This window comes from Melospiza georgiana, chromosome 1 (assembly GCF_028018845.1).
Source record: "Melospiza georgiana isolate bMelGeo1 chromosome 1, bMelGeo1.pri, whole genome shotgun sequence".
NCBI lineage: Eukaryota > Metazoa > Chordata > Aves > Passeriformes > Passerellidae > Melospiza > Melospiza georgiana.
In genome coordinates this window covers 30,521,865-30,666,043 of record NC_080430.1, presented here as the reverse complement: position 1 = coordinate 30,666,043, position 144,179 = coordinate 30,521,865, and the positions used below count along the sequence as shown (strand labels likewise).

Sequence of the window (144,179 nt, the reverse complement as noted above, 5' to 3'; positions counted from 1 at the left end):
TTCAACTTTTCTTGAATTGTACTTGCTTCACATAAAACTAACTACCTCTTTTGATTAAATATGACTTATTTCCTTCATGTTGAAATGTCTTTTTTTCCAAGAATGTTTCTGCACTCTTCTTTGAAGACTGGGATTACATAAAGTCACTGCCATTTTGATTTTTAAATTTAAAAAGTGAAATTATGATCCTGGCCCCTCATGCCTAATAAGCCTTCATTCATTCAGAGTCAATAATAACTGCTGAAGTTGAGATTTTTTTCAAAGGAATTTAATATACAAATTTGTCCCAATGTGACCTCTGAGGAGAGAAATTACATTACTCACATATTCAACAGGATGTTCCTGCGAACATAGCAAGTATAAGAGGGGCTGAATGAAGGAAAATAAAAGGCTGCAGATTTTGCAGTTCAAAGTATACTTTCTTGGAAGTGACAGACTCCCCTTGGAAGTATCACAGTCATACACGGTCTCACATACAACACAGAGCTCAACAGGCTTCGACTTATTTATATGAACAAAAACATTTTAAAAGCTGTAAACAAGTAACCTGATACAGTAATTAGTCATGCAATATAACATTGCTCTTCCACAGTTTATTTTCATCAGTCATATCAATCACTGCAGAGTAGATGCATTAAGGGTGTTCCAAGGTTAAAGCAGATGCAAAATTATAAATTGGAGCCATAACTTATAACCTGAAAAACTTTTTGATTTATATTTCTGAGACAGCCTGTTGTAGGTTTCAGCATCAGCTTAATGTGAATCTATTTCCTTTTTAATCAGTCCGTCTTTGATCATGGTGATGTTTATTTTGCATTAATTTTATGTGCCTTTGGAGGTAATGTAACTGTGATAAAAGCCAATTAGTTTTGCACCATCAAGAAGGACAATGAATTGTGACTTGGCAAAACAAAGATAAAATTAACCATTTGCCTAAATGGTACCATTCATTGTTGTTTTCTCAGAAGGCTTCTGCTGTAATGTTCAGCTCCATGAACAAAAGAACTCGGGATAGGCGAGTTTACCTAAAGTAAAACACATTCTGAAATGAACACTACAGGAATGTAGCAACACTGCAGTAATCCAATGTGCATTTTCCACAAGACATTAGATCTGTCTGAAGATTGTGTTTCACACACATGAATAAGTGATGCAGTGAGGAATAAGCAAGCAGTTCGGTTCTTGTGGCTACAGCTTTTCAAATAAGTAAATTGAATTGGGTGGGGAATGCTTCACACCAATCATACGAGGTTAAACAGGGGCAAGATCCAGATTCTGCAGCTGGGACAGGGCAGGATGTACAGACAGACTGGGGAATGAGAACCTGGAGGGGAGGGCCAAAGAAAGGGACCTGGGGGTTGAGGTTGATGTCAGGTTGAACACGAGCCAGCAGTGCCCTGGCAGCCAGGAGGGCCAACCCTGTCCTGAGGGGCATCAGGCACAGCATGGCCAGCTGGGCAAGGGAGGGGATTGTCCTGCTCTGTTCTGAGCTGGGACAGCCTCACCTCGAGTGCTGGGGGCAGTTTTGGGTGCCACAGTATAAAAAAGACATTGAACTGCTGGAGAGTGCCCAAAGGAGGTGAAGGGCCTTGAGGGGAAGCCGTACAAGGAGCAACTGAGAGCACTTGGTCTGTTCAGCCTGGAGTGAAGGAGACTGAGAGACCTCACTGCAGTTACAACTTCCTCGCTGAGGAGGGGCAGGCACTGCTCTCTTTTCTGTGGGGACCAGTGGAAGGACCTGAGGGAATGGAGTTATTATATCTGAGGAAAAAACAGACCTAAAAGGAACCATAGGTATGCTGAAACAGAAGATCAGAACTCAAATTCCTATTGAGAGATTAGCAGAGAAACATGAAAAGAAAAAAAATGATTAAATACAATTACAAAAGTAAAAGTACTATGTTTGGGCAAGAAGAGTACAAAAAACCAGTATTTCAGTTAAGGTAATTTGAAACAAGAGCTAAGAGTTATATCCTATTAGAAAGTGAACATGAGTTAGCAGATTTCATGCTGCTATGAAAAAGCCAAACATCACACTAGAATCAATTAACAACAATAGAGACTGCAGGAGACCTGGCACAATATTCCTGTCCTGTTCACATGGATTGATTAGATCACCTCCCAAGGTTGCATCCATTCCTCTTTATAAGCTGCCAGAAGCACTGTTACAATACTTGCTTTATTTCAGAAAAATCACTTTCCTTTAAACCATTGAGATGCTGATTTAAGGTTGAAATTTTCAGAAGACCTAAGTACCCAACTGCTACAGAACTCAGAAAGGTTTGGATGCTGATGGTAACTGAGCAGACTCTATAAAGTGAGTTAAAATGTTCTCATAACTAATACTTGAATTAGCTCAGAGATTATTTTTTTGTTAATTACCTCTATTTGTGATTGATTGCTGCAGCCCTGTTTACCACACAGATTCTTCTCTTTTGGGAATCCACATTTGCTTTTCTGTAAAGGTAATAACAACTGCATTTTGATTGGAATTGTATTTCTCTGATAACTCCCGCTGCTTCAGAGAGACATTTCCACCTCTCTTTATATTCTGTATCTAAAACAAGGAATACTTAGGGCCATCTTTATTGAAACAGCTGAATTCTCTCATGTTTCAAATATTTTTTATTGTTCTAAAGGAATACTTTGGAATCAAATCTGTTTTTCAAGCAATCTTTTAATTTTCATGTATAAGAAACTTCCATATCTTTAAAATAGCCCTTAGACATGTTATGAGCCTAAATTTTTAAGGAAAAAGAGTCACATTTCATAGCAATTATAAATACAAATCATCAATCAATCATAGAAACAAAAAAAATAATGGAGAATCAATCTACAAAACTATTCTGTCTAAATAAAATTGTCATAATTTCAACTAATGGGCAGGTAAGGTCTCAATTTCTTATTTTCATGGCAGAGAACACAGGATTACATGCAATGGATAGCCTAATGCTAAGAGCAGTGATCTGTACAGAAGATAACACAGCATAGGGTTTCTATACTGATGTTTAAAGTAGAGCAGAGAAAGCTGTTTCAGGTTATAAAACTCATTTATTCTTTCAGAATACAGGCTAATTTTTTTCTAAATTTCATTCAGAGACATGGAAAATGAGTCTTCTCAAAGCATGAGGCTTCCTATTAACACATTTGGAAATCTACTTGAAGATGTGCACCTCTGGAGGAATTCTGCAACATTGGAAAAGGTACAGAGTACATAAAATTTTAACAAATGCTTTGAGCAAGGGGAGAATGAGAGAAAGATGGATACTTGTTCTATTGACTTGAGCTTAGTTTACCTTTCTGACTGCTTATTTCTGGTTACTGATGACAAGTTTCCAACATGCCTCTGTAGTAGTATGAATTCATGGAGTTAACAGAATATGAGAGGTAGGGAAGAAAGTTTAAACTGCAGAAGAGCATAAAATTAAGTACTGAGTTATTTTAAAGCAATTTGTTTTTCCATGGAAATTTGTACCTTTCCTAGCTGGCTTCTTTAAAAGATAATTTCATTCTGTTTTTCATGTAGTTATAGAAATATTGCAATTTCAGCAGTTAAATCAAGAGAATTTGACACTCTTTTGATGAGTCATAGTAATGATAAATCAAGATAATTTTAATTAATATTAACACTTAGAGTAATGTAGTTTTGACCTACAACTGAATGCTTTAAAATGAGTGCCTTAAGCAAAACCAGCTCGGGATGCCTTAATTTCTCCATAAATATAATTTCAGGAAAATCCAATCCATGGTAAATCATGTTTTACCATCATTCTTTCCACCATGGGGGTGGTGACATTTCTAACACATTCCCATAGACACAAAACAGAAAGACAGTTTTGTGTAGACACAAAACTTCCAAAACTGAAAAAGTACCACCTAGAGCTTGTACTTGACAATCTAAACTGGCCCATCTTTTTTTTTTTTTTTTTTTTTTTTGTACTATGTATTTTTGAGGAAAAAACTAAGTGACAAGTATGTCTACCCATGCAAGAAGATATTGAATGGACTTAGTTTCTGAATCTGGAAACAGAGATGGAAGAAATCCTGGTAATGAAGTCCTGAAGCCAAAAGGCTGAGAGATCAGGATTTTTATATTTTCACAATTAAAATAAAACCAAAAAGCTGAACCTCGAGAGACACCTATACCATATGGAAAAGTTTAACAGAATTAAAACAAAACTGCCAAACTTTTTTAATGGCAGCACTTCAAGAACCAATGGTGCTGTCAGGGCCCAGTAGGCAAGAGAGCAGAAAGAGAATGGGGATTCTGAAGAGAGATGATTGAAGTAGATTAGGGATCTTGCCTTGACTTAAATTGTCATTAGTGAAAAAAAAAATCTATGAAAGCTTGTTTTAGGCTTGTCAGAACTTGTTTTAGGCATCTTACTAAGAGTTACTTAAACACTGGAAATTAGGTTAGATTTTAGGCTGCCCACATGCCAGTTTGATGCCCCCAGATATATTGTGTACAGTCTAACATGGCTTCAAATAGATTAATGCTTAAAATGAAAACTTTTATTACTGTGAAAAGTTAAAATTCCCTTACTTCATTTAAAGAACTTAGACTGTCTGCAAGGATTGCAGTGGTCATCCACAGAGAGTTTCTGACCCTTAAAATGAAGTAAATTGTTGGCATGGCTTCCCATAATCACTTGCAGCAACCTATTATATTCATTAGTAATCACACTCTTCTCAATTAGAGATGATCTTGGGATTGGATATGTATGAATATGCAACACTGCATTTTGAAATAGGTATAGCTACCCAAAAACTCAAATTACCATTATAAATCTATTTAAAATAAAGCTTAGAAACACTCAGTCTTATCAGCAAGACCCATATTATATAACAGGCTTGGATCAGCTGCAATGCAGTGACATAGTTCCTTAGACTCTCCCCTAACCCCAAAATCTTTAGTCACTTTTGAAAGCAATATTTAGCTTTGGAATATGTAGCTAATTTTAGAAATCCTGAACATCACCCAAAGTATATTAAGTCTGAATTACTTTCCCACAGGGATTTTAAGACAAAAAGAAATATATAATTTCAGGCTGAGCCAGGGACTTTTCCCAGTTAAAACCAAGCAGCTGACCTATGGTAAACCCTTCATGTTGGCTGGGTGGAATATACTGTTCCCGCCTCAGTAAATGGTGCTGAACTTAGTGAGTCTGATGTGGCCACAGCTGAAGTCAGAGAATATTTTGTCACTGGCAGTGGTTACAGCAGGAGGGGATTGTTTGCTATTGAATCAATTCAAAGGAAAAAAAAAGGCAAAAAAAAAGAAAAAAAAGCTTATACATCAGTTTTCAGTTTCTTTCTTGATAATTCTACTTTCTTCTCTGGCTTCTACTTTCAAAATATACCAAATTAATACTCTTCTACCTAACTTTGAACATTTTCTTTTAATTGTACTTCTTGCCATCCTATTACTAAACCAGAGTTTAGTCCATCAGCAATAACTACCGGAGTTTTAAATTTTAGACTTTCCAACAGAAAATCACAGCTCTTGATCATTGCTGCATTTCAAATATATGCCTGAAATGTCATGGTATGTCATTTGAGACCACTATTAAAATTCTTCATCTAGCTCAGGTCTATGTGGGATGAAAAGGAAATCTGTTCAGTTTTCCTGCACTCAGTAGTATCCACTGAGTCTCTCAGTCATGAGTTACACTGTCAGTCCCAGTAATTACTTCCTATTAAAATGAAGGATGGACATTCCTTTCCCTTGGCTTTCTTTGCATGTGTAACTGAACACTGAAGTCATCAGTGTGCAAAATTAACTTCTCTGCAGAGAGACTCCCAGCTGACCATGCCTTGAGCAGAAGGTGGGACTGGAACCCTCCAGGGCTCTTCCTTTCCAGCCTTAATTATTTTATGGTACTTCATATCCTGAACATCAGAACCTTTAACAATTATTAATGGAGCCAGGGGCTGAAAAAAGGGTGCAGACTGCTCAGGAGCAGCAACTAATATCAAATACCAGAAGCAGTAGAAGCAAGACTACTAGAGACTATTTATTTAGTAGTTACTGACTGGTTTGGCCAAAAATATGGTAAAGGAAGAATTGCAGAGGGGTTTTAAAATCAGTATCAGGCTCTTCCTGGCCATCCCAAAATTATAGGAAAAACGAATAATCCAGGAAAGTTCAATTCATAGCCTCTAAGATCCCTTTGTTCAGTGGCATAGTTATAGGAAGAAATATATTTTAAAAATCAGAATAACTTCACCACCACTTTATTTGCTTTCTTTTTCAGCATTTATAATGTTGCATTTACAAAAGGGTGTTGTTTACTATGCTTCTGCTAAGACTGTATTTAAAAAATATGGAATAAGCTGCCACCTAGAGTTAAATCCTTGATGTTAATATTGGTTACATTTATATTCAAGATAGACAGTTTTACTATTACAATATTCAGCACCCAGGTACCAGATATCAGCACAGTCTTTGAACACTGGCAAAGGAAGTACACATTAGATATAAATTACATATGGAATCTGATGATGTACCTAATTTCTTGACTGACATAAATCCATTTAAAAATCAGTAAGGAGCTAGAGATCATTACTGGCATATGTTATTCTCACCCTGTTAATGGTGATCAATAGTCTGAGCAAGTATTATTGAAACCAGGGTGCCAGTTTTTCATCTGGCAGTCACTTTCTGTCCATTAGGACTGCTTGTGTATTAGCAAGCCTCAACAAATTCATTAGCTGTTTGACTTCATCCTAGATGTGTTTTAAAGTAAATAAATATCTACTGCCCCCTATACCTACTGCAAGAATTCTGAATTTTATTTTTTTATTTGTATTTAAACTATTATTAACTATGTTAAGTAAATGTGGTGAATTGACCTTGTCTGACTGTCAGATGCCCACCAAGCTGCTCTCTCAGGTCCCCTCCTCACCAAGGCAGAGAGAAAAGAAGATTAAAAGCTCATGGGTCAAGATAAAGGCACTTTAATAAAAGAAGCAAAGACTGTACATTGAAGAAAAGTAAATACCAAAAGAAAAAGGAAGGTTTATTTTCTACTTCTTATCAGCAGGCATTGTCCAGCCATTTTCTGGGAAGCAGAGCCTCAGTACTTATAGCAGCCCCTTCAGAACACAAATACCTTAAAAACAACTTGTCCATTTGCATCTTCCCCACATCCCTTACCTTTAATTGCTGGACAGGATATCACATAGCATGGCAATCCCTGTGGTGAGGGTGGGACAGCTCTCCCAGCCCCCTGCCCACCCCCAGCCTGCTGGCCTTTGGCAGTGGGGGGATGAAGAGACAGCCTTGATGCTGTGCAAGCATCACCCTGCAATAGCCAAAACACTGCTGTGTTATCTGCACTGCTTGGGCTACACAGACAAGCCCCAGCACCACGGTGCTGCTGTGGGGAAACTTCATTCCATCCCAACAATAACTTGAAAGTGCTGACAAGTCCTCTGCTGCCCTGTAGAAAAGTGATCTCAGCATTAAGGCAGCTGTGACAGCTGAGGACAGCAGTGAATACTGCAGGTGGGCATTGACCAGTCCTTTGAGTAGTTATCTTCTCCAGACACTGATGGTTTGTGTAACCTGATTTCCCAGAGCAGTTTACACAGGTATTCTAAAAAAATCCCCTCATCAGAGATACAACAAGAAGTACATAAGAGATGTATACTGTGCAGTCTATAGCAGAAAGGGGGATGGAAGTTAGAACCCTTTAATACCTTCCCTTACACTAACACCTCTCAGTCCTTTAATGCAGAACAACTTATTGCATACTTTTTTTGAGCTAGTATTCTAATACAATGTGGTTGACCAAATCATGCCATATGTTCACAAGTATGGAAGCCTCTTCCCAGTAATATTTTAATGCATTGTTCCCTACAAATCAAACTGGAAGTCAGATTTCAAATCCTACAAGCTGTGAAGAAATCTATGATTGAGTAGAGAAAATAAAAAATTAGTAAACACATACAAAGGAATGGCCAACAAGATTAAGCCATTTTACCTCCCCCTCCCCTCTCCTTTTGCAACCAACTGATCAGCTTGGGAGTGGAGAAGTGGTAGATCAGGTTTGGTAAGCAAAACTTGCTTGAAGAGAGGGATAAGGCAGACCTCCAAAACAAGGCAGAAAGGGGAAAGAAGAAATTGATGAGACGGAAAATATTACTGGGAATATTTGATACCTTTTCTTTTAAATCAACAGAGCTGAGTGCCTCTTCAGGCACTAACATCCACAGCACGGGGAATGGACTGGGGGAAAGAGAATGTTAGGATAGGTCATGGCTGGAGAGCTGTCTTGGGTGGATGTAGACCTTTTAAGATGGACAGACCCAGGACAGCAAGGAGAGGGAACAGCTCTTCATGTGTGACAGCAACAGGGATGCCCAGAACTCTACCCTGGGATGGACAATGATGCAGTTGAATGCTTATGGACGGGGATGAGAGGAGAGATCAGGATGGACAATGTTTGGTGGGTGTCTCCTACAGGCTGTCTGATCAAGGAGGTCTCTTCAGACAACTGAAGCACCTTCACATTTGTAATTATTCATCAGGAATTACTTGAACCACCAGTTATCTGATAGACAACAGAGCAGAGCACAAGCAATCCAGGAGGTTTCTGGAGGGCACTGGTGGCCACTCCCTAACATGGGCAAGTAAGGAACAGACAGAGGGTAGCTTTGGCTGCAGTGACTCCACATGACATTGTGGAGTTCAGGATCCTGAGAGAAGGAAACCAATCCAATAAACAGAATCACAGCCCTGACTTTCAGGCCTCTTCAGGGGGTTACTTGGAAGAATCCCACAGATAGTCCCAGAGGAATGAGGGGTCTAAAACACCTAGCTGCTTTTCACGATCTTTCCAGCTGATAGGCAGGAGGTCAAGCAAAGGCCTGCATGGATGAATAGTGAACTCCTGAAAAAATTCAAATGTAAAACAAGTAATAAAAACAAAACCAAAAAAGTGGTGGTTTGTGCATATTCACTGTATTGTCACTATATACTAGAAGCATAATGCCTTGCTCCTCTGTTATAACTTACAACAAGCCTCAAATCCACCAGTAAATTCTATCTCAGCAGCTGATATGATATAACCATGTTACTCCCTGTTACAGGGCTGTCATGCAGCATTAAGTCTGTCACTAACAATTTAGAAGCATTTGTAAAAGCCATGCTGTATCATCATCGTTTGTGAAGACTCCTCACATCAGACACAGAAATAGTGAAAAAGTTTGCACAAAGCCATTAAATGTTTAAAAATTGCTTCTATTCTTGCAATTGAAGTACTTAGTCCTTAAAATACAGGGAAACTGTGCAGTTTAGTCCATGTCAAGTAATTGTTTATCAAGCTATAGTTCTAATGTAATAAATTACTGTTTCCCTACATTGTAAGTCTACTCTGCTTATAAGTTTTTTTGCTTCATTGACAGCAATTCCTTTCTTTTTCATCCACCTAACTTTGTTTAAGCTGGGTGACCTTGAAACAAAGGTTTTGACATGTAGTAATGGCAGATAATCCATTTCACACATTTGGAATTGTGTGTTTAGTTTCAGTATCATTAAAATCCTCTAAAAAGAAAAGAAAAAGAGGGAATATTATAAGGGGTATAGCTTGTCTGCAGTAGCTAAAGATCTTGTTCTTTGTTTTGAGCATAACTGAGATGTTCAGAATCAGAGCCTCATTTAGTATTGTTTGAAAGGGACATGGCATGATATTTTCAAAAAGTTAGAAATACGTATTTTGTTATAAAAAGTACATTTATCCTTGTAGATTATCAGTCTTGAAGGCCTCAGATACCTAGGACAAGCAGTGTGAATACCTGGATTATCCATAAATGTATAACTATTCCCTAGAAGCAGGACAATTTTTTTTTAATGTAAAATTGCTTTCATCTGCAGTATTTACATACAGGTTTCTTCAAGGACTTGTGCATCTCTGTACTCAAGTTCAATGACAGACAATCAAAGCAATGAAAAGCATTTGAAAAAACTTAAAATTTAAAAAAGCATCTTTTTAAATTCAGACAACTTAACTCCTTCAAAATACAGATTTCTAGCTGATCACTTTTTTCTTTTTTTTCCTTTAATTAGATCTATGCAAAGGCTGGGTTCTAACTCTGCTGGTAGCTCAGGCAGCCTTTGTTCAATAAGCAGCCCAAGTACAGGCAAGATAAAAAAGAGGTGGTGTAAAAATAAACTGCAATGACCCAATTCTAATGTGAACAAACACAACCTATGACCTCCACAGTCTGGAATTTTGAATCTCAGTCCCATCTGGAAGACAAGAGAAGGGGTCAAATATCCCTGTCTCTACCTGCCTAACACACTTGCTTTGCTGCAGTTGATCTAATTCACTAGTCACATGCTTTGCCAACTTCATCTAGGACCACTGAAATCATGTGAGTAACACTGGAAATTGTGCTGCGCTGGAGAGACCTGCAGCTACACTCCAAGTATGCCTCTGGCTGCAGAACCCTCTGTTTTGCAATTTGGAAGTCAAATTGCAGAGCTTAGCAAATAGCAGCAGTTAATAACCTGTTCTGACATCTGTTGTCACTGAACAGGCTGAGATAAAGTTCCCATTGAAGAAACACAGAAACCAAACACATATCAAATTTTCCTTACAGACCTTCTTCAGAAATTCTAACTCTATTAATGAATACACCAAGTACTGATAGAGAGGCAGGATTATTCTGGGAAAAGTCCTTCCTTGAGGAAAGAAGTTCTTTCATCTAAATTTCTCAAGCTAAGTCCTGTTTCCTCAATCACCCATCAGTAAAGTAATGCCAGTTAATGGCTGGTGGGTTTTTCAGTAAGAATCATTATCTTCTAACAAAAAGGAAGTAAAACTAATGGCTAGTCTCGATACAGGCAGTGAATTGGGGTGGGAGGACTGGAGGGAGCAGGCTGAACCCCAGCCCAGCTCCCATCCCGCAGCCAGACCCCGGCACTGCTGGCCCTGCCGAGTGCCACCACGGGCACTGCCAGGAGCTGCAGGAGGGCATCCCCAAGGCCCTTTCAACCCCAGACATTCTACAGCTCTCCAACATTTATTGCAGAACTACACAGGGCAAACAGATCAGCATAATTCATAGCCCCACCCAGTATAAAAGTCATAACCCAGTACAAAACCAACGTCACCTGGCACAGGTTGAGAAACACCACACAAGCCCTTTGAAAACATAAGGAAGCATCCAGCACCTTTGATTTTCCTAGGAAAGCACGTTCTTGCTTATTTCACTCCTACTGCTTTCTCCACCACTCCTTCCTCTATTTTCTGAGATGCTACTGTGGAAACTTTGATCAAGCAATAAATTAGTTGCAGACTTTTGACAGGGAACTTGTTTTATTAACTCTACTCCAAGATGTTGAGCAAGGGGGCCTGAGAAGGAATAGGTTTGTAGTACACATGGAAAAATGAGAGTTTTGGCTTAGTTTTGCACCCAATAACAATCAATCATAAGGAACTTAATTTTCAAATGAAGGACAAGACAGAGCTTAAATGGAGGTCTGGGCAGGGGCAGAAGCTGTGTGGCTCCAGGTCTCATGTAAGAATTCTCACAGCAATTGCACCCTCTCTGTGCACTCAGGGCCCTGACATGAACCATATGTCTTCATTCACCATGAGAATTCCTCTGGAATCACGCTCAACATGATGAAAAAAAGTAACTCCAAACTTTTGCTTTGAGTGGCTCAACTGTTAACATTAAACAATCAGATCATGTCTGAAATCCTCTCAGAAAGACAATTATCCTTAAAAGGTCATTATATATAGGTATACCTTTAGAAATATTATAACACCAGATGGGAGGAAGACTTGGGAAAATACCCATTAGTAACAATCTGCTTTGCATCAGAGAATGCAATTTTTAATCTTCAAGAGACTCTGTACTAAGCAATTGTTGTGAAGAATAAGATACAGTAATTCTTGAAAACAGTTTGTCCCAAATTTATAAGAAATGTGTTTTTTGACATGGCTGTCTGTCTGACAGATAAGAACTGCATTAGAGATATGCTCTGACTTTTAAAAAATTCTGTGAATTCATATACCTATCAGTAGCTTTGTCCTTTGATTGGAGAGGTTTTTATTTTTAATTTTGGCTCAATTCTTCAGCTAAGCATAAACGTAGAGCCATCATTGTGGAAGATGTAATGCACTAAATTAGGTCTCCTGGGGCCTATATGGGAAGAAAGAAGGAAAGAAATGTGATTAAAAGGAAATTCAGACAGATTGTTATGAAGCTGGCAAAATAAAGAATCTTACGGTATTCCTGAACTAATGTTAGAAGCTTGGGAGAACATCAAAAACTACTACAGATTTTCATGAATAAACATAATTCTAATTGGATTGACAGACAATGTAGAACGAGTTTCACAAGTGAAATGTTCGTCAGTGACACCCTGTACTCTCAATCCAGGGATGGCAAAACTACTGTGGAAGTGGCAGGTCTAGTCCATTTTACACTTGAGCCACAGAGTAAAGGGTCATCCCCGAATACATATCCAGGGAATATGATGTGACTTCACATGAGATATATTGATTTAGAGGCTCATTTTTCTTGAGCTTTAGTTTGTTTCTCACTTGTTTTGCAACTCAATATCACTTAACGCAATCTCACTTTAGGACCCTGTGCATTAAACTGACTGCATGGGTTTCAAAAAGATCACGATCAGAATTTCTTCTATATAATTGTTCATGGGTTTACATTAAAGTGCCTGTGAAAAAAATGCAAAAGAGAGTCAAAAGATAATGCAACTTTTTAAAACTTGAATTTGGCTTTTTTTTTGTGCACTTTCCTAAGAAGTTAAGAAATGGTTCTCCTTATGCAAACTCCCCTCCTGGTAACTTGGAAGCTGGTAGCACCAGTGACCACAAAAAGCACTAAGGTTTCGCAGTTGATATATATCCTCATACTCAGTGAAAAAGAAAATTACACCTATAGAGAGAAAAGAGCTGCTACTAATATTCATTAGAGGAAAAACAGAATGAATAAAATGGAAACATTTCTATCCTATTTAACACAATTGTTTGGCTGGGTTACTTACACTGGCCAGCCAGCACAGATGTAACTGAGCTAGCCATACCATAAAGGCAGCAGGTAGAATTAAAGTAGATTTAGGATATGCTGAGTGCTGGGCTATTTGGGTTCTTTTTTGCAAGTTGTGGTGGACATTGGAGACACTGTTAGGGATGAGGCCAATAAAGCTCTTGGAGTAGATCAGAGTTCCGCAGTGGGTGTGTTATTTGGACCTATGGCAACATGGGATTATTGCAAGTGTTCATGGCTACATCATAAATCACAGAAAACCAAACTTTAATGTTAATTTTCAGTTTTTAAGACAACTTATTCTGCTCCTTAAGATTTATAACTAGCCTTTAAAAATAAATTTTTAACTTAAAATTACCATGAACATTAAGTTTTGTAATTCTGGGTCTTATACGAAGAGATTACAGGAGCTTCCACCATTTTATTTTGAAATCTCATACCTTAACTGAAGTAGGAAGAAACTGTATCTTTAATAAGATAACTTTTCTCCATTGTGTGTTTTGATTGTAATATATAAGTAAGTACATATTGAGTTATAAAACAGTTTGGCTATAAATAAATTTTTATGATTGAACTATGGAATGCATCCACAGATATTTAAAATTTTAAATTAGACTCTAGTTTTTGTATCAGTGGTCTTCCATGCTCGTTTTCATAGCAAAATATTTTAGAAATACCAACATTCCCCAAAAGTTACATTTAAAAGATCCATAAAAGATCATAAACTCCAGAAAATCTTCCAAATTCTTGCAACGAATATGCACCATTACAAGAAAAGGCTACTGATGTTTGCCTATAAAAAAATAGTTTCATGCATGGATGATGATTACTTTCCCAAACATCCTCCATAATTACTTTAAAAGAGGTAAATAGTTGTCATTATATTTCTTAGTATTTTAGAACTTGGAAAATCTATTGTAAAATGAAATTTCCATCAATTCAAGTAAGTATACGAATAAATCAATCTCTTTCTCTCCTAATTTCTATATTAAACACAGTTGCATATAGAAGAAGGCTTTAGTACTTCATCAAGCATTTTGAATATATTTGCATACAGAATAACCAGAAAAGACCAAATTACAACATAGAACACATTTTTATAGTAGTTATAGCCTATGCCAAATGGAGAGCATCTTTTCTATGCAAACAAAAAAAAGTCTAAAAGTGGTATGTGACTGTAGTACTGCTGTTGCTATGGATGTTCTGAATGTCCTCCTTAACATCTTTATCTAGTTAAGATACATTATTAATATACAAGGACAATATAAGGACATATAAATTCCTTAATCAAAATTTAAACACTCCTAAATTATTTTTATAAATGTGAAGTTGTAGGCCTTTTTCTTTTTTGATCTACTTTTATGCCATTACATTATTTCTTAAAGCTTTCTCTTTGACCACTAACAAAGAAACTTTATGTCAGTGTGGGGTTTTCAAGAAAATCAAGATAATATAAGTCCCAGAAGTCTGACAAATGTACCATAGCCAGATGTGATATTAATGAGCAACTTTTATTCTGCCATACAGTATTTGAATATTGGAAGCATCCGAAAAATAGGGAGAAAACCCAACAACAAAACAGCTGTAAAGTATCAAAGGGGGCAGAGTTTCTTGCACTTTCGATTCCTTAAAAAATTAAATCTGATGCTCTGGAGGGCTTTGCAGGTGGCTGGCAGCACCGAGTCTCTGCTAGTCTGTGAAAATTGGCCTATGACTTCAGAGGTGAAAAGGAGCTGAGAAGCTTCTGCAAATCTATCTTTAGATATTTCAGTTAATTATCTGGCTGCCATGCACTACAGGGCATCCCAGAGGGTTGTGAACAGGGCAGCAGGGCTGGATGTGTGCTCCTGAAGGACACAGGTGCTGCTACCAGCAGACAGCAAACACCTACACAGGCAATAGGTACCCTTTAAAATTCTTCAAGTAATTTCATGGAGCTGGGAATTCCAGGGGCTTAACAGCTGTAACATCAAAGGCTGCACATGAATGAAAGACTTGGAAACACTCCCAAAGCTGGTAAAGAAAGAAGACATAAAATCAGACAGCTATGCATCTTGAACACATCTTAACGTGCATCACCCAGTTTAGGTATCAGGCAAGAAGTCCCTCAGCTGAGATAATTATACAGGGTGTCCTCAAGGTAGCTTCTCTAGTGCCTAATCACGTGTGCACTTGCACAACAACTTTTCCTTTAAGAAGAACACTGATAAGATTTCCTTATTTCTCTTGGCCATTTTCCAAGCCTTGTAGGAACATATTTATTTTTAGAACTATGGTCCTAAGTTAATTTGGTTGGAATTAACCAAAGGGCTCAACGGCATTAATGGAAAACAGAGAGGTAAAGATGCATGTGTGCATACATTCAACACACACACGCATACATTTGAGCCCACACAGGCATTTTTGTTATCTTATAAAAAACCAATTTGAAAATACAATTTAAAACACACCCTTCAGCAGTAATCTACATGTTTTACAACAACAAATACATTAAGAACAGTTGACATTTTGTTTGGTTAGGAAAATTTCCCTATTGCTCATAAAAACCAAAATTGAACTATAGAATTAAGCTTATATAGGAAAAAAGATTATTTTTATAGTCCCAGCAAGATACCTTAACTATATGTAAGTCCCAGCATAATGAAAGATTTCCTATTTGTCAAGTAACAGCATGGTGATCTGTAATAAATACTAATATAACGTAGCAAGTCAGAGATCAAAGCCTCAGTCCTAAAAGATACAGAATAACTCATGAAATCATAATTACTGTTTTGATTTAATCCAGGCAGTTTGCTTAAAGCATTTTTAAAGACATGCAAGCATTTCAAAGAAAACAAGTGTCTAAAGGCAAAACAGGAAATAATCTGGTTCTCTGTCCTTCCTCATTTTATTTTGTAGCACACCTATTTTTGATATTATATAAAAAGCCCATATCCAACCTACTAATTCCCTCATCACAGTTTTCCTTCAGTAGTGCTGTCACCTGCACCCAATTGAAGTGGAAATAGATTTCCTTAGCACAGGTCTCCAGCTTTGTGCTTAGCATCATATAAGCTGTAACATGATTAAGATGTGCAGTCGTTTAAGATGCAAAACTCAAACTCACAGTTTTGCAGAATCAGGTCATGATTATACAGTCTGTTTAATGTGATTAAATCCTGCTGATTACATGCAAAAATGGGTGCATGTGCTCTTTAACTTGCCTGACTGTGCCTGCTCAAAAGCCTCCCTGCTGGTGGCAGCGCTAAGGAAGATGCTGGGAGTGAGCAGCTGGGCATGGGCGGAGACAGAGTCAATTGGTGTCAGGTTAATGGGAGTGTGAGCCATCACTGCAGCTTCTTATTTGCAAGCTACCAGCATAGATGCAGTTTTGCTTATTTCTATGAAGCATCTCATACAGTTGGGGTACTTTTAAAAAGTGAATTTTCCTTGTAAATGTTGCCATTTTTAGATAAACAACTTTAAAATATCTATTATTAAGAAAGGACATTATTAGTTATTTATTAGTTCAACAATAGGATTTTAATGTGAAAACTGTCAAATCAGTCCTAATGCCTACACACCTTAAAACTGACCTTCTGACAGTTTGTGGTCTGCATGACAAGCTTTATTTTACCTTGTTGTTGAAGAGAAGGGTATACCACCAATATTGGTGAAGTCAGTAAAGATCTTAAACCTACTGCTTCCTTAATAATCTAGAAACATACATAGTACATAAAAACTGGAAGCAAAAATAAATTTGGGGTTGTGTCATTCACAACAGTAAGTCTAGCCCTACACATTAAAACTGAGACTAGTGGAAAAAGGTGTAAGGGACCATGTATCTGTGCCTAGAACCCTGGGAGTTCCAATCAGTAATCACACTAGTTGGCACATGCACCTGAGCCAATAAAATGCTATCTTAAACGCAGCTCAACTCTTAAAATTAAATGTCATTCCTAATTGGAAAACACATCACAAAATGCCACTCAAACTATTTCATTCTGTATGTTTAAAAAGATTTTTTTTGCATCTCTCTTGCAATCTTTTAATCAGCAGCTGTGTACTTTACATACATGATGAGTGTGTTAACGTCAAAGAGAAAAAAAGGAAAATGTTCCATGGAAATAAATGTAGTTTTGCTTTCTCTAGCTTGAATGCAGGACTCCAATTCACTCTAGATTCATTCCAATTCATTGTAATTCATTCCACAATTGAACTTTCTCTCTATATAACACAAAAGTTTAAGAAACTGTTTACAAAGGCTCTGCAAAGTTCTGTGCAGCCAGCCTAGGCCCAGCTATGTGGACCTGGATGAATAAATGGAATTCTATTCACATCTCTCACCTAAGGTAAGGAAAGTATTTTTCCTTATCCTCACAGAAATAAATGTCCTTGTGGAACAGAGCTCCATCTCTTTATAGTTATTTTTGGATAAAGACTGCTAAAGAGGTCTTCTGTGTCCTGGAAATCTCCAAATTTTGGAGAAGAAGACTGATCACATATTTTTAATTATTAATTTGCTTGTGGAACACTGTTTGGAATACAGTTACCTCTGTCAGTAGCAGGTGGCAGAAGATGCCTAAATGTTCTTTGGTTACAGTCCTATAGACAGTTTAATATATTTGTGTTAAAGTATAAATATAAGTTCTGTGCATTGAGTGATTATAAAAGTTATTCCAGTAGTAATGGTAACACATGCAAAAGTTTTGGAGGATTTAAAGCATTATGAGTACCCAAAATGTAGGGTTTTGAATTCAGTGGTACCCCTATCACAAACTAGAAATGCATTTTTTTTCTACTTACCCAGTTTTCTAAGACTTTAGGATCCCTGTAGGCATTTCTGTTCCAAGAGGAAGGACAAAAACTTGCTTGCCTGCAGAATCTTTCATCATCACATGGCTCAAGCACATGTCTTCACAGATGGCAGCTTTAGGTCAAGCAACAAAAGCAACCCCAGAACCTGCTATAGTGATGAGCTCTATTTGATTTTTCCATTTAAAGCTGTTTCACATTCACTGAAAAGCTATACAGTTTAAAGTTACAGAGCAAACATATCCTTTCCCCATTAGTGAGAACATTCTATCCAGAAATGCTTTTGGTAGCTACCATCAGGCTTATCCCAGAGCTCATTTCTTCTCAGAGGTAGAAGCTCTTTGGTTTGAGGGAGGGGCAGAAGACAGATGAATCCTGGCAGCTTGCTCACTCCCCTGGGACGGCACTTTGCCCAGCTGGCAAGCAAAAGACAAATTCATGCTGAGCTGTGAGAAAGAGGGGCATTTCTGAAAGGAATATGGAGTTGTTGCTGCACCAGGGGCCTAGGAACTGAAAGGAAGTATATTTCCCTGTGAAAATGGAGGAATAGAATTAAGAAAGTATTACAACCAGATATTGCAGGGTGAAGAACAAAAAAAAAATAAAAATGGCACTGAGCGAGCAGAGAGGTTACAGATGGATAGACTTTGCAAGGAGCACTAGATTTTGCAAGGAAGACGTTCATTTTCTGTGGCTGGATGTAAATGGGATGGTAATTCTATTTTTATTTTTTTAAATCTTTTTTTTTTTAAGTATTTTATTCTAACTTAGATTTGTTCCTTTCTCCTGATATACTTTCTAACTGTGTGTTCATTGCACTGCTCCAGAAAGAAGCAAGAAAAGATCTAGTGCAGCTGATTTCTGTTTTGTAACTGGAAAATATTTGTTGCAGCCCTATACTTTGTCACTTCTGTCAGATAATTTGCAACTTAAATTAGACATGCTGTTTGGTTTTTAACTCTGGCAACACCTGAAGGCATTACATAAGTTTTTAATTGCATCATGTGTTGAGGAAGAACTTGATGCACCTAATTGTTTTTAATTGGCAAATTTTTAATAGGTGCATAAAATTCAAAATAACAATGTTCAGATCAGTCATGTATTAGGCTTGGACAGAATACATCTTTTCTCTTTTCTCACCTCCAAAGCACTGATGAGTTTGGAGTAAATCAAGCTTTTTCTGGCAGTTATCTGTGTAAATCCAAAATCTTCATCACTATGATGACTAAGCAAATCTAAATTTCAACTCAAAACTACATTGCAGACTCCTGTGCATAGTTGTTACAGAGATTTTAGCTTAGTTTTTTACTTTGCATTATCAACTTTCACTCCAGAGTCGTCTGGTTCAATTGATGTTTATATTCAGTGTTTGCAAACAAAATCCCTGTGATTGTACTTTTGCTTTGAGACTGTTTTGACTGCAGCATCTGTACTGCTTGTAAAATGGGACATAAGTAAGCCTGAAGTAGTGTATTCTCAGCCTGAAGAAAAAGTGATATCCTTTGTTAAACCCACTGACATCAAGGAGAAAGGGAAAGACTAAACATGCATTTTAAGCTTACAAATCCTCTTCAAGTTGGCATTTCCAGAGGAACTATTTTAAGAAAGAACAGGAATTATCAGGAAATTATGGGATTTATCATGGAAAATTTCACTGTCCTACTTTGGGATATGTCTTTGCTGCAAGGATTAATACTCAGACGTGTGAGTCACTCTGCAAAATCCTATCTAAGATGACGCCCTTGCTGATCCTTTGTGACCTTAGATGTATTGCTGATGTCCTCATGTCAGCAGTAGTGGCACACATGGTTCCAATTCTTTCACAATAAACTGTGGAGAAAGGGTCTGTCTTTCTGGGAACTGGATGTTAATTATGAGAAAGAACTAGTGGCATTTAGTCCTTCTGGAAAAGTGAAGGAAGAACATACACAATCAGAGATATTTTTTTTTCTCTTTTATCAAACTATAACATTAGGGAAAAAACTCCAAAACCAGAAAACCAAACTTGTAAAAAACTTAAGGAGAAAAACAGATTGTCAAAATTAAAGCAAACAAACCATGGAAACAGTTAGAGGATCAAATCTTTATTCAGGGACAAATCTTGTATATAAAATCCACCCAAATGAAATTCTTTGTAATGGCCTCTGACTATGCGTGCAAAAATGAGGAAGAGGAGTGCCTGAGGAACAGGTTTTTCTGGTGAAGGAAGAACTTGGTAGTCCTTCTAATATATGAAAACCAATTTGGCATTGACATAGGAGCAGTTTTTATTGCTCCTTCAGGGGAGCAGACACAGATTTCTGTTGTAAAGTCCACAGGGGAGAGTACTGTGAGCGTCCAAGATAACCAGAGGAAATGTTGGTACTCAAATAAGCAAAAAGCAAAGACTGTTGCACTCCTCTGTGCTGCCTCTTCCTAATGCACTACAAGCAGTATATTTGTTTCAGGTGTTTGAACATACTGTAGCTGTTTCCAGTGGTTAAATCAAATCTCTACATTTTGTAGTTGCATCAGTGTTTGCTAAGAACAAACTGCTGTAAGTGGGCAGCAAAACAAACAAGCAGAAGAATTCAGACAATCCCCAAAGTGGCTTCAAAGGTCTAAAGCTTCTGTTCTGGGAGCACATACAGCACTAATAGTCCTTCACACACAGACAAGATGCAAACATCAGTGATGCACAGTGGGAAGAAAGTATAATAAGCTCTCCAGTATTCTCACAGTTTTTGCCAAATCCTAAAAGTTTACTATAACTTAAAATATTTAGCTTCTTTCTTACAGTTTTTGGAGCCAAGTAATTTATTGCCAGAGGAAATACACTTTTAAAAGATTTTGCAGTGTTCATGACTTCAAAGCAAGGCCTAATGAAAATATGACTTGAAAATTTCTTACAGGTTCAGGAGACAAAGAAAATGTAAACAACTTTCAGTTCCAATGTCATGATTCTTAGGGCCTGGCTAATGGCTCTGAACACCTGAGGTTGCTGATACTGCAGACAGAATATTTATTTTACTCATAGCTATTAGATTCTTCTCTTTTTCTCCCTCACATCCCTCCCCTATAAGCAGACCAACTGTCCTAGAAATTTTATTGATTATGGATTAGGCTTTTACGACTCAGAGGAAAACACTGCTTAAAAAAAAAAAAAAAAAAAAAAAAAAAAAAAAAGAAGTTTTAGAATAATTTCTAATGCCCCTCTGCTCAGATTTTTTTTTAAATACATTTCCTTACCAAGAACCTTTTGTACCATGTGTTAACTGCAGTACAGTAAGTCAGGCTTCTTAGATTTCTCTGGATGATATCTTCATCTGTATTTATGTAAGAGGACACAATAGACACCATTTTGTAGAATACAAATATGGTAAATGATGCTAATTTTTTTAATGCATAATGAATAACTTTGCTTCCTATTTGTCTTTTTTTTTTAATTGTTGTTAATCTTATTAAGTGGACATTTGCTCCCAAAATGTTTTAAATATAACTTATTTTGTGTTCTCTGTGCCGTTGGACATAGTAATCTTGTTCTTAAGACGCTGGCAAAATTCTGCATAATTGTAACAATTACAGCACCGGTATCACTGTAATCATTACTGTAGCAATTTGTAACCTGAAAATTCAGACCCAAACTCCTGCTTGGGACCTACACCTAAGGCCTGGAAGGATAATTATGATAGAATAATGCAAACAAATTCTTCTTACCAGAAAAGTAAACTGAGTGCACTGTGACACCATCACCGAACAAAACTAAAATCTATGTACAAAAATTGTTTGCAGTACATTCTAAAATTGTGCATATGTATGCTTGAGAGAATACCAAAAGTATCCTTTTGAAGGATCCTTTTGATACCTTTTATACAATCACATAGGCTGATGTACCTGCCAGATACACTCATGGGTTCAGATCTCTGAAGAGAAACCATCCAAACCCTTTTGCAATGGGCAGCTGTTGATTCCAGGTCTAGCTTGGGCAAATAGTCTGAAGAGAAATATCTTTAAATCACAAATATGCTTTCATGGCTCTTGAGCCACTTGAAAGGAGTGGGATCATTTACCATAACATAGAATAAAAATTCCATGTAACCGTTTAATCTACAAATCATCATGTCAGTCAGATAAAGAATTGCACTGATTGTTTCCAAAGGAATTCTAATAATTAAGGTGACTTTTCTAAACACTTTGTTGCATTCTACCTTGCTTGCCTTTGTATCAGCAGTGTACAAATAGCATAGGAAGCCTTCTGTTTGTGTGCAAAAAAATCCCCAGCCAGAAGCTATGCAGCTGATGACTAACATCTATGTTATAATTCTGATGTGATTCTAGTTGTGATAGACTTCTGATAGACTTCTGAAAGAGACACCATAATTTTGAAAGTTCTCTTTTTATTAAAAATATAGCTTATCTTTATTCTAATACTTACTTAGACAACTAGGATTAAGATGCTAAGGCAAACAATGTCTGTCTAGTCTGTCTAGCTGCAGAAAGCTGCTTGAATACAAAATGTTCACTATAGCAAAGACGCAAGCTGGCAAAAGCTTGAAAAGAAATTTCAGCCTCCCATAAACAATTCTGAGAACATGAACATTGGGGAGATATTGTATCCTTATTGCAAAGGATGAAGCAGGAATTAAAGCTGATGCTCCTTCAGTAATTATTAATCTAATGCTCAACATCATATTGCTTCAAGTGGCCCTTTCACATACACCCTTGCATCTTCTGTCTGTGCTGCATCTCAGGTGAATGATGAAAAAGCTTAAAGTGAAGGAGATATTTAATTGGAAATTATGCAGTTGTGATCCTGACCAGAAACAAAACTTCTGATCAGGCCACTCAGATCAAAGAGCTTAGAATTGGCAACATCCTGATATAACAGAATATTCAAATTTTACACTTAAAAGATACTTTGAGTTCCCCTTTCAATCATGTTGCTATGTAGACTTTCAGGGTCATGTGACCTTATTTGAAATGGAATGGAATGCAATCACAGAGAAATGCACTTAAACAGTTAAGACTTAACACTTGAAATATTTAATGACTACAAATTCTTCAGATCTTCTCCACCTCACCTTCTCCTCCAACAAAAAGAGTGAATCCCAAACTGAACAACCCTATGCAAACTCTAACCATACTGCCAGCCTGAGCTACAAGCAACTTAAACAAGAGAACAGAAGCCAAACTTTGGTTTGCATCAGTTGTTATGGACAATCAGAATTAATTACAGCATTCAGAAATAATTCTGTAAAAGATCTTTCTAGATTTTAAAAAAAGGTACAGAAGTTCAGGCTTACTGATGTTAGAAACAGTCTTGTAGCCACTTCCATAAAACTGCTTTGCAAAGCAAAATCTGTCTGTTGTTCTCTCAGTCTGTCCCTCCCCCAACCCTGCCTGTAGTTTCCCCTTTCCTTAGTCTTCGCTTGTTTTCTTGTACAGGTCATGACAACATAACCTTTTACTCTCCAAATTCAGGCTACTGCTCTTTCAGAGGTTATCATGATGGCAATTAGGTCACCAATTTAATTTTTCATAAGCTGGTGAGCTAACAGATATTTAGGTTGTGGAACTGCCCTCCTTTCAGGGCTGGAAAATAATTTGCACTCCTTTGTGCTTTGCTGCAAGTTGGCACAGTTGCTCTTTTATTGCTAAATCCTGCTGATGCCCCTGCTTCTGTGTGTGTCATGTCCTCCCCCTCATGACTATATTTTTGTCTCTTAGTGCACTTTCCATGCTTTACTTTTCAAAATCTTTATAAACTTCTGGATGTAGAGCCTGAAGGTGCTATCTCTGTATTTCAGATTTTAATGCTGCATTCATCATCATTTCAGTAGACAGCCCCATGGCTCCCAATGTCCCCCGTGGGATTTCAAAATGTGGATCTAGAGCATCAGACCCCTCCTTTAGCTTGTAGTGAAAACTGTGATGAGTGCAAAGAACAGTGAGATGTTTGGCAACAGGTCAGAGTTGTTTTATAACTATGAAGGAATTCACAGCCATCAGCTTTCAGGTACTCCTTCTAGATGAGCTAAGCATTTGTGTAGGTCTAAGAGAAAGAAACTCTGTGAGTATTTTAAGGACTGAGTGCAAACACTTTGTGCCAGGTTTGCCTTTGACTGCAGATATAAATACTTGCCCTAACACAGTACTTCACACCATGCTTGTGGGCTTGTGGAAGTGACATGAAAAATAAGGTGTGTGCTGCTCTGCCTGGATGAGCGTGGTGCTAACGTGGCTGCCCTGCAGCTGGTAAAATGCTGGCTTATTGCAGTGCCTGTCCTGAGCTGTGTGTAATAAACACAAAAGGATGACACGGATAAAACTCTCTTACTGATGACTCATCAAGTCTCTTGGGATTATTGTCACTGGAAGATGGGCTCAGGGAAACAAGTGTTCTAGTGCTTCTGGCCTACCACTGATAATTCTTTCCGTCTCTGTTGAAGCCTCATTTCTAGACCTGCTCACACTAATTTAGAAACACCCTTTTTCCTAAGGAAAAAAAAATTGTACATTTTTTCAGTTTATTATAAGAATGGGAACTGCCAACATAACTGCTTGTTTGTTTTCTCTTCCTCCCAGCAGTTTTTCAAGAATTCCCTGATATCATCCTGTTCCCAAGCTGCTGCTCCTTCTCACCTCTCCTTTATAAGGCTGCTTCTTCATCTGCCGTGAGTCTATGTGGTTCAGCCCTTCCTCACAGCCTCACTCCTTGCTGTTCCAATTACACACTGCCTTTCCCTTTTGAAGTTGAGATGTATTGACCAAAAATTAGAACAATGGATTCTAGCATTAGTAACAGTTTGGAACAGTACTAATGTTGTGCTGATTGCTGTTAAATCAGATAACAGTTTTCAGCAGAAGTACTGGAAGGTTTATTCCAGCAGTTCAAGAACAGAAGGTGCTTCCCAGACTATGATGCTGTTGGGTGGCCAAATTCCAAGCAGAAGTAGGGGCAAATTCAAGTACAAAGTATTAATTAGGACTTCATCTTGCTGGGAGATTTGTGTAAGATTTGCTTTTCTACTCCATCATTGCACTCAGGATATATACATCTTTGCAGTAAGTTTTCAAAAGGGATTATTTATTTTGAAAACCTTAACTGCTATACCTAAAAACACAAGGTAAAGAGATACAGTGCCTAGAAAGTTTGTTTGTCTAAGCTATTACCTTGGTTCAGTCACTATTATTTATATATATTCATCAATATAATGAGATTTTTTACATCCTGCTTAACCCTTACATTTTATGAAATAGGTAATTTATCTTATCAGTTTATGATACTGTGCCTTGCCCAAAGGACATATTTATTGACTCAATGACACGTCAAGCAGTAGGAGCTTTATGTATTTTCATTCTATTTCCTGCTGCCCAAGTATGCACTGAAGTTTTTTCATAGTTACACACTACTGATCATTTACTGATCATCCTGCTATTTAATGGGTACCTTCAGGATCTCCTGTAGCACAGATGTGAGCACAGGGCATTATTTGCTTGACTTGAAGCACAGTAAAAGCCACAAATATGGCTCCTAGTTGTATACATATACATCAGCCAAATAAGCACCTACACAATTTTAGGGGACCAAAGAAATACACTGGAATTTGTATTTCACAACTCCCATTTCTCAATGGTTTTGAACAATTTCTAATTTATCAAGGTGGTGAAATACCATGTGCAAGACCTCTGCATGGTGCTGTTATTGCCAAGCCTATGGTTTAAAGAAGAGTTGTTTGTGCAGCCAGATTTGGATTTTCCCTGAGGGATCAGCTTGGGGGAAAGAGTACTGCTAACATGAAACCTTCAAAATTACAGACTCTGAAGTAAAAAGCTTATTAGACACTTAGAAAACTTAGTATTTTTTTATTATTTATAAAAGGCAAATAAACAATTATTAGTATCAAGAGTTTGCTCTTTTTGCTTCACATGACTAACAGATGGGTCTCCAACAGGGGAAAAACAGTTGTATGAGTAAAACTGAAACTCAGTAATACTCACAAATAAAACTAAGAAGTGGTCAACCATGAAACATTAAGTATTTAACAATACCTGGGAAAATTACAGAACTTCTGCAAAACCCATCAGCCTTAAGAACTGCTTAATGCCCTTAACATTTCTACAAGAAAACACATTCTGCTTTTATTGCGGGAGAAAAAACCCTGCAATTGATGAAGGTTCGTTTTCTTCACATTAAAATAGTAGTGTTGTTTTTCCTCCATCTTTCCTGCAAACCATTACTACTTCTTTGGTGTGCATGTTGTTACTGGCAATGCAGGAAAAAAATCCCATCTTGCTCCTACTCTCCTAATGCACCTAAGGTTAACTGTGTAACCCAAAGTCTAGTGAAAAAGCAAAGCCCACAGAACTGTGCTTAAAGGAAGAGCAAGTTTCAGACAGGAATATTTCTGTGTATTCAAATACTACGCTGATGGGGGCAAATCACCCCAGGGTTCTCTGAGCTGGGGCAGACATGGCTCTGTTTCCGAGGAGATATGTTTCTGTTCCATACTTCATGCCATTACTTAGCAATAGAGTAGGTAACAGGCTACATAAATTTCTTTCACAAAATCATTGAGCTTGGAAAAGACCTGAGATCGTCGAGTCCAAACGATCCATGACACTGAGTGCCACATCCAGCCTTTCCTTAAACACCTCAGGGACAGCGACTCCGCCACCTCCCTGGGCGGCCCACTCCTATGCCTAAGCGCACTTTCGTGAATAAATTCTTCCTAATATCCAACCTAAACCTCCTCTGGTGCAGCTTAAGACTGTGTCCTCCCGCCCTGCCGCTGGAGAAGAGACCCCCGGCGTGTTACAGCCTCCTTTCAGGCACTTGTACAGAGTGATAAGGTCACCCTTGACTTTCCTTTTCTCCAGGCTAAGCAACCCCAGCTCCCTCAGCCGCTTCCCAAAGGACCTGTGCTCCAGATAGGACATGCGCTCTTCCTTAGCTTCTAGAACAGGGAAAGACGCGCAGCGCCGCACACATCACTGGGGGATGAGAGATGCGCTGCTTGGTCAGAAATTTAACAAAATATTTCGATTAGCGGCCGCAGCACAGTTGCCTGATACTGAAGAGCTTTAAGACAGGTCACACCAAGGGAGAGAGGGGAAAAAACCCGACCCGCGGTTTCGAGCTCCGTGCCTGGCGGCCGGACCCCGCCAAGGGCCGGCGCCGGTAGCACCGGGAAGGCGCAGCGCGGGCCGGGCCGGGCCGGGCCGGGCGCGGAGCGGAGCGCCGTCCCCGGCAGGGGCGGTCCCGCGGCCCCGCTGGGCGGGCGGGGCGGGGCGGCGGCGCACGTAGCCGTCCCAAGATGGCGGCCGCTCCGGACCGGGCTGCGAGGGCGGCAGCGGGGCCGGGGCCGGCGGGCGGGCGCTGAGCGGGGCGGCGGCGGGGGCTGGCGGCGCTCGCCTCGCCTCCCCTCCCCTCCCCGCGGGGTGCGGGGTAGCTTTCCGCGCGGCCGCCAGGCTTCACCATGCTGCGGGGCTAGAGCCGCCGAGGCGCCGCCGCAGCGCAGCGGGGTAATAATGTTAACAGAGGTAAGAGCGCTGCCGAGGAGGTGCGGGAGCGCGGGGAGCGGCTCGCTGTCCGCCCGGGCGCTCAGCGGCGTGGCTCAGCCCTCCGCCGGGGCCTCCGAGTTGTCTCGGCGGCTGGCAGCTTTCCCCTTGGCCGCGGAGGGCAGAGCCGCTGGCCGGCTCGCCCAGGGCAGCGCCGGGCCCCTCTTATCAGCCTCCGTCCTCCCCCGGCAGGGCGGGACGGGAGCGGGGCGCTCCGGCTCCGTGGCGGAGCCCGGTCCGCCGTGCCCGCTCCGTGCGGCGCCTGGGCCCGGTCCCTGTTCCGACGCGGTCCGCAGACGGCCGGGCTGCGCTGCCCGGAGAGGGCCCGTGGGGCCGCGCCCCCGCGGCGGGCCCGTGTCTGGAGGAGCGCACCTGGTGAGGGGGAACCCGCCTCGGCCCTGGGCCGCGCCGGGGAGGTGCCCCCGCCTGGGCCCCGCTCCGGCTTCAGCCCCTCTGGCCTCCTTCTCCGCGGTGGCTTGGTAAAGGCTCCGTGTTTGTTTTCTTGGAGGGCTTAAGCGGAGCGGTTCGGCTGTGCTTGCCGGAGTTTGTGTCAGTAGGTAATCCGTAGAAGTTGGCTTCACCTCTGCCTGGTGGAGGGTTTCTGTCCCGAAGCAGCTGGGCTGTGAGGCAGGCAGGTATTTGAGGATCAGCCTGTGCTATAAATGTCTGCTGTGTCCAAAGGCATTCTAAAAGGTGGAATCTGGCAATGCTTTCCAGTTACTGGAAATTAGACTTTACCCGTTTTCTGTTTTGTCTACAAAGAGCAATTGATTTTCTATTTTTAATGCCAGCAAGGTGTCCTGAGTGCAGATACTTCTGCAATACAATGACTGTGATACCCGTGTTTTATAATTTGTCGTATTATTCTACGGTGGAGGTTATTAATCCAAAAGTGAGTTGTCTTAAATCTTGCAGGGTAAAGGCTTACTTTCGAACACCTGAACTTTTCAGCTTTACTTTCCTGAATGATATTAAGCAGTGTCTTCCATGTTTAATTTGCATCAGTTCAAAGTTTTGGGGTATTCTGAAAGCAGTTCAGTAGAGCCAGATATCCCCAGGTAGGTAAAATTTGCAGAATGAGTTAAACCTGTAAAAATATATGACCTATTTTTGAATTGAGAGTATTTGGTAGGTGGTCAGATTTAATAAGCTGCATTAAAGAGAGTTGGTGAGTGTGATGGCTATGACTCTTAGCCATAGTAATTTAGATTATTTTAAGGGCAGCATAGAACGTTCTGGGTCGGTGCCTCCTACTGGACTGTTTGTTCCTTCTGGTGGTGGCTGTGTGTGCCCATCCAAGACATGTTATCTTGGAACTGAATTTTCTTTTTTTTTAACAGTGTTGAAATTCTGTGAATAGCAATGTGGATGACAATCCATTGGCTTTTTGAGATAAAGTTTAATGATTTCATGTGTGATGACCAGTTATGACACTTATCCTTGGTGTTAGGAGGAGAGGGTTCTGACGTTCCCTTCTTCTAGTTCCTGTACATATGTTGCTTGTAGGTTTTCAAGGTGAAGTGTTCCAGTGTTGAGATGAAAGTAAATTTTGAGGGAGTCTAGCAAAAGTTCAGGCCTTGCCTGTCTGAAAAGCAGTTGTGGGGAATGCCTACCTAAGGTGGACTGGAGGAGTCCTTTCCCTGTGAGCTTTTCTGGGTGTTCCAAAGATGGCTTGGTAGCTAAAACAGCCTGGGGAAGCTGTGCACAGTTGCACCCATGAACCCTTACCACTCTTGGGAGGAATATGGATATTGTTTCAAGTCTACTGATATGTGATTTCTTTTCATATGAAAATTGAGATTTGACTGTATGGTGAACTGACATTAGAAGCAAAAACTGCACTAGTTTTTGGTGCTGGATATTTATGGCCTTGTCCAGTCTGTTACTGTCTAGAGTGGCCAGAATCACTGTAATTGTGTTTTTAGATTTAGATCCACTTCCCCTACTATAACTGCTAGTTTTATAACTTACTGATATAGAAAATATTTTTTCTTAAATAAGTTTAAGAATGAAAGAAGGGCAGATCAGGTTTTACATGAATTGTTATCATGCAGTAACAAAGTGTTGAGTTTTTCAAGGTCAGTTTGCTACATCTTTTGGCTGTATTGGTATATGCAGACCCCAGCAAATTTGTTTCAGTTTTGCTGAATGCAGTTAGGATTAGGACTTTGTAATCAGTAATTTCAGGGGAAGACCACACTTCCTGTCAGGAAAAAATACTCTGCCTGTTTTTTATTTGGCCCTTTCTGCCCATCTTATTTTAGTTGCATTCAAAACTCATGCTGTTGGATGCCAAGCACATACATTTATTTACCTAACTGGCAAATGGCATTTCCAGATTTTTCACCATAAAACTTATTTCTGCAGTAATGTTGAATACATTCTGTTGGCATGTGTTTAGAGTCCTGCTGTGGTCATCATTTCCTTGGTCTGTTGTGTTGGCCATTCCGTGCCTTTTCACTTGTTCCCCTTTTCTTGTTCATCAGATGTCTCCTCTGCTTTCCAGGCCCGTGTGGCCTGTTCCCATGTGACTTACTGCCTCAGCACTTTCTCATCTGGAGAGGCCACGACAGACACAAGTTGCAATGGTCTTTCTCTTGTCTTTTTGGACAAGAAGCTTTTGGGAAGCAGTTGGTGTTTTACAGCTCTGGCTCTTGGTGGTCAGTAGTGTCTTAAATTCTGATGGACCAAACATTCGGTAGGATTTTGACTTAATTTCCAAGAAGTTTTAGATGTTTTTCAAATTGATAGTCTGTGCTGTCTGCAGTGGCAGGCTGTGTTGTCTCTGAAGAGGGCACTTTATCTCAGCTGAGAAGTAGGTTCCTTTTTTGTCCTCCCCAGCTACTCATTAAAATACTTTGAGATGCTTAGGGAGGACTTCAGAATTTATCAGCAGCTAAATTTTTGACAACTTAATTCTCAGCTTAGCAAGAGTAACTTGTTGCAGTACTAGTAACAGTTGAGAAGGTTTTTGAAATTTGACTTTTTTTTTCAAAGAATGAAGCCATACTTAAGACCAAGCCATACTAAATGAGCTCTGACGTGTTGGTATGTCTTGTTATTACAACTGATTAAGATAATTCACTAACTACATGCAGTATTTCCTTTCCATTAGACAATCTACATTTTGTTTTTAAGAGAGATTTAACAGCCTTTTCTCTTTTTTTTGGTTAAATATTGTTAACTACTAGCCATTGAGAACTGTTTCTGAGTAAAACCAAGCAAATTAGCCTGATTTTTAAGAATAAAGGTTGACTCAGCAGCTTAACTTGCTCTAGAATAATAGTGAATTAGCCCTTCTGCAACAGTAGCACATTGTAAAGTATATTAGTACAGCTCTGAAAGAGGCAGAACACAGTTAACTGCTTGATGTACTGTAGCATTAACTTTTTCTGTTCCTTGATACATGTCAGTGGCAGATTGCTCCAGTGCTTTACGTGTCTGAGCTGTGTTCCGCTGGTAGAGCCATTTTCAAATGTGTAGACATTTACCAGGGTGCTGAAATATAAATAAGTTTTCTGTCCTTTTGTGGAACTTGTGTGCTGGGGCTTTCTTTAGTGCCAGTGTTTTGCTAGATGAGATCTAGTTGGAGAATTAGCTGCAAGCCTTTGGGAGGTGGAATGCCTCTTTCTCCTTCAGTGTTTTCTGTCAATGAGGTTTCCCCTACAGCTGGTCTGTGTTGTGTCCCTAATTGTTCCTATTAGAGCTCCTTTAATAACTCTATAATTTGTGAAGTGTCAGTTGAAAATATGTGAGAAATGATAAAATTAAGAAAACTAACCTTTTGCAAAGAACAGTTATCATATATTCCTAAGTACTTGCTTTTAAATATTTTGCTGGCTACTAGTAAAACAGTGTCTAAACACTCAGGACTATTCTTAGAGTGTACAGTTGGGCCTAAACTGCTGAGACTGAGTGCAGAGTTCTGCAACAACTCTAAAATGTCAGTCTGGACCGATCCCCAAAAGAGTGTGGAAGAAGAAAAGCATGAAGTTCCTTACTTCAACAAAAATAGTAATAGCTTGTTGGGTTAGATAGCTGAAGGAGCTCCAAGTGGTGATTTCCTCTGTCTGGTTGCACTCTAGGGAATTATCTCTCTTTTAAATATGTTTGTGGTCTTCTCCCCACCCTGACAAAGATGACAAAGCATGTTTGCTTTGAGCTAGCATTGGGAGAATTGCTATTATTAGAGAACTCATTGATATTATATCTAAGTTATTTGCAATGGTGGAAGGATTAATATTTAGCGGTCTCACTAGCAATTTTCCCCATTGCTTGGTTGAGAATACCAAGGCTGGAATGATAGCGAAATCAATTGCAGTTGGCACTTGCAGTTATGTGAGCAAGAAGCTTCAAGAAGTGCAAGGCATTGTAAGCTTAGGCCTGATATTCTGATTTCTGAATTAATAAAACAAGGCATTATTTTGTGATGTAAACATATTGACTAGTTTGAATAAGAACAGTTAAGCCTTGTTTACATAATTTCTGTGGGATCACACCTCAAAATGATGATGGCATGATGGTGATTTACAAGTTTGAGGTGAAATGTGTGTTTGTTTGTGCTGTGAGGAAGCACAGATAGTTGGTGTGTTCAGCCAGGGGGACTCCTTTTATAACTACCATTTGTTTTGGACAAGAAGTCAATTCCTACTCTGTCACAGTTGTAGAGGATCTGTTAAAGATTATTATTGCTCTAAAACAGGAGTGGCTGTAAAATCCTGAGAGAGTAGAGATGGATTTCTGAAGAAGTTGCAATGTTGATTGACTTTGTGTTCTGTGTGGAATGAGATGTGTTGCAGTTAAAATAGTGTGAGCCAAATTTATTGCTATATTCTAACATTGACATTTTACAAATATTTAAAAAGTCCCACCAATTTTTAACTAGTTTTTTTTTCAAGTGGGATGTTATGAAAAATTCGTGATTTCCTAGCTTGGAATATGGAATTTGGCCACAGCGGTTAGTACAGTAGTTTATTTTGAAGCTTTTTTACCAGTGACAGTGAAATCTTTTCAGTCCTGCTGTTTTGCCTATTTTCTCAGACAGTGAGCACAAGACTGATTTGATTTGAACCTCACCAGTTTGTCAGTCCACTAGTTGCCAGCAGGAGATGAAAATAAAATCATCTCTGCTGGCTTGAATCCCATTAAATCCCTTCATGCATCAGATGGCTTGTATGATGTCCTTTCTTCAACTTCACTTGGAAGGATTTTTTGATAATTAGAAATACTAAATTTTAAGAACTTTTTCTTTATTTCAGGTGGAAATGGCACTGTGTTTGTTCATGTGAGGGCTCATATGGCCTAATTAAAAGTTCACAGATACCACTGATGTCTGAAATGCTTCATTCAGTATCCCATTGTGGTTGGAGTTCTGAGTAGGAGGATGAGCTTTGCATGCATTTTCTTTCCAAGGGCATTCATAAGTTTGGGAACATTCTTTGAAGAGTATTAACTGCTTAAATGCAGTTTGCTTGTGTTAGAATGTTATTTTTTAATCTTTTATGTCTGTTCCTTTGCAGTTCTTCCCTTAATCTCATGCTTTTTAGAGGAAGGGGGTGATCCTGGTTCTATTTTAATCACATGTGTTTGTGTTGGAATATTTTGATTTCAGAGCTGTCATTATTGTAAGATTCTTGTTCATCAGTATATTTTTGCAATTCTAGGGAATGCCTACTCAGCCCTTCTGCTGGTGCCTCTAAGGCAGTGCAGGTTAGGCTATCTCTTGTGATAAGAGGGAATGAACTTGAGCAGGAAGTTTGAATTGCAACATATCCTGTAGGGCACCCTGCATTTCCACTCTTCAGTCAGCGCTCTTATACAAGGCCAAGTAGAAAATGATCTAGAATAGCAAAATTCTTGCAGCAGCTGTCCAGCTGATTATGAAACAGTGCCTCAGACTTGGAATGATTTCTCACGTACCTCTTAAGTCATACTAAAAGCAATGGGGAACAAATGTTCGTGGTGTTCCCAGTCACCCCTTATTCAGGATTTGGCATTCCAGTCTGCATGGATGAATTGAAAATCTGGTGGTGTACATGCCTTGGGAAACAAGTGTGCAACCTGTGTTACTGCAGAAAGAGTGATTGCTTTGAAGTCTTGCTGATTGTCAGAATGGTCCTGGAGCTGCCTGACTTGGAGAGATCAGGGGGCCTTGCTTGTTGCCCTGCTGCTCTTCTAACAATGGCTGATGCAGGCTGAGCTGAGATATCCCTGAGTCTTGAGTATTTTCTCCTTTGTGAGGCCCACTTAAACCTTTACATTCCATGTCCATTGTAATAAATAAAAACTTTATTGAGGTTGGGTTTCATACTGTTCTATCAGCTTACTTTTCTGAAGCCTTGTCATGATTTTTGTGATATCTTGAAAATAATGGGATCAGTAAAAAAATATATATTCCTTATTCACTGAAGCACCTCTTTGTGCTTCAAATCATATCTCTGTTTATCTGTATTTGATTGCTTTTTATTCTTTTTCTAAAAATCTATGCAGGTGGTTGTAGTTCTGTTCCCCTATCCCTAGTATATCTTGGTATATTTGTTACTGATAGATAGCTTAATTTTTAATGAAACCTATTGGGGATTGAAGTATCCAACCTCTTTTAACATACTTGGAAGAAAAATACTTTTCTTTATAGTTTGTATACTCAAATTAGTATTTTTGAGTGTTAGTGAGATAATACTAACAAATGGAAATTTCATTAACTTAATAAAGCAAAATCATATACTATGGAAGTTTCAATCTTGTAATTTAATGCCTGAATTACAAATTTAATTTGATGGTACATATAATGAAATGGTAATTACTTTTTATGCTTGTTTATTTCTTCTATAAAATTTAAAAAATCTTGTGGAGAACAAATTGGTTTCCGTGAATATAATTTTTATTGTTTTGGTAAGAAGTTATTTACTTATAACATTAGGCTAGGAGAATAATGTTTTATTTAAAATTTTCACATTTACCAAAGGTTTTTTTCCTGAATTTAATAGAGTGCAGTAGGTGTAATAATAAAACAAATAATTTGTCCTTGCTTTGTGTATACAAGCACTTAATACTGGTACCTTGCTTTATGGTCTTACAACTATGTACTTAATTTCTTCTTTAGTGCTTCATGTTTGACTTGCATGTGTGCTTTGAAATAAATTGTATGTTTATTTCTTGAAGTTGTTTTTAAGGTCTGGGCCTTAGATGGTACTGGTCTGTTTTTCAGTTGGCAGCTGCTCTACTGCAGCTTCTTAAAAATTCTTAAGATTGTGAATTAGCAATAGTGACACCAACAGCAAACAATGTGTCTATGAATGTTTCTAAGCTCTTACATTATTTTATTGGATATTTTCCTTTATTGAATTCTCCAATTAAAGATGATTGACTGTTGCCAAATCACTGTTTCTTTTAATTGGACTTTATTTTACTGGCACCTTTTTTGTTTGAAATATATTTTCTCTCTTAACAATCTCAATATAACATGATGCTTGCAGTCTTCTTACTTTTCTCTCTAGATTTCTAGAGAATTGCCCAAAACTCTAATTTCCCTTATTTTCTGTTTTTTTGATGCATTATACCAAATGGCTTTTTGTTTTCCAGTGAAAAAAGTAGCTGCATTGTTTCTGTGTAGAGTTGTGTCCCTGGGCTGGTCTATGAATGCTTCCACCTTGCTGTCTGTGTCGTTCTTCTTTTGTTTGTTCTTTTGTTTTTCTCATGCATTTCCCTCTTCTTTATTATTATCTTTATATATTTTTTTGTTTTCCTGCTGCTGTCACTGGGATGGCCATATATTTTCCTTTAGATGTTGTCCATGCATAAAGGTATTTTAGATGCTAGGAGTGCCATTTCATGTTTGACTTCACTGGCTCTAGTTTGGCTGCTACTAAAGTGGTTTTCTCCCCTCCACCAGACACAAGCTGGTCTGACAGCTTCTTGTTTCAGGTCTAGCAGCTAAGTAGCAACTGCATGAAGAGTTCTTTTGCCTTGGTGAACCAGTCTTGTGGAAGGACATGAGGGTGGGAACACAGAATAAGTTGCCAAATCAACAGCTGCATGCTTTGGTGCTCAGGAAGTGCATAGTATCAGTCTGCATTTCCTTCTGTGTAGATCTAAAATGAGTGAATACCCAAAATAATTCCTGTTCTTTTGAAAACAGGGAATGTCACTATCCCTTCTGTGACTTCTGAGCACATCTCTGCCTCCAGAAAAATTTACAAATAGGGTTTGGTAGTTCCAGCTAGGTTTCTTTTTTTGTTCTTGGCCATGTGACAATGATTGAAGTTTTTAGATATCTTCTCTAAACTTGCCCTGGGAGCTGGATATTCACATGACTCAATTAGTTTAATCTATAATTAGTTTTAGTCTATAATCTTGAAGTGGCAAGAGTTGATGTGCCATTTCTGTGGTTTCCTTTCCTCTCTGAATTCATTGAAATTTGTTGGAAATATTCCATACTCTTATGTATGAGAATGAAGTATTCCAGCAAGTTCAAAAAACTGTCCCTTTATATGATGTTATTTGTAGGTATTCACACTTGCCTTCCCCTGTTCTGTGTCTTCGTGGGAGAGGAAGTTTGTGAACCTGGGAGATATCCAGGAAATAGTTGACATGCTGATTCTGGGCCCGGATTTTGCACAAGGAAGAAGATGACTACTTGAGGCTAGAAGATTCATCTAGGATACTCAACAGGCTCTTTGCTTCCACAGAGAGACCAGGTGGACAGAGATCATGGGGCAGAGTCTTGGAAGAAGTTGTAGGAGGCTTCACTCTGCTGACACTTACCTGCAGTGCTGCCAGCAGCGTTCTGTAGCGAACCACTGAATAAAACCTGTGGAGTTGCTCAGGGTTGTGCAGGCAGCAAACAGCAGTTTCTCAGTAACAGTGTGAAGGGAAAGGCAAAGGTGCAGAGAGGACTGTCAAAGACACTCATGGAGGGAGCAAGCCTTCCTGATAGGGATGGGGGGCCAAACATCTTTGGAAAGCAAGCAGGTAAAGCACAAAAAATAAAGACTGGAGGAGGTATTGGAAAAGGAGGATATTAAATACATGAAGGGGAAAGATTTGATTTGTTTCTGTTACATTCCTATTACATTTGTCCCATTAGAAAAAGACAGTAATATTTAAACAATTTCTCCTTTGCTGATTCAAAGCAAAATCGGAGTGCTGATTTTCTGTGTTGGCACTGTCCATTCTGTGAAGAGTTAGGCATCAGCTGCTTATTAAAGAGGTTGTAGAATTTTGTATACTGTGAACTACTGGAAAACTTGCTGACACTGAACTGATCTCTTTCTCTTGCTTTACTTTGTCTAACTGTGTGATATTTTGTCCAAAAAAACAGTTGAGAAGAACAGTAAGTTTTTAGGCTTACTCTAGCTTTGTACAGGTTTGCGTCAGTTTGTATAACAGCTGTTTCCATGGTTATTTTGTCTTCATCCAGCAAGCATGCTTCATACAAAATTTGGCCCTGTAGGAGTTCAGATGTACTCTGAGAGACCACTGGGAATTCGTAGTGAAATAGTGGTTGTATCAGAGTTTCTGTATTTTATTTATATAACTGGAGAAAACCTGTGGCACTCAGAGAACTGCATAAAATTTAAACTTTTGAAGAAAACAGTAGAGCAACATCACAATCTTCAAAGGAAGGAGCTAGTATTCTGTCAGTGGTTTTAAGTTTCTTAAAAATGGACTATATTTACACCTTGGGATCCTACTTGTTATTTGTGTACTGACAACAAATTTTTTGTGGTGCATACTCTGATCTTTGGAGTTCTATTTTTAGTATCCATTTCATTTTCCAGCTTGTAGATTATGATGCTGCTTAAAAAGCACTATATAGTTTTAAGAACTGTTGTGAAACTATCAGTATATTTTTTACAAGAAATCAGTTACAGTGAAGGGGTGATCACTGCAAGCAGGAGTCCAAACTGAAACTAGTTCAGGGTGCTGGCACTGACTGAGGTCTTGGAATTTAAAGAACAAAACAAATCTGTCAAAATAGTAAAATCCATGAACACAGTTGTTGGTAGCTGTTTCTTCAGAACCCAGTGTTTAGGCAGTGGATGCCCTTTATTATTTTGGTGGTAAGAGTCTAGAGACGACTTGTTTATGTTTGAAGACAAAGGTGAGCACCAGGGAGAGGAGGGAGGGGGTAATACTTTAAAAATAGTGTTAGTTCTCAGTCACATAAAAGGGGGTCAGAATGTTAATTAGGTGTAGCACAAGCTTTCTAAATCTACCCTTCTCTTGGTGGCAAGTGTAGCCAGTGTGTGGCTTCATAATATAGATATATTTTATTTTGGCACAAAATCCTTTGTGGTGGAATTGGATTTTGTCCATTGGTTTCCAGATGGATTTGTGTTGTAACAGGAAGACCCAAACTGGACCCAGGACTCCAGGGATGGAGAGGAATGGTTCCAGATGGAGAGGAAGGTTCACTTTGTCTCTGCTGGTGACACTTGTGCTGACAGAGAATAGAATGCTGTTGCCACCTTTGCTACAATGGCATGCTGCTGACTTGTGTTCACCTTACAGCCCACCTGTCTTTGTGCAGAGCTGCTTCGCAGAGAGTGGCCCCAGACTGAATTGTGGCCCCGGGTTAGCCCACCCCTTATGCCAACCTGTGCTCGTTCTTGTTGAGCTTGATGAGGTTCCTGTCAGCCCCTTTCTCCAGCCTGTTGACACACCTCAGAACTCTCCAGTGTAGTGAGTGCTCACCCCACTAAGGGATTCTGTGCACCCTTTTACTGAGAGTTCACTGTGTCACATCACCCACATTGCTCAGGCATCACCAGTCCCCTGTTGATCCGTGAGGGTTCCCACCTGGTCACTGGCTGCACACTGAACTCTGTACTGCTGATCATGTGTTTGCATCTGGCTTTTTTCATTCACCTTTAAATGCACTCATCTGGCCTGTCCCTCACCAACTTAGTGATAAGGGAGCTGTGGGATATTGTGCTAAAGGCAAAGTGCACGTCATCTAAGGCCCCACCCTTGTCCTCAGCATCATTTGTTTCAGCAGAGAAACCACTTGGGTTGGTCAGGCATGATTTGCACTTGGTAAATCTTTTGGTTGTTTGCAACCTTCTTAGGGACTGAGGTGATGCTGCCTGGCATATATTTTTCCTTTTTCCTTGGCCTGGACCTTCTTTCCCGACGATGGTCTTTGGCTGCCAGTACACTCTAAGAAGTCATTTATGGTGGCTTTCTGTTAAATTTTTTTTTTTTTTTTTTTTTTTAAATTCCATGATAGCAATTATAGTACTGTCTTCAGTAAATGTGACATTTTGCATTACAGGTGAGAAACTCAACATGATTTTCCTTTATGAACACTGCATTAATACTTACAGCTTTTTTCCTCCTTTTTAGTAAATTAAAAAAAACCAAACAAAAATACCCAACAAACATTTTTTAGGAGTAGTAAAAAGGATAGGAATGTTTTAACCACAATATTTCATTTCCCAAAATAATTCTGCAACGATAAGGTGGTATGACTGTATTTAGAGACAACAGCCTTTATGACTAGAGACTATGAGTGGAAATAAATTTTCAATCTTGTTGAGTATGTTTGTTATTGGAGGATTCCTAGCAATTATGATAGATAATGTGAATTGGCTTCTTCCACTTGTATTCTTTCAGATTTATAACCTGACCTAATAAGGCAAGTAGAATCAATCTTTATATTTAGTACAGTCCTTGATAAAAATATTCTAAAGTTATGTTTTCAGCTTAGTATTTTTAAAGTAACTTTTTCATCTAGACGAGGAATGTTGCGTATTTGGGATGTATTAAATTTTGGTATGTACTGGCAAAGAATTCTGTGACCAAAGTAGTTGCACGTTAACTTTAGTGGAATAATGCTGAAAATTTTGCTGCAAATAGCAACATAATATTACCAAATGGGTTAAAGAACTTAACAAAACTCTTTGATGACTAGTTTTATAGCCTGATGAAGCCAGAGTACTAAAAGGTCGATCAGAAATTAATTACTATATCTTTCTGCAGTCAACTTACCACAGTACTGGATTTTGTGTGTGTATATATAATATTTGTGTATATGTGAAATATGTATAAACACATATGAAATGTTTAACTCTCAGTAAAAAAAAATCACACATCCTGCAGATATGTATTGAAATGTATGGTTTATCAGTCTGTTTAGAAGAAACTACTGGTTTTAAGGAATTTACTTGAAAATAATTATTTGTTTATTTCTGCTTTCAAGCAAGTCATCAAGTGATAGAAACAAAAATCTTAGTATTTTTGTCAGTATAAAATTTGTAGGTGTTGTCTGCTGTTTGCATGTGATGAGTTGTTTAGGAAAAAGCAAAACAATAAAGTTCAATGACTGCTGCTGCAATGTGCAGTTCCAGAATGTTCCAAATTTTATATAATTTGTCTTATTTGGTACCTTTATGTCCTTGACACTTCTGTATTTGCAAAAACTGTGTGCTTTTACTTCATTTCTATTATAGTGGGATCGTTGTTTAAAGGTAGCGAGATTTTCCAAAGCAGAAACTGTATCTTTTTTGTATTTATTCTTTTTTGAGCTGATTCTATCAATTTAAGACTGCACAAACTGTTTTATACACAGCCACTGCTATGAAATTGTGTGGTATCTCTATAGAAAAAAAGAATGAATTTGTTTTAGGAGAAGTAATCATTGTTCATCAGACCTCTTATAGCCCACCTTTTCCACTTTGTTCTCCCTGTAAAGATCATAGACAATAATGCATTGCCTTTGAAAAGAAGACTCTGTGCAAAATAGTGTTTATATAAGTAATCTTTATATAATTTTTTCAGTAATGGTATAAATTGGGCAAGTGTAACAGAGATTTAAGTTCCAGGAGTAGGCAGATGCTTATTGCTTGGTAGAAGGGATGCTGAGTTGAAATTACCACTACTATGGAAGAACAGCTTAGAACTAAAGAAATTTCTTCTCTGCCTTCCAAAAGCTTAGATCTTAAGGTATGGAGAAACCTTTTTAAAAACGTGTCCCATACAATTGTATCTGTGAGGTCTGCCTGCATGTTTTTATTAGAATCATAAGGAGATAACCACTAGATCTGATTCTTGTGGAGAGAGACTCATTTAATGCATACAGATACATTTCCATACAGATAAATATTAGAAGCTGGAGTGGTAGAAATTGTTCTCAAAGCAAAGCTCATGATTTTTAAAGTTCTTTCAGTGGAAGCAGGTTTCTTTAGCAGTGGAAAAGAAAGGTGAAAAGAGCTTTTAGATAACTCCTTGCTGCAGGAAAGTAAAAAGCTTGAGATGCTGCTTGAGCAGCAGTCACAAATAAAATACGCAATAACATTTTCTTGATTTAGCACATGTGACCTCATTATTTTGAGCCATATAGGAGAACAGGCCTTTGTTTTATTCACCTGCTAAAGATTTTGGAGGCTTCCCTCTCTCTCCCCTTTGCCACTATTTTGCACCAGAAAAACTTCAAGTAGATATAATCTGTTTATCCAGAGGCTGGATGTAGAACAGTCTAGATTATCTCATTGGCTTGCATTCAAGATGGAGTTAGAGGGATTACTTTATTCTCTCACTTTACATCACCTTAGGCAATCCTGTCAAGCCTGGCCCTGTTTCAATCACTTAAGGGGAGCCAAAATGCTTTTATCTTTTTGTCTTGCTTTCTGTCCAAATAAATAAATTAGCTTGGATACAAGTCAATATGGATTGTTACAAAGGAAAAGGATCACTTCCTTGGAATTTGTATTAAAGATGAGTTTGTCACTTTCATGTTCAAGAAAGTAGCAGAAATTGGGGCTTGCATCTCTTATTTCCCATTGCTATCCAAGATGCTCAAGTGCTTCTTTTAAATGTGACCAAAATTCCATATCCTTTAACTAGAACATGATTCAGATTGGCTTTTGATGCAAACATGTTATCAGAAAGAGTGTGTATCTGTGAAGGTAGCCTCTTTATTTTTCACAGAAAATTAAGTACTTGGGCAGCTCAAAAAAAGGTTACAGGAACAAAACTTTCTGTCCCTTGCTGATACTTCTGCTACTTAATAAAGTAACTGTTAGCACTGGAAATAAAGGGTAGTAAAATGAAGGTCAGTTCACATTTAACATTTTGCTTCCGAATTTCATGTAATGATGAGCAATGGTGGCAAAGCCAGGCATAAGAGAGGAGGAAAAAATAATCTTGACTCTTGACTGTTCACTTGAGAAGAAAATATGACACTGAAAATATTTATCATTTCTTCTAGAACTCTAAGTGTTAAACAGAAAATTGGTCTTTTTCTTGCAAAAACCCCAGTTGTATAAAAATATGGAACATAATGTTTTTAGTTATATTACAAGTTGTATAGTAATATTCTGATTATTGCAAACAGTAAAGTTTTAGTAAGAGAATTTGTTGTTCTCTGGATAAATAGTAAAATTGAAGTAATGTGCACAATAACTTTTAATCTTGCTAGTTACACACTGTAATGTTGCATATTTAACAAAAGTGTTAGCATGTATTTTCATTTAAATGTTTGCACTCCTGAAAATGAGCTTCAGCAATAACTGCAGTAATAGTGAATACAAATGAAAAATTGTCACCTCTCCGGGATATTAGAGCCTAATCTGTTGGCTGCCTTGAATAGCCTCGGGGAGAGTAGGGAACCATGATCCCAAAAGCTTTGCTGTTTCATGCAGTGTGAGGAACAGCAGGAAAACCCAAACTCAGAACAGTTAGACATGATTGTGTTTGAATTAATGCAACTGTTAAGTAATTAAGCCATTTGACATCCAAAGTGTGTGTTAGGGGGAGAAGGGGAGGTGAGGTAGAGAGGGGACAGATGGACTCTTGCTTGCAGCAGAGTTTCCAGCCTCTGTAACCGTGAGGGACCAGTGGGAATGCTGCACTTACCTAGAAAAAACTGCTTTGGCCAAACTTCTTAACTCTTAACATTAGTTAACATTTCCTTTATTTATTTAAAATATTTTAGTGTATATTTATATGCTTTATTTTTAAAGTATATTTTAAGCTTTCTTTGGGAAAAAATCCAAAACAGTCTAAACTTAGAACAATAAAAGCAAAATAGACTATGTAAAATCCTTTAAATTTTTTTTTTTAAATCCCAAGAGTTTCTTTGGGAGTACTGCAGTAAATTATTGTATAGGTTCACCACAATTATTTTTCCATAGTATGCAGTAGGAGTGGAGTTTAGGGTGTTTTTTTTCCTTTGCGCTTTTGGGCTAAGGAAGGAAAAGGGCAAAAGGATAAGAAGAAAAAGGTTAAAAAAGACCTTTAGTGCTGTTAGGAAATCATTATATGCAAAAGTCAAAACCATGTTGACATATATTTTAGATGATTGCTTTAAGTTTGGCAGATAGGAGAATGTAACTACAAAGTTGTTAATGGTTTATTTCAAAATTGTTAAATATTTCTCTGAGTGGTGTAATGTAACAATTTCATTGCACTGAAATTGGCACTCTGGTTGGTACAGCTTTCCAATTTTACCTGTCATACTAGTGAAAGAGACAGTAATTTGAAACCTAAAATAATCTTTTTAATCACTTGACAAAAGTGACACTCACCTTAATTATAGAAAGGTTTATATGTGAACATGTTCCATTTGCACTCAAAATGGAAGTCAAATTAAAAGGCAGATGTGTGGAATTAACAAAATTAAACTTGACATCTACTGTAAATGCAATCCCTGACAATTTTTTTAATGTGAGCCCAGAAGAGTCATTAAAAAAAACAAAAACAAAACCCCAAATAATTTAAACTACTGAAACGGCAAAAGATAGTTTATCAGTGTCTGTTAGAAACAGGTCAGTTACTGTAACTTTAAAAATATTAATGGAAAAATGTAATTTGATCAACAAGACTGAAAGAATTGTGAACAAAGAAACATGCTTTTGTTTTTAAATGTTGCTGTTCTTTCAAAGCTCACATTGTTCTGTTGTGACCATTAAATGTGAAAACAATCACAAATTATAATCTTCCGAAGTGGAATCAGTCTTTTGGATGCCAATGTAAGATTTAAATTGTCTTCTGCCTCAGCTTTAATAAGTTTGACAAGCAGATGATTCCAGAGCCCTGCCTTCTTGTATGGCATGCGAACTGTGTCTCCAAACTTGAAGCCACAATTCCCATCCAGTGTGTGCTGGAATTGTGAAGAGAGAGAAGTGCCTTCAACAGGAGCTTCTCACTGGAGTAGGAGGGTGGTGGCACCCAGAGCTGCATGGATGGAGATGCTTGTCCTCTGTTCAGTGGCAGAGGAGGCTAGGAAGAACCTGTCATCTGAACTTGTGGAGTAACACTTGTTTTGCCCTAAACCTAAGGTAGCACTGCCACTTGCAAGCTAGAGTTGACAGCGCTAGCTCAAATCCAGACAACAAATTTACATTACCTTGGTGAATCATTTCTAGAGAAAGAGGTGTCAAGACCGAAGATCTTGCTTAAAAATGGGTGAGGGGCAAAGGTCTGAAAGATTGTCAGATGGATTAAGCAAATAAAAAACCTGTTGAAGGCACTTTTTAGTAAGACGTAGTTTTGTTTGTTTCTGGAATAAATAATTTCTAGAAACTTCTGTTTGAATAGTCATGTTAAGTGATGTAATCAGTCTTAGCTCAGCACTACTAGCCATAATGGCATGCAGCTTTAACCATCAAATTATTGCCTTGATTAGGAAGCAGAAACTAAATAAAGAAAAAGAAAATATGCATAAGAAAGCAAATTCTTTATGTACTACTTTAGTACTTGGCTGTATACTGTGGAAAAACCATTCAGTGTGAAAAATGAACAAAACCTAGTTAAAAAAAAAAAAAAAAAACAACAAGCAGATGTCATTGAGGTGGCTGGTTTTTTAGCTGTAAAAGCTGAATCAAGCACATATGAATTTTCACCTTTTTATGTTTTCTGATGAGCCTCTGCAGTGTACTGTACTGGAGCTTACAGACACCCCTGTACTTCAGCTGCAGTTTATTTTGCTGAAGCAACTCCAACTGTGGAAAGAAAAGTTACTGTGTGTGACCACAATGCTGCATTAACCCATTATATATATATATAAATATATATATGGCCTTGGTAATATTGTGCAGAAGTCTTTGCAAATTCTTATACTTGAAAGCTAGGAAGTGATGATGGTGAGACAAACATTGAGTATCTGTAGTAGTGGTAAGCAAAAGGCAAAAGTGGCTAAAACTGATGAAGTGGAGCAGCTGCTGACATGGAATAAACATCCTTTACCCATGTGTATGCACACAGTATATACCCAGCCATGCCTACCACAGCACTAAGGCCTGTGTATCTCTTCAGGCTTTAGGTAACTGTCCCTAATTCCTTGAAAGTCAGTGAACAGCACTGTGCCAGGTCAGCTGGGAAATTTGCCCTGCCAATATAGGGCAGCTTGGCTTCTATTAAAGGGTCTGGATAGCTGTGACTTAAGCACCAGCAGTCACACCATTTGTTCAGAAGACTGGTTTGTTCTTTGTGTCAGGGGTGGTAAGCATTCACCCTGCAACTAACTTTAGTATGACTAACAGAGCTTCACTAAATCTGTAAATCTTCTAAAAATTAACATTAGAAATAGAATTTGGAAATAAGCTGTGAGTGAGATTTGAATTTGAATACCTGAACTATTTTCATACTGACCAGCTGTAAAGTCATATCTGTGTACCATTTTATTCAAAAACAGTTGGGTTTTATGTATAAAGAGCTTTTAAGTTGTCATTTTTTTCCCTAGGAGTCTTACTGCTGAAGTCTCTTCAAGAAGTGTGGAGTCAGGGAAAGTTTTGTTTACAGTCAGCAGAAAGGGTACCATCCTGATGATTTAATCCCTTTGAATGTCTCAAAATCCTTAAGACTATAAAGCACTCATTAGAATATACAAGCATTGGGCCAGTATCTGTTGTGCTTCCTGCAGTGTACCAAGTTGTACGATTTTTAAGAAATCCTATTAAAATACCAAATGAGATTTGAATCTCTGTACCCATATGCTAAATTGCAAAACTGGAGCATAGGACAAAAGGTCACTGTTTTATTTATTGGAGTTATAGAGCTTTCTTTGTTAATTATGCATTCATCCAACTCTGACTATACATCCATCTAGTTTAATTAAGTCATTTACAGTGCTTATCCCATATTTAGAACTTAAACTTTTTTGAATGATGTGATTAAGCATAATGAAATAATAAGACCATCATTAAATGCTATCTTCTGTGTGCATATCTTCTTTATCATGCTTGTAATGCTCTGCAGAAGTTTTAAAATTTCTGAGGGTATGAATATGCTGAATCTTCTTTTTGTATTGAATGTAGATGTGCAATGGGAGCTCATATTTTAGTTAATTCTTGCATTTGCCATGGTTTTTTGTTTCTTTTTTTCAACTAGAGAAAAGTGTGTCTTTTTTTCAACTAGAGAAAAGAATGGTTTGGGTTGGGAAGGACCTTAAAGATCATGTAGTTCCAACACCCCCTCCATGTAACAGAAATACTTTCTGCTAGACCAGGTTGCTCAAAGCCCCAAGCAGCCTGGCCTTGAGCACTGTCAGGGTTGGGGCATCCACAGCTTCTCTGGGCAGCCTCAGCCCAGAGTGCACTCAGCAGTGCTCACCATCACCTTATATCTAATCTAAACTTAGTCTCTGTTTGAAGCCATTCCCCCTTGTTCTGTCACTACATGCCTTGTGAATAGTTTCTCTCTTTCTTATGGGCTCTCTTCATGAACTGGAAGCCACAATTATCTACTGCACTTACTTAATATGAATCAACAAAACAACAAAATCTTCTACTCAGTTGTGATTTTAGTAGTGTGGATTTTGTGGTTTATATTATCTATTGAAGCAATTCCTCAGCATAAAGAGAATTTAATAACTTGCAATGCATTTTTCTTAATTGCTGCACTTTAATTACACTCATCTACATATTTGTATGTTTAATTTTTCCCAGCCTCAAACACTCAGAACAAAGCCAGTACAACTCGTATCTCCTGCTAAGAAAGTTCAGCTAGGAAGAAAATAGAATTTCATCTTAAGGTTCCATTAAACTTTCAACTAGGAAGAATTAAATAATTCTGATTATTACAGTTTAGATCTGTGAAAGTCTCCTCAGAGCTGTGCTTTTGCTTTTTGATCTTGCTCTCAAAAAATAATCAAAGCTGCTTTATATAGGAGCCTTAATTTATATTCTTTTTTATTTTCTATAGGATTTTAAAAACTTTTTCAAAAAAAGTTGATTTTTTTTTTTAATCCTATGCCTAAAATTAAAAGATGAAATCTAAATAGTTCCTTGAGAGAAATGAGTTGTAGCTCCTTCATATTAAAAGCTAAAAAAGGGCTCTCTGCAAATCTGGTGTTCAAACTCTGTTTGTTTTCTAAATGTCAAACCGCAAGACGAGTTTATTTAAATACTTTCTTAGTGTTACTTGTTGACACAGTTTTCTGAGTTCCCATCAGGGTGTCATTTGATCACTGTTAGGAAAGGTGTAAATTAGACAACAGCAGCAACCAAGAAAAAAATATTGAGAACCTTAGAGCTGGAACAGTTTGGGTGGCCTATAAATACTTGTCATCATTGTGTTTCACACTCTTGGGTCTTGGCTGAAGCATGCTTTCCATATTGAACTAGAGACTAGATTGAATTAAATTTATATAAGCTTTGTTGACTGCATTGCAGCATTGTGATGGTCTAAAAACTGTTGTCACTCAGATAGTCAGGTTTTCACTGCCTTGAATTTTTAGATGACCATGCATGTGTGTACAGGTATGTACAGGCCCACATCTGTCTGTATAGATAGATAGATCAAGTATGTGTGTATACATGGGTATATGTAAATGCACTCACACTATAACCTGTAACTGAAATCTTGCTGCTTTTTTGTACTCCTGGTGGCTGCCAGTGCAGGTGGAGTTTTGCCTGCTGCATTTATGCCAGACATCAACCCCCAAAATCCCATCAGTCCCACATGTGCTCTGAGTTTAACTTCTTCATGGGCTTTTCAAAGAACCCTTGCCTCCCTTCCACTGCCCAGGTATCAGTTGCTGAAGTTTCCCTCCCTTTCATTTATGTGGAAAAGTATACTTGTGCTAGTTATTTGGTGCACTCATTGACCCGCCTGTGGCTTGACTGGAGAAAGGGATGCCTTTTTAGTCTTGCACCTTGTTTGATCTAGGGAGGAAACAGTGTTGCTTGGTTGTAGAAAATAACATGTTTAGATGTATAAAACAAAGCTGTATTGTCTCTTCCTGTTCTATCACAAAGTCTGCTTTTTCCTGGGAGATGGTGGAGAACTTTTCTCACGGTGGGGATAGGGGAAGAAGTGAGGAGGAAGGGATCTCAAGAAAAAAAAATGCACTAAAGGAGAATAGAAAAGAAAAAGGTGGCACCTTAAAGGATGATAGTTTTATCTGAAATAAGAGATAAGGAACAGTATTTGAAAGAAAAATGCTCTAATGTTGACTAAGCTGGATTAGTGGCCCACAATATAATGGGGGACATATATGATAGCAATATACTCTTAAAAACAAGGGTAATTTTTTATTTCATCAAAACAAAGCTTGTATCTGGTTAAAATGTATCAAACATTATAGAAATGACAAGTATTGCTCTGGAGACTTAAAGTTGTATGAATATAATATTAATTATTGCTTTTCTGTATGTTCTTGTTTACAGACCAGTCTTTACACATGGGGATGGGGAAGTCTTGGCCTTGTGCTTTTTCTAGTAACTTTTGGACCCTTCGCTATATTTTACTTTGCATTTTATATCCTCTGCTTTGTGGGTGGGTAAGTATATTACTTAGTGTTTTGTTTAATTTGCTGTGAAAGTAAAATTTTAATGGGTGTGTTAGCAAAGAGCTTGCTCTGAACATCTGAAGTGGCTTTATGTAATTAATGTTTCCCCATTTGAGCACTTCTTTATGAGCGAAATTTTTGTAATTGAAATCCCAATTTAGCCATTTTTAGTGGATGTTAGAGGACAAATGCTCACATAAAAACAGTGGTAAATTCAGTTCATACTTTTTATTAGTGTCAGTTCTTTTCCCAGGTACTTCTATGTACTTACGTTTCCTTTTCTATCACAATCTCATTTTCCTATCTAAGGCACTTGATTAATGGGAATGGATGCTGTCCTCTGTGTGTGGAAATAATGCTACACTTTGAACAAGTTGATCAGTTCATCAGCTGTAGACTTTTCTTATGTTAACTATATAGGCAGGAAGGGAGCAAATGTGAAGTTTAGCACCATTATTACATTGTATATTATGATGTTTGCCTTGTGACCATTAAAACATTTTTAATGGCAAGTTAGAATGGCTTAGTGGGATATTCTTTTTACCTTCTTGTTTGATGCCATACAGAATGTATGTATATTCCTGTATATCTCATAAAAACGTAATAGAGTGTAGTAGCTAGAATGACAACTGCTACACTTGGTTTTCAACTGTATTAGGCTTGGTATTTCATCTCTGAGAAATCAGAATAGTCAGTCTGTTAGAAAAAGGATTTAGTTAAGGTAAAATTAACTTGAAGGAAATACGTTTATCTTGTTAAGTCTTGATACAGGTGTGGTTTGCATGTTTTGTACCTGTTTGTCCAGGGAAAAAGTCAGAGTTTGTCCAAAGGGCAAGAGTGCATCTGCTTGCTGTTTTGTCTTTCCACTTCTTTAGTACTTGCAGTATGGAAAATGACATGGTGTATAATAATTTCTTAAGACATTATCCTTCATTCTTGCATAGTTTCAGTTGTTTGGTTTTTCAAAGCTAACAGTCAAAGCAGGGTCTCAGAGCATGTCTGAAGTCAGCCACAGTTTGGCACCATTAAACTGCATGTGGTGCCTGAGCCCTTTCATTCTCAAGTCAGGTCTCATATCTCTGCTGTGGTTATTGGGCTGCTTTGATTCATTTTTCTAGCTAGTCAGTAAACATTGATCTTGTTAAGGATAAATTCATCTAGTGGTAGTGTATCTGTTGGAGCAGAGTGTTTACTTACATATATAGATGTGAAGTCTAAGCCCTTGCAGTAGAATGTCATCACTTCATTACTTCATTATATACATCTTGGCTGTGGCTGTGATCTGGCCCTTTTTACACTGTTAATCTTTTTCAGAGTGACACACTTACTTTAACATTCAGCACACGGAACTGTGAGTGCTAAATAGGCCAAATGGGTTTATATCTAAATTATTCTTGCCTGCTTTTTTTGTTTGTTTGTTTGTTTTGGGTTTTTTTTTTGTTTAATTAATTCTCCTGAAGTTTCACAAAATGCTTGGTCATTCTTCTGTTAGAAACAAACAGAAATTGTTCCTTCATAATTTTTGTACTTATAATTAGCAATTATATTTCATCATGTATTTACATTTAGAAAACAAAACTTTAGTTTTCGTTTATGATTATAGTGGTTTGTTCTTTGTGTCAGGGGTGGTAAGCATTCACCCTGCAACTAATTTTAGTATGACTAACATACTAAAGTTATGGGTTTAATATATAAATACATAATTTATATATTATTATTTATATAATAATATATAAATTATGTATTTATATATTATTATAAATACATAATATTTACTGTACACTTCTCTGGAGTAAAATAGCTATTTTGGATGTGGATTTTTTGTGATTGAATTTTTTTATTGAAACTTGAATTTCACACAGTCTTCTAGGTCTTTACATTTTGTTCAAAAAAGAAGTGGCCCGTGTCAAAGCTTTCTGACTCCCAGTAGCTAGAAGTCCAGCTTCTGTCTCATTTTGCAGTTTCAACAGAAGAAAATGCTGAATCACAGCTGATCACAGTCTTAGTATTGGCCTAAGCACTTAAATAATATATCAGTGAGCTGTGCAGGAAGACAATGGTGATGCTGTATCTGTGTCAATGTAATCAATCTGTCTGTACTGTTAAACTCCTATAATATGCTGGTTATTTCTTTTTGATATGCACTCAACTCTGTGATTGCACAGATGACTTGTAGTAAATGTACTATTGTTTTTGGTGTAGATGGAAGAATACTGAAACCATTTGTATATAAGAATAAAAGTTCAAAATCACTATTTCTCTGTATTTCATTTTGTTTCAAGACTGAGTTATAAAATGTTAGCCTTTTTCCATTCAGTGATCATTCACTTAGGGAACTGAGCTCAAAAGCAGGAGGCTAAAGATAGATACTCTTTACTTAACCTGTGTAGAGTATTACAGAGTGGTATTCTTTTTTCTTCTCATTCGAGTACTGGTGTAGACCCCTTTAACTGAGTGCTGAGCCTGTCTGTTACCATCTGCCTTTCCTACTAAGAGTGTTTACTATCTTTTTCCTTCCCTCTTTCAGCCCTAAGGAGGTGAAATAAAAATGATGTGAATTGTGGTTTTGCCAAATATAAAAATTCAAATTTCTTGGAAATTTCAATTGACATTTCTTGAAATCAATTGCTTTGCCATTTAAAAATATTTGCTCTGCCATCAAATCCCATCATTATTGATACTCAGTTACATCCATGTATATGTGACTGTCTGGCTCCATTAATGATTATAACTGCTGACCAAATCAGGAATGGTTCTGTAGCTGCTTTTTGACTTTCACAAAGCATTCAGCTGAGACTGTTACTTTTCAGACTTGAGGGGAAAGTGATAAATCTGTGGTCTTCATTTTTTAAATCTTTTTCCTTTGTTTTGTTGTTAATCTACCCTTGAAAAAGCTGGCCATCCAGTAATCTTTGGGAAAAAAAAATTAAATGAAGCAAAATTCAATCTTTTCCTTTTTCTGGTCTATTCTTTTACAAAAGACTATAGAAGATTTCTCATTCATGTATTGAAAATCCTCTTGATGAATTAAATAAGCATTTACACTAGAAGATTCAGGTTAGCTAACAGATGTCCTGTATGTTTAGGCTATGTATCCTTCTCTAATGCTCACAAGATTATACATTAGAGAATAAAGTGTGTTAGTTTCTGCCAGAAAAGAAGCAGCTCCTAGCATTTCAAGCATAAAACTGATAATACTTCAAGGCATCTAAGAAGATTAGCCTTTTATAAACCATATTGGTGGTATTAGTATTTTTGAATGAGTCATTAACTTTAAAAGTATCAAAATATTTGAGAGAAAACAGAGATATAATCTATAGGTAGTTTTTTCCAAGGCATCATTCTTTTTGAATAAAAGAAGAGAAGTAAGTGGCTGATAGATGTTTGAAGTTAAAGTTGATTTTAGGCCAAGCTTGAGTATACTGTTTTCTTTAAAACACTACTGAAGTTTCTAATAGCCGTCACAGATAATCAAAAGAATATCCAAACTTAAATAATTAAAAACAAACCAAAACATTCGTGAAACTAATACTGTGATTTTTCTAAGCAAGTTCTTATCTGTGAACTCTGATAGGTGTTATGAATTTAAAGTTGCAGGGAGCAGGAGGGCAATTCAACCTGCTTTTATTTCTTACTGTCATATGGCAGGTAAGGATGGCTGTAATGGAATTAGAGTATCCAGTGAATTCCTTTTATACATTGTCAAGTTACTGATAATAATTTGAGTAGCTTTTTTTTCTTTCCCTCTTTCATGGAATTATTGACACAGCTTCTGAATTACTGGGCTTCTGGGAGACTTAAAAAGAATTTTTTTAATTTTGGAAATTAAAACCTTTAAATGGCATATTTTAGCTTGGATAGGATTTTTTCTGTAATCTTCTAAGTGATAGTGTTATATATCAACAGCAATCTATATTAAAAGAACTTTTACTTCAGCACATTTCTGGCCTGGAATAGCTTTCTAAGTTCCCGTGGTCACAAATACTGGTCAGCTGGCCTTTAAATGGAATGCTTTGAAATTTGTGTAAAAAACTGTGTGTGTTTAGCCATCCCAAGATAAATCTATTTCCTTTTTTTCTTTGCTTGCTATTTCAAAGGTGCTTATGCTAGAATTGGGACAGACACTACGTTTTCGTCTATTTCTTAGTAAAGCCAGCTTGACGTTCATGTGTTCTTGTGCCCTAGTGTCATAAGCTGTAAATAAATTCTTGCTGTTCTAGAAGGGTAAGCACAATGTCTAAACATGTGCAGTGGTTAGTTATGCTTGCTGCATCAGTTTATTCCTGGACTGTGGTTTTGTGGCTTACGCTACAGTGGAGCAACCTACAGAGTTGATTTATCCGTAGTGTTGGAGACTCTTGATATAAAAGCAACCAAAGCAACTTCTGTATGTACCCCTTTTCCCAAGTGCTGATATTTGTGAGCACAGGCAGTGTGCCATCACAGCAGGCACACTGTAGCATAGACAATGCTACTTAGATCTCCTGTGTGGGAAATATATCAAGACAGACAGTACAAGACTGGGAAATTTCATACCTAGCTTTGTGTCAGTTATTTTGAGCAACATGTTAGAGTGTGAAAAAGCACAAGAGTAAACAGTGAGGATTATCATGTTTTGTCATTTTGTAACTTTCTGTTAAATATTTTCTAGAGGTGAGAAAATGTGGCTATTGTTGTACCTGGTCTTTGTTTTTCCATTTTAGGGGTTTTGTGGTTACTCTTTTATTTGGAAAAAGCAATTCAGAAAAATACCTTGAGCAGTGTGAACATTCATTTCTCCCTTGTACATCGGTTGGGATCCCTAAGGTAAGGAAGGTTTCCTGGTCTTAACTTACAGATGAGATTTTATAACTTGGTTAGAAATAATCAGTTTTAATGTAAGAATTATGCCCATTTCTCAAGGTAAAAGAGACTGCTTTTATCTTTTGAGTCAGCTGCAATGTGTAAATTAAATGACATATTTTTCCTTTATGAAATACAAGTTTTTAATAAGTTATGGAAAGTTTGGTGAGTGGCCTTTTTGCTTAAGTCTTTTAATATTTTAAAATAAATCTGAAAGTATACTCTAAACTTTAAAGTAAGGCCACTGCTCCAGATGAAAAGTACAAAGGTTAAGGCTGAAAAAAGAAAAGTCAGCAGTCAGTTAATGTTTCTGTTCTGTTAATGAAACCTCATTTTGGATGGCTAAGATTCTTGGTGCTATATAGACTTTAGTGCTTCTGTTATATAGGTTGTTAGTTAATGTCCTGTGTTTTGAGAGCAGATTTAGAGAAGTTTTTCTGTTTTTTAAATTTCCTCTATATGCTGAAACTTTTTTTTATGTTAATGTTGTATTTTGGGTTCAGTATGTATGTACTGGTTGCTTTATGAAAGAATAAAATCTTGTGGAGTTTTTTGTGTACTTTTTGCAAATTCAGTAGTTTGACATCTGATTTGAGTAGGGACTATTGACACAGCACTTTCCTCAACTGACCTGTCTCAACTAATCTCTGGATTTAAGTTTTGTAATACAAAGGTATTTGTTTTTAGCTGACTTACGAAATGCTGTTTGAATTTGTTCACCAAATAAAATCTGTTTGTCTTCTACAATCGTGTTTTCTCTTTTGCCACTGCACTAAAGTAGCATTAACAAGGGTAGGTAAGCTTTGCAGTAGCAGTGCTAGTAGAGATGAGTCCCAGCCAAAACCAAACATGTTGTTTTGTGATTCCTATTTGCTATTTCTGTAATAAATTGCTGCTGACTTGTATGGAAAATAATATTTTAACTTCAATTTTTTTTCATGTTTAAAGTCATTTGGGACCTAAGTGGTCTTGAAGAATGAATATTCTTTCTAGTGGCTGATGTGTATAGATTATACTTTTTCCATGAGCCAAGTACAAGCTGAATTCACCTGAACATGAATTTGTTTTCTGGTAGTCTGAGGAGTAATCTGGTGATATTGGTTCTTTATAAGATGCTCTTTTCATCAGAGTTTTGTTGATAGTTTTGGGGCATTTTTGGTACTTAGAGATTTTCTTTAGGCTAGGATAAATGTTCAAATGCGTGATTTCACAGAAATTAGTAATAATTGAGAGCATCAAAGTTGAGGCTGGATGTAATGTGTAGAATGTACCATACATTGCAACACCAGATCTGGTGCTGATAGGTTTCCTTGATTGCTGCAGGTTATACTTACTAGCAAATATATAGTAAATACCTCACATTAAGGAGAATACTTAAGGTACATTTGATGGAAGATTGTATACCTTTCTACAATTTGTTTGTTTATTTGCTTACATACAAACAAGGAGGCTTAAAAATTAGGCTTAGACTTGCTTTTCATTTTGCAAGTCACATCTAACTTCTGTGTCATGAACCTACAGGATGATGCAATAATGAACTGGCTCTGCATGATATACAGTTGTCTGTAGGCTTGTATTAAAACAATGTTGAGTGAAAGGTAAATTTATAGCCTTCTGAATTTTTAACTTGAATGCTACTTTCAGTTGAAATTACAGTTTCACCCCAACTTCAACAGAAGTATGAAATGTTTGATTATGAATGTTGATGTCTCTAAGCTTTACCCAAAAGACCAAGAGTAGGCTTGGTACAATGTTGCCAAAGTACAGTAAGAAAATAGTGATAACAACTCACAAGCAGTAGTTGTATGTTGGATCCCTACATAGTCTTGAGGTCTCTTTGAGTCAGTGAGTCGTATCCTATGTCACAGATTTGAGGCAGATGTGTAAATGCCCTGTGTCTTGTTCTCTCATGAAACCCTGCAATTGAGGAAATAGTAGGACAGTCTAAATGAGGCATATGTCATATTTGACAGTTAGCTAACAGTGTCAAAGAGGACTTCAAAACTACCCATTAGTGCAGTGAAACAAAAGTCTGAAATAACTCAGTGCAGTTAGATGCTTGTGGAGCCTGGATTTGTTTGTGCTGCATCTCTTTTTGTGGAGTCTGTCTCTTGCCTTCCACCCAGGTGATTCCTCCCTGTTTAAAATGAAGGAAGGAGAGTTGTCAAATGTAATAATAACAAGTGATACCCATTTTTCCTAACCAATGATTTAATACTGGTAGAGTGCATCAGACTAATTGTGAGTGAAGTGACAGTCAAATGGGACAGTTGTCATGTGAGTCGGGTCCTTCCTTTAAGTCTGTCTTCGGTGTCAGCATCTGCAAGGCAGAAGTAAAACCAAAAGTGCTTTCCAAGTGAGACTAGAGTCAGCTGTTGTACCTATAATGGAATAAAAGCACATTCTCTAAAATCTAGATATTTTCAGACATATCAAAAGCAAATTAAATTATACTGCAGGCACTTAAAGTTTTCACTGGAGATAAAGAATATGAAAAATGGTCTAATCTTGTACTTGGCTCTGCTTTGAACAGAAGGTTGGACAAGATGAATTCCTGAAATCCAGGTCAAAACCTGGATCCTGTGAGCATGCGAACATTCAAATTTTTTACCAAGTAATCTTGAATATTTTCTGTGTCCCTCTCTTTCTTGTGCCTGCTGTTGTTTTTACTGCTGTGTTTTTCTCTCTGTTTTTCAAATGTGGTTTTATGCATGCAGTCCTTCAAGATTATTTATTAACAGTTTTGTCTGGTAATTTGTAGTATGCTGTGCATAGTAAAGATGTTTAATTATTTGGCTCTGTATAATTTTGGTGGTTTTGACACAACACAAAAATACTTTGCAAATTCATTAGTGGATTAGTGCAAATTCATTGGTGGAATATGCTAATTGTTTGAATGTGACCCATTCTTATTTGTATTAAAGTAGCATTGAAGGTTCACTTGCCTTGAAAGTTAAAAAATATACAGAACTTTGCAACAAAGTATTTCTGTATTGTGATACAGAGTTGCTTTTATAGGAGGATGATTTTTTTTCTGGCCTCCGGTATTTCACTGCCATTCACTGTTAACTGATTGGAATGAGAGATACTTAGGGCGAGTTTTATTCACATAGAATAAAAACCTTGGATATATGGTTTATAATTCCTTCATTTTTGGTTTTGGCAGTTCTTTTTTTTTCCAATATAGTCATAACTTTCTCTCTAGATCAAAGAAATTACTGGTTTATTTGAACTATAGTGTAAGTTGTTGGGTTGTTATTTCTGTGAAAATAGAGGAGTTTATTGCTGATTGCATTGAAATTTTATAGAAAGACACTGCATTAGTCTACTTGAGAGAAGCACTGATAAAGGGAGTTCTTCTTCAGTATGTCACTTGCCAAAAGTCAGCTCTGATGAGGTCATTCTTGGCCTTAACTGCTTTGAGATGCAAATCCTTCTATAAAGTAATTTCTTTCCCTCCTCATCAATTACTTTCCAAAGGCTCATCTGTTGAGTAGCAATGGTACAAATAAAGTAATTTCTCTTCTGGCATATAGAATAAACCGAGGTGGGTAAAGAAACCAAAAACCCAACTGAAAATTATCTGTCTGAGATTGTACAGTCAAGTTCACAAGCAGGAGGGGAACTGGAGACTTGCACAAAAACTACCTTGTGCTGTTGTTGTGTCTCCCCAATCCCTCCTTTCCTGACCATTTGAGTTTTATTTCCTTCTGATTTAGTAATTTAGCAAACACTTGCTAAATTTAGCAAGAAGTAGGTTTTCAGGAGTTTGTTGTCATTATGTACTATATAGAGAAAAATACAGAAAATATTGCTGCCAAGAGAGGTGGTGGCCCCGTCCCTGGAAACATTCCAGGTCAGGTTGAACAGGGCTCTGAGCAACCTGATGTCGCTCAAGATGTCCCTGATCATTGCAGGGGGGGTTGAACTGGACCTTCCAACCCAACTAATTGTTTGATTCTATGATTATATCTTCTCTATAAATTATAATAATATAGAAAATATATAAAGTCATTAATGGGTGTATACATATATATCATAAGTAGTAGAGCTGTTTTTTAATTAGAGCTAAACCCTACAAAGTTACATTTCCAAATCTCTTTCAAGTGCATAGAAGAAATGAAACGTGAAGCCAGACCTATTAAGATTGACAGAAGACTGACAGGTGCAAATATAATTGATGAGCCTTTACAACAGGTAAGTTCTAACCAGGACTATTTATTTTTTACTTTATTACTTTGAAAGTATTGACTGTGTAATACAGAAGTAGTTGAGTGACAAATAGAATTTCAAAATTTTACCATATATGAGAGTGATAAATGAAAAACCCATGAGAGATGGGCCAGGATATTGGGCAATATTTGAGTATGTTTTTGGTATATTTTATTTTCACAATGTAGTGGTGATAAAAACAATGTTTGCAAACCAGTCTGAAAAGAAGCTTCAGTGTGTGAATTTTATGGTTTCACTCCCAGTTTCATAATGGAAAAGGAGTATTGTTCATTCTGGTAACCCTTTAGAAAAACCGCTATTGTGCTATCAGGCACAAAAAACTGTTGTTTTTTGTCATATTTCTTTTGTCCTTTTTCATTAGTTCTTTTTTTTTTTTTAATTTTTCAGGTAATCCAGTTTTCCCTGAGAGACTATGTGCAGTATTGGTATTACACACTAAGTGATGATGAATCCTTTCTTCTGGAAATTAGGCAGGCTCTTCAGTATGCACTTGTTCAGTTTTCTGCCAGGTAAGATTTGTTTTTACTTACATCAGTATACTGTGGGTTGTATGGTAGTAGGTAAGTGGTTAGGTTTATCTACTGGAATAGTTCACTGCATTTTACAGAAAGAACATATAAAAATTTAAGATTTTAATGTAAGAAATACAATCGTTTGTTGATCCTCTAGGGAAATAATGGAGATGGCAGTGTTTTAAGTAATAATTTTTTGCAAAATGGCCATTTCAAAATTCAGATTGTCTAAAATCACGGAACTGCTATTTTTTTTTCCTTTTTTACAACTTAAGCATTAAGTTTGTGAATCATTACTTCTTTATATTCTTCATGTAAAGAGTAGGGCCACTCTCAAGGTAAGTAAGAATTCAGTGCAAAAGTCTGAATTCAACATATGTGTCACCTCAGATAATTTTTAGAAGCAGTATGGCTCTTCCATATGTAAGAACAATGGATATTTTAGAAAGAATGGTAGTCTGGGAAGTGAAATAGAATGTCACATATACAAACTTTTTTTTTAAAATGGGATTGATTGAGGACAAATGGATAGTTTGTTATTTACCCCTTATTTCTGCTGCTGTTCCCTGATTTCCTGCTACTTGATTAGCAGCTTGTCTTGGAAATTCACTTCGTGAGTGTGGCTGATTTCTTAGTCCAGATGCCCTGTGCCTTTATATCCATATACTTGTTTGTTAAGTTTTTATTTCTGGTGTTTATCCCACTGTGCTTATTGTTACTTGCTTTCTCTGCAAAAGAGTTTGTGGGTCACCTAAATATAAGTAACTTCTTAGCAATTTTAAGGTGTAGTACCCTCCTTGTGTTGACAATGTAGGTTAGTGTGCTTTTCTGATGGAGAAAGATGGAGAGCTCGGTTTAATACTAGGAAAAATAATATATGATACAGTAAAATAATAAAAATCCTAGAAAGCAGTATTGAAAATGATGCTAAATAAACTGTTACAGCAACCAAACTTATGCATGAAATGGACCTGACTACCCAGCTTCAGTGTTTTTGTCTGTTTGGCACTGTTCATTTCATTGGACAGTGTTGAGCACTGAGTTTGTGTCAAAGTAGGTCAAATTCTTGCAGGTTTATTTTTCTTTCCTACGGTACTATAGCTCTTCAAAAATAGGCACATTTCCTGTGCAGTTGTGTTCTGCTGTAGAAAGCAAATCAATTTCACAGGCCTGCAGCAGTTCTTCTGCAGAAAAAATGATGTAGTGTATTTATAATGCCTGTAGTTAGATATAGGTGAAGCAGTTTAGGTTAGTACCATCACCTGTAGTTTCATACAGCCTGTCATTCTGGGGAGAATGAATTCAGTGGGAATTTAGTATTCCCTGAGAGCTGCAGCTTTGGGAGCCTGTGGTAAGGCTGCCATCCAGAGGTTTTGTGTGGTTCTGTCTTGTGCAGGTGGGGGATCTGGATTGTTTGATCAATGGCCTTTTGGGACAGCTCTGCTTCCTATTTACATGTCTAGATTTTGCAGTAGTCTTCCCTTTCTTCCAGAGTTCCTTGTTTCTTTCTCCTTGAGAAAAGAAAGAGTAGGTAAGGGAACAAAGACAAAAAAATGAAGAGTTGTAGAAGGATTCCTGTTATAACATCTTGAGAGTTCAGGCAGTAAAATACTTAGTGTGGTGTAAGAGCTATTACTGGCATCAAAGTTCATTAAACTTATAATTCACAATCAGATTGCTGTTAAGGCCCAGATATCATAAAAATGCCTCTATCCTTTTCACACCACTAAGGAAGTAGTTTTATGTAGATCTTACAGTGACTATTTTCTGATCGAAACCTATTTGTGTTGTCAGAAGAGTATGCTAAGAACCTCATATAAGCTGCGGAATCAATTGTTGATTGATTAGACTGTGTTTAGTTTCAAGTGTGTGTTTCCTCACTGGTACATATTCTGCAAGTTCAGAAGAAAATTCTTTTGATTAGAGGCCTTCCAAAATGGTAGAAAGTATGGCTGAAAAAGACCTGGAGAGTATTTTAGTTTTGCATTTTGAACTGTTTATTTCAAGGACTTCTCGCAGATATTTGACAGTGTCACAAATCAGAACACTATTCTAGATGCAAATGTTGACTTTCAACTAAATCAAACATAAATATTAATGTGGTGTAAGAGTGGTATTTCACAATATTTAGATTTTCAGTGGATAGGCAATTAGGAGACTGATTTATTTCTTTGCTTTTCCATGTTTACTGTCAGTGTGGTTCTTGGCAGGAAGGAATGAGAGGTAGGAATTTATTATTCTTTGTGTTCACAATAAAATAATTACTTTCCATGGATCTCCTTTACTAATAGGTCAAAGGAAACAGACTGGCAGCCTTATTTCACTACACGACTTGTTGATGACTTTGGCACTCATCTTCGAGTTTTCAGAAAAGCTCAGCAAAGGATAGCAGAGAAAGGCAATCAGATGAAAGGTAATCCAAAGTATTTTTTTATTTGAGTCTAAGTAGGCTGGTATCTTATGTGTGTGCAATATAGTTAGCTTTATTTTTTAATTCAAGTTCTCTCTCAAGTTTCTAGTCTTGACAAAAACATGCTTTTTAAATTTTCTTTTGCATAGATCAAGCTGAGGAACTTGTAGATACATTCTTTGAGGTTGAAGTTGAAATGGAAAAAGAAGTCTGTCGTGATCTAGTCTGCACTTCTCCCAAAGATGAAGAAGGTCTCTCAATATTCTGAGTAAATCTTTTAGTATGGGAAACTAAATTAAAATACTAACAATTGTGTTCACAATATGAAATGCATTAAAATCTTGGCATATGACTTTCAAAGTGTGGCGATCTACCATACATGTATATTTCCTCTGATTTGTACATATTAATGTGATAACTAAAATGAAGCATGTAGCTATGTAAGTCCTCCTCCTTTCACTGGAAAAATTTGAAGATAAAAATATTTTTTCCTGGGAGGGAGGGGATGATTTTGCAGATTCTTACTGCTTTTTGGTAGATGTGCCTTTCTTATCACTATTTTGTAGTCTTCCTGCAAAAAGCACTATATTTTTAGGGAAAGTGTTGAAGGAGAGGAATAAAAACCACAATATGTTAAGTAAAGAAAACACATTTGAGTTAGGTTGTTGGGGTTCTTTTTAGTCTTGCAATTTGGCTTTTGTTCTCTTGGGTTTGAGGCAGATGTTTTTCATCAGTGCTGCTTATATTCCATCTCAAAGGTGTTACTGTAATACTTGGAACGTAAGAGATACATAATTGTATGTTTGAACTCAGAATTAAGGATTTATCTATGGCATTTGGTGATATCAGGTAAGATGTGAAGTAACATAATGTAAAATTGTGCTGAAGGGTTTTTGTTTTCCTTCTCTAGGATTCCTAAGGGATCTGTGTGAGGTTTTACTGTATATATTGCTACCTCCTGGAGACTTCCAGAATAAGATCATGCGATACTTTGTCAGGGTAAGTACAGACTCTAAAAGCCATTCCAATTCTTTGGTTTAATGTCATAAAAAAAATTTCAACTGCTGGTCTTATTTTCTAAAATTGATCTAATTTAATATTAGGGTATTTAAAAGCAGTAGCATCTTGATAAGTATTTAATAGCAGAGAACAGTTTGTCTGAGATGTTTTTGAAGGTGATTTTAGCTCCATCATGACAAAAGCATGAGAAAGTGGATGTTGTTTATTTTGAGGTTGTTTTTTCTTGAGGAGGCTTTTCTTGTAATTTCTTGCAGTTGCAAATTACATTTGTAGTGTTAATTGGAGGAGAATATAGTAGTGCCTATTAAATGTTTTCTGTAATTACACTTTTGTGTTTTAAGCTCTACTCAGTGGTGTTTAAATTGTTACAGTTATACTAGCTGTATGAATAAATGTATAAAATGATGATATAAAAATCCTTTGTTTTTTAGGAAATCCTCTCCCGAGGAATTCTTCTTCCATTAATAAACCAGCTCAGTGATCCTGATTATATTAATCAGTATGTCATATGGATGGTAAGACACAAAATTATTTAAATAATTTCTATTTCCAGAACGTTCTCATATAAAGCTTTAATTGTATTCCCTATAATCATGATGGATAGGTGTCTGGTGTAAACATTACCAATGGATATGTTGGCAGAGATAATGAACTTAGGGCTGCTATATTTCATTTTATACATACATAGACATGAAGTCTATATAGCTGAACTCTTCATTTTGATTGTTCAGCAAAAGTTGCCTGACTGAGGACTAATGTATCACAAAATGTAAAGTTCAATCCTCTGACTGTTCTGCTTGGCTGTTTGGGAAGCATGGCAGTACCCATGGAGGTGTTTTCCCCTGACTGTTTACAGTTTGGCCTTTCAAGCTTAAGATGCCTCAAGAAGGAAAACTAAGAAAAATTTATTTTCTGCTAAGGAATTTCAGGGCAGTTATTCTAGGACTGTTTGTGTTAACCCTAAATAATTCAATGGAATGGGCAGAAACAATTTTTTAATCGTGATAACTCTCTAATGCACTTGTGAGAAAAGCCCCCAAACTTTTTAAATTAGTAGTGTATAGTAAAGCTAACATAAATAGAATATTTGTGATTTAATTAACAATCTTGATTCTTTGCAAAGCAAGTTAAAACTTATTCTTATACATTATTATCCTGTATAGTTCATGGATCAAGTTTAAATTTTTTTTCCCCCAAGTTCTCTCTTTTTATTCATATATTTTAGTCTTATAGTGTACATTCAAGTTCTATGAAAACACCCTTGCATTTCAAAGTTCTTCTTATGTATGGAATTATGGAATGGCTTTAAGGGTATATGTACAGTGTTTCCTTCACTCCAGCCTCCTTCATTTCATGTAAAAGTTTGCACACATTCTACAGGAACCTAGCTTTAGTAAGGAAAAAATAGTGCTCATCTGAACCAGAATTTTCAATTTTCAATTCCCCTTTCCTCCTACGTGTGTTCTTTATTTGTAACTTGGCCTTGTTCTCTATTTACTGCACACTGCCCCCGGCTGTGTCCAGAGATAGGATTCTGAGCTTTTTATAAAGCTTGCTGTTATGATAGTGATGTCCCAAATAACTAATTTTCAAAATTGCTTTCTGAGATGAAGAAGCAAATGTGCTGGGCAAAAGATAAGGAAAAAGTTTAATACAAGTCATATGAAATGGAGATTGTTGCAGAAATTAAAGTCAGAAGTAGAGATGACTGAAATAAATCCTGGCTCCTTTTGGAACCTTTGACATAAAGTCACACTTGAATGAAAAGATCAGTTTTTGGAAAAGAGAAGTTTAATTCCAGGTGCACCACAGTCCAATACTAGTTCTGTTGCAATAAAATACAAAGATTCAATACAAAATCAGAAGTTAACTCAAACTTCTCTCTTCACAAATTTACAAAATGTTTTAAGTTCAAGCCCTGCTTGTACGATTACTTTTAAAAGCAGTTTTTTAGGGAGATTTTCCCATTTACTTTGATCAATGATATGCAGTCTTCATTCTTTCTGCTTCGTGCAGCTCATGTCAATGCACTTCTTCAGTACAGACCAAGTATTACATTTCCATATCAAAGTGAGCATTTATAAGAGATGTGGGTGAAGTGACTTTTTAAGCTTCATCTGATTGAGTTCTAATGCTGTTTTTACCCTCAGCACCTGTGTGCCCATGTTGTAAAGCTGCCAACCTTTCCCTGATCTCCATGCTGCATTCACAGCACAGTTTCCAGTGGTCTTGGCACCACAGCAGGCTTCTTTCACTTGCACAAATTCCTTTGAGTCCCTAGAGCAGGTTCATTCTATGCCAATACAGGTTCATTCTATGCCAACACTGGTAAAATTGTATGCATTTAAATAGCTTAATAGTATTTGCCAGGGTATCTGAATTAGGGTTCCAGAGGGGAGTCCTGTAGATTTGTTTTTCCCTCAGTAGGTTATGATTACATGGTAGAATGTTTTAATTCCTTTTGTAATTCTGTATCTTAAGAAGCCATACTCTGGGGGCATGTGTACTTGCAGGGGATCTTGGTAAAGCTGAACCCTTTCAGTGGTCTCACCATTTTCTGCCTACTTAGCTAAGAAGATAATAGCAGAAGATGGTGGATTGGATTTTGGAGATCTTCATTAAGGAGGTTGATGGACTTCCCATGTGTCTGTGTTGTACTTCCTGAAAACAGAAAGTGATGGTGTGAAATAGTTTTTGACTATGCATGCTTTTTCTGTTTTAGTCCATGTAAAATTCCAGTACCAAAAGGAAAATTTAGAAGTATCAAAGAACTTTCAAAATGTCACTTTGCAGTGCTGTATCAAACTAATTCATTTGAAGAAGAATCATGTCTTGTACTTATAGCTGTTTTGTGTTACTTACACTGTAAAACTTTGTGTTTCAGATTCGTGATTCCAACTGTAACTATGAGGCCTTTATGAATATTATTAAATTAAGTGATAATATAGGCGAGTTGGAAGCTGTGAAAGATAAAGCAAGTGAAGAATTGCAATATCTTCGATCTCTAGATACAGCAGGAGATGGTTAGTGCTGCATTGTTTTGCAAAATATGAAGGGCATTTATTAGCATGATCTCTGTAGAATATTGCAACAATTAAAAAATAAAAGCTCTGATGCAACACAGTACAAAGTATTTTATTTTAAAAAAATGCATAAAAAGTGATAAAACTGGAGTTTTCATTTTCATAATTGTTTTACTGGTTGGTGTGTGTTTAATGCCTTTTGGTAAGGACAGAGAATTTGGTTAGCTAAGTGTGTTTCTGTTAAATCAAAACTGCCTGACTGGTGGTTCTGAATTTCAGTAATATTTAAGGTATTAATGGTAGTCAGTTAACCATTAATCTTAAAAAGGGAAAAGAAAGATATTTCTTGTTCACTTTCATTAGCAAGGTATTTAAACTGAAAAAAAAAAAACAACCTAGACTTTATTTAGTCATCTGCATTGCTTAATTGTCTTTGTTTTTGCTTGCAGATATCAACACTATAAAAAATCAAATAAACAGTTTATTATATGTTATTAAAGTATGTGATTCAAGAATTCAGAGGTTGCAGTCAGGAAAAGTAAGTGTTTTAAATTTTTTTTAATTTCAAAAGAGTGAGGTTACAAATGACTGATGAGTTGTTACTTTTGCTTGTTTTGTAATTAAGGGTTGATAGAGTTGGTATGTTTGACTTTACTTAGTTTCTTGACTCTCTTAATTTGACCTAGATGTGGTTCCAAGATAGTGTAATATTCTGCATGTATTGACTGTTAAAATAATTAAGCATTCTCTAGCTGGACCTGAAGATATTGCTGTAATAGCAAGAAGTGTCATATGGGCAGAAGAAAATGTGACTGAGATGAATTTAAGTTGTAGTGACCTGCAACCCATCAAATGCTGACATTAATTCTTGTTAATTAATTTTCTGCTACTGTCAGTGCTGATGAGGTATTTGGGGTTAATTTGACCTGTAGAGTATTACATGAACAGCAGTACTAAAATCCAGCTTATCATATGAACATGAACAGCTGCAGCTATTTTTGAAGGCAAATAATTAAGAAAACATGACCTTCTAATCTAGACCTTCACTTACTAGTGATCATGAAAATAGCTAATCATTGAACTGCTCCTTTATTGTATGTAATTTTTTTTAACCTATATGCTTTGTAGTAAGTAGAAGTTTTAAAAGTTAGTTTAAAAAAGGCCTGTGAACACACTGAACTGTGTCTTACAGGAAATAGATACTGTGAAACTGGCAGCAAACTTTGGAAAACTTTGCACAGTCCCTCTGGACCATATTCTGGTAGACAATGTTGCACTACAGTTTTTTATGGGTAAGTGTTTATTTGTCTGATCTGTTTTATTTATAAAGAATATGCTAACTTACAGGACTGTGTCCTTGGATTGGCTAAATGTCAGTACTAAGAATATCCATCAGTTTTCTTGGTGGCTATAATCCTTTTAATGCAGTAAATGGAAACAGTCCAGGAAGTTCCTGGAGTGCGTGGGAGGTACTTCCTGACACAGTTAGTGAGGCAGCCAGTCTAGAAAGGCACCTGTCTGAACCTGTTGTTTGCAAACAGGGTGATGTGATAATCTTGGGCATAAAATGAAGACCCTCAGTCAGTTTGCAGATGACGCCTAAGTTGGGCAGGAGTGTTCATCTGCTGGAGGGCAGGAAGGCTCTCTAGTGGGAAGAATGCTGAATTTATGGTCCGAGATCATTTGTATGAGATTCAATAAAGCCAAGTGCCAAGTCCTGCACTTGTGTCAACCCCAGGCAGTGCTGCAGGCTGGCAGCAGAGTGGCTGGAAAACTGCCTGGCAGAAAAGCAGCTGGGGGTGCTGGTTGACAGCAGCTGAACATGAACTGGGAGTGAGTCCAGGTGACCAAGAAGGCCAGTGGTATCCTTGTTTGGATCAGCAGTAGTCTGGCCAGCAGAGTGAGGGTGGTGATTGCTCCCCTGTACTCAGCACTGGTGAGGTCACACCTCAAATCGTGACCTTCACTACAAGAAAGACATTAAGGTGCTGGAGCATGTCCAGGGAAGGGCAACGAAGCTGGGGAAGGGTCTGGAGCATAAGTCTTGTGTGAAGTGTCCCAGGAAACTGGGGTGTCTTAGGTTGGAGAAAAGGACGCTCAGGGAGGACCTTATCACTCGCTACGTCTGTCTGAAAGGAGGCTGTAGTGAGGAGAGGGCTGCTCTCTTCTCCTAGGCAGCTAGCAGCAGGGTGAGAGGAAACTGCCTCAAGATGTGTCAGGTGAGGTTTAGATTGAGTATTAGGAAATAGTTCTTCACCAAAAGGGAGAAGCATTGGCTTGACAGGCTGTCCAGGAAAGCGGCTGAGTCACCATCCCTGGAGGTATTTCAAAGACAGGTAAATATGATGCTTAGAAACATGGTTTAGTGATGGACTTGAAAGTATTAGATTGGCACTCTTGAACATCTTTTCCAGTATAAATGATCCCATGATTCTATGAACGTGTTTTTTAGAAATTCAGTTTGAACTTTGTCTCCATTTGTATCATGCTGTACAAGCCTTACATTCACACGGTAAAAATGGATTCACTTTTTACATGTGCATTTGAGGATTCAGTGCTTAGTTCCTAGACTTTGCTCTCAGGTTCTTTTTTACTGATTATCACAAATATGTATATATGTATACATATATACACATACTTATCACCAATATGTATATGTATTTTTTTAATTGACTCTATATGGCAAGTATTCCAGATGTATAACCAGATTCTGGTATTCCATGTGTAGTCAACATCATAGAGAATTGCTATTCCAAGATGCGCAACAGTAACTAAGGTCATGTGGTGTCTGTTTTCTGTAGATTACATGCAGCAAACTGGTGGCCAAGCACATCTGTTTTTCTGGATGACAGTGGAAGGATACAGGGTTACAGCACAGCAGCAACTGGAGGTACTTCAAAGTCGGCAGAAAGATGGAAAACATCAGACTAATCAGACCAAGGGTCTATTAAGAGCAGCTGCATTTGGAGTTTATGAGCAATATTTATCAGAAAAGGTAGGAATAACTTCATCCTGCAGCTTGTTTATTCTTTGTCCTGATACTTCTTTGATATATTTATGGCTAAGTTAATATAGAACGGTTGTTATGTAGTACAAGTTGCTTACATGTTGACATTTAAGCTATTGTGTGTGTATCTTCTCTCTCTCATGTCAAGCAGTAAGGAAGTCTTCCTCCTTTGTGCTCCCCCTCATTTATAAGGGCTCATATTGCCACTGACTGCCTTGTCAGATGCACTGTGCTCCTCAAAAGTTGGCTTTCTAGAATACACAAACTAGACAATGTAAAAACAGAATAAAAAAGTCTCTCTGCATATGCTGTCCTTTTCCTTCCTTTTATTCTGCCCTCCACCCTTGCCTGCTCCCTTAAGAAGTGTTATTTAAAAAATGGAACTGTGTGTTTGTCCAAACGTGGATTAAATTTGGTTATCAAATTAAGTAGCTTTCTGTGCCTCTCTACAATTTTCTGTGTAAATTGCTCAAATATCACCATTGGGTAACTTTCAATAGGCAGTAAGGATTCCTCTGTGGAAGAAACCACTCATCAGCTTGTATTGACAAAGCACCTTGTTTTGAATTTGTGTGTGCATAAAAATCACTGCTCACTCAGAAATGGGCAGTTGACAAACTGTTAGCCTTTGCTCAGATATTTCAGAACTTCATCCTATTACTTTTTTATTGGCTTGTTCTTGATTTCTGGATCTTAATCTTTTTCATGAATAAATAAAAGCTGTTTATAAGTCTGAGTAAATCTGATTTAGGTACTGCCTCACAATGTATGTATAAATTGTTTTGGAGGCTATTCCTAGTGCTTAATAGTGGAACTTCCAGGTTTTAATACAAACTCTGAACTTAATTTTGGGGGTGGATGGGATCTGACTCCTGTCATATGTTCTAGACAGTTACAGAGATACTTGTGCAAAAGAAATATAGTTTACTTAGAGAGTTGCAGCATTGTATTGGATTTTATTTGATAAAGTAGAACTTTCTTATTTTTATGCTGCAAAAGTTGATTTAGATCTCTATGACAGGCATCTCCAAGAGTTAATATTGATGACAACTTAGTAGCAAAACTTGCAGAAACACTGAACCATGAGGATCCAACACCCGAAATCTTTGATGACATTCAGAGAAAGGTATACTCTATTCGTCCTTTATTTCATAAGACCTGTAAATGCTATAGAGTATAAAACATAACTCTAGATCCTAGAAAAAAAGTAAAATATCTAAACTCTAAAACCTGTGTAACCATTTTTCTGTCCTATGAAAATCATGCTCTTTTAAAATTATCAACTTTTGCTTTTCCATTCGTTAGCCCATGGTTTTCAAAGCAGTTGACAGAAGGGGTAGGTGTCCTTCCTGTGTGAATCTAAGTATGAAACACAGTTTAGATTTTTCATGTTTTTATTTGTGTTAATGCACCAATTTAAGAAATATGTCATGACTAGACTAAGACATACAGTTTTTGTTCAGTTTTACTTCTGTTTTTCAACAATGAATGTACTGGTCCCATCTTAAATCCTATAGCTGTTCTCAGAAATTATTTTGACTTGTCTTTTTCTGCAAACTTGCACCGTGAAGCACTCAGAAGTAACAAGTACTGAAGAAAAAACCAGTATATTTACTACCTGTAGACTTTTATTATTCAAGTCTAGTATATGTATTTTAAAAGGAAAAGTGAATGATTAATATTCTGGCAATAACTTACATACCCAGTCTGAAATGTTTTTATTTTAGATTGTTACTTTGATATTCTCATTCATGCTCCAAATTAGTGATATGAGCTGTTGAATTTAGAATCACACTATCATACATGGGACTTTCCTTTAAGACTAGTTAAAGCACCTTGGGAAATCTGGGCCTTTCTTGGGAATTCTGCTGAAGAGCATAAATTTCCCATATGTTACAAAATAAATGAACTTCCTCAAACCTGGATGGATTGAGGTTTTTTTCTATTCTTACTAGATGAAAGTACTTGAACAGTGGTCCATGAAAAAAAAATTAAAATATTCTGCAATTGACATGAGTATCCAAACATTATTAATTAATTCCTACTATGTATAGATACTTGTGTATACGCTGTGAAGGTAAATGTTTAAGGTGGTGTGCTTAAATCTTTGTGAGGTGTGGCTATATCGTATTGGCTAAACTAGAAATGGTCAGAAGGGTCACATATGGTGTCTTCCCTCCTTCTTTCCCTCTTCTCACCTCTTGCCCTAAGTGTTTCCAGGTCTACATTTATAGTTTATCCACAAGGAGGTACTGAGATAACTTTTTATAAAATGGATAAAGACCAAATAGGTTTATACTGCAATTGGAAGGGCTCAGAGCAGAGGACAGAAGCGTTTGCATCTATTGTGCCACTTCCCTTCCTAGATGTGCATGTCTGATTAGTTAGTTATTTTCTGATAACCTTTCCATTAAGAGTAAGTCAGAGACACGTATGCACAGGTACTTCTTGTTCAAGTAGAATTTATGAAAACTAGTCTGATTAATTAAAAAATGCAGTAAGTATTTCTGAAGTTGGCACTTTTGTTTCAATAAGGTGTATGAGTTGATGCTGCGAGATGAGAGGTTCTACCCTTCGTTCAAGCAGAACGTGTTGTATGTGCGTATGTTAGCTGAGCTGGACATGCTGAAGGATCCCAGTTTCAGAGGATCAGATGATGGTGAAGGAGGTGAGCTCTGTATCTCTAAGGGGTATTTCCTGGGACCATTCTTTTCTCTGTTTTCAAATGAAAATAAAAAAATTATCCACACTGTTTTTAGGAAGTTAAATACTTCTGTGGTGTCTCATACTTAAATCTATTTTCCTCCTCATGCTTTTGTGTGTAAACTCACATAGGGATTTCACTGCAGTAAGTTTATTAATCTTACATAAATTCTTGTCAGATCTTGGTAACTAGTTTGTCACTAAAAAAATATGCAGTTCTTCCATTCTACTTTTTTCATGAAAATATTTAAAACTCTTCGATGTATTGGGTTCTTTTAATACATAACTATACTCCTCTCTGAAAATAGAAATTGAAAGTACATAGGAAATGTGGCTTTTTAAAGCAAATAAAATCATTGTTCTTGTTAACTGAAGTACAAATCCAGTGGAAATTGTTTTCACTGTTTAACTAGCTCCTTAACTCCTTAAGGAGTACCATGTGGGGATATAAATTTAAAAAAATGTTGAAGTATTGATGTAGAATCTTTATAAACTTACATTTCTTTAAGTGTCTTTGCTGGAAATTTGAAACACTTGCATGTTGCAGCATTTTGCCCAGTGCCACAGTTCTCTTTCATTTTCCATAATGTTTTGTGGATGCATTTTTATTTATGTGTGGCCCTACAATTGGGGAAAATCTTCTAACCTGGTTTTTCCTTTCATTTTCCTCCCTGCTCCCAGAATCTTTTAATGGCTCTCCTACTAGCAGCATAAATCTGGTAAGTGCTTGTATTTTTTTTTGTCCTCAACAGTAGAGAAAGTGTGATAAAATAGTTTAACAATGTACATTACAGGTTTCACTTCACTGCAGTTGAATTTCTAAAAAAGTTTTTGAATCAAATTGAAACACACAAATTATTAATTACTCTGTAAGATAAAACTTCTCCTTTTTGTGTTTTTCTGTGTTTATTGACATTTTGCATTGTTTCTCACAGAAAAAGTTAACTTATGGAAAGCATAATTTCTTACTCCTACTTGCTTTTCATAAATAGATAGAAATTTGGAGTTACATAATAATAGGTGAAAGCAAATCCTTTGAAACAGAAATCTCCAGGGATTAAATTAAAATAGATTGTAAAGTGAGGCATTTAATTATATTTTTGTTGGTTGATATTTTTTTCATTAGGACTGGATTTGGAAACATTTAAGTATCTGGAATTTATTTCAGCCATGATTCTTTGTTTTTTTTATCTGTCCAATTTCAAGTTCAATTTTATTTTTTTTATTCTTGACCTGTGTCAGTTTGTCAAGACCTTTTCTTTGTTAAATTAGTGTACCCAAACCAAAAATGCAAATATATTTATTTAAAAAGGAGAAATCATGTGAAGTTTGGTATATATCCTCCCCATGTTTCTGCAGACAGTGTGTAGCTGAGGCACAAGGTACATAAAATTCAGTTTGGCATATGAGAGTATGTTTCCAAACCTTTTAGTTTCATGAAGGTTTACGTAGAGATTTACAGTCTGCATGCAATTTCCTGGATTATGTGATGCCTGAGCCCTTCTAGTTTGTTCTTGGAAGGTGCTGCAGCTCCTTAGCAGCTCCATTGCATTGGTAAGGTCATGCTTGCATCAAAAAGAATGAGTGTTTTCTAAAGAAATACACATACCATTAATGTCTGTGTGTTTTCTTGTTTATGGGTTTGGGTTTTTGTAGGTTTTGGATGTTTTTTTAATTTAAACTGGGATTTTCTTTCCTGTTATTTCCTATTGTTGGCATTTTGAAATGTAAAGAAAAGGGGAGATGTTTAGCTGATACAATTAATGCAAACTCCTGGTAGATGCAGAAGAAAAACTTAATTTAGCCATATTTTTTCACAAGAGCCTTTTAACTGACTGATTTCTTTAAAAGATGTTTCAAATGCCTTTTAAGTACTCTTTCTAACAATGTTGTGACATACCAGAGTTATGTTTTATGGATTAGGATTTGTCATTTTGGTGGTTTATCTGGGTAGTGGTTATCTCCTGCTTCATTTCAAGTGACTTTCCAAGCTAAGTCAAAAAGTCCTAAAGTCTTTACCAAGCACTGTTGCAGTGCAAATAGGTATTTGCATGGGATTCTTCAAAGACTTGATTTTTGTTTTTGTTGTGACAAAGATATTTATAGAATACTACATTTATTATAAAGAGTTAGGAACATTCTAGGAGAAATACATAAGTAAATTTCTCTTTATGCAGAACTACTTTTGCTTTTCTGTAGTCCATATTGTTCAGGGTGTTCAGTGCTTTTACAGGTGTTTGGATACTGATAGATTAGTTTTTGCTGGCTGAATTCCATGTCAAGAGTAAATTTCTGTACACATAGTTTAGCTCCCTTGTGTTAGTCTGTTACATAAGAAAAATAGACCTTGGAAAGGTTACTTCAAAGGTCAGGGAATTTCTGTACTTGCAGCTAATGACAATGTATTAAATAAGATTTGGTTGTGGAATTTTTATGTTTTTAATTAACTTGTGTTCCTGTAAATTTATCTAATGGTAGAGATATTAGCTCATATTAAATGTCTGTCTGTTGTGTTATCTGTTCAGGTTTCAACCTTTTAATTTACTTGTATTAATAGTTGCTGTATAGTGCCTTGCCACAGTAGTTGAGTGTTTCCTAAAGTTACTATTATAAAATATATTGTCTGCAATTCCAACTTACACTGTAAGAATTTGGAAGAGGGGCTCAAAACTGTTTTGAAGAAAAGTTGTTTTACAAAAATATCATAATTGCTGCCTTTTGTTTTGATACATTAATCTACTGCATTAAAACAGTGGGTCACATTTTGGGAGTATAAAATTATTGTAAATATGTATAGACTCTTGCAGATTTCCTCTGAAGGATCCCTAATGGGAACTTTGCATTGAGTAAATAGAAGGATTTACACAGGTGTTCCAAGACCTTGAAGGGCAGCAGAAGTGGCTGGGTTGAACTTTTGGCAGTCATTAGCATATGTCAGCTTGAACCCCACTCAGTAATCACAAAGAAATCTGAACTTGAGTGACAGTGAAGGGAAGCAGGAAAACAAGAAATAATTATGCCTTTAACAATACAACAGTACCTTAATGCCAGTATTTTGTAGCAAACAAAATATTTGAGTTGACAGTTACTTGTCTTCTCTTATAACATCACATCACTTCCATCTTATTGATAATCAAATCCTAGAGCTTTCAGAATATCAAGCATTTTATCCAGGCTTCCACAAATGTCTTCTGTTAGCCAGTCTCAGGTGGTACTCTGCTCCTGAATTGAACACTGCAGTGTAGAGCAGCACACCTGACAGGGTCGAGGCTGTCCAAGGCACTTGCTCAAGAATGGACTAAGTCACAGTGTTGTGTCCAGCAACGACTAAAAGCAAGCATAAAGATTAAAGGAACAGCCCACTTATGGTGATACTTAACCAGAATAACTCTCCAGCATCCAGTAACTTATAGATTCTTGAGGTAAAGATGATGTCTGCTGTCAAAATATTTTTGCATAAATTCATCTGTTCTACCGTTCGACAGACATAAACTTCTAGCACTATAGCATGTTGTGGCAAAACAGATTTCCCCAGAAGGGTTTTTCTTTCTTCTGCCTTTTCTCAGTCTGGGACCTTGGTACTACAAGTCTACAAGCATATTGTTCAGGAGACTCCCTACTGCAACACATGTTTTTCAGCCACTTTTAAGCTGCCTTTTATTCAGTGTCTAGACTTTATAACAGAAAAACTACCTTCAGTAGTAGACATTTAGGCAGAGACTGACTGAGGTCATTGAGGCAGGCAAGAGCCATTCCTTGAAGAGAACTAGAGGAGGAAAGGAGTATTATGTTGGGATATTGTGGAGTTGATAAAGATTCAGATGAAGAAGGGGCAAGAGCAGTCTTTAAATAGTAAAGTCCAGACTGTCTTTTGATTGTAATCTTGTATATTGTTTTATGTTTAAGGAAACAGAGATTTAGAAACTGAATTGATGTAGGTAGAGGTTTTAATTTGATATGGGCATGGCACTGCTAACCAATAAGTCCTATTGTAGGTAACTTTTCATGATAAGTCACTATTAAACTGGCTTGATTAAATTATAAAAGATAGCAAGTAGCTATATTCATTCTGAATATGTTTCTTTGGAGAATTTTACAATTATGGGGTAAAAGACATAAAGTAACTGGGATCCGACGGTCTGCGAAGGCTACTTCGGTGGCTCCAACTCTTTTTTTTTTTTTTTTTTTTTTTTAATCTGGTAATTTAAGATTAGAATGCATAGTGGCCAACCTCTATTTCTGTCAGTTGCATAAGCAAGTCTTTCAGCAGTTTTGAAGAACTTTATTATGTTAAATCTTAGTAATCAGATGTATTAATTTTAAAAACAAAGCCTTCTCTAAAAGACCCATTAGGCTTCTTTTGATCCCAGTAATTATTAAATATTCAGACAGAGCATTAACCAGCTGAGGATGTACCTGTTCATTTTTTATGACAGAAAATATTCCTGAAAAGAATGTTGGCTGGCTTTTTATTTTTTTACATACAGCAGAAAAACTTTCACTTTCTACTGCTGTGTAACGTTTGTGTGGGGCATAAAGATATTTGAAAGAAAGCAGAATGTTATGAAGGTAAAAGCCAGAAGACCTGTTATACAACATCTGTATCTCCCCAGTTGTTTGGGAGATTTTCTGGTTTTGTTTTGGTTTTTTCCCCAATGCTCAGTAAAAGACCATACTTCCATTAGGATTGAGATCAAACTGAAGTGGCAAATATGTTTGATCAAATATGAATGGTCACAAAACTATGTGTGAAAATGATGGGGGAAATGAAATGCTCTATACTGTGCAAAAGAATGGCTTTGGTAACCAAGTAGTACAAACACCTGAGTTGTTACAGTGCACTAAACTTTTAGTATAGTGAACTGAAAGTTTGAAAATTAAATAGATAAATCAAAACACATCTCGAATACGATGTATTTCTGATCTTATTCTTTTTTTCACATTTTTTCTTCCTACATTATCTCCCCACCCTGCAGTCCTTAGATGACCTTTCAAATGTCCCCACTGATGAGACTGTTCAGCTCCATGCATACATCTCAGATACTGGTAAGTGAATCTGTTAGGATGTGTGCTGACTTTTTTTGCCACCCTTTGTTTTGAGTTTTGTAATATTACAGGCCCTTGAAATCCTGATTGTCTCATTTTTTGGCCTCATAAAACATTTAAATTAATATTTTCCATTAAGTCTTTTTTTGAAATCTTTCTAGTATTTGTTCTGTAGGTCACAGACTATATATCTGTACTTAAAAAGTGATTGAATTTTATTTCGTATAGTATTATTATTACTACTTTTATCTCTGGAGAATCATTCATTAAACTTGCTATTGAATAGGATTTATTTTAGCAATTACTTAAAGAAATTCTGAAGGACATCTCTCTTTCTAGTCACAGAATTATAATTCTTGACTGTTTCATTCTCTTAGTATAATATTTTTCCCTTATTCTTTGTGCTTCCTTACTGATTTAGCTTAGTTTCAGGAAGCAACTTCTGTTGTTATTGCGGTGGCATTTTTGGTTATCTTTTAAAAAACTTTGCCTAGAAAGAAATTATTTTTCTTTATTACATGAGAGTAAATAACAAAAAAAATCTCATCTGTTATTTGCAAATTCTCTGTTTAAATGAGATTAAATTGGGCAATTAAATTGTGATTTTCAGATATTTTTTGGTCAATTTTACTATGCAATATGCTCTTAAGTCTCTGCATTTATGTAGTGGACACATGCTGTCAGCAAGCATTCAGCTACTTTAGTTTTTAATTAAACCTATTCCAACTCAGTGTGAGGGCAGTGTGCAATCGAAGTGTAATGGTAGTCAGTCCTCAGGGAAAGCGGAAAATGAGTTGAAAGTTGAGAACCAAATACTACTTTTTAATTAAAATGGCATGTGGTACTTTTTTCTGAATTATACTTAGAAGTTTAATCATTCTAACCTAAGAAAAAAAGGTAAACTTAGAACCACATAAATTGTAACATTTATAATCTTGAGGGCAGCATGTATTGATAACTGCCAGTCTGACTTTGAATACATAATGCTCCAGTTGTAGCAGGAGATCTGTACAGGTTTGTATTGCAAGATGATATTAAATTGCATCTGTGAGCAGGTCCTTTTCCTCACCCAGTTACTGGCCTTGCCTGTGTGTGAGGGTTATATACAGACAGGATTATCTCTGTGTGTTTCAGGATTCACACTGTCTTGGGTTGCAAAATAAATACCAATTAAGTGGCTGTGACATAAGGGGCAGCAGGACAACTTCTTTCTTTTTCTGCCTGAAGTGGTTCTGAAGGTGCCACTTGGCAGTGCCCCTGGGATGTGGTCTGGTGGCTGCAGGGCCAAGTGGTCAATGTGCATGTAGAGGACAGGGCTTGTGCAGGGTCTGTGGTGCTGGGGGTTCCTGGGTCTGCTCTCTGGGCAGTCTTTTGGCTCCATCCTGATTGCTGCTCATTCCCCTAGGGATTCAGCACTCAACATGCTTCTTATAGAGGCTGGATGGCAAAGACAAGATGCTCTGTGCCCACTCTTCCCCTTGCTAGTGTGTAATTCTTGCATTGGCAGCAGCTGCCACTATCCTACAGGTGCTCTCTGGGTGCTTAGACAAAAGCATTGTACTTCAGAGAAATCAAGACTGAAAGTACTACAGAGGATGGAATTAATGGTTTCTCAGAAGGATTGTATTTTATGCAGTGTGGGTGCATAGAAAAGTTCAGAGGCCTTGATTAAAAAATGTTTTCATTTAGCCACTGGAAAACTGTACATACTGAGTATTGGCTCAATAATTGGAAATTTAAATTTATGCACGCCAATTTAAATGGTATGCAGTGTAAACAATCGTGGTTCTAGGTTATTCTCTAAATGAAATGGAAGGTTTTGAAACACTGTACTGGGAAAATTTCTGTGAGGGAGGAATGTCCTAGAAAACTTTAATATTTAATGGAGATCAAAAAGATGTTTGCTTCTATTTCAGATAGCTATATGTGTTCTTTTTATTTATGAATTGACTTTTCCATACCATGTGTGTGTGCGCACACAGAGAATGCATTACGTATATACGTACACACATCTGTATATATAGTTGACTAAAATAGCATGGGGAGTGTTTTTTATCCTAGAGTTAATAACTGAGTTAATAACAAACTCCTGATGCCAATAACAAAACTGAAGGCTTGCAGCTTGCAATCATTGTCTTGTATTTATAGGCTTTTCTGATGGGCAGACTCTTGCAATGTGATTAGACTACTTTGCAGACTGGAATTTCTTCTGGTTTCACAGTTGTCTTTCACTCTCATCTTGAGTTCTTTAAGTTAAAATATCTTTTATTAAAGTTCTATTTACTATTTAAAAGTTGAAAATTTTTCTTTTTATGTTTTGCATGTCATTGAAACCTGCCTAGCTTTAAAGCTGCTTAATCTCTATTTAAGTTTCCATAGTAAGTTTTGGAGGGTGCTGTACAATGTTTAAGTTAAAGGGATAGTTTAATCTTCTGCTTGCATGTCCATTTTTGTCTTTTAAGTCTGTCATTCCAGACATTTTTTCACTTCACATTTGTGTCCTTTCGTCTTCCTTCTTTCTGTTTGTTCCCTTTTTATTTTTGTTTTTAAAACTGCTAGTCTATGCTGACTCTGACCCATATGCTGTGGCAGGAGTGTGCAATGACCACGGCAAGACGTACGCCCTGTACGCCATCACCGTCCACCGGCGAAACGCAAACAGCGAGGAGATGTGGAAGACATACCGGCGCTACAGCGACTTCCACGACTTCCACATGAGGATCACTGAGCAGGTAAGCCATCTCGTGAAAACCTTTACAGGTGCACTTTTCTGTGGTTTTGTAATTGGTGACTATGATTGCTCTTTGAAAACGAAATGGAGCTTAATAAGTCTCCCCCCTCTTCCCACACGGCTTAATTTTACTTTAAACCTTCGTATGGAAGTGCTGTTGGTCTCCAAGAGAGTTAGTTGTATTTGTCAGACATTAAGAAATAAAAGCTGAGGTTGGGAAATAGGTATTTAGGTTTTAGGTGAATGTTAAGAATTGGTGGGGTTGCAAAAGGAAGAGCTGGTAGCACTTCACTATACTACTAGCAATCTGCCTTTTACTGCTGTGCTTGTACTCTCAGACTCTTAACCCTCCTAAAATGAAAGAAGGAAGAAATAGAGAGTTGTAATTCACCAGCTGGTACAAAGTAGAACCTACTGAATGAAAAAAGGATGAAAACATGTTGCTTTTAAACGGAGGCTGAAGTGCTTTTAAACCAAGCCTTTGGAGAAGTCAGATTTGACTGCATAACCTTTGAGCTAGTCAGAAGTGTCAGATTATATCCCTTTACTCTGTTAGTAATTGAGAGTCATAGAGAACAAATTCTGTGCAGGTAAGTTAGCATTTTAAAGTTACAGCAGTAATAAAAATTGAAAAGGCTTTATTAAAAAAGCAAACGTTTAATACTTGGATTAATTAGAAATGAAGTCTGACTTTCCTTCGAATTTCTGATAGTGTTAGTGTGCTGTCAATAAATTTGAAATACCAATTTTTGTACTCCTTCAGATTGATTTTCTTAAATTAATTCAGTGTTTTGAAGACTTCTGGATCTTAGAGTGAATGAACATTCTGCTGATACGGGACAATCATTTAAAACTAACATAACTTCAAATGAATAGAAATAAATAGCAAAAGCAAAGTTGTTCAAAATATGAAAGCTCAACATTTCTGCTTGCTATGTCTGATTGAATTTACAGAGATAGAAATGTTAACCTAGAGCACTAAGATTGCAAAAAGTAAACAGATTTCTGTGATTCACTGCGGTATCTCAGATGTTCCCAACAGTTTTGCTTAGTCTTGACAAGAAAATAGACATTCTTACTGTCTTGTGTGCTTGTCTAAGACATTCTTATTGACATGTTAAGGGTAAAAGTTAGAATCATTGATTTCAAATTAGTAAGAAGATCAGGGACTTTTTTTTCAGAGAAAATAGATAGTTGATGTAAAATGAAATTGAAGTTAGCAGTTCAAAGTATCTAAGGGTTTTTCTTAGAGCACTGAATAGATTCACACCAGTTCCTTTAGTGAGTCTTGTAGTAAATACCATTTGAAGTAGATACCTATGTTTAAAATAGAGGCTGTCAGTTGCTTATATTGCTTCTGGTTAGATCTAAGAGTCCAAATGAAAACTAGACCATCTTCTGTTCAGATATTTTCCCATATGACCTACTTGCAAGGGAATAGGATTTCTAAAGTTGTAAAGTGCTATTCTTTGGTGCTTCCTACAGACTATAAATTTTATATGAGCTTTGTGGCCTTCCAAAGTTTAATGATGCAAGAAGAGATCTTGCAAGGACTGAATGGAATCCATATCTTTAAATCTGTAATGTTGTGGTGTTTTCTAAAGAGGAAAAGGATGCAACTTGTTTCCAGATTGTTTCTTAAAGCCTAGAATACTGTAGGTTTCTCTCTTTACCACCTTAAGGGTATTATTTGTAGGAAGTCTGCATTCTGTATGGAGATAGTCCTGATTCTTCAAATTTTATTCTTGTAATTTTTTAATTTTTTGTGCATTTTACCAAATATATTCAGCCTTATTACGTGTTAGGGCCTCTTCTTTCCCTTCTCCTTCCCTCAGACTGCCATTCTTCCTGCAAAACTAGATCAGGATGCATGTCAACCATGTAGTGTCAAAGAGTACAGTGGCAATCACTGTCATTATCTGGAGAAAAGGCACAGATCATGACATAGAGAGCAAGTTGTGATAACCTGTGTGTAAACTGGGTACTGCTATCTCTCCAAGGAGAAAAGCTTAATTATTTACTTGATAGGCTTGATCTGGATAGGAAAGGAGGGAGATTTTAGAAAGATTTACATGTTCTCTTGAAAATCTTTACTCTTTATGTAGTCTTATAATCGTAGTAACTTAATTCCAAATAATAATAATGGTAAATTTTGAGCCTAAACCTTTTGCACACTCTATTGGTTTGTATTTCAAAAGTGTACTTCAAAAGAGAGTTTCACAAGAAATTAAATTTTACCTTGATAGTCTCCTGGGAATTTTCATGCATTTTTTATTGACAGCATACCTCTCTCTTTGACTTCTCCAAGAATTCTCCGTTCCAGGCATGATGCAGAATTCTTTTTGTCAGGTGTTAGATGATATATAAGGGTAGGTGAAAAGAATGTCCTTACATGAAGACTTGAAACTCTTGTAAACAGAAAAAAAAAAAATTCTCTTTTTTTCTAGTTTGAAAACCTTGCAAATATACTAAAACTTCCTGGCAAAAAAACATTTAACAATATGGACAGAGAGTTTTTGGAAAAGAGGAAAAAAGACTTAAATGCTTATTTGCAGGTAAGATGTTACTGGAGTTTTTCTAGCTCTGTGCTTGGAATGATTTTTTCAGAGGTGGCTTGTCTCTGTGTTTTTTTCTTTTGTAAAAAAAAAAATATTGTGTTGTAGTTGATACACAAAACTAAATAATATACTATAAGAACTTGATGCTCTCTCATAAGTTTGCATTTTCTTTGGTGTTTTGGTTTATTCTCAGCCAGTTCTGTCACAGCTTTTCTGAGCTGATGAGGTTCAAGCTTTATGCCAATGACCTTCTCCTGCTGACATGTTTATGATGACTTTCTCTTGTGCTGCTGTGTAAGGATTTCAGTGGCACCCACTCCAGGGGTGTAGCAAATCACACAGTTCCTCTGTTCAGATAAGGCCTGTATCAGCCCAAACTAATTCAGCTGTCTTCCTTCATAGGGACTTTCTGGTCATGTAGCACTAAAATTTGTTGGCCAAGTCAATGAACATGTTAACAGTAAATAAATGAAGATGAGTAAAACACTGTAAAATAACTGTTTGATGATATTTTTCTGTGAGTTGCTATAATTACCATAGTGGTTAAAATTATGGTAATTACTAAGAAGCCCATTGTTTCCATCCTGAGACTACTTTAATGTTGGAATAAAATTTAGGAATGAAAAAATATATTGCTACATGTGATGTCTTTGATTGTCTCTTGTTCGTTATGTATTAAAATAACTTTTAAAAATTATTTCACTCAGCTCTTGTTGAATCCTGAAATGATGAAAGCTTCTCCAGCTTTAGCCCATTATGTGTATGACTTCCTGGAGAATAAAGCCTACAGCAAAGGGAAGGGAGATTTTGCACGGAAGGTAAGAATGTTTTGTACAGTCAAGGAAACTTTAGAGCATTAATTCATGCAGTGATTGCATTAAATAGACACATTGAACTGATATTAAAGAAATATACAGCACTTTGAAAATCTTGCAAATGGTGCTTGTTTTAAAACTTTCAGTGGCAAAGTATCTAAGGACATACAGAACCAAAAAATTACCATTTTTATAATAGGTAAATCTGTTTGTATGACAATAAAATAAACTTTTGAAATTGGACACAGTAAATTGCACTGAGACTTCTCTACTAGTCTAAAAGTGTGTTTGTTGCAAGTTGCTTTCTGTCAAACATCTGTGATTTTTTTTTTTATGGTCTTCTTCCTTCTGATTTCTTTTTTCAGTTCTTTACTCTGTATTTGCTGCTATTACCATTTGCTGCTTTCCACTCTTCAGCCCAAAACACAATATGCATTTCCCTTCAAAAGCACCTGTTATGCATTTAGCTGTAACCATCCAGAGTCACTGGTCAAATTCAGAGCTCTGGACTCAACATCCTTTTTGTTAAGCCACCAGAATGTCTTCAGACAAGTGGTTCTTTGTTCCGTTGACCAGTTTGTGTGAGCATCTGCTTTGCAAATGTAGCCATTTCTAAAGTTTTAGCAATTTAGATATAAAAAGCATCTGCAACTCTATTGTCACCTCAAGTTACTGTCCTGCCTATATTCCTTAAATAATTAACAGTGAAATAGTTAAATATTTATCAAGGTTTCTATAATGACTAAGATGTGTTTTCCAGCTTACAAGATTCTTTATACGCATAACTTTTTAAAGGGCATCACTCTGGTATTTGTGCTTTTGTTTGGACTGAATTCAGAGTATATACCCAAAGAAAAATTGTAACAGTTTCTGTGAATCTACTTTATGTTTTTAATTATACTTGCCATGATACATACTATTGCAGTGCTGTTTAGAAGAGGCATGTTGCAAAGATGAAGAGTTGAAAGCAGAATTGAAACATCTGGAAGTAGAAAGCTTGGAAGGGAGAAATGGTATTGAATGGAGAAGAAAAGGAAAATAAATTTAAGCTAAGAAAAGCCAAGGGATGGGAAATGAAAATGACTCAGGAAAACACATCTGTTGAAAGATGTAAATAGCTGCAGTAGGGCTGCAACAAATGAGAAATATAAATGGAAGTAAAATTAGAGCTGTAATCTGCATTCTGTAATGAAGCTAAGTAATTTGAGTTGTAAGAACAACTATTATGTTATTGCTCTCTGTGCCATGTTTCTCATAGTTTATTAATATGCTGGTGTCCTCATAGATGATACAATTCTGGTTAAACATCTTTCCCTTCAGATGGACACGTTTGTAAATCCACTGCGTAACTCTATGAGAAACGTATCAAATGCAGTCAAGTCTATCCCTGACAGCCTGGCAGAGGGAATGACTAAAATGTCAGACAACATGGGTAAAATGTCAGAGAGATTGGGACAAGACATAAAGCAATCATTTTTCAAGGTAAGAAAATACTGGTGGTTAATACATACTAGTAAATTAACAGAAGAGTCACTGTTGGCTTGCTGAAACTAATGTTATATAGAATCAAGTCATTAAACAGAAGACCAATCTGTTTTGTACCTGCACCTTTTAATAAGGTTAAGCAGTGATTTTACTGCAGAAATGGAGGTCTTTGCAATTAAGTAACATGTTTTAAGATGGCATCTACAGACTGCTACAGTTCTCCACTTAGTTCAGTGAAGTAACTTGAGAAGAACATGAGATTCATGGCTTATTTTTAAACTAACTGTTCTAATTTCCTGCATCTGCTGTTTTTGTTAGGGAAAAAAACCCATATATTTTGAAACTTAGAATAAGGAGATAGCCTCTTTTCTGCTTATTCCTTGCTGAATTCTGGTTTGAATTAAATTTTTTCCCCTGTCTTTACTGCCATCTTCCCTTATTTCTTACATTTCTAAAATATAATACTTTATGGGTGAGGAGTACCTTGATATGCAGTTTGGAAGTCCTGTGAAAATAGTTAAATAGTTATGTTCAGAACATGTTCATCTTCCCTTCGTTTCTCTGGTGTTCCTCTTTCTGTGTGTAGCTGTAAGGTCTGTGGTCAGGGGTTGTTCCATCTTGTGCTATATAGGGCAGATGTAGAACAGCAACTGAGATGGGTGAATTAATCCTTAAATCATGAAAGGGAATAATAAATTGGGGCCTGGGGAGATATGTGAGGTTTCTTAATTACTTGCAGGGCAAAATGACTGTCTCTGGACTTGATCATTGCTAGTAACTTCCCTAGTGTGTGACTAGCATTAGAGTTGCAGCTGTACTTGCTGGGAAGCCTGTGGCTAGGCAGGAGTTAAGATCAGGAAGAAATATCAAAAGAAATATCAGTCTCTTATAAGAGTTTTCCGGTGTTTTTCAGGTGAAGCACTATGCACTGGATAAATTAGATGTGAAAGTCTTAAAGATGTTGATAATTTTGGTAGCTATACAGAAATATATGCAGACTTGATTTTTGGTTTTGGAAGGTGAAAGAGCTGCTGTTATTTATCCACATCTGTGTATATATTAGTTTGCAGTTACTTTTGAGCAAATGTTGTTGTTTTATATTTTCATAATCAGCCTGCTTATGAATTTTTTTCTGATTTTTTCATACTCAAAAGTATTTTTTTCTTTCATTAACATAGCATTTTTTATTGTAGGTGCCACCTCTGATGCAGAAAACCTATTCAGACCCTGACCATTGCCGTGTTGCAGCACCAATTGATGACAATGTGAGTCTGACATTTGTCCTTTCAGAGTTGACACCTCTAAAACCAAACAAATGAGTTATTTATTCTGCATTGAGTTACACTTCGGTTCTTTTCTGACACTATACCAGGCACCTCAAAACAGTTCTAAGCTTTTTAAAAAGAAATTTGAATACTTCTTTTTAAAATTACCATTTTTGCTAGCAGTGTAATGGTTTGCACAACATTGGAATAACTGTGAAGAGTGCATGTGCTATTGTTTCTGTTTTTTATGGCTGGGGGTTTCATTTTTTTGGGTGTTTTTCTCTTCTCCCTCCAACATATTTTTTGTAAGCCAGTCTGTGTAATATAATCTGCTAAAAAAGTAAAATTATGATCCTTTATTTAATCTTCAAGCATAAAAGCACAGGATAGTCATGCAGGTTACAATGGTGTCTAAATAAAAAGCAATTGATTGCAGTGAAATGTCAGTTTTTAGCATCCATAAGAAAATGGTGCCCAAGAAAATCTCCTTCCCGAGTTTTTGTGTAAGGCAGCTGGAAGCACAGCAACCAGGAAGAGATCAGGGATGAGGTCTCTCTTTAGGACATACTTACATGTATTAATTTTATTCAACTTCTGTAGTAACTGTTGACTTTTGAAATAGCTGCTTCTTGTAATATTTTAAAAATTCAGTGTATGTGGTTTTATATTTAATGTTCAGTCCTTCTTTGCTACTATGATGTTACAGAAGATTTAGGGAAGATTTCATATTACAGTAAAATACAGAGTAAAGTGTTTGTCATTGTTGAGCTTATACTGAAGTGTTTGACAGCTAAAGTAGATTCTAAAACTGTAGCTTTCTTGAACTGAAATAAAAGTTTACTGTTTATTCTTTTACTTGGTGATCAGGTGGATGACAATATTCCGCTGAGAGTAATGCTCCTGCTTATGGATGAAGTCTTTGATTTAAAGGAGAGAAATCAGTGGTTAAGAAGAAATATAAAAAATCTGCTTCAACAACTTATTAGAGCAACATATGGTGACACAATTAACAGGTACTGCTTTTCTTCTATAGAGCAATCATGTATGTGAGACTGTACAGTATCTGTCTATACACCCTTCTTGGTAACACTGAATTATTGTGCTTTAAATCATTCATTAAATCATATTGTGCTACATACATTCCTCCTCGGAGAAAATCAGTTAACAGATGCATATATCATTTCTGTAAGCATCCTAGATTTGGATATAGAACTGTATGTATGGGTTGGTGACTGAAGGCCTGATGAATTATCAGTCTATATTTCCTGTTAAGTATTGTGAAGTAGCAGTACATATTGCAGCAAGTATTTTGAGATTCTGATTTTGCTTACAGAAACAGAACCTAAGAGTACTCCATGAAAAACGTGGAGTGCTCTCCAAGCAAACCAGTTATCTTATGCTGATGGGTGATGCAACAGCAGCTTTGCAGCCAACTTCATTATTGTATATTTACCAAAAAAGAAAAAAGTTATAGCTTTAGGTAGTGATCGGTGAGCTTAGATTTTTATCTTGAGAATCAGTGTTTGCCTTCCTATTGTGCAGTATTATAGAACCTACTTACAGAGTTGGAGAAAGTTAAAATTATACTTTGTTTTCCCTAGAATGCTCATTAAAATGCTTCACTTATGGGTTGTCTGCTTTAAAAATTAAACAAGAGACTTGTTGCTTTTGTTTTAGAAAAATAGTTGATCACGTTGATTGGATGACATCTCCCGAGCAAGTAGCAGATGCAGTGAAACGCTTCAGGTATGTCTTTTATTACAGATGCTGAATACAAAGCACTCACCAATTGATGTCTAATATCTGTATGTCTTCCTTCTTCTCTTACATGAGGAAATTATTATTCTTCAGAATGCAGTTGGATCATACACTGCTTTTTACATGTTAAGTGAGAGAAAGCAGTTGTCACATGGAAAAGACATTTCTTAAAAACTATTTTAAAGTTTTCTCCTCTACCTCAAAAACTTATTTGTCAACCCATCTAGAAGAGCTTAGAAATTTCATAATTTATCACTGTAGTGATGTAATATCTTGTTTGCCTTGGTGAAGGCATGTACACGCCTTGCTTTTAAAGGCAAACAATTAGTGCTAAAAGAGCCCTGGCTCCAAGATGATGTTTCACTTTGGATAGATACAATGGAACTAAAGTCTGAATTTGATACTATCAATTTCCTAAAAGTTTTAATGGCTTCTAAATTGGTGTTGAGAAAGTGTTGCACACTTTTTTTTCTTTCAATATAGTTTGGGGGTTTTTTTGTTGGGTTGAAAGTCAAAGTAGGGTAATTTATTCTCCAAAGGGTCATACTTTACAAATGTACTGTTATTCTTTGATTAAACTGTAATGCATACTTTTTATTCAGAAAAGAAAACGTCTTTCACTGAGGCAGAGTAGCTTATTAGAGGCATGTCTTTTGCATTGGACTTTTGACTACACTGAAACTATTTCTTCTCAGCTTTAGCTTGTTGAAAAGCTAACTGCTGGTGTCAAAATTTTGATGAAGCAATTAATAGACTTGGAGTCTCAGTAGCAATAAAGCCTGGTAAAAGCAAGGCTTAGGTTTATTTTGTGTAAGAACTATGTGGTTTTGAATGATTTTGATTTGCATTGTTTTATTAAAATGTCATTTCTTCTGATCCCTATACTAAAAAAGTATATGGTAGCTCCTGATAGGTTGAGTATATCGTACTACTTGCTTTTGATTTCTTGATTGTCTTCATCATTCTTCATTTTCTTTTTCTCTTCTGATATTTGAAGTGTGTGTTAGGTTGTGCAAATTTCTTTCTTATATTTATGAGATAGCCTTGAGAGATTTTAAAGAGCTTTTTGCTTGATAAAATGTTAATGTATTTTGACAGATTTGCTTTTATTGCAGAGACGCTTTTTGGCCCAACGGTATTTTAGCAGAAACTGTTCCACGAAGGGACAAAGCTATTAGAATGAGAACAAGAGTGGCAGGGAAAACCAAATTGCTGGAGATAATGCCAGGTAAGTGACTCTGGGATTAAAGCCTAATGATCCATACAATATATTGTTACTGAAATTAATGTCAGTATTCTTGTTGGTTGTTTTAAGTACTGTAAAGAAACCTTGATATATGAACTGTATTTAAATAAAAAGGTTTCTAATTATTAAAGCATTGGACATTTTCACGTGTACTGTCAATAATTCTCTTAGAGCTGCCCCAGTATTAAGTTTCTAGAGGATTAAGTTGTGCCTGAAGTGGGTATATTCCAAACCAGTACGATTTCTTGCAAACATGGTTTCCACATGTATAGGGTAAGAGTGAAGTCATTTTCAGAAATGCTCTCTTCTGTAAGAGAGCTTTTCATTTAGTCATGTTGTGTAGAGGTACTGTTACCTCAAATTTCAGGCTACATGGTTTGAAAGACTGAATATTCAGTTTAAGTTTGTTGTTAACATGGAAGCAGAATTTAGCTTAAACTTCTGTGTGACTTCTGTTTTTGTAGATGAACTGAAGCACATCATAGGCGCTGAGACTACACGGAAGGGCATTCTTCGGGTCTTCGAAATGTTCCAGCATAGTCAGCTGAATAAGAGGATGGTGTATGTGTTTCTGGAGAGATTCCTAGAAACCTTATTTCCACAAAATAAGTTCCCTGAGCTGTTCCACAAACTGCATTCAAGGTCAAAGCAAATGCAGAGGTATAAGCAGAGACTACACTCTACTCAAGCGCCTTCTTTACAGAAAAGGTGACACTTCAAATCCATTACGCTGGTGTTTGTTTGTCCAGGATTAATTACTTGGGCAGATTCTCTGGGGCTTCAAACTCACATGCCGTCATTTCTGCACCAGTCTTCTAGTGTCACATATTAGATTATTAATGCATCTGTAAGACCTGTGGATCTTCTCATCTTCACTTGTAGTTCAACCACGACCAGAATGGTTTGTGTGTCTTAAATGATTTGGTGCGTCTTCATGCAACATTGGGAAGAAAACTGGCCCAGTATATCAGAATGCTGATCCCTTCCGTTCCTGAGTCGATGTTTTGCCAGCAATGCAAAGTGCCAGACTGTTCAAGTAAAGCACAACTATGGTGATACAATTGAAGAAAAGGGTGTTTTGGCACTGGGAGATGGTGCAATGTCTGAGAGTCAGGTGGAATTGTTCGGCGTTACAAGTGTTGAGGCTCTGTAGGGCTATCTTAACATTCCTGTAAAGGCTGAATTAACCAGGAAAGCAGTCTGTGGTTGGTAGGAGCAGGGAGAATAGCTATAGCCCCATCGTAAAAGTACATTTATTGAATAAAAGTGGAGGTAAGGTGGCTTTTATGCCACATTTGCATCACCTTTCATATTTTGAAAATTCAACTAACCTTATACCTAATGGGAGTTTTAGTAAAAGCAGAGGTGCAGTAGAAACAAACTCTTTATTCTGATTATTCTGTAGCGTTTAAAGGCCATATGCTGCTCTTACAGCACCTGGCATACATTTTGCATGTAACTTCAGTGGAGAAGGAGCATCATATTTATGTTCAATTGGTCTATTGGAACATAAGTCAAGTTGGTAGTTGTAGAAGGAAAGGAGTATATGTTTCGAAGAGGAGGAAGTTGCACTAAGACACAGTTTACACACAACTCCCCACTAAAATCTGGAGCATTTTTGGGATGTGAAAGAACTATGTCCTACTTAATTGAAAGATTCCTTACCTTTTAGTGTGTAAGCCTCATATGGAAAAATGTTAAGAATTACTTGGTTCCTCACAGGTAAAAGATTTCATTAGTCATATGCAAACACTTGGAAATCTCTGAATGCATCTCAGTGTATATATGAAAATAAAAAGGAAATAAAACTACAATATTTTTTTAAATAATTTTTTTATTTTTTGCATAGTGTAAAATTTTAATAAAAATTTGACATCAAGGCCCCACATCCATCTGTTTAGTTTCATGGAAGAAGTTCTGTCCGATTAAAAATACAGTAACATTTGAATAATCCTGTTTGGCCACAGCATATCTCAGTTTGTGTTTTGTTTTTCATAGTCCCCGACTGTTTGAGCACTATCTTGAGTGAATAGAAGGTAATCTTTTAGAGTCCCTTTTTTTTTCTGAACACTAAACACAGGGTAAAATACAGTTATGGATCAAGGATCCCAAGGATCCTTGTTGTAATTTGTGTCTTAATGGGAGCAAATGGTCCTTTTATGCAAGAGAGAAACATAGACCTTTGATGAAAGCGTTCTGAGGCAAGATAGAAGGCTCTCAAAGGACCTCGTTAAATTGACTGACACTTCTATATAGATAATTTTTCTCATGGACTCTATTAATGAAATGTAGCCTTTTATCATACTACTTAATGATGATCATATTGTACTGTTAACATTCTCATACAGTATGCATGGGCTCAAGTGCACTTGTTTTTTTCTTTATTGCAGAACTAAATGCTGTAAATTAAATCCCTTTCTTTTGTAATCCCTAGGAAGACAACTTGATAAATATAGAAGAACCCCTCTCCCTTCCTCTCTGCAGGTTCTGTGGAAGTGTGATGGTTAAATGCTTTTGAATTTAACAAAATTCTTGAGTTCAGTGTGAAGTAATCAACATAGCCAGCTCCTATTGTTTACATGCCTGTATCTTCCTCTGTCAGGGTGCTCATGCATAACTGACATCTGACTGATGAAAGATCATTCAGCAGTTGTTCTTGGTGATACAGTAAATATCTCATTAATCCTACCAAATCTAATTTCTTTCTATTAAGTCACTGAATTTGTTAAGCAGTATGAAAGTGGGAAGTTCAAATACTGTTTTGTCAAATCTGTGGAACCTTTTATCTATCTGTAGGTACCATGAAAAATTTCATCAGGATAGTGATAATATACAAATTTGGCTTTTTTTTTTTTATTATTTAGTTATCTGGTACATCTCTGTACAAAAATAAAATAATATCTCTAGGAATGTGAACTAAACATAATACACCATACTTACTAGACGTTTTACTTAATGAATTTATTACATATACCTATACACACATTTATATAGGCATGTGTGCATACGTATATATGTATTGAAGTTTTGTCTTCTGTATTTAATTACAGAATGTGGCTTCCTAATTCAGTGGTGCCTGTTGGCTGGCAAGAACCATCAGAAATGAGCACTTTTTATTAAAGCAAGTTTGTATGTATCTTTCTTTAAAAGGTTTTCCTGTCGACAATTTGAAGTACCCACGCTGTCAACCCATGCAGCCTATTATCCTAGGAAGTCTCCAAAACTGAATGTTAATAAACGGCACTTAAGTGTCTGGGTGTATCTTCTGGCCTTTAGGTGCTGTGACTGGCTGCTGAAAATAGTGCCACTGTCAACAAATGCACTTGTTTTAGCCTTAATTATTTTTAAGAGAAAATAAGCAATTGAATTTTTCATTTGGTTCATCCTCAAGCTTGTGCTGCTGGTGTTTGCTAGAACTAAAACAGTTAATTTTAAGTGCTACCAGAATGTGTACCAAAATGAAACTATATAAATTCCACAATCTAAATTTTAATTTTGTGCAATATTTTCATTTAATGCATGTGTATTTGAATAGCTGTAAAATAAATGAATTTTTAATGTTCTGAAGTCTAGGTTAAAAATGTCTTCTCAGGTGAACAATTCTGCATTCTGTTGTTACTTTAGTTTATTTAAGGACTTGTTTTAAAAGTCTTACTTGTTACTCCTTTGTTAATTCCTTTGTTCTCAATGATCCTTGCTCTCCTGAGCAAAGCTCATGTATTACAAGGGAAGAATCTGAAGAACACATCTCATAAACTCATAGAGCTGTTATAAATTACTTGTGCATATCATTGTACAGTAAGTGTCAGCTGTGTGCCTAATTGTTCTATTGATGCTTTTCCCCTCCCCTCCCCCTCCTCTCGTTTCTGTAACAAAGAATGAACATGAAATGGACTGCCATGGTCACTTCTACTGAATGGCAGAGGACTCTGAATTTTTTTTGGAGTTTGCATTTATGTTCTGTCCAATAGAAAGCTAAAAAATTACACTAATAAAGTATTAACAGGAATAGTATGAGTCTCCATTTATTTTTGAAATAACTTTCTCATAGCAGGTACGAAAGGTTGCTAAAGATAAAACTATTACTGTTTAAATAAAACAACCATTCTTTGAAATTTTTTTAATGTTTTATAAACTGAGTTTGCTTCCAGCAAAATAATCTCTACATTCAGTTTTGACCAGTGTTTGCAGAGAGTCCTGTGTTCTAAAAAGAAGCAGAAACAATGGCATTGTATGATGTAAGAGGGGTTTATATTGCAGGTTTTTTAAATCTTCGGCTCTTTCCCCCTGGGTTTGTTTTTGCAGCAGCTGGGTCTACCATGGGATCACAATTGTTACCCTTGATCTGTTTATTCCAGCTGCTTCACATTCATCAAAAAGATGTCCTGAGCTAGAGAGATGTTAGTTCATTGACCTTTGAGTGAAGTGTTTACCACTTTTGCTACAGGATATTATCACATATCAGGAATTTTACTAGCTGATTGAAAGTTCTTATTTGTTGAACCTGTTATCCTAGGGTAATTTCATGGCAAAAATACACTCCATAATAAGCTTATTTTTAAAAAACATCTTAAAACTATCTGGACTTTGCTAACTGAGCCTTATATGTCTCTGTGGTTTATTTAAATCTTCAGTCTATCAGATTATTTAATTTTTGGTTTTGATGTCTAATGCAGTAGGATTGCTACAGTTTTTTTGGAGTTGAGTAGTCAGCGTCAATTTTCCTTAACACGACTACAAATTCCATAATTCTGAATTCTTCCTTGGAAGAAGGGAAATTATGTCATGAAAACAATTAGTCCACTTTTGTTATGTATTTTGAAAGAAACTAAGCTTTAGTAAACACTTGAAACATGTACACCACTACATGTGTGTCCCTCCCCAAAATATGTTTGACTACTTTTGTATTCAGATGTCTCAAATAACTGTTTCCCAGTTATTTGAGATATTTGCCATGTCTCTGAATTACTATGGCATGTTGGGCTTGGGGTAATCTGCATGGGTCAGTTAAATAATTTGATACCTGGTTCAGCAAGGGCTAACTGGAATTCTCATTTGGCACGTTAAAATTGGACTAGTCTGCAAATTAATTCTGAGGTTGGGTTTAATTAAAGAACAAGATTATATTGAATTTTTTGGCAATCAAGACATATTAAATGGAAACAAGGAATGTAGATTTCAAAAACTGTATTTTTGTTTCTAACCATAACACTTTTAAACACAGGTCCAAAGTAGTCTTTAGAGGTTTTTGTGCTGAAATTTTCTCAGCTTGAGCTCTGAAAACATGTTACTTCTGAATTAAATTGAGAGATAATGATGAAATTTTTCTGTTACCAACTTTTGGGAGTTTTAGTTAAGAGATTGTAAAAATTATTTGAATTGGGAACATTCTTCTTCATTTGGAGCATGTGGAATATGGTTCTGCAAGTTACCTGGTAATTCCCTGCACAGAATAGGCAGAACTTTCACTTTTTCTGTTCTTTTTCTTAAAATAGCCAGCCTGTGTTAGGGTAAATACAAAACTTTGCAGATGTCATCTCCCATACAGGTTTGTTATTTCTTCAGTGTGACAGTGAAGTTGGAATTTGATTATCAAAGGCAATGTTTTTGTTATCAAGAACTTCATACAAAGCCTTCCCTTAGAGTCTGTTTAAAAAATTGGCTTCACATCTTACTCAATTTTATGTTATCTATGTTGATTTAAAACACTGGCTTCCCATTAATTCCAAACATCATTTCTGCAAGCAAACAACACCTGCTTATGTCTAATGTAAAAACACAGGTATCTGGGGGGGAAAAAGGGATAGGACCTCCATGAAATCTTCTGTCTTGTATCAGTGCAAAAGTGAAAGTGGGATGTCATGCATTTGGAAATTCACCAGTTTTGCTGACTTTACAGTGCCATGTAAAGAAAACATGGACTCATGGTTCTCCTGTGGATGTCAAGGAAAAGTATTTTAGTTTTCTTCTTGTTGCATGTGGGTTCTAAGTGTTGCTGAGGCTAGTGGTGAGGTAAGTGCCTCTGAATGTGTCGGAGCCTCACTGTTCTGCTCATGGGGGAAGTGCAGTGTGTAGAAATCTGTAGAACTGACTGGAGTTCTGTAGAACCAGCACATGGGGCTGTCAGCACTGAGAGAACTTGCTGAAGCACCTGAGTGATACTGAGTGATTCCACACAGAAACATCTGTGCTGTTCTACTTGCTACAAAGTCCATCCTTTTTTACTTTCTGTCAGTGGTATTGCTGTTGCCAAGAATATTGTGGTCTCTAGAGGGTGTGCCATGCTGAGCCTAAGGAGTGTACTAATACTGGATAGAGGACTCTTTGGGTAGGTGGACTCTTTGTTTGACAGTCATAATACTTTTCTCCTAGTATTGTGGACTACAGCTGAAAAGAATCCATAAGAAGCAGTAATAAGAATTAAATAAATTTAAAATTATAATTACAATTAAGAATAATAACTTAAAATTATTTTAACTGGAAACTTTTTTACTGATTATTTATTTATTCAATGCCACGTCAAGTGATCACTTACCTAGCTGAGAAAGATGTGGCTCTCATAGTGTGTCTACTAACCCATTTCCTAGAAAGCAAACAGTAAAATTTTGTACTCATTTAGCAACAGTACAATATTCTCATTTAATTAACTTGAGAGAGAATTGAATAATCTGAGAAGAGAGCACTGCAGAAGAAAGATTGGTAGGTCAGAAATAGCTCTCAACTTCAGATTTATTTTGAAAACTTAAACAAAACCTCTATTGACATCTCATTCCAATACTTTAAGCTTTTACACTGTTAATACAAATTAGACAGAAATTGATTGAAGTTTGCAGCATAATTGTGGTTTTGTGCATCTCTAATATTGTGTGCATTTGTGCTTCTGAGACTTACACATTTTGTATTGAGCATTTCACATCAGAAAAATATTAGTACACCTGCCATGCTTGTTTTCTTACCCATTAGGTGCTTGTAGGTTTTTAACACAGATGAAGGGAAGAACTCTCCAAATAAACTGCCTAGTCTTTGTAAATTGCTTTGGTAGATCCATCAAAATATTTTCAGCTAGAAAATATTTCTCATTTTTAAAAGACAAAAAATACTAAGTGCCACCACTAGGAATTGCCAGAGATAATGTTTGTTTCTTCTGAATATTTTTTATCAATCAGCAAATCTCATGTTCTTTTTTACAAGGAAACCTAAATCAAGGAAGTCCAGCATGTAGTCTAAAATTAGGTTATTTATATATACATAAGTGTATCTTGTGTGTTGCAAAGCATAGAACTAAATACCACCCTCCCGACCATTTTGGAGGAACTGTGCAGTTTTAAAATCAAATATGGGAATGGAAAATGATGCTTTTTATTTTATTCAAATATAAAATATGCCAATCTTAATGCCTTTTTTTTTTTTTTTATGATTCATTAATTGCTGTATGAGCAATGTTTTGACCAATGCTTTTGCCTTCTATATGGTGGCCTTTCCTCTGAGTTAAATAAGAGAGAAACCACAATTACAATTTCTGGTTTTGTGCCTTTTTTTTATGGGCCTGGAATAATTGAATTTAAATTTATCTTCTCTCTCCTATTAACAATTCCACATGTAAGCCAAATTCCATTCTTAACAGCCTGCTGCATCTTTTAGGTAATTTCAATTTACAAGTCCTAGTAAAAAATTGTGCAAGTATAATTACCTGAGATTTTCCATATTAACACATCAAGTTAAAAATATGCTACTCTGGATTTTTTAATTTAATTAGGTTTGAAGTAAACCAGACAATTCTAATATTGTTCGTGCTCAGTAAGTTTTACATCAACAACTGTTTACTCAGTGTAGATTAAGTTTGAAAGACTGGTTTTTGTTAAACAAATGTAAACTTACAAAAATTGGAAAATATTTCCAAATACAATTAAACCTGCTAGAACACTTTTTAAAATTTGCTCTTTTTCAACTCTGTAGTCAAAAATCACCATTTTTGTTGTTGTTCCTCAACAGCTTGTTCCTCAAGCTGTTTTGTTGTAAAGTACAAGCACAGGATAGTATGCTTCTAAAAGCACATGTATTATGTGCATATGTAGAGCTGAATGATGCATGTGACAAGGTACTTTTGGGCAGGCAGCAAAGTTACTGAGCTCAGTTAAAAGAAGTGGAGTAGAGGAGCTGAAACTCTTGAACTGTAGAGGTTAAAAAGAGGTCAGGCACTGAAGTTCTTGGATCTATATTCCTTCCTCTTGTCCACCCTTCCCACTCCCTGCAGCGTTTTGGTTATGCTTTACGGCTTCAAAATTCAAGAAGTTTGTTTCCTGGCCTGATTTACTGCTGACATTTCATGAGAATAATTGGTTGTATGCGATGAAAAGAAATACTTCAGAAATATTTATGAATTTTCATCCAAAGCTTCATGGCAGCTCATTCCAGGCCTCTGTTCTCATTTATTCTAACCGTGAGCCATGCTCCTGGTCTACATTCCTCTTTCTTCACAAAGAGTTTTATTTCTGTTTTTACCAGTGTGTGATGGTCCAATAGTGCTGGAGATCTTCTTGGTATAAAGAAAATGGTTATGTATGTCAGTATGATCAGTACATGCAGTAAGGGAGCTCCACTGGGGGAAAACTGACACACAGCAGGTGTGCAAGGAGTAAGCAAAAACATTTTACTATGATAAAGATCATGAAACTGAAGGCCAGAGAATGTCAACTATTTCTAAGACCCCTGACATTTTCATAAAGTGTTCTTATGGTACACGCTTGCCATCATCTGTTCAGCTGTGGAGGGTTTTAGAAAAAAATGTTAATTCAGTGCTGCTCTCCTTAATAGAGTCCCAAAACTTCATGTTATTGCACAAAAGTCTCTAGTCTTAAAAATTAGTGGAAGGTATCATTTGAAGTATTTTCTTCCAAAGCACTTGGTCTTTGTGCATTGTAGCACATTTGGGGTTGTTTGTGAGTGCGATCATGCTTTGAACTTTAGTTTGAGGAGTGCAGGAATTTGTGTTTCTGAGCCACACAGGATAGGACTGAATATTTGCTACTGCCAGGTGTGGTGCCAGATGGGCACAGCCTCACACAGACAGAGGTAAGCTCCACTGAAGGCTTTTGTTCTGATAATTCTGGTGCTTTTGGGAAGAGGGAAAGGTCTGCTTTGAAAGCTGCACTTCTGAAGTTCTCTGTTCCCACAGACCTGTTGATCTTTTTGTGTCAGAAGAGGCTTTTCTGAAATTATATGGGCTGTGGATGTACAAGGAGGTTGTCCTGGATTTAGCAGTTGGATATGGCATATCTTCTATATAACCTTGCCTAGCCAAAAGTCAGGGATCTCCTTAGCATCTAAGTCATGTGCTTGCAGGTCCATTTGATGAAAATCTGCCGTAGTTTCCTTCCTAGGAAAGAAACTTTGAGTTGAGGAAGATGCTGTGTGGAGCCTGCGCTGAGCAGAAGTCTTGAGGAACATCTGGAGAGTCCCCCAGCTGAGAGTGGGCCAGGCTCAGCACTGAGCCCATGGGAGCCTCCATGTCTGAACAGGAGACACTACCCAGGCAGTGGAAGAAGAGTTTTGCACCCCAAAATGTGGTGTGACCAGAGGAATGTCATTCAGGTGTAGTGGCATTGGGGTGATGTCCTGCGCCCTCAAAGGTAAAGCCTTTCTTTCATGGAGCCCCAGATTGAGCCTATACAAAATTATCTGCTTTCAGGGGCACAGAAAGAACACAGGGCTCTGCAGGGAACAATTGCATCCATTGCTTTTCAGTTTAGTTCTTCCCAGGAGCTTCAGGGTGGTGCTCATGGGTTTCAGCTTATTCTCTGAATGACAACTAGTAGGATAGCCTTGAATGATGCAGAAGAATAAATCCATGAATTTTCCAGCCTGGTGCTTCTGATGCCTTGAGAGGCATCATGCCTAGAACACAGGCTAGACAGTGTTAAAGGAATAGATTAGTTACTAATTAAAAAGGCCTTCAAAGGATACGCCTGGGCAGTACAAGAGCCTGGCCATGGTTACACCCAAGATAGACAATGGATCACGAGTTTTCACATTTTTATAAGTTTTGATCCATTTACATATGGCTGTTAATTGTCCTATTACAGCTTGAGGTTATGAAGTCCCATCCTTCCAGATTGCTCTCCTCAATTTGCAGTTGTTTACCCTTTTTGATCCTGAAGCTGCAACAGTGTCCTTGGTTCTCAGGCTGGAAAAGGATTTGTCTGACTAAACTGTGAAGAGAACTTGCCAACACTTTATATGAAGTTCAGAGTTGTATCCTAATTCAGTACAGAATCTGGAAAATATGAAAGCTAAAACTAAAGGCATCAATACTTTAAAGCCCTGTCTTTAATGCTCTTTTATTAAAAAATAGAATTTAACTGGTTGCACCACTATATTTTAGCTTTGGTGTATTGGTCTTGGCCAGCCCAGCTTCACAGTAGTTGGCACTTTTACCCTCGAGGAAAAAAAAACTTTCTAGCTACAGGTGTTTTTCTTTTTCTGTAAGGGGGTTCTAGAAGGTCACAGAAGCATGAAATGTATCCTAATTCAGCTTAGCTGCTAATCACAGAGAGAGAAAGGAAAGTGTGACTGAGTATTGAGTAAATGTCAGTTGGCACCTGTTTTCACAATCTCAATTTGTTTTTCTTCTCACACCATATTACACCTCTTAATTTAATTTGTGACTAGCCTTTTCTCCTTCCAGCTGTCCAGGGCTGCAGGGCACACGTTCCAGCTGGTGTTATGGGGGGCTTTGCTCAGCCTGAGGACTGAGCTGAGCAAATCACCCAAGTCCCGCAGCCATCCAGGACCTGGGTGCTCTCTTGCTGCCTTATCTCACTTACAGGCTGGTAACTTGATTCCCTGGACCTGAAATGGAATACGCATATTTCAAATACCTTTAAAAAGTCTTTCCCATCCTAACTATGTTGTTTTGGGATTAAAACGGACTTTAGGTAACAGAGTGGCCCATTCATCAGCTTTGCAATAATTGTGGTGCTAATGTTGATTTCAGTTTGTTTTTTTGAAGAGGAAGGTTCCTAATGGCATTTGCAGAAGGGTAGGCTGCCTGGCAGTTGCACTCTGAGTGTGTCACGTGTCAGAGCTGCATTCTCCTTCTCTCCCGTGTGAAAGCACATGAAAAACAGCAGGGCTTGAGAAATCCAACATCCCACCCCCAAGCCCCAGAAAAGTTTAAGGCAGTCCCAGAGTGACGTTCAGAGAAGTAGCAAATTTAAATTCTTGGACCTCAGGCTATGATAGCTTAATCCTTCCTCTCCAGAACAGCTATCTTCAAAACTAAGATGCATGACTGTCTGCAAAATTAACAGACAGACTGAGAGATGATGAATTTGTAAGATACAGAAGCCAGAGCTCTCTCCAGAACTTCTCTTTGTGTGGATCTTGGCATTCTAGGTCAAGAAAGAAGGAAATTGCCCAGCCCTGTTTTCCCTGAGCAAATGTTTCTTGTCTTTTGTCAACTCTGAATTTCTAAAAATTATGGTGTGTGCATGTTGTAGTGCATGTTTTAAATAGGCTGTTAATTTGCTGTACAGATGCTAATCTGTTACCAGCTCTGACTACCACTGAAATCTGCTAGCTAAGGATACTTCCACCCTGATAAGCTCTTTTTTTTAAAAAAATCATTGTCACAATTTCTCTGACTACTGTTAGCAATTTCTCCCATTTTAATTTGGGAAAATCCTGTACAGTAGTATGGTCCCTATATCACATTAAACTGCTTCTTTTCTTCTCCACAAATTGTCCCAGAGTAAATATGTTAGCAGTTGTCTTTGAATAAGTAGTCAGATTGAAAACGTATTTCTGAAAATGGGTTTTAAATAGGAGAGCTGTGTGAAGGGGTTTTTGTTGACAGTTTTTGTTTGTTTGTTTAGTTTGTCAGCTGTTGATCTCTTTGGGGGGGGTTGGTGGATTTGGATGGGAAAAAAATTGGAAAATCTTTTATCTAGATGCAGTTTTGGTCAGCACAGTCTGTGGTTACAGGTGGTATTGGCAGGGCAGGCATCAGACACGTGGTCTTGGAGGTGGAAAGAGCAAAGACCTCTGTGGGAGTGGCTGTCAGCCCTGCCAGCTCACAGAGGCTATTTAATGAGATTCTAGAAAGTATTTTCAATTTTCTCAAACCCCAAATAATTGCAATGCTTGTATTAAGGATGACCCAATATTGAATTGCATTTCAGCAGGTCATTCTCTGTTGCCTTTCTCTATCATTTTCTTAGCTTTGTGCAAAAGCTCCTGGTGGGCAAAGGATCTGACATCTATTGAAATGTTACCTCCCTTCTGCATGTATTTCATGGATGTGGGATGGATATTTGAGAAGAAACAATCTTTCAGTCTACAGGTTTTGATTTTTACTAAGTCGCTGCTTGCACATGATGACTAAAGAGGAATTTTTGGAAAAGTCACTCTTGTCACAGCTGGTGACTGCTTGAAGCTTGAAACTTAACACATGTTGAGGCTATCATCATATAGGTTATTTCAGCTTGCTTTGTCCCCCAGCCTTGACAAGGGCAATCTTACCTCTCCAGAGGACTGCCACAAAGATTGTATTTTTAACAGGAGCTATTATAATTTTCTGCTTTTCCTGCCATAGCTTTTTTCAGAGTACATGATCTTTTAGTGCCCCAGAACCTGTAGGAGCAGCAACAGGAAAAATTAAGCTGCAGAGATCCCATAACAAAGTCAGAATAGTACACGTTGGCAGTTTTTGGCAAATGATATTTTTAAAAACCTCCACATGCTCATTTTGATTTGCAATAGTCCTTTTTTTTCCCTCCCCAAGAAACTGTCCCAGCTGTACTACTTTATAGTTCTCATAGACCTGCTTCCTGTGCACAGCAAATAACTTTGAGCATATGTGAAGAGTCTGGTGCCCAGGTCCAGTGTGATGGCTGCTTCTGCAACTGGTAGGAGACCTGGGTCACCTTCCCAATCACCCTGGTGCAATACATGAGATAGAGACTTCCACTCACTGCTAGAGATTAATTTTTCTTGATTTTTCTGATGTTTGCTCTCCTTGTTGTGCCTGATATTCAGCAAAATTATGCCGTAGAAATTGGAAGTGTCTCTGTTTTGAATTTCCATATTTCTTCTTCATCTCTCCCAGTCTGCAGGTTTGCCATAATAAAATTATTAGACTCTCCTTTTTTTGCCTATATTTTGTGCTGATTATATTATATTATATTTTGTGCTGATTGCCACTGCTTTGAGTAAAAAATGTGCAGATGGCAATACCTGATTTTCACAGATTTCCAGATAAACTCAGAAAGTAGAAGGTTTTTAGAAAATGTTGGAAGAGATTTCTGACTTGCTGGCAGTCTTCCCTCTCTCTTGCCTCACTTTTCCATCTTTATTTTAACCCTTACATTGAATAAGAAAGAACCCTTTCAAGAAGGTGTCATAGGGCTGATATGGCAAACAATTTTACTTGTGTGCCTATTGCTGATGCAGAAATATCAGGTTAAACGTGAGCATTTTCAGGTTAATCTGTAAAAGCTGCTGAATTTCTGTTCCATTCTCTCTAAGGAAGGATTATTGCTGCCTAAAACTGTCAAACTGAGATAGGGAAAAAGTGAAGCTTGGAAGAGAAGTAAACACTGGAAATTTTTATTTGCCTAATTATGCCTTGTGGGAACAGGTTGGATTGAACTTCCTAAGATCCTTCTGGGTTCTGGTAAACTTCTATTTTTCTAAGTGCAGAGAAATTCCCTAACAATAAAACAAAGGCTAAGGCACTTGGCTTTAAAGTAGGACCACTTAAAAATAAATATTCCACTTTTCCTGCAGTAAAAGTTGTTATTCTGAGTATTTCAGGCCCAGCACATCTTGAAAAGTGATGAGGAGCAACATCCAAACAAAGTCTGTAAGGAGAAGTGCTGCATTCTTTTCCTGCAAGGAAGAAGAGGCTTCTCTTGAGAGGAGCTGATGTTCAGTCAAGAGAAGGTTTCCTGGCTGAAAGTGCAGCAAGATTCTCTACAGAAGAAAAGAGAGAGATTTATTTTATCAGCTCTGAATAATTGACTCAAATTGATGAAATTAGACTTTTAAAATTATTACCTGTTTTAGAAGGTCCCTGTTTTATGGATACTGTAGTGTTTATATGACTTTTCTGTCAGACCTGAACAGCTCTTGTCCTGTGTCTCTTAAATTGCTCACACACAGCTCCACTCCCAGCCCTACTCAGTGGGGGAAGGAGGCACTAAACCCGTTCCTGAGTGGCAAAAGAAGAGCTACAGAGCTGGGGAAGGGTCTGCAGCACAAGTCTTACGAGGAGGGAGCTGGGATTGCTTACCCTGGAGAAAAGGAGGCTCAGGGGAGAGAGACCTTATGGTTCATAACAAATGCCTGAAAGGAGCTTGCAGGGAGGTGAGGGTCAGCCTTTTGTTTCAAGTGACAGGACAAGAAGAAATGACCTCAAGTTGCACCAGAGGAGGTTCAGATGGATATTAGGAAAAATGTGTTATCCAAGCATGCAGTCAAGCACTGACACAGGCTGCCCAGGGAAGTGGTGGAGCTGCCTTTCCTGTGGGTATTTAAAGGAAGTGTAGATGAGGCACTTAGGGACATGGTTTAGTGGTGAACTTCGTTAATGTTTGAACTCTGTGATGTTAAAGATCTTTTTCTATCCAAATGATTCTATGATTCTCTGCTAAATATGTCTGAAGCCTCTGCTGCTGGAGGGACACGGCCTGGGCATTCCCTCATTGGTCTCTGCCTGAGGGACTCCAGTCCTGCAATATTTCACTGATTCAGCCATCTGTGTTCACCTGCATCCTTTTGCATTAAAATTGGTGTTTAAGGTCTTTTGGTGGCAGTACCTAATAGTTGAGAGCTGCTGTTTGTTCAAGCTACCTTTGTTGATTGTGCCCCCCTGCCTCTTTCTGTTTGGGTTTTGTAAGCACACATTTTTAGGTTAGACGCGCTTCACTATCAAATTTACTCATTAAAGGAAACTTTCCTGCCTCTGGTTTTTATGGCTGACCAGCCTGACATGAACACAGATTCAGGTTTCCCTGAAAGAACATCTTTTCCCGGGTAATTGTGACTTTGCTTTTGGCTGCTGACTCCTGTGCCAGTATCATGGTGTATAACTAAGACAGGAAATACATGACTGTCGTTGTTGCCTGTCTTGTACTTTCCTTGTTACTGGAAAGCTCTCAGACAAATGAAATGTTCAGAGCAGTGTGTTTCTCCTAATGTTCATTGGCAAATCAGCGTTTAATAACTGGTAACATTTGGGTGCCTTAGACAGAAATCTGTTGAGCTGAAAGTGCAATTAATAACTGTAACTGCACCTGTTTAAAAAGTTAATGTTTTATGTAAAAAAAAAATCTTAAGTAATACTCAAACTGATGGATATCAAGAATTTATTGAAAGGTGACCTAGATTTTTCATATGCAGCTATGCCTAATCAAAGCACACTGAAATATAACAATATTATCTAAATTCAAGGGGAGAAATTATATTTGGTTTTTTACAAGGTTTAGCACAGTGGTAGTGTGCTCCCAACATTTCCCCTCACAGAGGGATGGCTGCAGGGCTTTCTGGCAATGCAGAAAGAAGTATGCTGCTGCTTTTTTCTTTTCTTATATTTACCAAGAAGGAGGAGCACTGTCAGCAACCATAACAAACTTGAGCAGAGAGAATTTCCCAATGACCTGATGACTGACTGGTTTTAATGACCCTCAGCTTTTCTGTGGGTCATTAACTCTCCTAGGTAGTCATTAATCCCCAGGAAGCATCCTGGGTCTCAGTGTTCACTGTTTAAAGACAAGACAGTCTCTTGCAGATATTTTTCCTACAAAGCATCCAAAACACATATTGAACTAAATTTTTTTTTCCAGATGTTCCAGTGTTTTTCAGTCTCCAGGAAGAATCTTCTCTTATCTTAATGATTTATTTTGGTCTGATGTTGCATTGGTATGCAGTTAGTGTACATCTGTGAATTGAAGGTTTCCACCCCCGCTGGTCTTGGGGCCTTTACTCTCATTTCATTAAATGAACTGCAAATGGCTGTGCACAACATAATGATTGTTGTGCTTTGAAACATATAATTTATTGACCTAATTCTTGCTTTCTGTCCTTTACAGTCACTGTGCTGTGCTGGTGCCCGGAACAGAGAACAGCAGCCTCTTGCAGAGGACAGAGGGGGTGATGCTGTAACAGGCACAGATCCACAAATCCATGAACTATGGGAGCCAGGGATGAGGAGCCCTGGGCCTCTGCAGCCACAGCATGGCTTGAATGGATGGTGGCTCAAAGAACCAGAAATTTTTAATTCCATTCTTGCGTGCTCTTCTAATACAGGACTGCTGAGAGTGATCAGGATGGTTCTTTGAAAAAATGTACAAGATGATGAAAAAGCATCTGCTGCAAGGCACAGCTGAGTGCCAGAAGAAAGAGCCCATTGGGAGGTGCAGCCATGCATTAGTACAAAATTCTGAAAACAAAGTGCTACTTTGGTAAACATCTACATTGCCCACCACTGTTTTTTCCAAGAGATAATTTAAAGAGGTCTAGTATTTAAATATTTCCCTTTTCTTGTCACCACAGGAATATCTCAGGCACTACTATTATTTTTCCATTTTTAATGCAGAAAAGGCAGCTCTAACTGGTTGGATTCCCTCAGCTATAATTATCTAATGCACCAAGCACCTGACCTGGCAGTGGTGGGGATCCTGACATTGAGCATGTCATGGGACACTGCAGAGAAGCCCCAGCTCCCGGTGCTCTCTGTGAACAAGCTCTTCCCTTAGTGTTGGATGTTTTGGAATCTGCAACATCTGAAATGAAATGGTTTTTTGCTAATGGTAGACTTCTGTAAAGGCTGTGTAAGACACAGCTTGCAAGATGAAGTTCTTTTCTCCAAACACAGAACTTCTTGAAACATTTCTGGGGTGAAAAATACCAGGTTATATTATGTTGCCTGTGTTACAGCAATCCCTCTGGAGAGCAGAAGCCCAGCTCTGATGCCTGTGCAAGTTCCCAGCAAAATTGTTCTCTGTGTTTCATCTCTGTCTCTTGATGTGTCTCTGTCTACACCCAGCACCTTGAAAAGCCAGAATGGCCAAACTTTCCCAAAATGCCAGAAATGCTATGGCAGAAGGCTAGAGCACAGGGAGTGAAAAATCATTTCAGACTTGTGTTTCTTCCTGCTCAATAGTGATCACAGAGTTTGTTGAGGTAAATCTTCCATTTCCTTTACTGCGCAAGGTGTTGGTGGGTGAGATCAGGCCTTGTGTAAGAAGTAGCTCCTTCACCTTTATCATCTTTATTTATAGGAAATTGTTTTCATTTTTCTCTGCAGACCAGGGCTGAATTACTTTACAGTGTATGCAATTTTTTTTTTTGGGGGGGGGGGGGGGTATCTATTCAAATAATGGTTTTGTGTGTTCGGTCACCTATTAATTTTTTATTTTACTCCAGGTTCTTCCAGGAAGCAAAATGAATGGCATCCTTCCAATGCCAAGCTCCTCTGTTGTCATTTTGTGAGGAAGGCAAATCCCACCTCCTGTAAAGAAAGACCTTTCCACTGAATCTACTTCCACTTTAAAAGTTCTGCCTATGAAATAAGTCCATGATCACTTTCTCCACCCTAAAGAGACCTGTTGCAAAATAATTCAGCCTACCAAGACCAACTTTTAAAAATTGTTATTTCCAGTTAGAATGCTCAACTTTAATATATCTTTATTTCTAGAGATGAGGTTTTTTCTCTTTTGATGTTGTGCCTGTAATAAGATGTAGCTGCCAATTTAAAACTGAGTTGGTTTTCATTATTTATTCTGCAGGCACACACAGGTCCAAGTCCTGTTGCTGGACTCTGGCTGAAAACAGCACAAGTATGAAACAAGATTGCCACCTCCTGGCTGGAAACTGAGCTGAATTGGATGGATTGCAACAAATTTAAACAGATTTAATGCCACAATATTAATGCCTGCTTTTCTGGCTAGCTAACTGCATGCCTGGTCAAGGACTGTGATGAGTCAGGATCCCTGGGAGAGGGTGTCACACAGGGAAACCACCACAGTCATGTTTATGACTGTGGTGGTTTCCCTGTTTAGGCTTACCCTGTTTAAGATTTCCCATGTTTAAGCTTACCTTTAGTCAGCTCTGTGGCCCCTTTTAAAGCCCAGAATCCAAGGGGGAATACATAATGAAAAATTTAGAGATATTAGGTAATTATAGCTGGGGGAATCCAACCAGTTAGAGCTGCCTTTTCTGCATTAAAAATGGAAAAATAATTGCAGTGCCTGAGACATTCCTGTGGTGACAAGACAAGGCAAATATTTAAATACTAGACCTCTTTAAATTATCTCTTGGAAACAATAGTGGTGGGCAATGTAGATGTTTTCCAAAGTAGCACTTTGTTTTCAGAATTTTGTACTAATTCCCCAATTTGATGTCTGGAAATGAAGCTAACAAATATTGTTTTAATCACTGTTAAATATCTCCATATTTAATGTACAATGGTATGGATAACCATTTGCAGGCTTATTGAGCTCCAAACCACGAGTGACTTCCTTAACAAGCAGGAACTGCAATATCAAAACTGAATCACTTCACTGATCTGGTATTTTTCTAGTGAACAAGTAACCTTACATTTACATTCCTACTCCACATACTATTTTTAAAGACATATATTTAACTGTTGGGATAAGTCAGTCTAAAGAAACAGAAGCTCTGGACCGTAAGACACAATATTTTGTAAACAAACTATATCCCTAATGATTTCAAAGGGAGTGCTTTTTCAGGACTGTCTGGCTGGGGTCACTGTGGGTGGAGAGCCCTGCTGTGGGTCCCCTCCCCTGGCAGGTGCCTTTGCTTGTCCCCGTGCAGGGATGGCAATGGCCAGTGCTCTCCCCAGCTGCCCAGTGATGTGAGTGCTGGCTCCTGGCTACTGTTCTCCCTGTCACTGAGGTCTCCTTCTGGACAGTAATAACAGAGACAGGCAGCACTCTTGGTTCTTTGCACCATTTTCATTAAGATAGAACTTGTCTTGCCCTGTCCTCTCAATGGGCCACACTTACTGTCAGCTGTTTTCTGCCACACAAATGGCATCTGAAATGGCACATTTCCTAGAACACCCTAATTTAAAATTATTTATGGAGGCTGAAGTTATTTCCTTGACTTTTTCTCAACTGTGAAGGAAGAGTGTATGGAAGTTGTATAGACATACATCCAAACTAAGGATAAATCCACTTATCCAAAGTGTATGAACAGTGGTTAAATGCTTTATCATCCAAACAAAACTAGGTAAACTCCATTTACCTTTACCCCCCTCTAAATATATTAAATATATTGTGCTCTACTTTAACTTCATGTATTTAATTCGAGTAAATACAAATATTGATATATGGCAGTAGATTACAATACCTCTTTCCAGGCTAACTGAGCTTGTCTCTACTCCCTACAGCCTACTGAAATTATCTTACCTTGCTACCTAAGGAAAAGCTGCAGAGGAAAACTTACCCATGAGAGAAACTTTTTCAGTGTGCACTTTTTTAAATGGGAACTAGACAATGGATGTCGAAATAATACTGAGGGTGCTAATTATTTATTATTGCTTATTGCTGAAATAGAGGAGAAAAGAATTCCCAAGCTTTTGAAAACTGGGCCCTTCTTCCAGTGCTCAGAGGTGAATCTGATTTGTCCAGGACTGTTTTCTGGAAATTGAAATATCCTCCTGCAATGTGTGAGGTGCCAGGTAATGCGCTATCTGACAGAACCCTTGGTGCTGAGGAACTGAGCACAATACTCTAAAATGTGTTTAAGCCGGGTGTTGGAGGCTGCTGATGCTCCTGGGTGGTTTGTGGGGCAGGAACATCCAGTCCCAGAGCGGCTGCAAGGTCCCAGTTGCAGGGTGAACCTCACAGCTGGCTGTGTGCAGCCACAGCAGCACAGGGCTCACATGCCCTGCTCCCTCCCCAAGCCTGGGTAAATAGCTGGAGGGAGATAGATCGTGTCATTTGTCTGCTGGGAGCTGGGCTGAACTGAGTCCCTTAGCAGAGGTCACCACTTGGAGATTTGCAGCTGTCTCAGTCACATTGCTGGGAGGAAGACTTTAGACTCTCAGCCATGAAGCACTTGCAAAGTAATGCATTAACTCCTATTAAATTCAGCACTTGTTCTTCCTTTTTCAGGGTTTGCTTGGTGAAACGGCAAAATGAAAGTGTGTGCTTGGAGACAGAGCTACAGCACTGAGCATTGCTGCTGAAAATTGAGGAGAGCTGCCAGCTAATTAACACATCCAAGCCCCTGAGCTTTCCTGCTGAGTTACAGCTGCCAAGGGACTATTCAGGGAGCTGCTTGGGAGCACAGTGGTGCTCTGTGCCTTTTCTGAACTTTTGATATGCGAGCAAGTGACAAACTAGAAGAAGAAAACCATTCAAATAAATACTTTTAAAGGACCCCAGGAATTACTCATAAGCCCATGTTCCTGTGAATGGTAATATATGAGATTTTAAAAAAATATCCTGCCTTGGGAACATTAAAGATATGCTCAATACAGAAGGGTTGATTTAGGAGGAAGGGATTTTCTTCTTTCCTATTTATGGTTTTGACACCTTCTAAGAGTCAGATTTGCCCCATCCCTTATTTCATCACCTGAGATCCAGATTTTCAGAAGTAGTCAAACTGGTAAGTGTATTTGAAAGCATAATTCTAAAGGGCTCTTGGTCATTTGGAAACCCAGTGTATGATTTACCCTCTGAGCAAGGCTGGAATTTGTCCTGTAGGAAGGCTGGGCCACACGTGTGAATGGGCCTTTCTTTTCTGTGGCACACTAGTGAGACAGGAACCGTGGCCTTGCAAGAGGCTGTGCACCTCTGCCCTGTGTCCTGGGCACCTGCCAGACCTGCCCTGGCATCCTGGCCCCTCCTTTTCCTGTCTCACATCCATGGCTGCCGTTAGCTCTGTTCTGTAGCTAGATCACAGACCGCTTGAAGGTGTTGCTCTGATGGACATGACCTTTACACCAGGGAGAGGAGCCCAAGGGGAGTGGGCTCTGGCCTTCCATGGGCAACCACTGGCTCTTCACTTTGACAGAGCAGTGCCACAGCTGTTCCTTATTTAGGCTTTGCTTTGCTTTTTCTTTGCTTTTCCTCCCCTTGGGCTGGTGCTGGGTGCAGACCATGCCAGCTCCTGGCTGCACCCACTGCATCCACAGCCCATGGACAGACAGGCTGGGTGGGTGTTCAGGAAAAGAAACCCAGCAAGAGCACTGGAGAAACAGCACAGGCACACAGCAGGGCCTGCTGCTTTCCTTTGCTATCACAACAAAATTGGCTTTTCTTTCCCCCTTTCCCTTGTCAACCAGCCTAGTGAATCATTGGCCTGCTGGCCAAACCAGTGTTGGGGATCAGAGCAGGTTTCAGTGTGCTTTCCTGTGCCATCAGGCTTTTGTGACAAACCCTTGGGCTGGCACATCCACCCTCCCTGAAAGTGTGTCCCCTTCACTGGAAAGCACTGGATGTTGTGTCCCAAGTTATTAGCCCTTCAGGTTAAGAAAAGTCAGGCTCTAACTTCAATTCCCATAATTTTCACTTTTTTTTTTCCTCAATAAAAATCAGCAAACCTACTATATGTAGTTTAAACTATATATAGTTTGTTTTAGTAATCAGTAAGTAAATAAATACAAACAAAATAAGTACCATCTATTATTACTATTATTGCAGCTCAAATTCTCTATCTAAACATTTAGAAATGTCAAGCCTAAGGCATAAATTTTTGGTTTCTTCCTCCCCCCTTGCTGGATCTTTCAGTTTATGAAGTTTGAGCACCATTCAGAACAATATAAATAGAAAGTGATTTACATGGTGCATTTTGTGGCCTTAATATCTTATGGAAAAATTTCTTTCCTGCTTAACAGGACAAAGCATGTCAAGTTAACCCCCAGAAGAGCTCTTAAAGAAGGCTTAGAAAGATAATATTGCTTTTTCAGACAGACATTTGCACAACTGCAATAGAAAATACTGATGAACTTTAAATTCACTGGTGGACTCATAGTGCCACCTAGTGAATAGGGAAGAATTAGCCACCTTATACAAACCTCTGCTAAATGGTTCATTTTTTACAAATACGTCATGAAGTTTGAAAGAGCAGCTTTGAGAGTAAATACACTTTCATTGGATTCCAAGCTAGAAATGTTGGGACATTAAATACACGTTGTATTTAGCCTTGTGAAAAGGCTTGTCTACTTGATAAAGTGTTGCCCGTGGGTGATATTTATCATGTAATGGACTTTTCCTAGATATGTGATTTCCCAGAAAGCCTGGGCTAGTTTGGCTTTTTTTTTTTTTTTTTTTTTTTTTTTTTTTTTTTTTTTTTTTGTGGCCTCTTGAAAGTTTTCCCATGTTGTGTCTGTGTAAACTTGCTTTATGCTCAATCCTGATCACAGGGGTAGCTTGAGCATTTAATATTGCTCCTAAGTGACATTTTAACTGGGATTTAAGGATATGACATCAGGAAATCAAGAGCAGATGAACTATTTTTCTCTTTTATTAATTGGGAGGGTTTGGTTTTTGTTTTCAGGTTGCTTGTTTATTTGTTTTTTGTGCTGCAGATTTGGTTGTTTCTTTGGATTTTTATTTGAAAGGGGAACTCTCAGATGTTAGATTTTGATTTGCAATATTAATCCATATTTTCATGCTGTCAATTCCATGGTGATTGCTTTCTACTTTGTGGAACTTTTTACTGAGATATGTGCTGTAAATATTTGGTCTTACACACAGAGAAGTCGTATAGGAAGGATACTTAGGATACTTAGTGTTTTGCCTTTCTTGTATATCGCTACTTGGGTGAATACAAACAGGTTTTAAAAGGTGTTTGCTTCAAAATGTATAAAGAAAAAAAGGAAGCAATTCAAGTAACAGGGAAAGAAAAGCAAGAAAAAAGATGGCCTCTTTGTATTTGGCAGAAGTATTTTCTGTAATTTTTAAATTCCATTTAAGCCATCTGAAACACACTAAATTCTTACTGGAAACAAGAACATTTGCCATCAATAACCTTGATGTGTCACAGTGTTTGTTTCCTGCTTTGAGCTATTTGTCTTTTGAAAGAAGAGAGATTCTTAAAGAAGAAATTCTTTTTTTGTAGTTTTTATCCACTTGTTTGAAATATTTGGGAAGAAATAAGTCTGCATTTCATTCCTGCATTTTTTGTTTATTTTAGTAACATTTTCTATCATTTCCCTCATACTGTTGTCCATATACCAGGAGCTCCCTGCCTGCAGCTGATTGCAAATTAAAGGTCCCTTGTGGCTTCCTTGTATCTCACTGTTGTGGGATAGCTCTGATTTAGTTGTATATTATTTTTGGTTTTTCCCTCTCCCCTGCTCTGAATAGAACCCTTTGGTTAACTTTACAAGGATGTAAAGGTTTGTGATTGCTCTGCTTGGAAATGATGGAGGACACTCTGTCCTCATGTGCCTCAAAAAGCACTTCCAGGCTGGATGAACCCCTTTGTGAATGGGGCCATGGCAAATTGTTGTGGAAAGGAAATGCAATTAGGGAAACATCAGCCCCAGCTCTTAGATATGAGTCTTCAGGAAAACCAACCAACAACAGATGCACAGTCTTTTGCTGACCTCCAGGGTCAAAAACTGGTACATTTAAGAGAAAAATGCTTTGGTGACTAATGGAACCCTTGCAGTAATATCCTTTCCCAGCCCTGGAGAGTGGCCATTTCAGCTTTGTCAGAAAACTGCCTCTGAATTGTATCACAGCCCGGATAACTGATTCTTTCAGAGTAGAAACAAATTCTAAAACATTCAAAAGCACATCTGATCTTTTATCTTTATCCATATTGTGGTGAAAAGAGTGTGTGCACTCTGGCCATGCTATGAATAGGGATGCAATGAGTGTGCTGGCAGGGACATTTTTTCAAGGAAGCCATTCTATTTAATGCACTGAATCAAACTCCTATGAGGTTATATTTGAGATATAAAACTAAAACGTGGGAATTTAGAGGCTTGTTGTTTCTTGAATAACTCCCTTGTGAATAATGTGCATTTTTTTTAACATCAGAATATTTCATGGCATAATCATGTAACACTGACTACCCTCACCTATTAATATATTTGGCGATACTGATCACCATGTAATCTTTCTTCTTCAACATGTGTATTTTCAGGGTGTAATAGGAAGACAGTGGGTTCAAGCTCTTAAGTTTTTTTTGAGAGTTTCAAAATGAATGTAACATTTTTCTTAAATATTTAAGCAATGCTTTACTGAAATCTGAGATTCTAGTCCCTAGACAATGCCAGAAAAAAGCAAAGTAGAAAATAGTGAGGATCTCAGGCTGGGGAAAGAGGGTGGCACTCAATGTTTATACACACAGCATGGAACACACAGCTCCAATGGGATGGAGACAGACTCCTCTCAAGCCTGTTCTTACTGGGAGCCAGCACAGGCCTTGGTGTGGGATCACACAGCTCAGATTCTCAGTGAGACTGTATTTGTTTGGCTGCATAGTCAGAAAAGGGACATTTGCTTGTCCATTGATGAGCCAAACCCATGGTTTTCCAGGTGTTGTTGAATTAATGACAATTTCCCAGAGCTAGGAAGAGAATCTTGTGTTACATCCCTGTTCCTAAACACCTCTTGCATGGTCCCACATCTACCCTGTCAACCATCAAGAAAAATGGTGTTTGAGCAACTTCTCATCAGGGCTGCATAGAGACATCACTGGGCAAGTACAAGTTCTTTCATGATTCCCCCACCCAAAGTGGTGGCCCATTTTTCTTTCCCTGATTGCTGCTCTGGGTCCATCCTGGAGAAACAGGTCCACTCACCAGAGCAGCAGCTTGGCTTTTAACATTGGCCCTGCAATAAGTCCACTTCACACCAAAATCACTACATCAATCAATTACTAAATGAAGTAAATTAATATGTTTGAGGTGCTCTGCTGTATTTTACTAGTTTTGCTACTTTTGGTGATAGCAGTAGTTTCAGAGGCACCTCAGCTTTCTGTGTACTTTGTCAGCTTCTGTTTGGTTAGCTGTGTAAGGGCTGTCTTTTTGGAAGAAAAAGAAGGAGACTGTCAATAAGATCTCAAGGCCATTTAATTTTTTTCATTGCCAGCTGAGATAGCTCTCTTTAGTCCTTAACAACTGTAGTCAAATGGCAACTAGGGACTGAAATAATTTTTACTATGAAAAATATACTGAAGGTCATGTATATTCACCACTGGTTTCAGGCTACTGTAGGCAGTTTGCTTCAGACTCTCAGAGGGTCAAAATCAGAAGCCAAGACTTTCAAATGCAATGCAGATGGATACAGATATTAACTATGCCTAGCCACAAACAATCACCAGTGCTGATGGGACTCCAGGGAACATTAGTCTTGCTTCCTTAACTTTGACTTGTATGCCAGCTAGAGCCAAGATTTCTGTGTGTCTTTCTTGTTTATATGCACTCTGTGTTTCTATTCTTAGTGAAGGAACAGAATTATTATTTTTGTAGTACTGCATTTTGCAGTACAGTTTGCCCTGCTGAAGCTGGTGCTAATGGTGGAAGCATGTAAAGATTAGCCTGATTTTCCTGAGCTGCTCTTATCAAGCAATGCTTCTGCTTTGGCATCCAGTAAGTGCCTTGATATGCACTTCATGGTAATTGTCAGTGACTCTTGCTGAGAGGCTCTCAAGAGCTATTCCTACTGGGAGAGAGAGGTTCTGGGAACATCAGCCACTGGCTGCTACCATTATCCTGTGGATGCATGTCTGTGCATGCCTACACTGCTGATGGCTGAAAGATGACAACTCCTTTTCCCCTGCTAGATAGCCTTGCGTCTTAGGGCAGAAAACTCTGCACAACTCTATGCTTAGTTTTATCAGCACATCTTTTCACTTTGTTTTAGCAGCTGGTTTTGTGGTTGTTGTTGGTTTGGGTTTTTTTTTCCAAACTGGAACATGTTTTTGTATTCTGATGCAAAATACCTATTCAGTTAAATATGTGTTATTGCTATGGTTCACAATATGGGAGAAACCATATCTCAGATGATTTATTTATAATCACTTTCTAAAGGTAACTTGCAGCCTTAGGTTTGAAATGTGGCTAACTAACAGCGTGCTGATGGGCAGAGTTGTGCTTTTGGAAAGCTTTCATTCTGTTGCAGAACAATTCAAAAAGAATGACTGTTTGAGAAGTTTACTGGGTGGAAAAGATGGTTTGGGTACTTGAGCATGTACCTTCAAATTGAAGTCATCCATTCACACACCTCATATGATTTGGCAAGCTAACATAGAAATGTATCTAGCTCAAAACTAACCTTGCCTCATTGAGGGCTGGGGTGGGGAGAGAAAGGAAAAGTTACACAAGGAGTAAAGCAGAAAATTTATGGCTTCAGCTGACAGAGGTTTGGCACAACAGGCTGACTTCAAAGTGTACTAATACTCTGCAGAGATCAGTAAACAGGATTAATATATAGTCTGTGGGATATTATTTTCTCTGTGTGAGAAGTTATATAAAAACAAAAACAGCTTTTATACTTAATGTCTAATATGTTCCATATGAGGGAGTGTGTATCAATATGTCCCCACTAAGGGACAGACTGGGGACAAAATGCCAATGCTGAGTAGTAACTTAGTCTGCAAATGGTGCAACAGCACTCTTCTAATGAGAAAATAATTAGCATATGAGTTTAAATCTCTCATATCAATATGTTTGGAAAACCAGCAACATGTTACTCCAAGTTTTCTCCTCTGTAGTCTCCTATTGGTCTCCTATGCTGGTTTTCTGTGAATTTTCTCCCTGGGGTCTCCTACTGGTCCTCTTTAACAGGCAGCCTGGGGAAATATGTAGCTCTGACATTAATTTTTATTCTGTGGTGGGTCTGCTGTGTTTGACTATGTGGTCTGTGCTACTCATGCAGGGATGGCTTTACTGGAAATTCTTTCCCAGAAGCCACTCTTCCTTTGTGCATCTTTTTTTAGCTTAGTGGGTGATGCATCTTCTCATCAGCGGATGTTACGAGCCTGGAGCAGTGCACTGGTGTCCCTTGTGTCTCACATGGTAATCATGCTCTGATTCAGGTGTCCTGAGTCGTCTCTTCACCTTCCTTAGCTTTCTTTAAATGTCAAAATTTGTGCATTTTGTGAATTTGTATTTTGTAGACTTAGAAGGGTCTCCTTTAGATATTTGTAGAGCAGTTAAACTCCAGCCTTTCTCCTATCTAGCTAAGGGCATAATCTGTTCTGTTCTGTTATCATTGATCTCTCAGCTGGAACAGAAATTTGGTGTCTGCAAATGGCCATGTAATTTCCCTGTCATTTCCCTGCAATTCTCTTACTTCCTTTTAAAATGGTGGGGGCAAGGGGGAGAATGTATGTTTAATGTGTTTGCTTTTTTCTTCTATTTCTCCTTGAAATTATTTGTACCAAAGCTATATGCTGTTAAACTGTAAAATTTCCCTGTTTCTCCTCCTTTCCTCTGCAGCTGCTAAACAGTTGGCAGCCAGCTGCAGCTTAAAAGGAGAATTTTGATGGCGTTTGTGATTTTCTGCTGGCATCAAGGCCAGCTCTGCCTGCAGCCCCACTCTGGGTTTGCTGGGCTGGGCTTTGTGCAGCATATGTGTGCTCCCTGTGCCCTAACTGCTGGAATTCCTGTGAGCCTGCAGAGCACAGCCTTTTCCCACTGTTATATAAACTTCCTTGGCCAGCCTGTGTCAGCTGTCCTTTCATCTATCCACAGGCATTGCTTGCCATGGCCAGCCAGTGAATGTAGTGAAAGGTGCTATATTTGTCTTCATTCAACTTTGGTAAAAAGCTGCTATCAAAGGTAAGACATTAACTTATGAAAACTAAACACTGAAATACTGCAGTTCCCAAACTGAAATCTAAAAAATGCTTGTATGCAATGTGCAAAGAATTGCGCAGTTGTTCAGTATGGATTACCCCCTTTTTAAAAGGGTAGGTGAATTTCCATTCTTTCAAATAGGAATGTGACACAAATGATGTTTATAACAGCAATAAACAAAAGATCCTTTCCTTTTTGAGACTATTATTTAAAACAAAGAATTTTGAGGTGTAAATCTGCAGGTGTCCAAGAGAAGCCAAGCAAGTGGGTTTTTTGATGACTTCAGTCCTTTCTTCACCTGTACACCACTGACAGGCCAGCTGGCAAGGGTAGCAAGAATGGGATGTGTCCGTTTGTTGTGATATCCTGCCACTGCAGAAGAGATTCCACTCTCTGACCTCCACCCATCCATTTAGAGATGGGCCCTGGATGTTGGAGCTCTCCCAGTCTGACTTTCATACTAATCCTGACAAGGGAAGACATCCAGGGCTGAGTTTCTGGAGAAAGACCCTTTTTTTTTGGGCTGAAGGCTGGGATTGCTGTGGAGCATGACTTTCTTACAAGATGGAGAGAAATGACTTAGGGTGTTTCCAATGCTGCAGATCTTCCAGGAATTGTGAGTTTTTAAGCAATGCTGGTGAGGCATTCTGTAAGGACTTTAATTTCTGATCCATGACATGAAGTTAGAATGACAAAACCAGTAAGCACTTGCAAGAATTTGGGTTTGCTAGAGTTGTTTTGATTTTTTTGTCAATTAATGAAATTTGTTAACTAATTTTAATGGATTTTTATTGTCCTGTAATTTGACCATGGATCAAAAGAGTTATACCTATTATACCATGTGCTTGACAGCATGTTTGGACTGGAAATCTGTTTAAGATCCATTCAGTATGCTAAATTCTTATATCAGGTCCTCTACTCCATAGCAACAGTCAATTAACCAAGAAACTTAATAAATGCAACTTTTTCAATGGGGTTTCCTTACTTGTGCAAGCAGCAGCACGCTTCATGCTTTGACAAAATACACTGTGTAACCAAGGGCAGCAGAAAGTGAATATATGAGGTTTCTGCTGAGGACAGTGAGATCTGGAAGGGAAATATTAACCATATTCCATCAAAACCAAAGTGATTAGACATACAGTATTAGTGTGAGAAATATCTGCTTGCTCAATGGAGTAGTTATTTCTTCAATGGAATTCTTCTTTTGAAGGTGGAATTAAAGGTTCACAGCATTGGATGGAGAGAGATCAGGCAATGAAGTTTTCCACAATCTGCAGGATCTTAAAGATTGAAATCCATTCCTCTTTGTCACTTGTTATACTAACCTTGATTTGAAAAGACTTAAATGATCCCAGGTTGCAAAGAGTTAAATATTACAATGTTTTCATTAAGGATTTCAATGCTCTGGATTTCATACTACTCTATCAAAGAGAAATACCACAATGAACAAAATATTTTGGAAGAGATTTCTCCTCTGGGAGAGAGACATCTACAGAAATTCCGTACATGAAAATGTCAAATGTTACTCATCCTCTCTGCGGCTTTTTTCCCCCTTTTTGAAATATATTTACTTCCACTTGCTAGCTGAGGGTGTCACTGCTTGTTATTTGATATGTGGAACTGGGGCACACAAAAGGATGACTAATCCCATTTACTGGAATTTTACAGTTTTCATCAAGGCCACAGTTTCCATTTAAAGCTTTATAGTAAAAGCAAAATTTCAACTGCTAAACTGACTTCTGGTTATTGTTGCAGTAAATTAACATGGATTACTGTTAAAGTAAAAGTGCTCCTTTTGAAGGTTTTTTCTTGAATTGAAAAGAAATTTACATTTAAATATTTTCTCAGGATCAGTTTATAGTAGCTACATTGACAGCACAGAAGGTTCCCTGTCTGGTTACCTGGCAGCATATTGTGTCCTTTTGTAAAAACACAGGCTTTTTCTTTCTCTGTCTCAGTCTCCTTCTCTCTTTCTCTCCTTCATTTCATGATTGAAATTTCAAGACTAGTGGGTTGCATCCAGGCTGAAATAAACTCCTTGTTATAGCTATGTGACTGTCATAGTTATCAATGAAAAATGCATGCACACCTTGTAATATTTTTTCTTTATAATTCAGCAGATCTTGAGGAAAAAGACCTCATCATCACTGTCTTAAGCTGTTCCTTGCAAAAGCCTTTTCTTCTCATGCTTCTGTTGCAGTGGTGTTTCTAGACCCTCAGTTGGGGCAGCTATTGCAAGCTGTTCTGAGCTTATTGTGACAAATTTGGCTCCCTTTTTTAAAAAAAGAAATCAAATTTTAAGAGCCACCAGTTTGCATTCCAGTACTAAGCCCCTTTAAATTATGTTGCTGTGGTGAAGTCTCTTCACTGGGCATAGATCATACCTGCAGATAATCCTCCTTTCCCTTTCTGCTCCCATGAGTTCCAGTGAGTCTGGCTTTTGTTTCCTTCCATCTTGCTCTCTCCATATTACACCTATTGTGCACCACTTTCTGGCCTCCTTTGTAGTGGGTTACTACAAAACAGCACAGCCTTTGGAATAACAAGATGGACAAAAAGAGATTACATTTATATAGAAATACAATTGGGGTTTACTCATTCTTTGCTTTATTGAAAATCCTATGTGGTATGTTCTAAGCCCCATCTGCTGCAGGTTTGAATACCTAAAGAACTCACCTGGTTGAAGCTGGAGGATTTAATTAAATAAATTCTAGGGCTTGGTAGACACAAATTTGGAAACTTCATGGATTTTAAACAAAATCTGTTTGGATTGATCATTCCTGAATATATGATAACTTTTTTTATTGCTCAGTGGATTTTTCTCCTCTTCTCCTCTGGAAACTGTGTCTCCATAGCAAAGTCCCCTTTTTGTGATGTTAAATACAATATTTTTATTTGGTAATCATTAACTGCCCTTTCTGATGCAATCAGATAAAGAAACTACCAGTACACAAAGGATAACAGAAATCTTTAGAAATAAATGAAAAATTGAGCTAATCTGCATTGGAAAGATCTCTGTTGTAAAGTCCTCCAACTCCTGAAGACTGAAGTCCTCTTTGCTGGCAGCAATGGGAAAACTTTCAGTTTCTTGAGACTGAATGCAGGTTTGGTCCACATGCTGGTATCCTGTTGGGTGCTGGCAGAGGAATTGTGCAGGCTGAGTTGCTTTGGAGGTGGGAAATGTGGGATGTGCCCCTGTCAGGTACCTCAGGTACAGCCTGTCTGCTGGGTGGCCGGTCCCACCACACTCCCAGCTGCTCCATCCCTCAGAGGAGAGCTTGGCCACGTGCGGCACCCAGGTGTGCTTTGCTCTGGGCTGGGTCAGTTCCAGCCAGCCCCGGTGGCTTTGGGCACAAGGGTCTGTCTCCTGTGAGGACAGACACGCTCACCTGTTTCCTCACAAGATAATTATTTTGGTAATTGTGATGACTCTTTCCCATGTAATACAATTTCCTCTCCCACATGGTCCTCTGTCCAAACTAAAGGTCAACCCTCATCTGGTTTAAATCATCATGGCTGTGCTGATTTCATGCTTGCATATATAAGTAATGAGCTGGAAATTTACAGCGAGCACTGTTATACAAAGGGATGGAGACTCATGGCACAAGGGTCATCAGAGACAACGTGAGTAAGGATGTTGGGACATTTTGGAGTTGGTTCTTGTGATGTCAGGAGTTGCAAATTTGGAAAATCACCCTGCCATACTTTTTGTGGGGGCCTAGCAGCTCTGTTTTCAGTTAGATTTCAGCTTTTTATAATAAACTGTCTATACTCCTACACCATTCTTGCACAAGCTGTTCATCAGTGTAACTCTGCTAATGAACCAAACGTGGCCATCCCCAGATCCCAGATCTTCCTTGTAAAACTTTCATTTGCTTAAATGACACCCAGCCTCAAAGCCTTCCTTTCCTCTAAGTCTGGTGAGACACAACAGAGCCACTGTTTTGACAGTGTACTGAGAGTGGTCTCAGAAACTACTGCTGATGCCAGTGTAACTCCTTTGTGTGTTAAACATTGAGGGAGCTTCCCAGAAACTGGAAGCTCTGCCATGACAGTGGTTGTCAGCAGCTGAGCTGCTCTCTAGAAGTGGAAACTGTGTTTTCACATCTTCTGCTAGTCTTCTCTAGTGAATTTTGAGGGGGTTTTCCCCTGCTTTGATTGCCTGATCAAGCAAATTGCCTAATCAGCTGAACCTCTGTACTGCACCTATTGTTGTCCCTTAAAGACTTGGTATTAACACAAATGTCTCTCTTAGCATATAGAAATATTTTAGACAATATTGCAAACAGAATAAATGTTAATCCAGCAAAAACAAATACTTCTAGTTTTATTTTTTTAAATCTCTGTGAGATGCTAAGAAGAATGATACTATGACTACCCTACACTTTAACACCATTTTATGGAAGAAAACAAACATGACCAGATTAAAGATACAGCAATAGGTTTTTTTTCTTAGAGAGAGCTGAACTGTAGGGTGTCTGTAACAGCACTATACATGTATTTGAACATCCAAAGTCTGTCAGGAGTAAGTGCTCCAAGGCTGATCTGCATTGATTCTCATCTGTCCCCTACACATTCTCTCTTTATGGAGCAGTTTTTCCTCTCCTCCAAGATTTTCCAGAAGGTGTCACTGTAAGGCAGTGATGGTCAAAAGTCTGTATATTTAAAATTAAATGAGTGAGAAGTACTTAATGGCTCTAATTTTCTTGCAATTATTATTATTTAACTCCTAATAAATCAACAAGAATAGTTTAAAACATTAGAATAAGAACAGGAATTGGGAGTGTCAAAGTTTCCATAGTTTGAATTTACAACCTGTCTCTTTTATCATCCCAAACAAAATTCAGCTGCTCAGGCTGTTAGTTCAATAGCTGAGAGTGCAAAAGTACCAAAATGACTGAGCAGTTTTAAAGCCTGTTCTTTTAATGTTCATGTTATGTGTGCACACAGGGGTACATCTGAGAAGCACATGTGCACACCAGTGAATATAACTTCATAAAAAAAAAGCTGGAAACAAAAACATCTATTTTCCAGGTATTCAGTGATGTGGTTTGCCTGCTGGTTTCAGCTTCCACTGGTCTTGGGGACTCAGAACAACACACTGGGGCTCAGAACAACACACATACAGATCTGGAAGGATGCTGTTGTGGGTAGAAGAAGTGGAGGGTAGCACTACAAGAGTAGATGAACCTGAGGTCTCCAGCCATCTGAAGGTGATACACATATTAAAATGGAATGCAAAGGCTCAGCCTTAGGAAGAACAAGCCAAAAGTTTGTCTGCAGGCTACCAGTGAAGAGATGAGAAGAATGCTCAAGTCACACTGGAATATCTGTATCTATAGTCCAGGTGTAGAATCAAGGGGAAGAGTTTCCAGTGAAGCTGGAGGAGCTTTAACATCTCTGACCTGAGGCTGGCTGAGCGCTCACCTAGAATGCTGCACCCAGCTCTAGTCCCTGGCCTTGGGAGGTGGTGAGTGAGGGCTGGAATGCAAAGAGCACTGCCATGCCTGGGGGCCAACAGCAGCAGCCAGAAACACAACCCAGGCTGTGGGAACGTGGCAGCACAGACTGGTTGGGGGATAGTGGCCTTTTGAGCCGTAAAGTAGACAAGTAAATGGATTTTGTGGACAGTACCCCTTAATTACTGTAAAATTGACTATAGATTGGTGTCCATAATTATAACTCAAGACTAAAGGTAACAGTTCTGGAGTTGCCTGTGTTGTCCTTCCTGTTTCCTCACAAGATAATAATATGCAAATGCTGGATCATTTATTCCTCTTCCTCCTGGCAGGGGGTGGGTGCAGCCCCAGATGTGATGCTCTGTGACCTATCATCTGTTTCACACTGTCCCAAACATAAACCTTTGTGGGCTGCTCTTGGGGAGGAGGAAGAGGAGAGCAGCCTTTCCATGCACACCCCGCACAGATATCGGTGCTGCGCTGGTTTACCAGCATGGATATGAGCCCTCCTGCCAGTCTCCTTCTCCAGTTGCTTATTCAAAATGGAATCCGTGAGACAGGACAGCCATTTTGTTCTGGTCTTGGCAGTTTTCCTGGAAGAGCTCTGTCCTGTGAAAAAGCCCTGTAGCAGGAACATTTTTGGGGCAGGGGAGGATTGGTGAACTCCTGGGGCTTCATTGAGTGGGAAGGGGATCTCTGCAAAAAAATCCCAGTGGATACCACAACAGTCCTGGTTGCACTTTGTGCAGACTTGGTTTGTGGGTCCTTTGGAGTAAAAAGCTGACCTGAGAGGTGGGCATAAAGCTCATGATGTTCCTGTGATTTCTACTTCCCCAGGACAGTCATCAGAGTGGAGAGAGGAAGGGAGAGCAGGAGAAAGCTGGAGGGAGGCAAGGCAAATGTTGGAGTTATGTCCCTGAAGGACCCCACTGGGGCAGACTTTCAAGCATTCATTTTTACAGCACATTCTTTAGCAACAAATTTTCTATTTAACCAATGTGTTGACAAATAAATCCTGATTTGAATTTGTACACTGCTTTGATTCTTCAGGCAACTCTTGGATATGTAGCCAGATTCTTAATATAGAAGCAACTGGAAGTAGGTCATTTCCGCCCTTCAAATACCATTAAAAAGTTCCTCTCTGTTATGGAAGAGACGGAAAAGTTTTCCTTGTCTTTTTATCTTCCTAGGTTTCTGCTGTGCAAAGCAGCCTATGAAAATAAATTGGCATCAAATAAAAGTTGTTGTTTCCTTTTTCCTTCGATTTTGCTCTTCATCAGGACAGTTTTAATGAAATCCATCTATTTAGTTTGTGGGATTCTAGTAACGTACCTTCTCATTATACCATAAATAATGGCAAAGTAAGAATCTTATGACTCTTACTTTTAAATCAAAGTTATGGGTTTCCTAATGGATTCCATAATACAGATTTCAAAGTTTACAGTAGTTTAACCATACACAAACATTGTATCCTCCCCTCCTTTGTAATTCAGCTGCTCTTTATTTTCTTCTGCAGCTTCATATAGTTTAAACATCTGGGCTTTGGGAGCCGTTCCATGCCTGCTCGCCTTGTTAGAGGGTTTGGTGCTGAATGCCAGAATCCTTCCCTTTGTGCTCCTCAGTGACGTACACAAGAACTTTGAGGTGGTGTAAGAACAGAAGGATTCGTGGCTAATAAATACTTCATCTAAATGGGTGAGTGTTTGAGCTGGGCTGTTAGCTTAATTCCAACCATAAGGAGAAATAACCACAGCATACTTAGGGTGGGAGAAGATATCAATCACTGTCACTTTTCAGCAGAGGAAAATGAGCAGGGAGAGAAGGAGCTGGTGTAGATTTTAGCTGTTGGAAACCAGGATGTAAGCTTCTCATCCAGAATAATTCTCCTCTGGGTTATTGGTGTTTCTAATGTTTCATTTCATTAGTAATATTTCTCGTGTTTCTCTATATAAAAAGATGATTAATACATGTATTATGACCAAGGCTGGCTACAGTCACATTATTCAATTGTGTTGGATCTTCGGAAGATCATGTTGGTGCCTGGGTGTGTACAGAGGTTTTCAAAGTAACTCCCTTGCTCTGCTGTGCTCTGAAGTTTATTAAAGTTTTTCAGCCTTGGGAGAAGTATTGTGAATCTTGTCTCAACTTAACAAGCTGCTGTATCAAGCAGACAATAATTTTAGAAGTTTCTTTCTAGTGGTCATTTTAAGCTTAATTTATAACACCATTTGTAGACAATGTAAAGATTTGCTTTTAAACCATCATGGTATGTTCATCAGGGGGAGTGAATCCCTAACAGAACCTTTCTGAGGTGGAAATGATTTATTCCCTTTAGAAAGTTTTTCATTCACTGTTCTACACACAGAGGATGAGCTCCTGGCCCTGTAGATGCCAGGAGAAGTTTTGCCTTTCACTCTAAAATTTCAAGACATCACCTTCAGTTTTCACTGCAGTTTTTCTCTTCATAACCCTCATTTCCCTGACAATCTCCTCAGCATTCCTATGATTAATAAAAAAACTCATTGACACTGTCTCTTCCTATTTGTTTTCAGACACTGTGTGCACCCAGGGAAATCTCATTTTCATCAGTGCTGTCACTGGCATGGGGAGAGGGGCAGCTGTGACGCTGCACCGCTGTCTGTGCCCATTACCAGCTGAGGAAGGAGATCTCCCATACGTCTCATTCACTTAGAAGGGAGCCTTTTTCAACTGCAAAACTTCAGTCTCCTATCCATAATCACTATAGATGTTTTTTTCTTGCAGACATATTCTGCCACTTTGAAGCGGCTGAGTCTTTTTGCAAAGAAAATGCATTTTCGTCTTTCTTCTGGAAAACTGCTGGCATTCAGATGAGTTGCTACTTCTCTTAAATCTTTCCCTCTGCCCAGCTTGAGAGCCAGCTGAGTAACATAACAATGCATGAATTAGAATTTAGTGAGAAGGGCTTTTGCTTTATATTTCTCCCTAATCATTATTACTCTATCCATGTCAGCTTCAGATTTACACCAGATTAAATTCTGAATAGAAGGAAAGCTGACACAATCCAGCAGGATCTCCTAATTAAACTCTTTCAAGCAGTCATATTTTTTTTCCCTTTTGGTTATAACTTTTCAAGTTTAGTGGCCTGATCATGTTAGAAATGTTGTGCTTGTATCTTTTGTAAAAGCATGGATACCATTTCTGTACTTAAATTGTCATATACAGTTTTTCTGTTCACTTCAGTGGAGCTAAGAAATTTTTTTGGTGCCAACAGATATACTGTAATACTCATTGATAAAGGTAGAAGGAAAAGAAACACGTATTTCTTTTTAAGTGCAACAAAAATAAAGGTTCATAATGTGATTTTTTTTCCCCAATACAAGCATTTTCTAAACAGAATTTTTAATTGAAAATGTTGGGTTTTTTCACATTTAATTTCAGCCTGGCTGATAAAAATATGGTTGATTGAAGGATTTTTTTTTTTATATTTTTTTGGTTTTTTTCTCTTTTCCACCACCATTTATTAGAATCCTCCTTCTATTGCAGTTTGTTTTGTCTTCATAGTGGTTTCCATTTTTATTTCCTTATGTATATCTGTATGTGTGTATATGTTTTTTTCTTTAGCTCTTTGTAATCTCTCCATTATTGGAAGTCTATATTCCCTTCCCTCCCCTATGAGCTTGTCCATGCTTCTGCTCCTTCATACTGAGGAGGTGACTAGAACCTCAAATCTATGCTTAAGGTCATAATTTTACTTCTCTCATTTGGAAAACTGAGTTCCTTAGTACCTCCACCTATCATGCAGCTGCTAAGGAAGGAAGGTAATTCACCAGACAGTAATACCTATGGAATGGAAATGGACAGTGTAAAGCACAATTCCTGAGCTGGTGTGAACAACGTGAGTGTCAGAGGATGAGAAGACCACCAAACATTGTACTTGGCCTCAGTTAGAGGGGAGACAGCATAAGGTGGAACTCCAGTGGACACCTGGGGCATGGAAGTCCAGCAGAAGCCTGGGAGGATATTGAATGGTTTTACTGGGCCACTCTGAATACACCTGTGCATGCAGGGACTGGTGATTTGCTTTGATAACTCCAAAGCTGTAAATAAGTACATGGTGAGCAAGATCTGCGGTAGAAGGAAAGCTGCAATTTTGGTGCATATGTAGAAGATGGAGAACTAGAAATATGATGAAGTTCCCAAGAGCATACCTGATGCAACAGCTCCCAGAAAGGACTGGAGAAGGACAATCTCAGTCTCTTCAGCTGGTGACTGGAGTGTGCACCAGAAGCTCATCTGGTTTGAGTAAATTCCTGTCAGTAGCCTGCCTTCTGCTTAATGAGGTTTGGGGTCAAGAAATTAGACTTCCTCTTGCCTTAGTTCTCAGAAAGATTTTTTTTCTAGTTGTGTGATTTCTGGGGCTCCTAATACATAGTGATCATAAAGGATTCATCTTAACACATTGTGTGTGTGTTGAGCAGTCTTTTGAATAACAGGCAGAGTGCTTTTTCAGAAAGTGGAAGATTTCTATTTCAACTCAAGAGGGTTTTAACAGCACTGTAGACGTAAAAGAATGCTCTAGCAATCTTGTCTAAGTATCCTGATAAAGCCAGACCCATTTTATCAGTGGAGTTTTGCTTTTTGCAAGTTATCAGAATATTTTTTGGAGGACAGAAAAAATTACTTTCTGGCCTCAAAATTTGATTCATTGCCTTGGGACATTGGAAAACCAATTTCAAACCTGTGATTATTTCAATTATTGTCCTGAGTTTTAATATGAAGTGAGGAAGAACAATAGGAGTTTGAGGGTACCCTCAAAACCAGTCTATAACCTGTTCAGGAACTAGATTATGTTGATTACTCCTTAATAAATGGAACTAAAGTTCCTACAGCTTTAAACTTTTTTTGATTTTATTTTTGACTATTCAGAGAAAGACTTAATCATTTTAAAATGTAGGTTTTGTTTCAAAGACTCTTACTAGAGATACTTTGGGGGGTGTACTCTCCAAATCAAAATTTTCTTTCAGTCTATGACGCCTTCTTTGAAAAGTTTTTTTCTTGAAGCCAAAACAGTATTTGTATTTCTAATAATTCTGTTCCATTTTATTCAAATCAGTTACCAAACTTTTCTGATTACCTGCTTAAATCACTCGCTTTGTGGACATAGTAAGTGAAGCAAAGACTGACTGCTTTGAATAAATCTGGTCCTTTCTTCTGGTACACAAGTAGAGGTGGCTGACCAAAGTCTGCTCTTATTCTTTAAATAGTTCTCAACTGGGAATATTCAGCACTGTGGTTGATGTGACAATGTGTGTTGCCATCCAGGAATAAATGTCTCTATGTTTACACTGGAAATAAAACTATCCCTGCCCCAACTACCCAGGTACCCTCTGGATCTTCCTTACTGACCAGACAGAGAAAAGTCAGCACTGAGAGATGGAGCTGATTATGCCAAAGGGACAAGTCAAACCACATACCTAAAAGTTGTCTGGAAACAGTTTTGATGTATCACTAAACCTCAAGACTGCTTGTCTTTGAATCTCTTGTAATTGACCACCCCTAATCCCTTCCAACTAAATTTTTAAAAATATTTTGCAGTGATCTTGACTGACTTTCAATTCATTAGTTTTGGAAGCATAAGCTCTCTTGCAGTAATAAGGAAATTGATCTTGGCATCCAAATTACTTCTGCCTATTCCACACTGGATCTCTTCAAATGACTACTGCCACTAATGCTCTTGTAATTCATAAGAGTTACTACATATCTTTTAATCCTGTTAAGAAGAGAATAGTGATTATTTAGTTAAGGAGCTCATTGGAAAAAAATTATCTAAATTCTGCTCTAAATCATTAAACAATAACTGAATTTTGTAACACTGCAGAAAAACTTCTGTGATTATTTCAGTGGGTCAGCAATGAAGATCCGTTTTATATGTATTAAACTTTGAATACAAGTATAAAGAAAGATGTTATTCTCTGTCAGTGTTTCTCATTTTTGTCCATGTCACTTCTGAATTACTGAAACATTTTTGGATTGGATGGGTTCTAAAAAAACTGTCACCCAGTTGTAATTCTTCTGAGCAAATGAAGCATCTGCTAACTTAGAGGGATGACAGTGCAATTATTCACCTGCTCATAGATGTAGTCCAGTTCTTAGTGCATTCAAAAACTCAAAATTTAGTTGCACTTTTTTATCAAATATATAAAGTTAATTGCTTTTTAATATAGAAACTGATGTAATGTTTCTCTCTGAAACCCCATTTCCCCGTCCTCTAGTGGTTTTTCTACTGGAAAGCCTGTATCACTCCTCACCAAGAATTCAGCAAAAGTCAAGACACTTGAGGAACATTTAAGAGGAATGGTGAAAATCTGAAGTGCAGTAGTGAGTGTGTCTCTTGAGATCTGACCAGTCTTGCAGGAAGAATATTTTTCTATTTACCTAGTACCAAATGATGAATCAAATTCTGCTTTTAACTTTGCTTTTCTAAGAATATTGCAGCACAAAGTAACAGACCAGACCATGACAATTGGTTCTTTAAATAGCTATTATAAACATTAAAAAAGTTATAGGAATTTCTTCTTACGTGTTTCTTGGATCACAAAATGTTTCTGGAATGCTCAGCCCTCTACTGAACCTACCTTGTTAGGTAAAAGGGAATTTCAAACTCAGCGTTAATGCCACTGTTAATGCTTAGCCATACATCTTCAGCAAAATTATATTAGGCATATCAAAGCAAAAGAGTGTTCAAACAAGCAAAAAATGTCAAAAACAACTTCACATTCCCCCTCTCTTACTGCTTTGAAAGAGCAGTTTCATAAAGCTGAAAACAATTAGGAGCGAAATCTTTGGGGAAAAAGCTTTTAAACAGAAAAATGTGAATGATAATTGGGAGCTGCTTAGGAATATTTTACCAAACGCTTCAAAAACCACAAATGAGAAGAAGGCCATATTGGTTTTAAAAAAAATAATACCACCCAAACAAAACAAAACAAAACAAAGCGAAACCCTGGCTCAAAGGGAAAGTGGAAACAGATATGAAACAAACAAATATAATAAACCCAGGAAGAATGAAAATTTATACAAAAATAGAAGAAAGGCAAATTTGATAGTGGTACAGGTCAGAATTACAGAATCATAGAATGGTTTGGGCTGGAAGGGACCTTACAGAAGGTGGGAATTTTTCAACAGTTGTTAAGGGAAAAAAAAGCCCCACAGAGACAGAAAATGTAGAGTGTAAGAGGGAAGTTTTAAAAAATGCTAAGAAAAGTTGCAATTATATTGTTCCATTGATGAAAGAAAGTGCTATTATTGTCTATAATAACCCAGAGAGGCAGAACTACTCCGTAAGTAACCATGTCATCCAGTATTTAAGGACATCAAACACGTACCATTCAAGTTAGATTTTTTAAACTTAATTAGTGTGATAAGCCTCCCTGTAAACATTTATTCTAATCTAGAGCTGGGAAAATTAATACTGTACTAATTTTTTAAAGGAACAAGACAGTGACTGCAGTAGGTGGAGGATTTGTGGGAAGCTGCTGCAGAACTTCTACACACAAAAAATGAAAGGAAAGTCCTAGTGTCACCATCAATTGACATAGGTTTGCAGCAAACAGCTTTTACTATCTTGTTTTGAATAAATTGAGACGTTTGGTTAAAGACAATTGCAGTGAAGTGTTTTTCATTTGGAATTCTGGTTAAGACATGAAAGGGGCAATTGGTAATATAACATAGACTAAAACCTCATTGTGATAGCTCACATTTCAACCATTTCTGGCAGCTGTCAGAGGACAGGTGATTCCTGTCCTATGATGTGTCAATGCAGAAAGAAAGAGAATAATTTATTTTTGTATGGTAAGGTTATTCATCAAAGTATTGAACATTAGTAGCAATGCAACAGAGGAGATAATAACTGAGGGCAAGAGGTGACAATCCTGTGATTAGGATTAGAGGATGGCTCTCCTGAGACATTTGGTTTCTGCTTTTCTATCTACAAAAATATTCATTAGTATAGCCAGCAAGTATTGTCATAGTTTGTCTACTGCTGCTATTCAAGGCAACTTTTTCTTTTAGGAGTTAATTGTGGGAAGTCCTGCAGCCTTTGAGAGGGTCAGGCTAGATGGTCCCTTACAATCTATGAAGTTATAAAGGAAGAAAAGACCATCCAAACCAGGAAACCCATAGAGGGAAGGGGAGAGAACTACCCAGGTTTGAAAATACTGCTGCAGATGTCACAGCTCACAGAACATTTGGAGATTTTTACACTAATGGAATCCATCTCCTTAAAAATGACACATCTGTTTCCACTTTCTGTTTCTTATATTATTTTTGTAACATCACTGTAGGCTCCATCTGGAATTGAAATTCTCTTTAATTTTTTTAAAGCAGCGTTCCTGATAAAATCTGGCATTGTAATGATTTGAAGGCAAGGATAAGCTTGGAAAATGGAACATTTTCTGTTTCCTGCCCATGTAACTATGGTCCTTCCCTCTCTGCAGGCACACATGGTAAAGATATACAGAAATATCAATGCATTTACGCTGCATGTATACTGTGAAGGGAAAACCAACCCAATTAGACTAAGACGATAGATCCTTTCTTTTTTTTATTGATAACATTGCACTAATCCTAAAGACGAATTAAAATGTGTATTTGGAGAGCTGTTTTAAATATTAAAAGGCATGATTCCTAATTTCTTAGTATTAATAATTGTTGTACTGTTCCTTCTTCTTATTACTCATGTATTAAAATCTCCCTTGGCTTTGTAGTCAGTCCAGTCTGCTGGGGCTTGTTCTTGCCTTGCTGCAGTTTAAAGGAATTTTGTCACTGACTTCAGTAAGGGCCAGCTCCACTTTTACTTTTGCTTTGCAGCCTCTTTTAATTTCCTTTACTGTGCACATTAGCCCAGAGGTAATATTCCCAATCCTGTTACAGAAAGATCTTTTAAAAATTTCAGCATTTATCTATTTCAGTGGAAGTATGAATACTATTTTTTGTGTGTGTGTGTTTTGATGATTAATACTGAGAGGAACTATTAAACTGTGTCCTCAAGCTGTTTATCTTTGCATTTAACAGTGCAAAATATATTTGGAAGCATAAAAATGTTCTTGGTTAACATGGAGTAACTTTGGGTGTATCTTATTGCATTAGGAAGAATGAATAAATACGATTACTGGAAAACCTGTTTAGTCTCATATTGTGTTTCCCCTAGAGGTTTCAGTACAAAGTCTCCTGGAGTCAATGAAGGCTTGGAGAGCAAGCATTCCTCCAGTGCTTTTGATTTAGCAATAACAGTGACTTATTAATTTTCAGTTGCTAGACTAGAGTGGATATCTTTCCAGGAAAAAGTGAACAGTAATACTTTGCTCAGAGAAAAGGAAGAAGAGAAAAGGAAGAAAAGAGAAACAATTAAAAAAAAAGGATTATATTTTTAAGCAAAAAAATATAATTCAATCCCTTTTAAACTGAGAGGGGGATAATCAGGAGGGTTTTCTGGTAACTTAAGGGTCTCTCTGTGTCATTTTCCTGGTTGACTAGTCAGGCACTTTAAGCATTTTGCTGGGCAGGAAAGGAAAGAATAAGTAATGCCAGTCATGTGACAAAATTTGAACATGGGGAGTGTAAGAGGAGGACTGAAGACCATTTCTTTTCTAGGTTCATAGATCAGTTTAATTTAGATTTTCTTTTTCTTATAGAAGAGAGGAAGTATTTTGCAATGTCACATGTGGTTATAATGGAACCATCTCTGGACTTCTCTTTCTTCTTTTGTTTCCTTGCACTCCCATTTCCTGCTCAGGTTTGGGAAGGAAATGCACTGCAGCCCCAACACAATGCCTTCGTCCTTCACAGCATGCAGGGAAGGTCTGAGAACTCGTTCGTGGTGGTGGCCTGGCAATATCCTTTCTCTCCTGTGAGGGTTGGCACTCCATAACTCATCCCTATGACTTCACTCCTGCTTTTCCCCAGCACCTCATCTATGTGACAACAACACTCAAAAGGCATTTTGCCTCGTAAGAGTCAAGTAGCATCTTGAAGCTGTGGGCATTCTTCAATTTTCCCATAAAAGACAGAGAGGGTTTTGAAGTGGTTTTTTTTTGTGCCCCAAATAAACCGTTATCCAAAAATATCGTGCACTATATCCATCTAGACTGCTAATTTTACCCTCTCCCTCCCTCTGTCCTAGGCATGTACTCGTCTGATCTGGATAATCACCCATCAGTCCAACCTCGTGCGCGCTTTGATGGATGCAAGTAACCAAGGCCACCACGACCCACAGCTGAGGTGCAGAGTAGATTTATTTGTTCCATCACCCTGCTGGCTGGAGGACTCCAAAAACAAGAGGAAATACATGCACTGCTATGCTCAGTCTGTGTTAGCAGGGGCAGAAAGCCGGGAGAACATTCCCCCCCTCAGCATTCCCAAGGGCCCGGGGCACGTGCAGTACCTCACAGTGCTGTGCTCTCCGCGTGCTTTCCATAACCCCAGCTCCTCATCTCTGCTCCAAGCCTGCCCGTGAAGACTGCCTCAAGTCTTTGACAGCTTTCTGAAATCCTCTACAAAAATTCCACCCCTGAAGACAGACAGAAAACAACCCAAAGCAAGCACAATACACAAAATTTTCCACACTGGATATTCTTAGTGTCCCCCAGCTACAAGGTCATCTTGAAGGAAGATCGCTCTACTTTCCTCTCTTGCCAAATCTTCTGCTTTTAACCCTTTTCCTGCAACACCTAGATATATAGATTGATATATAGTTAAGAAAATGAAGCAGTTATTTTAGCAGTAGTTTAACCAGACATCAGTTCATGTTATAGTTCAAGGGGATATTTAACCTTTAGAATTCTGTCTTTCAATGGAGACTAAGAACAGAAAATAAAGTTCAAAATACTTTACAAAGAAAAAAAGAAATCAAGAAGTAAACCTCCAAAGAGTGGGAAGATTTCTCTTGACTGTTGAGGAGACTAGATCAGGTCTCTGGCCACATCATGCAGTCTAGACTGTCAAGTGATACTGATAAATATTCACAATAGTGTTGAAGATCACACAAGGCAAACAGGGCAGAAATGTATGCATGTCTTGTGAAGTTTTTAAAAATCTTGGTTGGAAAAAACTAAATACCCAGCAGTTTAATTTTGTTAACAATTCAAATTAGGCTTAGACTGAAAAGTTCTGAAAGCTGTCAACATTGAATAAAAACCTGAGTTTGAAGTAGTAAGGTAGTTGCAGAGAGGAACTCATCACAAAACCTGCCCTGATAGCCAACAGTTTTCAGCAGAGGAATCTGCTTCTGTTCTTGAGGAGAGAAGAGGCACTGTCATTCCAAATCACAAGGAGTTAGCTCAAACATTGACATTTTAACTCCCTTTTGGCCAGATGTGAAGCACTAGGTGGCGTCAAAGCTGGAGTCAATAGGGTCTGGCTGAGTGCTCTGAACTCTATCTGCTACAAAACTATCATTGCCATAATATTGAAAGAAGTTTTAGATTTACAGTTTATTTTAAGATCCTTTAGAAACTTTCCAGAAGGGACATGGAAAATAAAAGTGAAGATAGATTGGAGTGAACTGAGTACACCTTACATTGCTACTTTTTTCCAAGCAGTGAAAAGAGTATTCTCTGCAAGTGGGAATCTGTTTTCTTTAATTAAGACTCAGGAGTATAATTTTTCTGTAAAGCTCCTTGAAATTTCCTCTGTTTAAATGAGAGAAATATTTAAGGAATTGATCAAATTTTCTGGACCCCATTATTCATCTGTAATGAAGCAGTCTGAAAATTTTAATTGATTTTAATATTTGAGCAAAATTGATCCATGGAAGGAGAGTGTATTATTACTATTTGTAGTCACATGTTGAATTCACTTGTGCAATATCTGAAACTGTTTGCCTTCTTTTCACTACAGGAATGGAAGTGACAACTTCACCTAAGATTTTCCCATTTGCAGAAAGTACAAAGAAATAATCCATAAATGTTAAGTTTATTTTTGATTAATTTAACACTTTATGTTAAAAAAAATAGTTTCAAAATGAAAATAATTTCTCATCAAAATGCCAAAAATACTTTTCTATTGGAAATGTTTGGTCAGGCTAAACACAAATTTGCAAAAGCCTTGGGTTTCCCAGAAGCTTTCATACAGCTTCTGCAGTTTGTCAAAAAGACTAATCCAGTGTTAGCCTTAATTTGCCCTGATATGAGTGTGAGAGGAGAGTTAGGCCACATGTTTCCATTTGCTCATTCCAAGCCCTTTTATGAAGTGTCCAATTTCAGTGCAATCATATCAGATTTGAGACAGCCTCAGATCCACTCTGGGATCAGCGAGCTGGAAGTGTTTTGGCAGGTGTGGATAGGTGTGAATGTGTGCACACACACACGCCTTTGGAGGCTTCCTTTGAGGCTACAAATTGGGATTTCATCCAATCCTGCACAAGCCACTCAGTTTTAATGGAAGCTTTGATCACTGATAGAAGAAAATAATTCTTTGCTCAAATTTAGGATGCAGATGATGACTTAGCACTGAAGTGTGTGCTCAGTGCTCACACCCCTGTTTCAGCCCCAGTGTTTCCCCGTGCTTTTCCTCTCAACCCAAGAACATCTCAGTCTGTTCTAAAGATTGAGGTTAATAAGACATTAGGACATGTCTTTTAGTAGATATTGAAACCAAAAGTTCACTGGTTTTTGTTTCTCAATCCTGCTTTGGAAATTTTCCAAAGTCATCATTCAAGAATTACCAAGGGCCAGGGAACCATGATACAATTTCATAGAAAATGCAAAATGGATTTTTGTTAAATTAATAGTTAGAATAATAATAAATTAAAACATTTAAAAATATCTTTAAATTAAGAATTTTATTATAATGAATCTCATGTTAGTTAAAGCATATAAAACACTAGCAACAGAGTCAAGTAGCAAGGCATTGGCACAAGATAGAAAGAAAATACTAAAAGAAAGATCTGGTCCCGTTTCCTGCTCTGCTGTTGGACCAGTGGATAATCTCAGCTCTGATAAAATCAATGTGGTTTCATATAAATTCATATTAATTCAGTTGATCCTTGGATTTTTCTTTCTCTATTTTTTTACCCCCAGTGTGTAATCCATGAAGAATTAAATCTGTATTTTCACACATTCAGTGAAGAAATTTTGATAGTAGCAAATCCCTTGATGTTTGTTAGTCAGATGATAATCTGAGAAAAATCACTCAAAAATTAAATTAAAACCACCTGCAACTGTAGGAGTTTGCTCAATAATGAAAAGAAGGTTTAGATGGATTTCTTATCATTAACTTGGTCCACATATTCCTAAATATATAAATATCCCTGTCTTTTCACAGAAGTCTTTGAGTATGAGTTGATGCTGGAGTTTCAGCCATAATTCTTGATTTCTAGTGCCTGTATGTATAAAAGAAAGAACACCAACACTGGGTTTTGTAACTTTTCTGTCTTTGACTGAGATTTGTTCAGCATGTAGTCAAATACCCAGAGTGTACTCTGATACAAAGACTTCAATTAGACACAAATAGTCAAAACTCAGGATAAAAATAATCAAAACTCAATCTGAGTCAAGTAGTCAGAGTGTAATGAGATCAGCTTCTCTTCCCTTTTGTTTCATATATGGCATGTGTCAGCAGAATGGACCCGATATGAGAGCCCATCTTTGTCCATGTATCTTCCAAAAAGCACTGCTTCTCCTGTATGTTCTGAAGATAAAACACATACATTTCCAAAGTTTTGTGCTTATTGCTGTGCAGCAGGGGTTAGAAGACACTATTGCATACAATCATTTTCTTCAGAGTGGCCTTTCTGAGCTTCTCAAGGCATTTCCTTGGGAGCCTGCTGCCAACCCAGAGGAAGCCAGGCAGCCAACCAAGAGCTGATTCAGTTCCCTCAAACACCTTGTGCCACCAAGCATTGTTCATTGTCCTTGTGCTACTACACAGTGCCATGAAAATGTCTGAAAAAGAAAAGGAACAGAAAGAATGCTCACCAGCTCTGAACATTATATTCTTGTCTGGCTAAAATTTTTTAGCTTTCTTTCTTAAGAAACTTCAAAAAGCTTGTAAAGGTGATGGATAGGAGGGACTTTCAAGGGAGATTTATCATGTGGTTAAACTATATATCCTCTCACACAGGTGGTTTTGGCTGTAATGGAGGTCTTGTGTTATGCTATAGCTGCTTGAGTATTCCCAGCAGTGGATCTGCTGTGATCTCAGAGCTCCTGGCCAGAAGTCACCCCTCTGATGTGACCCCAGGGGGAGTGATAGGACCTGTCCTTCCAAGGATCATTGCTGGTAATTCCAGTCCATCTCCTTTCTGCTATCAGGGTGCTGATCTCATAACTCATTCACTAGTGAAGCAGAGGAAAACCAGCTGCTGTAAGGCTGCTTCTGAAACAAGTCCCCTGCTATGCCCACATTCTGCAGTTTGTTCACTCCAGGTCAACATTACACCGTTTGACCAAACTGGAGAGCTTTCACTGAGAAGAGATCCAGCTGGCTCCTGGTGTGCTTACACCCTCCTGGCCAATTGGGCCAGACTGGAAATAACCTGCTGTAAAATCCTCTCTCCTAAGTGAAGAATCTGGCCCTTCAGGAACAACTTTGTCTTTCTAAAGGTCAGCTCCTATTACAATCCATCACCTGCCAAGGCAGACACAGACAGATCCCAGTTTCTTGTTGTGAACATAGACATATATTGGCATCTGCTGTAAACTGATGACAAAGCAGCTTTGCTTGACAGTGTTTTCTGTGCACAGCTTTCCTCCAGAGCCTGACCCAGGCACATCCACGATTTGAGCATGGTTGCTTCCATCCTTGGCTGCTTGTCGTGACTCAAAGCGAAGGCTGCAGCTTCCTTCCTGCCAGGCAGCACTGACCAGCTGCCACACCTCTCTGCTGATGGATTGAGGTGTTTGCAGACCTGACCTTGCATTCCCTCCAGCTCCTACTATGTATACAATTTTTACTAGGCAAGAATAAAGGGATTTAAGGGAAGAAGGAATAAAAGTGAATTTTCAAAGGAAATCCTGCTGTTGGTTCCCACTATTTCCTGCTATTGTTGAATGTCGCAGATGCTGAAGTAAATGTCTGCTGAGATGGGAATCCCACATTAACTATTGTCATCCAAGTTTGGTCATGGCCAGCAGTTAAATCATTCTTCCTTCTCATTTGAACAGCTGGAGTCTACAGTGGTATTTCAGATATTTTTCTGAGTAAGCATGCATAAATTTTCCCACAGGTCATTGTCCTCTCAAATGGGCCAAAAAGATTTAAATAAAAATGTTGAACCTTCCATAAACTCTCTGGCAGTTTCTATGGAATTGCATAGAGCAGGATGCTTGCCAAAACAAACAACTTATAAGCGCCAAATTTTTTTTCTTCTCTTCCCTACACTTTTAATTTATATGGGACACAATTGAATCCCTCAGTGATATTGTTGATTTTCTCCCTGATGAGATGGCTAGAAAATTTTTGAGAATCCCTTCCAATCCTAAAATGCTCAAATCACTCTCCCTTGAAGGCATAAATTCAGTGTATGGGACAATCTCTGTTTTTACATGCTGTGCTTGAAAGAAAATTTAGAAACCTCATTGTTCATCTCTTCTAATGGGGCTATGAGCTTAAGGGGAGTACATGGGCTTCCTCCACTGACCAGGCATGACATTATCCTTGCAGACCTGATTGTGTTTTCTCTCCTTCAACATGAATTCACTTTGCTAGGGAATGTGGGTTGCAAGTATTCACTCTGGTCTGCAGTTCTGCTCACAAAACACACAAAAATTATCCCCGTGAGAAATCACCCAAAGAAAGAATCCAAGCAATAGAATTAGCTATAATGCTTGTTCAAACTTATAAACTATTAATGCTTGTTAATACTGAAGATGCAAAGACTGGAAGAGTAAAAAGACAAACACCAATCCAACTTGCAAAGTGATATAACAGGCAGTGTATTTAATAACTATTTTACTTGAAAGAGGGTAAGAATTTAAAAACTGTGTGAATATGGCCTGTAGACACTTCCTTCAGGGAACAGCCTCCTAGCTGTGTTAAATATGCTGATTCTCTGCTTCCCACCCCTCCCTCCGCTACAGTAGTCAGCAGCACAGGGACTGAAGTGGGGCCAGCTGTGCCAGGACATGCTGTGAGCACAGGATCCATCTGTGTCAATCTCAGCCCTCTGGCTGAAATTGCTCAAGACTTTGGCATTGCTGGGAAGGTTGGTTTTAGATGTTTCCAGTCACTCCTTCTGCCCTGGTGCTTTTTATCTCCTTGCTGGTGTTTGCCATACCCTCAGGTCCCACTTCTGTGACAAATTAAATAAAGCTGAGTCAGCACAATCCTGGTCTCATCTTCACACTTTGCTCTGTGACCCTCCCCTCCTCTCTTGCACTGCTCCTGGCAGCAGAGTGCCAGCCCACAGAGGTTTCTGGTAGCTTTCTGTGCAGCCCTTTGATCCAGCTCTGAGCCACTGGGAGCTGCCAGTGCCAGCAGCAGAGGGATGGAGATGGCAAGGGAGAGACAGGGGTGTTGGTGGCAGAGTTGGTTTGAGCTGTTGAGAAAACTCATCCCCATTGCACAAGAATAGCAGCATATGGGGCTACTCAGTGAGCTGAATTACTGACATGAGCAAAACAAAACAAGCAACCCCCAGAAAAACCCGAATCAAAATCCCCCTTCCCGTAAAGGGCTGTTCTGGTGCGGCTGAAGGGGTAGTGAACTACTGCAGAGTCCCTTCGGGGTCACTGAGGCTCTCATTTCATCCCATAAATTGCCCCCAGAACTAAGAAGATCATAAAAAAAAAAAAAGTTAGAAAGCCTTTTTTAAACTGAAAGTAGTATGGTTTAATTTGAATTGGAGTTGCTTAATTAGAATACTGAATTTTAACAGCCTGTTCAAAGTTATTGAATTTATGTGTTGATATTCTGCACCACAGTTGAGTCAACGAAAACCTGTTGTGCCTTTCAGAAAAGATAATTAACTCTCTTAAATGTGTTTGCCAGAAATATTGGGATATAAATCATCCCAACAGAGTGGTTTGAACAAATTAAAACCAGTCTGTTAGAGTGACAACATGCTTACTTAACTCAAGATACAGTAATAAGCTCTTTGATGTCTTTCTAACTGAACCAGATTCCCAAAATTATTTTCTACATTTAATTTTAATGTCTTTAATAATGTTTCTATGTCTCATTGAAATAAAATCCCATGTGTTTTATATTTTTGGATGCAACATCACCCGTTTTGAAATACTTTTGGATAAAATATTTAAAATTTTGACAGAATTTTAGGTGGCGGATTGTAATGCTTATTTATTTATTTAGTTATTTAGTTATTTAGTTATGTGAAGGATAGAAGATCTTTCTTCCTTATCAAGTACTCAGATCATCTGAGTGTCTGAACAATTGTTTCCTTCATCTTTGTTTTTGGACATCTCTGTGTAAGGATAACAATTTGTGTTAAGAGGGTGTGTAATAGTTAAGTGAACTTTTAACACTGTACATTTCCACTTCCCTGGACAGACAACCCAGCAGGACTGTCCTTAGTAACGTGCTGCAAATTTTTCCTTTGCTGTGTATTAAAGAAGGACATTAAGACATATCACCTGCCTTGCTGGGTGCCTAATTATGGATTTTACCCTGCTTGTTCAAGGGTCTGTGCATCTCTCCAAGTCTCATTCATCCTGTTCCATTAGTACCCATATCATGAGATGTTTTAGTTTCCAGAGGAACTTTCAAATGAATTTCCAGAAGATGAAAATGCTCCATGGTACCTGTTGTTTAACTGTGTTTCTTTGATTTGACGTGGGACATTATTTCTTTTGTATAGCCATGCTTTTGCGTTCCTGTATCTTTCTATTAAAGCAGAGCTGCCTGTCTTTTGTAGAACCGTGGTTAAAAAAGCTGTATTTCCATTGGAGATGGCAGCAGCACTGTATAATAGGCATGGGCATCAAAATTCAGATAATTTCATGCCTTGCACCTTTTTCTTTAAGAAAAATAAGAGATGGTCAAATGTTAGTAGCATCTTTAAAAGAAATAGCATCATCTGAATTGAACAGAAGAGTGCTGTGCCTGGTTCTCACACTCAGCAAGGAAACCTTCAGAGGTCTAAAAAAACGGGATACATCAGAGAGCACAGCTATATCCAAATCCCTTCCCTGCTCAGATGATTTCAAAGAAACAAATGAAATTCAAAAATCAGTCTTGTGGCACAGTGAGATGGAAGAGATGTGTTCTACTGAGATTTATGCTTATATCTGGGTAAAAAGTCTTTTTGTTCTCTGTCCTAAAAGAAATAGCAACTACATCTACAGGCAGGCTGTGGATGCTGGCTCCAGAGTATTTCTTTCTTGAGTGAGGGAAAAAACAAAAAAGAAACCCTTAGTGGAGGTGAGAGAGGATGTGAGCATTTTTAATGCTTTGTATTATATTCTTCTGCTAATTTTCAAACAATTCTCATTCTTGTTCTATTCATAGACTGCTTAGCAGAAAGCAAACTGTAATAGCATCTGAGAAATCCATAGGCAAAATAGACTCTAAAGCTCTTTTGATCCAAACCACACAACATATAATTTATTATGATAATTTGAATTAATGCACTTTGACAACAAGATTCAGAGTTGCAACACTTTAGGTGGAATAAAATAACAGAGGCTTGTTTTCACTGTTTCTAAACTTTTGCTGTTCCCAGTAAATTCAGCAAGAAAACAGAGCACCAGAGAAGAAAAGATGTTTCCCACATCCATTCTCAGCTCACACTTCAGATCAAAAAATCTCCCCAAGATAACTCATAATCTGTGCTTCAACTAAATATATAATAAAAATCACACTGGATAAGCTAATTGCCAGAGTCTCAGGACAAGAGTTTAAGGTGCTGTTCGCAGATCCCAAACCAAGGAATTTGTCTTGCATGTGTCAGAGCATGGTAGCTGTGCTATCCCATGTCCCATTGAGGCAGTTTGTCACATGAAAAAATGTTTTTCTGTAGAATTATGCTACAGAAAGAGAGTGCCTGTCCAGAAGCAATGGAGAGTCACTGATTTACTTTATCTTCTCTTATTATTGTAATATTGAAGAGGTTCTTCATCAATTCTTTAATGTGTGTTTTCTGTGGCAAGTAGGGCATCTCTAGAGCTACTGCACAGGTGCCAGTTACTACAGTTGTCCTCAAATGCATATGCATCCTAGGAATTATCCTTCTCCTATTTGACTCAAAATTGTCATTTTTAATGTTTATTTCTAAGATTTTTAAAATTACAGTTATGAATTATTAAGATTAAAAATAACATATTTTTCAGAAGTTTCTGCCAACATAAAACGTAGAAGAATATTAAAAAATTACTGATGGAAATTACCTTAAAGCACAGAAAAATATACTTAATTTCCTTTTATATCATTGCTTTTATACATTTTGTTTTTGTATTGTACTTCCTGTCAGTTTTTGAGATTTCTTCTGGGATTTTTTTGATTTGAAGCAACCAAGACAAGATGCCCAAGAACTCACCCTTACAGTGCAGAGCCAAAACTGTGCCAGGCACAGCTTCACGAGCCTTTCTGAATTTAATTTTTAAAGGACTTGAGAATAGGCAGAGGAGAATGTAGTTGCTGAAGTTCAGTAAGACAGACAGCTGCCTGAATCAAGTCTTTATGCTGTTTGTGAAATCTGAGGTTAAGGTGCTGTTCTCTAATCTGCCAGAAGTGTCAGTAAGTTAGCTCTTTGTTCCTTAAGTAATTTCTCTTTGATTTGACTGAACTGAAATCTGAAAAACAAATAATACAGGTGTTCTTGTAGATAGAAGGAGATTTTCAGGAGGACCCTTTGAGTCTGTGCTGTGTACCATTGCACACGGGCATGTAGCTGTGTATGAGCTAATGCCTGCCTGTGCTATGAGATGGAGAGGAGTTTGGAAATAATCCTCAGGTGTAGCACTTTTTATGATGCTTAAATATTAACTTAAAGTGAGGTTGACTGTGCTTTCTACCTGCAGTTATAACACAGCAAAGGGTAAAAACCACGATAGCTGCCTATTTTCCATGGTGTTTTGACTCACAGGCCTCTGTTGGCTGCTGCAGCTTTCATCAATACTGAATGAACCTCACTGAAAATTCTGACTATTAGCTTGAATAAAGGGGTCAGAATCCCACCCCTAAAGGCTAAAACATAAAATCTGTAGACTGGCCTGCTCAGTTCTTTATTGAGCTTGAACTGTGGTGACTTTTTTATATTAAAATCTTTGCCAGAGTATGCATATATATGAAAATGTATGCATACATATTTCACATCCTGAATATTGCTCTCCAAAGAATGACATACTTTTGCTCTAACAGCAGAGGAAAGTAATTGATGAGATTTAGATGTTTAGAAGATTAGCTGCCAAAGTTTGTTTTTAGTTAAAACTTTAATAAAGAAAATAGTTCTATATTTTCCATGCAAGAGTTTTGGTGGGGGCACCCAGAAGGTATTGTGATGTCTTTTTCTTTCCTTTTTTTTTTCAAATAAACAGTCTTCTTCCCTTGAAACTGAAAAACCTGACAGCTGCTATTCAAAGATAGTATAAAACAATACTTAACATTCAGTGAAATACTCTTAGCACCAAAATAACTATTGTTAACACTGGCACTGACTATGTAAAAGATCAAGAGAGCAGGGACATTCCACTTATTAAAAAAATCACTGCCACTCAAAAACCAGGTATGTGAAACTTATGGATGCTCATGTCATGAATGCTCATCTCAAATTTGTGGAAAAAATATGCATTAAGATATGGTGTTGAGAAGCTTTATTTTTAACTGAAAATTGTAATTAGTTTGATGACTGAGTCCTGAATATACTGTCTTTCTTTTCAACATATGATTTTTTGCATTTTATTGGGCAATCGTCTGCTTTTTACACATGGCCTAATACTGTATCCCTTATTTCAGGGAGTGGTGTTTAGCCATATAAATAGCTGGGATTAAGTGCATGCCTAAATACTGAAGGGGAACTACTTGCATAAGGAGCTACCACTCAGTGGGAATAAAACAGAATTGGGTGTAGAATTATTTGTTTATTACTCATCAGACAGAATTACTTGACCACCCAAATGCAGTCCCTGAGGCTGTATCTGAAAGCCAGTAGTTAAAAAAACCCAACCAGATTACTCTCTTGTAAGTGGTCTGTATAGCAGATTTTTAATTTACTTTTGTTCTGGAGATATTTTTTACAATTTATTAATGACAGTGCTAAGAAAAGAACATTTGAACTTAATTAGTGATGTAAGATAATACATATAATTACAGTATGAAGGGAAGCTAAAATATCTTGGTACATACAGTGGCTGTATCTATTCCCACAGTAATTAGGCCACATATAAAAGGACTTTTCAGACCAAATTCTTGAAGTTAGTGACAAATTTGGATAGCTTTCTAAAACTATGAGAACCTCACTGGCACCATCCAACTTCGTCTGAAGTCAATGGAAATGTTGCCTGTAATTTTACTGGAAGTAAACAACGAGAGTTTGGAAAACGAGATGAAAGCGTTGCCATTAGTGAGTCATGAAATCTGGAATCAAGCTCCTGCAGTCCCACATCCTCCAGCCTCCATGTAAGCGCACAAAGCAGAACTTCTGAATTCCTTCTTTTCCAGCAGTGCTGAGATGCAGAGCAGTTGTGTAGTACATTCACATATGTGAACACGTAAGTGAAGGCACATGCTGTTGTACCCAAAACTCTGATTCTGCATTCCTGCCTTTTTGGGCCTGATGTTTCTCCTGTATGGTCAGAGATGTGGATGTTCAAAGCCTAGAATTGTGCAGAGGTCTGGCAAAACTACGGTTGCCTCCATTGATTTCTCTTGTATTAAAAGATCTAGAAAAAAAACTCATAGTTTTTATACTCTAAATGTTTCCTAAGTAGCTTTTCAGTAACTTGAACAAAGAAAAACTATGGTCCATAAAATTTTGAGAGAATTCCTTGGAATAAGCATACACACAGAACATGGGATTAACGCAATTAACAACATAATTTTTCGGAGTGAAAGGACTTTTCTTTGTAAGGTATAAAGGGAAAACATTTTCCCACACAAGATCCCTTGTTACCCAGAGAGTGAAAAATGCTCACGTCAGGATAGGAGACAGGAGAAAACATGACTGGCATGGAGTTAAACCCCCTGTGAAAGTACTTTGGGAAAGGCCACTTCAATAAGTGCACGATTGTGCAAATAGGGATTTCATCCACTAGTCTGCCATGGTTCTCTGAATACAACAGGGGTTCAGTTTGGATGTATTGTGCATATACTGCAAACTGGATGTCAAGGCTCTCTCTTCAGACAAAGGCTTATTGTTTATTAAAATGTTTCATAAGTCCTTATTGTGGGAGCAGCAACAAACCTCTCCTCCCCACCAAAGCCAGATCCCCTTCAGAGCATGACTTGGAATGCATGTCCTTTTTAATTTAAAGTACAGAATAGCCTCTCTGTGGTCTGTGCTAAAAATCCATCTGAATGCAATATCTTTCCCTAAGCTTAAACGGGCCATGATGTTTTGTGTCAAAATAAAAGCACACACCAACCCCGATGGTTTGCTCTGGCCAAACCATTTTCTGTCTAAAAGTGGAAGAGGATTTAGAAAGAAAGAATATACTTGTCTACTTAATCCACCTTATTTTGCCCATAGTATAGGTAAGTACGTCTTTATTCAGGACTCTGCTAAAATTTTGCTTCACTGTTTTTTCTCCAGAAGATGTTGAAGCAGAAGAATCTCCCCATACATTGGATCTTCCATAAGCATCATCATTGCAGGCCTTCTATACTGGGTCTCTAGAGTGGGCGGCACAGAGGTATTGTGCTCCTCCTTCTTTGTCTGGGATTTTGTTCCTTTGCAGCCCCAGAAATGCTACAGAAGCTGTAGTATAGCAGATTTAACCCTCACATTTTCTCTGTTTTAATCTTTTAAGTAGAAATGTGAAGCATTTGGTACAGATGTTATTTCATCATAAGTCTCCTGTAATTACTTAGATTCTTAGGACTATTTTCATTGTTCAGGTAGCCTTTACATACAGTAGTTAGATATATTAATTCATGAGTATTAGAGTTAAAATTTTATTTCCATTAGTAAATGGAATTTATATATGGATAAAATTATTTCATAGGGAATCAGAAGCTGTAGAGTGGCTAAAAAATCTTCTACTTATTGCTGATATACAATATCATACATTTCTATTGAATCACAGCCCACTTATTCCATGACTATTTACTAAGAGAGCTACACTTAGCACTGCAGCCCGTGGGTTAAACAGCTCCCTTACTGCTGGAGAAGTGGGATGTATAAACTCTTGGGTAAATGGCATTACAACTTTAAAGGTTACAAACATTTTCATGGAATTTAAAATAACTTCACCTAATAAACTTGTTTGGATTCTTGATTTCACTGTTTTCCAAAGTATTTTGATCCAAACAAATTCTGTAGGTGGCTGGGGCTTTATCATACTATCTTATCGTTTCCTTGAGATTAGGAACTTTGCTCAAGACAAAATAACTTCTCTGTTATTTATTTGACAGGGGGGAAAAGGGCAGCAGAAGGTGAGGTAGGAAAAGGACAAATAGAATATTTCAGTGGCTCGGACCTTATGTTTCAGGTCAAAGACTTCAACAAAAAGATACAGGACAGCAGGATAAGGAACTAAAAATTTAGCTATAAAGTGCATCTTGGATAAATGTATGAAACAAAGGATTCTGTCTTTTCTTCCTTGGAAGTATATTTTAAACATAAATATAAACCAGCATTTTTCTTCTGAAAAACCTCAAACCCCAGTGCAAACACATTCCAAAATAACTCCTGGAGAGAACAGCCCAACATAAACAACAATGGCTCACAGAAAGCATTTCTGGGCCTTTGATGACCTTTCCATTTTTCTTCAAAATGACAGCTCAGGAGAGCTTCCAGTTGTGTTGGTGTGTGCCGCTTATCAGCCAGAGAAGGAACTCTGTCATGTATCCCATCCAAATGAGAATGCATCCACCTCAGCTCCCCAAAGTCACTCATGGACCGACTGCTGCATGGAAAACGTCCATCCCCGAAAGCTTTCACATTTCAGCACAGATTTCTGCCCCTCTGGCAGCACTGTGTGACCTCCCAGTACAGCAAATGTGGGAGGGACTGCTTGCTACTGTGGGAAAGCAACGTGTTGTGCTCCCTTTTTTAAATTTCCCATATGTCAACTTTAGAATCAGTGTCTAAT

At 37.7% G+C, this 144,179-nt stretch overlaps 1 protein-coding gene across 2 annotated transcripts; it reads left to right on the top strand.

The window, feature by feature from the left end:
* The first annotated feature begins 27,202 nt into the window (after window positions 1-27,202).
* On the top strand, window positions 27,203-90,757 carry SNX13 (sorting nexin 13). Of its 2 annotated transcripts, none has more exons than XM_058032937.1 (26): window positions 27,203-27,345; window positions 47,973-48,085; window positions 52,798-52,900; window positions 57,044-57,133; window positions 57,557-57,678; window positions 59,973-60,094; window positions 60,241-60,342; window positions 61,002-61,090; window positions 61,543-61,626; window positions 63,996-64,134; window positions 64,584-64,672; window positions 65,327-65,426; window positions 66,936-67,129; window positions 68,163-68,267; window positions 69,677-69,809; window positions 70,526-70,563; window positions 74,821-74,890; window positions 77,483-77,622; window positions 80,069-80,176; window positions 80,887-80,997; window positions 82,315-82,476; window positions 83,673-83,744; window positions 84,612-84,757; window positions 85,422-85,490; window positions 86,618-86,730; window positions 87,213-90,757. In XM_058032937.1, the coding sequence occupies exons 1-26, from the start codon at window positions 27,334-27,336 to the stop codon at window positions 87,458-87,460; spliced, it is 2,874 nt and encodes a 957-aa protein (XP_057888920.1). In that variant the 5' UTR covers window positions 27,203-27,333; the 3' UTR covers window positions 87,461-90,757. The 2 variants fall into 2 exon arrangements, with proteins under 2 accessions (XP_057888920.1, XP_057888916.1); XM_058032933.1 differs by having other exon boundaries at window positions 77,450-77,622.
* Window positions 90,758-144,179: the final 53,422 nt, after the last annotated feature.

Bases quoted from the DNA above. Each gene is read 5' to 3' on its own strand.
- SNX13 (XM_058032933.1), top strand. The intron at 84,758-85,421 runs GTACTGCTTTTC...CTTTTGTTTTAG, and splicing joins TATGGTGACACAATTAACAG to AAAAATAGTTGATCACGTTG. The intron at 85,491-86,617 runs GTATGTCTTTTA...CTTTTATTGCAG, and splicing joins GATGCAGTGAAACGCTTCAG to AGACGCTTTTTGGCCCAACG.